The 144,179-nt window shown below is 39.6% G+C and overlaps 3 protein-coding genes and 2 long non-coding RNA genes across 7 annotated transcripts in view; 3 read left to right on the top strand and 2 right to left on the bottom strand.

Annotated features, from left to right (window-relative positions):
* LOC308189906 overlaps positions 1-12,523 on the top strand; it is a 14,726-nt gene extending 2,203 nt beyond the window's left edge. The window contains exons 2-6 of the long non-coding RNA XR_013946716.1: positions 1-3,014; positions 3,719-4,131; positions 4,488-7,557; positions 10,031-10,487; positions 11,071-12,523. The exon at positions 1-3,014 is cut by the window's left edge and continues 1,394 nt beyond it. This is a non-coding gene — a long non-coding RNA (uncharacterized lncRNA). The remainder of the gene's footprint in view (positions 3,015-3,718; positions 4,132-4,487; positions 7,558-10,030; positions 10,488-11,070) is intronic.
* Positions 12,524-22,944: 10,421 nt separating this feature from the next.
* On the top strand, positions 22,945-113,011 carry ROCK1 (Rho associated coiled-coil containing protein kinase 1). The gene is made up of 34 exons (XM_080581109.1): positions 22,945-23,101; positions 23,444-24,087; positions 53,535-53,616; positions 57,662-57,762; positions 58,550-58,687; positions 59,942-60,117; positions 62,815-62,899; positions 64,723-64,867; positions 65,162-65,300; positions 66,542-66,633; positions 66,863-67,022; positions 69,463-69,529; positions 73,587-73,675; positions 75,277-75,325; positions 75,922-76,057; positions 76,394-76,485; positions 76,620-76,866; positions 78,600-78,706; positions 79,802-79,952; positions 80,876-81,036; positions 81,891-82,075; positions 82,746-82,815; positions 84,269-84,363; positions 86,011-86,176; positions 86,969-87,062; positions 88,494-88,582; positions 89,189-89,377; positions 89,885-90,050; positions 98,676-98,746; positions 102,812-102,900; positions 104,350-104,428; positions 104,551-104,812; positions 105,587-105,794; positions 111,543-113,011. The coding sequence occupies exons 2-34, from the start codon at positions 23,995-23,997 to the stop codon at positions 111,544-111,546; spliced, it is 4,077 nt and encodes a 1,358-aa protein (XP_080437235.1). The 5' UTR covers positions 22,945-23,101; positions 23,444-23,994; the 3' UTR covers positions 111,547-113,011.
* Positions 112,618-118,978, bottom strand: LOC308190138. The gene is made up of 2 exons (XR_013946929.1): positions 117,487-118,978; positions 112,618-116,872 (listed from the first exon to the last, which is right to left on the bottom strand). It is a non-coding gene; the product is annotated as an uncharacterized lncRNA (long non-coding RNA).
* On the top strand, positions 118,979-137,957 carry USP14 (ubiquitin specific peptidase 14). Its single transcript, XM_080581116.1, has 16 exons — positions 118,979-119,204; positions 121,005-121,150; positions 121,763-121,795; positions 123,671-123,775; positions 124,920-125,023; positions 127,314-127,372; positions 128,924-129,054; positions 129,343-129,423; positions 130,187-130,266; positions 131,772-131,886; positions 133,268-133,333; positions 133,549-133,641; positions 134,599-134,727; positions 136,211-136,271; positions 137,001-137,108; positions 137,241-137,957. The coding sequence occupies exons 1-16, from the start codon at positions 118,994-118,996 to the stop codon at positions 137,390-137,392; spliced, it is 1,674 nt and encodes a 557-aa protein (XP_080437242.1). The 5' UTR covers positions 118,979-118,993; the 3' UTR covers positions 137,393-137,957.
* Positions 137,958-139,329: 1,372 nt separating this feature from the next.
* The window catches only part of THOC1 (THO complex subunit 1), a 22,695-nt gene continuing 17,845 nt past the window's right edge, over positions 139,330-144,179 (bottom strand). For 2 of the 3 annotated variants that reach the window (XM_080581110.1, XM_080581111.1), the window contains 4 exons: positions 143,631-143,714; positions 143,253-143,400; positions 141,779-141,857; positions 139,330-139,737 (listed from right to left, as the gene is read on the bottom strand). In XM_080581110.1, the coding sequence (XP_080437236.1) occupies positions 139,442-139,737; positions 141,779-141,857; positions 143,253-143,400; positions 143,631-143,714 (607 nt within the window). In that variant the 3' untranslated portion in view covers positions 139,330-139,441. The remainder of the gene's footprint in view (positions 139,738-141,778; positions 141,858-143,252; positions 143,401-143,630; positions 143,715-144,179) is intronic. The other variant, XM_080581112.1, reaches the window with a different exon arrangement.

Raw genomic sequence — 144,179 nt, 5'->3', positions numbered from 1 at the left:
ATTGTTCTTTAGAAGAGTTTATAAGCTGCAGACACTGTTCCTAAAGCCAAAGAACAGATTTTTTGCTCACAGGGTTCTGCACGATCAACTCATGAAAATCTCAGGAACAATGGACACGGCTTCCTTTGGTTTTGTCTATGTCAACACGAGGAGCTGCTTTAAGCTGTAGCTACAGCGTATTCACGGCACTCATGATGCTTCCAGACCACCAAAGCTTTTTTACTTCATTCCTTACATTTGTGTTTTTCCTAGAAACAATGCATGCCCATGGCTGTGTACATTGAAATACCGTTAAACATTTGTGTGATTTAGTAAGGCAATGCATTTTCTGACCACTAAGGAACCGGAGAAGTTTCAGAAAGCATTGCGGGACTCTTTGGATGGTCTGAGACTGAAGGTTTCCTAGTGCCTGGTCTATCCACTGAACTCATGCTGCTATTATACCACATAGAGGCTCATTCCTCAAGAAAGACTTTCCAACGTCACTGCAGTATATCCAAGTAATTTCTATTCCATAATCAATGAGACAAAAATGCTCTAGCTATAGAATATCTGCAGCATTTTGTAACATGTCGCCCAAATAGCAGATCTCTGACACGCCGAGTTGGCTCAGCTGGAAGACATTTATGCCTCAGGCCTTGGTCTCAGGTCGGCTGTTGATACTAACAGATACTTTGAAGGTAGGGAAAGGAGTGCCTCGTTGTTATAATTGCTGTCCTTTGGCTGAAATGCTCAAACGAACTGCATTTTCTTCTGCTGAGAGCTGTTTATCCCAATGTAAATGTAGATACAAACAAACAGAAGATGGCTGGTGTTTTCAAAGCCCAAGAGTCGGTCCCGGCTTCCCAGCATGGTTCTCAGGCTGCAGAGGCCAGGCTCTGCCAGCTCCAAGCTATCATTACTTCACCAACTTGGAAGCCACTTGGGATTTGTTTGTGTTTCTGTGCTATTCCCATACTCGAAAAGTTTTGAAAAAATTAATCTGCCCTATGACTTCATAGAATCACAGAATGCGTTGGGTTGGAAGAGAACATAAAGACCAGCCAGTTCCAACCCCCCTGACATGATCCACGTGATCAGGTTGCCCAAAGCCCCATCCAGCCTGGCCTTGAGCACCTCCAGGGATGGGGCATCCACAGCTTCTCTGGCAGCCTGTGGCAGAGCCTCACCGCCCTCACGGTGCAGAATTTCTTCCTAATGTCTAATATAATCTAACTTGCCAGGGGGTGGCCAATAACTTTTGGATAAATGGGAGCTGAGTCCCTACTGAAATCAGCAAACCTGAGCTGCAGCTGACATGTCAAGTGAGAGTAGTTTTACTCTGAGAGACTTTATCTGTGGGATGAGCGATGCCCAGAGGTGAGACTTCTGGCCAGGAGTCCATCCTTCAGCTAAACACGTTCCAGCGGCAAGGCTGTCCTGCCTACTTATGTCTGGATTTTTCAATGTTTTCGAGCTACTTGAAGTATGGGTATAAAGTGTATGAGGTAAAATCACCTAAAACACTAGCTCATAAAACATCTGTTAACTGTCTAACAAAACAAGCGTGAAACAACGATCCATTCTGTTCGAGCAAGGCATTCAAGGGTGTCGTGCTGCTGAAAGCTGACTTTTTTCCCTTTAAAACTGAAGAATTTCATCTTTATGTTTCTACGGGAAGGCTTCAAAGTCCTCACTGCTGATGGGAACGTCAGGACAAGCTCGCACACTGCGTGGCTCACAGCCTCCTGCTGCTGAAAGGCATGCGTGGCTCCTATCAGCCTCCTGTTGACACCAGCCACCCAGTGACATTTGTCACCTGGCAAAATCTGGTCCTGCGTTAACAATAGGTACTGTGCAAATACACAGCTGAACGCCTGACGGTGTTTCTCCTATGCCACTGAGACCACTACTGCTACGTTTTCTTTCATTTTGCTCTGTCTTTTAAGAAAAGGCTTACTTTAATAAATATTTTTATATTTATTTTATATTTATGTTTTATTTCACATTTGTATTTTAAATTTTAATTTATAAGCAGTCTCTTTTCAACAATAAAAACATGAAATGTTTTCCTGGGGAAGAACAAAGAGTTAATTTTTTACTGCTTGGCCCCAAGTGACCCCTTGTTCCCACTGCCTTTGAAATTACTGGAGTTTGCTTAGCCTGAAAAATTACAGCTATAGGAAAACTTACATTTCAGTGTTCTATTTTAAAAAGGAACAGCAGAATTTTAAAAATAGCATCACCATTTTTTTTTTCCTGACTGTGGTGTCTCCAGCCCAAGTATGTTGATGCAATTTCCAAAGCACTAAGAAATGTCTTAGGTCACATTTAAGTCAGGTCAGCCAAATCCAGGATCAGTGAAAAAATGAGTTGTTCATCTGTTCTGGAATGAGATCTTTCTTCCCATCATTCTTAGTTATAAAGATATCTTTTGTGTGGTTGAGGCTAAATTTAAGCCCAGGCTGAGTGTATTTGTGTACTATCTATGCGTGTTTTATGCATCAGCAGAGCACTCCATTACTGGTAGGCTGCACACACAATTAGGGCTTTATGATCTTTGAAGTCGGTTAATACAAAGATTTATGTATTTGCAGCAATAAAAAGCCTGTGAAGTCATGGGGATAGATGTTTTGTAGACCTACAGTCCGATTCTCCTTTGAGTGGTGTTGGTTTAGCTCCACTGTTTTCAGTGGCATCCATCCTCACACCATCTGAGCACCAGAAGAGCAGAAGAAGGAAACCCATCCCTCAGTGCATGCCCGGGGAGGTCCGCTCCTAGAGAGCTCGCTTTTATTTCAGACCACTGGGGAAAGCACCAAGAGGGAGAGCAGGCTCCACGGCAGAAATCAAACCTTGCAGCACGCTTCTTCCACCGAGCAGCTCACGGCAGCATCCTTGGGCTGGCACCGCGGAGGGGCCGCTTCACCGGGGGGCTCCTGCCCGCCCGCCTGCCCACGATGCTCCCCAGGGCACGCCAGGGCGCAGGAGGGCAAGGCAAATCCACAGCCACGTGGGTGAAAATGAAGGAAACGGTAAGGCGAAATACGCTCATTTAATACGTGCACTGCTATTTAGTAAAGAAAAAAAGGTTTTATAGGCGCTTTCTTTCCTTTCCAAAGCATTTAGCTACTGCAGGAGGCTTGAAAAGTAAAATGAGTTGAGCTTCAGCAGATCTATAGTAGCAGTTAACTAGCAAAGGAAAGTCCATGTGTAGCTGTTTCCTGGTGTTATAATGTTTTGATAACAATGGTACACAAAGACTTGTTTTGTTTAGCGTGCGCCATGTTGCTGCATTTCAGACAAAGTCTCGATTCACTGAGTTGAAGACAAAGTCTCGATTCTTTCAGTTTGAGGCAAAAACCCGGGATGAATGTTTGACAAAAGCATGGATCTGAAACATCCCAAACTGCAGGAGTAAGGAAGCAGATTAGTATCAAATTCTACTTCCAGCTATGAAGAAAACAAGGAATAGACAAACATGCAATTTTTAATTGGAAGGACAAATTTAGGAAAAAATGTTCCCCCTCAGCATTCCCTAGCTAAGCCTGAAATCCTGAAGTTGAAAATATTCTTCCTATGCCCTGCTCACCCTCCCTACCCCAGGCAGACCTGTCCTCTCTGGGCTGAGATTTGCTCTCACCCAGCAGCCAGTCTCCCTTCAAGAGCAGAGCAGTTTTGTTTACCACCCCCAGGTGCAAACCTCATTAACTGATGTTTACTTCTTTTGTGTTTTCAGCTTTCAGTAATGAGCCGGGTTAATGGATAGTGAAGATGGCGGTGGTAGGGAGAACGGTAAGGAAAGTTCAGGAGCTGGTTTTACACCTCTGAGCTTTACAGGCTCATAGGCATTATGGCTCTCAGCCATTTAGCTACAAAAAAAAAATTAAAAAAAAAAAAAGAGAAAAAAAATATGGTCCTTTTGCATAGGTTTTGGTTTATTGTGTTTTTTCATTATTATTATTATTATTATTATTCAGGATGGTGGGAAACAAAGCATAGCCAAGCCCCTGACATTTCACAAGTTATAAATACTGTACAAAATTCTACTTCTGGCACCGGAAAATGCTTTCTCCTGTTGTTCAAAGTGACTCCAGATGCTGATGTACTTAGTATACAGCGCAAGTAACCGGGCTGGAATGAAAAAGCACGGTAATTGAGTTTACATTCATCTGTCAATATTCCTAAGGGACAGACTGTTCCGTCTGCCAAGTCTGCTCTGCTTATGCGTGCATATCTTCAGCGGACTGGAGATTCCCACAGTGGAGTCTCCCCTGTGAGCAGGGGATCTCTGCTGCTGTTATCGGTGGAGGTGGTGAGCACTCCAGTTCTGGTCATCCCCCCGTCTCCCACAGTATGGGGAGGTGGGATGAAGTTTTTTTTCTGGAAATGAAAGAAAAGGTTGTGGTAGAAATGAGGATTTCAGTATCAGATCTTCCCCTGGCCCAGGTTCCATATTAGCTTCTCTTCTATGTATTTGACTAACCGCTGTCCCTCATTTGAGACAGTTCCATGAGAAGGGATGTCTGTGCGACTTGACCATACAAACAGCAGCAACCTCCGTCCCAAACACAAGAGCAAATCGATACCCATAACAAAACAGACATGAGAGAAGAAGCTACTATGACCGATGTCCCGTAAATCTTGGAAAAACATGGAAGAAAGAAGAGATGGGAGAATCTGTGAGACAAATCAGCAAGGGAATATTTGGTCCTAGGATCTGGGAAAATTTTTCAGAGGAAAACTGAAACAGGGAGCCTCTTCTGCTGATTTGGGGGTGACAGGAGCTGGTCAGCACAAGGAGAGGAATTGCCTCCTGCTGATAGCTTTCTTCAGCCTTCAAAGTGCATCTAACTCAGGGAAGAAGTGGATCCACCCCAAATTCCCCTTCTAGTAGAAGAAACCCTCAGCACGTTGGCTGCAATGCCATGCTGAGGCACAAGTCCATGGATAAAAGCATCTGGTTCCCAATTTGAAAAGCAAGCAGCTGCCAGTGCACAACAGGTCTGAGGCTAAATGGGTTGGATCCACGGTGCACGCACCATGAAGCTGCTATGGATGGCTGCAGCGAATCTTATCTGTCAGATATAAAACCGGGAGGACTCACAAACACACGCAAGGGGAGGTGGGACCCTTTGTGCCCGGCAGGTCAGACCCGCACGGGCCTTGCATAGCTGGGCTTCCCTCTCTGAGCTCTCCTGGTCTTAAAGTGTCTCGCTGAGGAATCTGGCCTGGCCAGTGGCAAGCTGCAGTTTCCCTCACAGACCACTGTGAGCATCTGGGGTTTTACCATGGGTGGTGGTGCCTGCGGTGAGTATGAAAGCTTGCAGTTAGGCAGGAACCAGACCTGATGAAACAGAGCCCAAGCATTTCACCCAGCTAAGCAGGAGCAGGCCCGCTCCTCCCGGCCTCCCCTGCAGAGGAGATGGGTGGGAAGGAAAGAGCCGGCCGTGCGGGCAGGCAGGAGGCGGCCAGGCACCTGGAGAAAGGGCAAGTCTGAATCCCAACAGCTGAGCCCCTGAGACCTTCTGAGCATGAGCAGCTACAGCTCTAGCTGCGGAGCTCGGATGCCTCTTCCTTTGCTTTCCCATGAGGGAAGGACGCTTGTGCTGGCACCAGCACAGGTAGGACCCGAAACCACAGTTAGAAACCTCACTCTGCAGGTACCCACAGGGGTCCTCTGCCCACACCTCAAAGCAATGACGTGCTGTTAGAAGGAGGGGGTCAACTCTGGCCATGCACAAACACATTGTGCTGTGGCACCTGAAGGTAGATGACCGTGTCCTAGTGAGGGTGGGATATGTATCTGAAGGTCAGGCCACGTGGTGGCATCTCCCACCGTGCAGGGGGCTTCTGAGGCAGGGGGCTTAGCAGTGCACCAAACTTTGGCGAGCCAAAGAGGAGCCATGCAGCAAGGAGAGCAGGTTCCCAAGGGTCCTGGCTGCGTGGTGGGTGCGCCATGGGGCTGGCGTGCCCTTCCCATCCCGACAGCCACAGCAGCTGCGGGGCCTGCCCGTGCTCCCACGCCTCAGGCAGCCATCGCTGCAGTGAGAGATGGGGAAATGGGAGAGGCGAGCTAGTGGGAAAGGGGTAAACAGCGTTTTGCTCAAAGTGGTGAATGTTCTTTGCTCAGCAGTTGTCCTCAACCACCCCAGCGTCCCAGGCTAAGCAACCTTCACAAAACTTGTCCGCGCAGAGGCTGATCCAAGCCAACACCTGTAAGGGAAAGCAAACAGGAGAGTGGACAAATTCACCTCTTTTAAGGCTGGAAGATTGCCACCCATTTGAAATATGTTCACAAACCCAGTTTTTCCTCCTTTGTGCCAGGCCTTTAGGACACCTCCTCCTTATGCTCCTACTCTATAAAGAAAGGGAAATAACTAGGAAGTTCAGTGCCTCATTCCTCCACTCACCTCTGCTCAAAATTTACTGCAGTACTACAGCTGTGGTCCTCAGCTCTGCCCATTCTCAGATTCCCTTGCTCATCCTCAGTTCAGCCTAAAGAAATAATCAGCAATGGCATTTTCCTCTCTTTGCACTGTGCAAGAGGGCCGCGTTTGGGTCTCAAGCCTTTGAGTACTCCTCTAGGCACGAGCGTATACTTTCGCAAAACAAGGACTCATCCTCCTGGGCAAAATGGTCCAGGTGGGAGTTAGAGAACCAAATATATTTATGTGAACTACATAACACTTTTTGATAATAGAAGAAATAGTAAGCTCTATTTCTATTTATGATAGGGTAAGTCACAAGGATAAAATACGAGCTATTTACGCCCACCACAGCCCTTCACCTCCCAGAGGCACAGACTCGGAGCTTGAAGGAGCCCTGCCGCGGGGCATGGCAGCGAGCGGCAGCCCCATGCCTTTGCCAGGAGGACGGGCTGCAAGCCTGGAAGCACGCGAGCAGCTTTTCCAGCTGCCATCAGGGGTTACCGTGCCCTGGCTCTCATCCCCAGCCCTGGGTGCTGCCACTGGTCGCCGTGCCCCGGTGTGCAGGGCGCTGTGTCCAGTTTCGGCTGCGTGTTGCTGGGCTCTGCTGCCGTGGTTGTTCCCTTCCCCCTCCACATCCATTGCTGCTGAGTGCTGAGGAAGGCAGCAGTGGGCAAAATAAAGGGCAGCAAGCAGCCTTGTGGCCTACCTGGTTTTTGTTATTTTTTTTTTTTTTTAACTCCCTCTCCAAGCCAGAAAGTTCCTCAGCACGAGCGAGCCAAAATGAACCTTGGCACCAGCACCATCTTTCTCCCTGCCTATTAGAAACAAAATGTTCCCCAGTGTCCACGGAGGTTTTTCCCTCAGCCGATGGCCTCCAGGCTGAGCTCCTGTTGCTCTGGCAGGAGATGCTGAGCAATGTGATCCGCTGGGATCTCCGGAGGGCACCCTCTGGAGATGCACCAAGACTCGAGGAGCGGTGCCCCCCTGTAGCAGCAGCAGCCGTGGAAGGGCCGTGACGTGGGTGCCATTGCTCACCGTCTGCGCAACGTCCAGAGCCTTGGAGCCCGCACTGTCTCTAGGCACCGGAGTGTATCCCTAGTGAAGGGTCAGCGTTGGAGCCGTACAGTCCAGTAATTCTTCTGTTTGGGTATCTTTATTTTTTATCAACAGTACTTATTATTATTTGATCTTACATTTATTTCCAAGAACGATGGCAAGGAATATCGTTAAAAAGATAACAAGATCTTCAGGAAGGAAAGAAATCCACACATCTCATCCTGGATTACTTTTTTTTCTGTGTAGTTTTATGCAGAGAGGAAACTGAAACAATCACAGGCTGTGGATGAACACCAGCTACCAAATTTTATTTCAGAAGAATATTGATAGGAAATTAAGATTATCACGGGAAAAGGACATAACTTTTATTGATGCCTATGGGAAATGCCGATCACCTACATGCTTCAGTAATCCAGCATATGTATGGTATTTGTTGGATAACTCCCCTCTGCACTCTAACCTTCTTCACCCAAAAGCAGAAGCTAAATTCATTCGTATCATTCCCACACTAACAATTACAACAAAGCAGATGTTTCAGCATATGCTTAGAAGGACTCTTCTCAGTCCAGTGGAAAGGAGAAGTATCAATGAGAAAGGAAGGGCGTACCTTTCACCACCTAGAAAACAATTATTTGGCTGCTGTGAGGCTCTTGCTCTCCTCAAAAAGCAGATGGGTGCAGAGAGCAATTAGTGTAGCCAGAGTTTTCTTAATATCTGGGATAAAATCCTAGTTATCAAAGTGAAATTTTTTTTTCTGTCCCATACAGAGGGATATTTTTTCTCATTATGTATGTATTCTGTCCAGTGCTGGGGTGATGAGCAGTAAGCTTCCTAGCAAACATCAGATTAGAAGAGTCTTCTGTATTTAGGAATATCTTACTCACCAGAAGTATATTTAGTGAACTGTTGATGGATGCCTTTGCTTCAGAAAACAGTAACAAATGTTGGTTCTTAACGTCTTGAGATTAGAGGTGATGAAGAGCATTTTGCAAAACTGGCAGTGTCCCTACTTTCTATCTTACCACCCTTTCCACTGTACCCTAAGACTGTTCCAAAAAAGTGGCAGGAGGAAGAACCAGTGATACTGCTTGTGATCATTTGTATGGGGAGATAATCAAACTGAATTTTGAGAGGTAACAGCCACATGCTACAGGTACTGTCATTATAACTGCAAGTACTGCAGGCTTCCCCAAATTCACCCATTTTCTAATTCCTCCACTGGGAATTGGATAGGTCTGTGGATGCACAAAGTGTCTTTTGCTGCTGTGGGTTCCAAAACAGAAACAAAAAATGCTCAACACTTATTGCTCATGCAAAGGCCATGCTTCAACTTATATACAATGATGGGAAAATACAGCTCTGTGTCCAGATGTGTTGATCTACACAAAATCAGCTTCGTTGTGCTGTGTGGGGCTGTCTCTATAATACAACCTGACATTTTCAAAAGTGGAAAGAGTTATACAAGATTACATGTTCCTCTAGAGACCGAGTTAATTTCAAGCCCCAAAGATAATCGTGGAACCTTGTGCTGGTTCCGCATATTGATGCTATGAAGCTAAACTTCCTATCCATGCAGCAACCTTACCAATCATAGCAAGCAGAGGGGATTTTCATCTGAAATCAGGATTTCTCTCAGTGCTACTCACTATTACACATTCAACTAAGACAAGCAATCTTTGCAACTGCCATGACTTTCATTCCACAACCAAACTGAGGAGATGTTTGTTAAATATCAAATTCCAGTCCTTCGGACAATTAACGTGTTGGCAAGAATCCTGCTGCGATATCTGTTGGCCAGTCATTAGTACATTGAATTATGCACACTTGCAATTTGATCTTGACCAATGCAATTTCCTTTCCTTCTTTAGGAATTCTTCCACTGCCTTTATGCCCAAGGGATAGATAGAGACGATAGCTGTATACAGAATGCTTCAGTTGTGAGGCTAATACTTAAAAGATGATTCTACTTCTGTTTATAGTGATGCTCTGCTCTACAAAGTCCATTGTAACAATCTGTGACATTTAGCATTAAAAAAAATAATAATAGGAAAATGTACTTGCATTTACCCAAAGGGGCTCTTTTTGTAATTTATTAAGCCCATGTCTTTGGTTTATGTGAGGGACTGTGGATTATCTATGACAGAGGGGCAGAATGACATGCAGAGAGTTGTCATTCAGTAGGATCTGCATCTTTCCACAACAGAAAAAAATATGAGTTTTCCTTTAAAGGTAAGTTAGCACTATCTAAGCATATAAGAAAGCAGATTTGAGTTAGCTGGCTGTGGAAATTACCTTAACTGTATGTGCCATGTCAAGTGGCAGGATAGTCCAGTGATAGGTTTGACTCTGACCCGAGTCACAGAGCACTTCAGAGCTCAGGTTGTGCAGGCCAGGGTGATCTTATCAAAAATGGAAACTTCTGAGGAGGCATTAGAGCTGTACCTGCAATAAAAACATTGTTTTAGATTGTGATTTATACTTGTATGATATCTGCAGATTTTTTTTTTTTTTGTACTTTAATAACTTCTGGTAAGTTTAACTTTTTTTTTTTTTCCTTTTTATAGGGCCTTTGGAAGTCAAAGTCATTCATCTCAGAGACAATTCTCTTTCCTGTGTTCTGTGAATTTCTCTGTGAGACTCCCTGAAACATCCACTGTCGGAAATGACCGCGGCTTTTCTCTTGTTGGTTTCTCCAGGAAAGGTCAAGGCAGGCAGCCAGTAGGATGACTGGACAACGTCACTGCTTTAAAGACCTGTGAGTTCTCACTGACACTGAAACAGTAACGGGCGACAGAGCATTAGGAGAAACTACACTGCAAAAGCAGGATGAAATTTCAAGAGCAGATTGAATAGGGAAAAGGGTTAGGAGGGTTTAGTAAGGCAGAGGGAACAAAACCTGATTTCTCCTAACCACTCTCCCAGCTCCGGGATCTGGACTACATGACTCCTACTTATGTCTGACATCATACCTCCACCCCAAAGCTGAAGGAATAAATGCCTGCAAACAGTTTGTGTTACTCAGTAAGTGGCAAGAATCTGGGTTTCTTTTATGTGTTGTAGGGTCCTGCCCCCCCGCCTCACTTTTTTCTCCTTAATAAACAATATAGCATGTCCAATTCCTTGTGCCCCAGTCCTTAAAACACTGCCATTTAAGCTACAGAGCCAGTTCCTGACATACTGGAAAAGAGCAGATTTAGGATTCTTGGTGTAATCTTTTTTGTCCCTCCCCACGCTCACGTGTTTTCTTACAAACTCTTCCATGACACAGTCATATTGCCGACTTTCCCACAGGATGCATGCCTCATGCTGTACAACACAGGATAATCACACCCAGTGGCAGAAATAAATTAGCATAGCAATCTTAATCTGGTATTTCCTAATTTTCCTAATTTCCTTATCCTTCAATGCTCAGCCGTGCTAATCTAAACAATATTCTTTAATGTAATTTTTGTATGTTATCATTTAAATATATGTATACGTGTTTGTCTACCTCTCCATCTATCTGTATCATCTCTTAATGTATTGGTAAACACAAAAGAAAAAGATAAAAGTTGTTTGTTTTCTATTCTTTAGGAACCGTTTGATCTCTCCTTGCTTGTTTTAGCAGCTGCCTGACTGTTTTTCCTCGTATGTAAACGTCAAAGTCAATCAGAGGTCAAAGCTCTGGACGAAGACAGACTAACGAAAACAACGGTGGCGAGCACATGCGATGTGAAGGAGCTGAGGATCTTGGTGTAGCACATCACCTCCTTCCAGATGAGGGGGGAAATTATCGACGTCTTGGACGCAACATTTCTTGATCCGGACATTTGATGTGGTTGTCAGGGCTTGAATACTCATTGGGAAATAGGTCTCGCAGAGAACTGAAGGGTACAGCCATGTGCTGCAGGACTTGACATTCTCTGGCTATTCTTGGTTCAAGTGATCTGGAAATAGCTTAATAGATTACCGTAAAAATGCTGGAGAAAAACAGCCTTTTTCTGGTTTCTGTCAGATGCAGAGGGCTTCAGGGGAGGGCATAGGTTTTGATTCCCAATGTGCTATTCTCTATTCTGTTAAAGGGGAAATCAAAGAGAAAGGAAGCCCTGGAGAGGCAGCTTCTGCAGCAGAGCAGCATGGAGCATGTTCCGTAGACATGTGCAGTGGTGGCACAGGATGTGTCTTGAGTTTGTGCTTTTTTTTTTTTCCCTTTGGGAGAACATCTGCCTTTTCCCTGTTCATCTGTCGGCGGGATCAGGCCCCTGCTTGTGCAGAAGCCGGAGGATGCTGGTGGCAAAACATCAGTTACAATATCATTTCAATTATTTCCCTCAAATATATTAGCGTGCATTTGTTGCTTCTTCCACACCCGCAGCGAATTAAAAATTGAAATCAAATAATGCCCAAGTTACGCTTAAGCTAAAAGCCAAACTGTGAGCACCAGGGCTGTGGGCTGTGCCCAGAGACCCTGCTCTACAAGGCATGAGAAAGACACGTTTCTTTTTCTCAGGGAAGCAGGGGAGTTTCCCACAGAAGCCGTGCCTGTGCTGCTCTGGGACTCGTGGAGGGGTAAATGACCGAGAGCAATGGGGGGAAATGTTACAGGCCCATCAGGCAGGTGCTGTGGGGAGAGAGCACCTTTTTCTAGCTATGGGCCTCCTGGCAAGAGCTAAGAAGAGTTTCAGTCTTAGGAAGTATTTGAAACTGTCCCTGATTCAAGGAATATGTGGCTTACTGTCCCTTGTTAATGTGGCCAGAAGCAATGTTGTTCTCTGTATCTTCTCATTCAACAACCTTTTTCTGCTCAGTTCCAGGCCATTTAGCATCATCCTTTCCAATAATGATCTTCACATCAGTTTTCATTTTAGCTGAAAGTATTAATTTTCAGACCAGTTTCAGTGATTTTTGCAAGAATTTTGCAAGAATTAAAATTTTAAATTAAAATTTTACTCACTTTTTCATGACTATTCATCACTAATACCGTTCTGTTTACCCCTAACTTCCATGTCCCTAAGCATTAATGCAAAACTGAAGAAAAAAAATACAGCAAGAAGTCAGTGAGAGAAAAGAAAGAAAAAGTGTGAAGTACCTCTGTGAAGAGCCGTGTGGGTTAGAGAAGCTAAAAGGATGCAGGGAGAGAAGCTGGGAAACAAAAGAGGAGGAGAGAAGCTGGCCGGGGGCTGCCCTGCTGGGAGGAAGGGGAAATGGGAGCAGAAATGGGAGCAGGGAGATTAGGTACGGTCTTCAGGCAGAGGATGGAGAGCTTGCAGGGATGGGGTAAGGGGCAGGAAGGAAGCAAATAAAGAGTGCAGGGGGATGAAGTTTGTGCAGTGAGAAAAAGAGATTGCCTTAGTAACAGCATTTCGCGTTGCGTGCTGGTGGACTGCATCGTGTGTAATCAGCTTGAAGTAGCCGTCGTGATTCTTCGGGAGACGACCTAGAGAAGAGTATTGTGGCTTTATTTGAATCCTTTCCTAACCCGGGGTCTCTCCACATAAAGGCTGAGCATTGTGCTGCACTGAGTGACAACTGGAGTGTGTTGCGTTTTGTGCATTGTCATTGATTCTATATGCCTTTTGTGCCGTGCCTGCTGAAAACAAAGGTCAAGTACCAGCAGATTCTGTTTTCTGTGAGATTTAATTAAAGCCTGAGGATAAAGGCAGAGTGCTAGAAACAGCTACTGAGTGTGAAAGATGTTTAAATTTGCCTTACTATATTTTTAATGTCAGTTTGTCCATAGCTGCTTTGTAATTATTTTTTATTTTCTTTTGATGAAATGACAGGAGAGTAAACATTTTAAAAAATCCAGATGAGTCTTATAAATGATATCTTCTGTAAGTAAAGCAATTGTTCAATACAGGCTTGGAAAGAGGTGCTAGGAAACAGAGTGAGGAAGCACACTACGTAGGATGCAACAATTTCTGTTCATAGTTTTGGTGCTAGTAATTTAGTGAGTGTAAATTGTAGGGCTCCAAATGGACTGGGTTGCATAAGGTTTTCATATCCCTTAGTGACAAAACAGCAAAGCTTATTGTATTAGTCTGCAGTGCTTTTGAAGCTTTTGATTTTGCCATACCTACAGGGTTTTTTTGTTTAAATAACAATAAATAAAATAAACCAAAACAAAATCTTAAGAAAAGCCGGGTTATTGAAACTGGATGCAGTTAATTTACTGGCAGATACCAAACATGAGATCCCACACAGCTACTCCACTTCAGCACGCACTGATCCTTCAGCTTAGCAGGTGATAAGGCAGGAATTCGTGCTCAGCTGGCGATAAGGCAGCGCGTAGCTGCCTCTGGAGCACACAGAAGCGTCATGCAAATCTGGCAGCGCTCGTGTATCAAGTCGGCAAGACAGACAGGATGAAGTCATACGTCTACGGGCGCAAGAAACCATCCAGTTTACCCACAGTTTTGAAATTATGTATGAGTAATGCAGCTACTTCTCCCGGTGTAGGATGTTGTGTACGGGACAAGTCTTGCACACTGTGAGTCTAAAACCAGCCAGCTCAGAATACGCCATAAACAAAGAAAGTCCGGGGACCTGGAGGTACAGGGCAGACCACGCTCCAGCACCACACATCCCTGGGGGGAATTACCCTCCAGAGCACAGACAGAAACTCTCTGCAGGTGCAAGTGGGGACGTATTTCACAGGGGCAGCCCCTGTGGTGCTGTGGGATCACCGTGAAACCATTAAATTTCACGTGGAAGCTGGCCAGCAGAGCCCCTAGCCCCTGGCTGCTCCACTGAGATGCTCTTTTTAGCGAGCAAGCTGCTGTGCGGTGCCGGGCGGCAGGCCCCCGGACTTCCTGCGCAGCTCCGCACCGCTGTGCAGACATCCATGCCTGCAGACATGAGTCATTTTGGGGAGTCTGCAGGGTTTTGCAACAGCCTGAGCAGGACATGACAAAGTCGGTAGCAGAGAGTGTGCTCGAAAGAGCCAGGCAGCCCCACCGTGCTCACACGGACGCTACAAAGATGACCCCGTAAAATGATCTGACAGCTGCTGGGGATGGGTGGGAGCGCAAAGCTCCACCTGGCCAAGAGCTGATCATCTCCCCCATGTGCACGAGGCTGGCATTTCTTCCCTCCTTTCCCTTTCCCTCCTGATGGCTTTCCCTCGCTGCTCTTCCAGTCTCAGCGATGCTGAACGAGACGCCGAACAAGGGGAGCACTCGCAGCGGACAAGACGCAGGACGCAGGCGCTTTTGGCAGAGGATGCTCTCGATGAGGGTTTGCAAAACTGATTTAGAGACAGTCGCAGTTACTGCTGGCCGAGTGATACGGCAGCAATGTTTCAGTGCCTTTCAGGAGTGACTCAAGAAGGAAATAGTAGCAGCTAACCAAAAATAATCATGTGGTCATCAAATAGGAAAAATATTGGCCACAAGACATTCTCGGCGTATTTCCCCACAGTGCAGATAACATCAGTGACCACTGACTGCTACAACTGCATGAATTTTTATAATTGGTTGGATTTACATTTCCAATTGCTATGTTCAAACTACTGAAAGTACAAGGAACCAGACTATTATGGAGCCAGGGGTTGGTTTAGTGAAAAAGTCTTGGGTTTAAGCAGTTCCTGGCACTCCTTTGCGGTGGCCATCGTTTTATCCTCATGTGAAGGTAGCGGCATTACCCTATCTGTGCCCTACACTGCCCGCAGTGGTCCAGACCACGCCGGCACCACCGGCAGATGCGGTTGTGCAATGCAGTGGCTGAAAAACAGCTGCACGAAGCTGCAGCAAGACGGGCTTCGAGGCCAGAACAAGTAAGGAGACGTTTCCTGGAGGCCAATTTCCCTGCTGTTGGTACCTCAGGTATCTAGCTCGAAGCTGGCCTGGGTAAGTCTGTGGGGGCAGAGCTGTAATTCCCTTTTCAGCACACGTATTTGCAGGTACAAGGACAAACTTCTAGTCTTGCCACATGGGACTAGCGGGCAGTTTGGGCTTGCGGTGGGAGAAGGCAACTGCTGCCACTCCAGCCAGCCGCGTTGCACCACCACGTCTGCTACGTGTGGTGTCGACGTGGTCTGAATTACTGCGGGCGTTTTACAGCACAGATAGCATAACGAGCATGAAGTCACGGCATGGTCACAGCAACGGAGTGCTGGGAACTACTTAAAATTAGATAAATGCAAGACATTTTCGCGAAAGCAAACCCAGACTCCATAATGGTTTGGGTACAGTACTTGTAGTTTTAGTAATTAGTCGAAAAGCACTTATTTTAGTTCTGAATTATTCTGTAGTTTCATAGAAATTGGTCATACAGAGAGGAATATGTGATTACGGAAGTGTAATAACGTAACTCTTCACAAACACTGCTTTTGCATATGCATTTTCACGGGTACGTGTTTGTTTCACAAGACTCCTGAAGGAAAGCTCTGCTTGCCACACAACCTTTTGTTTCTGTGGTAAAGGTGCCACAACTTTGTCTAGAAGCAACTTGGCAAGCATTTGTATGGCCACAGGCCATGAATGAGTCAATCACCTTGTACTTTTTTTAATCCACTGCTTTACAGGACAGCCTAATCTATTCTTATGTCAGACTGCGAAATCTTATTTTGTGTCATCAGACATCTGCTCTGAAGAAAAGGATGAACATGACTTTTCAGGAGATTGCAGCACAAGATTTGGACACAGGATTTTAAATGGGATTCTGCCCTTTAAAAAAATTTCTCTCCGACAGTCACTCCAGAAAGGAGACGAGATTCCAGACAAAACGTAGGGCACACAAAACCAAGCTCATACAAGTATTTTAGATTGTTTCTAAGCATTTTTTTTTTCTTTTTACTTGCTTCCTCCTGATTTCCAAGCTCAGAATAATGCCTGTTATCTGCACGCTCACCCACCCCACGTATTCGATGTGCAGGGAAATCCCACAGTTCGCCATCGGGCCAGGTAGCTTGCTGTGGATTCAGTGGGTACTGGCAGACCGTTCTGGGCTGGTGGGACCAACCTCCCTGCTGGGCTGAAATCCTGCTTCGTGCCCGAGGGAGAGGTGGCTGCACCACCAGCAGGGCTGGAAGTTCTCCTAACCTGCGCCAGGTGCCCCCGTGTGCTCAGGGACAGTTTAGGATGATTTTGGCATTCTCCGGGCCTGGTGGATGGGCTATCTTGGACCGTGTGGAAAAAGCAGGCTGACCTGGCTCTTTTTTCCCTCTGCCTGAGAAATCAGAGTCAAGGACGTATTACTTCGGGTCTACCCCACTTTTGAAATGGGTGTCAGGAAGAGGCCAGCTCCTAGCCCTCGGTTGTCACTTTGTCAGGCTGGTTTTGCTCTCATCAGATTAGCAATCTGTGAGCCCATTTCTTCCTTTTGAACCAGTTTAAGGCAGTACTGCCGACTTGAAGCAATCAGAGTAATAACGAGGTAAAGCTGATATTAAATTACCCCCTTCCAAGCAGTAAGAGATGAGTTACCCAACAGACATGCAGGGTGTTTTGCAACAAGAGGTAGGAAGTTTGGTGTCTTTTATCTCTGAGGAGGGAAGGGAGAGAAGAAAAAGCAAGATTAACCCTTTGGTTCCAGACCTGAGAAAGCTTGCCCATACTTTCAAACATGCAGTTTTCTGTGTGTGATCATACCTATAAAACTTCCATTTATACCTCTTGGGTTCTTATGGCCAAACGAAAATAGAATTGTAATAAAATTCAAATGAAACTCTTCTCTGTCCTTAAAGACTAGGCTCCCTTGAATCTCACAGATGTGCTCTAAGAGTATAGAGCTCCACAAACACAACTACAATGGTCATGCTGGTGTAAAATAACAATTAGTTGACTGTCTGTAGTGGCATGAGATTAACAGAAGAACTCAAAAACTTCCTGAGCATGAACAAAATCAGTAATTCGGCTGCTGTGATTTAACTATTAAAAGCCACCAGAAATTACTAAATTGACTCATTTATAATTCCTGCGGTTGAAATGAATTCAAACTATTTGTTGGCGACAAAACTTTAAAAAATTATCTTTTTTTAAGTATCTCATAGGTAGTCCTTTGAAACGTGGATTTTTAAAAACTGCACGTGGTGCCATTTGCATGCATGAAGTTTAAGGCTCAGAAGCAAGATAGAAGCTATATACAATCACATGAAGATTCATGATACTAAAAAGTTGTCTATAACTTGTCCTGCAAAACTTTCGATGGTGATGAGTGTCAAGAAATGCAACTTCCATCATTCTGTCTACAGAAGGGTCATATAAAGCCAGCACCTTTTATTCCAGCAAAGTTATAAAATGTGTAATTTAGAAGTTAATTATCTGCTGAAGCCTGAAACTGTTAAATATTTCCCAAGCCCAAGACAAAAACAAAGTTTTTTATGGATTTGACACAGTCTTCAGCAAAAGAGCAAAGCATTTACAGGCAGTGTAGATATTTAGGACAATATACATAAAACTAAAGCCAGGAGAATCAAAGCTAATTTACTTTTAAACTCAGCCTGGTTTACTTTTCAACTATTGCCTTCAGAAGAACAGTTTCAGTAAGGACTGCAGAACTAATCCAACCACAGGAAATGTGATATGTGTATGTGGGTGAAGTAGGAATAAGGTGGGGTGGGAGAAAATTGTTTTGGGAGAGAGCTTAGGAGTAAGAACTGAGGAAATAGGAAGAACAATTCTTAATCTTGTAGATGATTCATAGTTAACAAATTAATAGCAGAAAGTCAGACTCATGATAGCTTAATCTACAAAGAGGTCTATAATGACTGTAATCACTCTACTTATAATGGAAATAAAAAGATACAAATAATTCCCTGTTGTTTTAAACCCTGATAGATGATACCGTGAGGAGATTAATTTTTAGCTCCTGCTTTAATATAATCCTAATTTTCTGAAACCATTTTTTCAGGCTAAAGCTTTCCACGTGTGTTTTTTTGTTTGTTTGTTTGGGCTGAGAGTTGAGTTTGTTTGGGTTTTTGAAGATTTCAAGCACAAAGTACTTGGGCCATTTTTAAGCTCCAGGACAGTGAAAATAAAAAAGCTTTTTCCCAGGGCAGAAGAAGAATTTCTGGCATCTTAACGTTTTCTGTACCCACCAAGTGGCTTCAGTGGGAAAACAGTATTTGCCACGGAAATAGTCCTTATTGAGGTATGAAGCTTTCAGCATTCCAGTGGAATTTTGTTTTGATTTGATTTAAAATCGCTTGGTGAGCTTTTGCCATACATTGGTCACAGTCTTTTTCTGTGCTTTTAAAGCATAAAAGCACAGGGAGCCTACGCTGTATACGCATTCGCGGTTGATATTGGCCTGAGCCATCTGGTGACCAGATATTTACCCTGTGGATTGCTATCTCTCTCCGGGCTCACAGCTCCCCTCCTTTCCAGATGCAGCACAAGTTGCTTTGGGAGGGCCTACACGGAGCTGTTTATACAACCATGCCCTTGTCTGCTGGCAGCAGACGCATCTGTGTTTGCACTGGAGCAGACGATCCCATCCAGTTCACTTCCCAGCTTGCAACACTTTGTTTTCAGTGGCCCACACCAGGACACTGCAAAATTTCCAAAAGGTGATTTTTTTTTCTAGCTCGTTCAAGAGAAGCCAACAAAGATCCAGGTGCCCCATTTCTTATTCATCACTCACCATGCACAGGCTGCAGGAGCAGTTTTTCCCCAGGGTTCCTGTGCTAAGCGCAAAGCAGAAGTGCCACTGTGCGTGGAAGTGCATGGTGCTGGAAGAGGAAAGAGCATGAACCTTTGTCAAGGAGCTGGGACACATCAGAATATGCCAGGTCATGTGCCTGGAGCCCTCCGTCTTTATTAACGTTAATGACACATACTTATCTACATAGGTATATATTGCAAGTTTTCAGCATCTACAGAGGTTTGAAAGATAGTACTTTGGTTGAGTATATCCATGCCAAATTCTCTTTTGATTGATTATATCCAAATTTGTCTTCTCTTGCTAGCAATTTTTATTGTCCAGGCAATTTCTATTCTGTTCTATTTCCATTCTGTTCTACTTCTTGCATTTTTCCTCATCCTGGAAGAACCAAAATGCCTTTTCCTCCTGTACTAAGTGTTATGACTAATATCTGTCACTTCTCGGTTTTGTCACTCCCATCGGTACCACTTTTTAACGTGTTCACTACCTCAAGCATCTTGCACTTCTAACCTACAGCCTGTAATTCCTTCAGTTTTTCCAGCATGCAGCCCGTGAGGGAAGACATGCGGTCAACAGTGTGACTGGAGCTTTCGGTTAGCTACCAGCTACTATTGCTACCAGCATTCGCCACCTAGCGCAGCTTTTTTTTTCAGATCTTGCAAGTACACAGAGCTCAGTGTTGGTGTGACTTTATCAATACCTAAGGTCAGTTCAGATATGCCGACGTGCCACCAGTCCTTGATTGAAACACTGAGAGCGCCTGCGAAAGGCCTTTCTGGTGCACAGCTTTGTCAAAACGTTTTGCCTAAGGACTGTGTTTGTTGTCCACAGCCTTCAACTCAGCTTCAAGAGATATTGGCCCACACCATTAAGTGCCCTGAAGACTAGAGCTGAGGCAAACCTGAGTCAATATTGTATGGCAAACAAGGAAAAAGGGTGGTGGACCAAAGGCAGGCCTCACGTAGTGTGATTTAACTGCTGCAGGTTTCGTGCTGACTAAATAGGAAGTTGAATGTGAAGGTAGATCCCACGTTACCAACTTGGCCTAATATGGTGAACAGGATGTGGACTTGTTTCTGCCTTGTGTAACTCTTCTGAAGTCAGTACTTACATCAGAAGTTAGCGAATCCTTGCCTTCTCTCACTTTCTGTGAGTGTACTCTTTTTAAAGACGCACAGTCGGCGACCTAAGAAATCGAAATCGAGATGGCCTTTAACCTTACTACAGGGTCTCTCACTTAGTCGTCCCTAGCTTTTTCATGAGAGGGTGGGGGGTCACGGTGCCTGCTCAGAGAGGGCCCAGCTAATACTTGCCAAGTACTCCATTGCTGTTTTGTTCTTGCTTTTTGCTAACTTCCTGAAAGTGACCTTGAAACCTGCTATGATTTGAAGTCTTATTACTGTAATGTACAAGAATGTTACTTACGTGATAAATGCTATTACATGTACTTTTTACGGTATAATGTAGTAACTCTATTTTACTGACTTCTGTATTTAATAGGAAATTGTGATCTCTGTCAAGAAATCAGTTTTCAGTCAGTGTCAATTTGACATATTTGTCAATAGTTGTCATATTTGACATATTTGACATACTTTGTACGTATTTGTATCACACTAATAACAGAGGCATTCAAATATCTCATAAAATAGGCAGACAACGTATGCGAGGACTATGATTCCTGTTTTATTGAGGATATCAGTTTGTCTGCGTACAAAGCATGGACACGAGCCAACACAGAGACACCTTCCCGTATTAGAGGCTGCAGGCTTTTGAAGAGAGAAAAAAAGATCTTTCAGGCTTGCAAGCTTAATCAGCTCAGTGTTATCAGGTGAAACATGTGTCGAGTAATTGCCATTTCGCTCAACAAAAGCCAGCTAAATTCCAAAATATGGGGCGCAACAAACGCAGGAAGAAGAAATTATCCATTTTTAGTTTATTTGTTATCCGGAAGCAAAAACAAAGTAAGACATTGTGTTCAATGCATTATGACTGCTTATCTAGGATGGAACTTCATATGGTTCCTAAGTGTCCAGTGCTAGACACACGCAAGTTCCTTATCATAAAGATACAAACAGTCTGACTGCAGCTCATGAAAATATGTTTCAAGAGCAAACGTGAATGAGTGTTCACTGGATTAGAAACTATTACATTACACTCTTGAGTTACAACATGAGCATTTTATCTCACCAGACACTTTTAACCCCTAACTGTTTTTAAAATTAGAATTTATTTTCCCTTTTGCTCCCCTTGACATTTTCAAAGCAGTGCTCACAGTTTCCTAGACAGCTGGCTAAGGCACCTCCCACGCAAATTCTACTGCATTTTGAGGCAGACAGACAGACATTTTTACTTCACCATACTCGTGAGAAAAGCCCGATCTGACAGCCATGTTCAAAATACACTGTTTGCATGCAGCTGAGCACAAGCACAGCAGCTTCCCTCACCAGAATCGCTGGAGGAGGTGCTGGGCAGTGCTGTGCTTCTGTCCACCTGTTGTGTTGAAGCTGGGCCACTGTAATAAGGTAATGCAAGGTGCACTGGGCAAGTGAGAGTACGATCCATGTTGGTTTGCGGAAAGGAAGCCTGGAATGGATGGAAGAAGTGTTGTGTTTCCAAGACCACCTATATCTTTTCCCGTATTCATCCGATAAAACACATAAGTAGCATCCGGAGCATGACTCAGGGCTGTGAGCTGCAGATTCAGGCCTCCTCTTCCTTTCTCTATTACAGGCCTCATGAATTTTGCATTTGTTTCAGCTAGGGGCTTGGAATCACCCTGCTGAGGCCTGGCATCATACCTATGTATGTTTAATGGCTAAACCAGATGCCTAAAAGCAATGCAAATCAGGCTCTGCATCTCTAATAGTGATTTTTACCTTGTTTGATATCAGGTCTGTAAGGAGCATTTCCTTTGCATTTCAAGGACGACTCACTGCATGATGTATGGAGTGATCACAAGCCTAGATGCTGTAGCTGGCGGGGCGCACGAGATGTTCTCTGTGGACTGTGGTTGCTGAAATGGAACATCTCCACTTCCAAGAGCGACCAAACCCTCCCAATCAAAGGGCTGTGGTAATGGCCTGCACAAGATGAGGGAAATCAAACACGAGCATAACGCTGTTGTAGCATATATTTTTCCTTTAAGTGTACGTAATTCTTGTAAATATATATGTATTTGTATATGAGGAGACATTTCTTCTCAGAAAGAGCAGTCAGGCATTGGGACGGGTTGCCCAGGGAGGTGGTGGTGTTACCGTCCCTGGGGGTGTTCAAGGCAAGGTTGGACGTGGTGCTTGGGGACACGGTTTAGTGGGTGACATGGGTGGTAAGGGGATAGTTGGACCAGATGAACTTGGAGGTCTTTTCCAGCCATAATGATTCTGTGATTCTATGATATATGTATATATATATGCACATATATATGAAGGCAGTTGTGGACAAAAAAAGGCAAAATGTAGAATGCTGTTTCTTTTTCCTCTGAACGAAGCCAGATGGCAGGTAGTGAATACCCAAGGTGGAACAGCTCAAATACGCGAGCACTTGACTACAGATGGCTTTGTTTCGTGCCCATGGCTTTGAAAACCCAGCGTAGCGCTGGCGATACGGGCTTGCAGCCGCCAGCGATTAACGAGCTGCCGTCCCACATCGCTTTCAGCGATCTCGGTAGGAACGCGCTGGCCATTTCTGCAACGGCAGCGGGAACCGAAGCCCTGAAGCGGCACCTGAAGGAGCAGAGGAGGGGGCTCACGGCAGCGCCCTGTCAGAGCCTCCCCGCCCCTAACCGCCCTCAACCGCCCCCAACCAACCGCCCCTAACGGCCGCCGCGCGCGCGCCCCCTCCGACCGTTGAGCGGCGCCCCCGCCCGGCGCGCTCACGCCTCCCCTTCCCCTCCCGGGGCAGAGCCGCGCATGCGCGCCGCGCCGCGCCGCCGTCCCGGGCTGGCCGAGCCGCCCCCCCCCGTTCAAACAGGAAGGCGGACATGTTGGCGGCCGCCGCGCCGTGAGCCGCCTCCCCTCACACCCGGCACCGGGCGGCCCCGGGGCTGCTGTCCCGTACGTGAGGGCTGGGGGGGGGCTGAGCGAGGCGGGAGGGGGCAGGAGGAGGAGGCGGGAGGGGGCAGGAGGAGGAGGCGGGAGGGGGCAGGAGGAGGAGGCGGGAGGAAGACGACGAGGAGGAGGAGGAGGCGGGAGGCGGGAGGAAGACGACGAAGAGGAGGAGGAGGAGGAGGAGGAGGAGGTGGGAGGAAGATGCTGTTGCCGTCGCCCCGCCGTTGAAGCGGCTCGCCCCCTGCTCGCCGCGGTGCGAGGAGCACCCCCGGGTGCTGAGGCGCTGAGGGTTTCCTCCCGATTTATTTATTTATTTCCCCTTTTCCTCTCGCTCTTCCCTCCCTGCAGGCTCGTGGCTTTCTTCACCTTCCACCTCCCCTCTTGCTGCTGCTGCTGCTGCTGGTGGTGGTGCTCCGGAGAGAGAGCTGCCGCCCTCGGGAACCTGGCACCGACCCGCCGCCGGCTGCTGCTGCTGCTGCGGGGCGACGACGACGAGGAGGAGGAGGAGGAAGAACCGCTACGCTGGCTGCCAGGGCGCCTTCCCCGGCCGGGAGGATGCGGCTGCTGAGGCACCGGGGCCCGAGCAGAGGAGGGAGGGAGAGGAAACCTGCCGCTGCACAGCTCTGAGCCGCCCGGGGAAGTGCGTGCGTGCCCGGAGGAGCGGGGAGAAGCAGCCCCCCGGTTGCCTGCTCCCCCTCGGTTTGCCTCCCCCTTGTCGGTGCGGAGCGGGGGACTCGCCTCAGAGACTTCTGTGATTGAAGGGATTCCGCAGGAAGCGCTCCCCAGCCTGGCGTAGGCTGCGTGGGTTTTCTTTTGTGCGTGTTCCTGTTTTTTTTTTTTTAAAAAAAAAAAAACTTATTTTGCTCTGGAATAAGGGAAACTTTTTAATCCGTGGAAACATGTCGACGGGAGAGAGTTTTGAGGCTCGGTTCGAAAAAATCGATGTGACTTTAAAGGACCCCAAATCCGAAGTGAACGTGGACTGTTTGCTGGTAAGTAGGGAGCGCCGATGGGTCCCCAGAGCAGTCTCCCCAAATTTCTTACCCTGTGGGACTGAATCTCTCACTGCTGGCTGAGTCACTCTGCTCAACTCTGCACTGGTGTTTTGTTTACTCAGCGTTGAGCTACGGGTGCATGAATTTCTGTGTGTGAGGGAGAGTGGATTTCGTGCCAAGGAGGAGCTCGCCCAGTCCTGCCTCAGGCTTGTCATCCCTCTCGCTTCATGCACCTTTCTTTACTTCGCCGACGGTCACCAGTGGACGCTTTGTGCAGAGCTGTAATTCCTGAGTGTCAGTCCCCTGTGCGAGCAAACGACTGTAAATAGCTTTGTTACCAATTCCCTCTTTGAAAGTGTTTACTTTTTTTAAGAGTGAAGTCCTCCTATGTTGTGGTTAAGCACTGCAGCACTGACTTACTTCTTCCTTTTTAGCGTAGATGTTGGCAAGTACTAATGCCATGTAAAATACAGCTGTAAGATTAATGCGCCCTTGCAGGTGGCAAAATAGTCACGGCAGAGGGGTTAAATGCATATTAAAATAGTTGGTGTGCTGGGTGGACAGTTGTCTGCTAATTGTTTCCCTACTTGATCATACCTGATGGTTCAGTGGCTCTCTGCAATGCTGTCAGTGTTGTAATTGCATCATAAGGAAGCAAAACATAACACTTCCTGACATAAAACCAACACCATTTGACAGTTGCTTGCACAAAAGTGAGTGGTACTTCAGTTCTGATTATAAAAAGCACCTTGCCAAAGTGTGTGCCAAATCCAGTCAATTTATTTGGGATGTAGATGGGTGCCTTGATATGCCTAGAGATATCCTTAAGTAGAAAAGTGTAATTCTTACTTTTACGCCGAACTAGTGAATTTCTTTTCTTTGTAGGAAGTGATACAAGTTCGGAAGTGTGTAGGTGGGTCCCCATCTTCCCCGCCTGTTGCTGTCACAAAGAGAACAAGTAAACTGAATTTGTGCCTAGGATGAACTCTCCCATTAGGGGGGGAGCGAGGGGTGGAGATGCTTCCTAATAGTCATTCTTCATCTTCCCTGCATGGCTCTTACGAGATAGCTCATGTGAGCATAAAAGTACTGGAGAGGTGAAAAGAACCTCATGAAAGACCCTGCACGAGTGCATGACAGTGTGTACTCTGTTTAGCTTTTTACCGATTTGTGATGTTTGGAGGTGTTGACAGGTTAAAGCTCCCTCCCTGGATAAAAGCAGGGCCTCATGGATGTTGTTGCCACTAAGGAAAACGCGCTGCATCTTCCAGTTAACTTGCTGCTTTTGATCTAGCTTACATATCTTTCATCTTTGAGCCACAGCTAATGAGAACAGATCTGATGCTTAGGGTATAATTTGTCAGTTCTGATGACTTAGGACAGTACTGTCAAATTTTTTTATTACACCCTGCGTCTATAGACAGAAGTCAGGGGTATAGAATGAATTAAGAGGCCAGAGTTTTAACATTAACCATGACTCAGGTTGCTAGTATGTGTGTTGATGCTAGCAATACGTCGGGGGGGGCTTTCTACAGCAGTACTAATGAGCTTTCAGATATCAGGCATGCAGTTGATAGTATTTTTTTAACTGTACTCCTTGATCTTTTAATCAGTTTAAGGATTTGCCTCTTTATAGTTACCTTAGTAAGAACTGGGAGCTAGGCTGTAGTCAGTCTGGGAATGAACTTGTTGGGATGCTTCCTGTCATGCCTCTGTTAAGTTTTATAACATGTGTTTGCCTCTCAGATCTTAAGCGTGTCCTTTAAAGTGAAACTTCAGCAATTTTCTGGGATTTTTGGCATACCTTTGAGTATTCTTTTAAAGGCAGCTTCTTGTGTTACAGCCATCAGAATTATTTTTTTGTTAGCCATAGTTACAGGTAATGTTCTTTTAAACTTACAACAAAAAAAGTGTGTATTCTGAAGACATCAGCTATTAGGTTGCTTTTGTGTGTGTTTGGTCACTGTATCACTCTGCTGGCTGGACTTTTTCATCTCATCAGTTCTAGGGCTTTTTTCTGCAGAATTTAAGTATGCAACCCTTTCTAAAGAGTTTAAGTATTTTATACCACTTTGAGGTGAGATTCACACTACAGGTGTCATTCTTCGCTTAAGATATAATTATATATTATCATAATCTGTTTGGATATGTTTTAAAGAAATGCTTAGGTATAGATGTAATTGATCTGCACCTGAAGTATCTTTAAAGATGACCCCTCCTCCCCAGGCCAAGGAAACATTTCAGTCTCTTGGCCCAGTACAATTACAAAGGAAACAAAAGCAAGTTTATATCATCAGACTCAATATGAACATTTATCCAATTTTATAACATCTTTAAAATGTAAACACCCTTTTTCTTTTGAGTAAAGGCATGAATTGGTTTTACTTTTTCACTTCTCCTCAGCAATGATGTTAGGTAACTCTTCATCGGAGCTGTAATGTATGGATGATAGAAAGCATATATTGCACAGATGCTTTAAATTCAGCATCTGATATTCTATACGGATAGGCTTAAAATGCTGGAGTTTCTTTAGTTTCAAGAAACATGCTTTTGGCTGTGAGGAGAAGTTTTAGCAATGCACTTGTTTTTTCCTAAGATAGTTCAGCTTTTTACTTCTACTCTTTAGCTTTACTTTATCTCGTTTCCGTTCCTACTGTTACACCCCTCCATCCCTCATCAGCTAGTAGCCCCTGTAGGGTAGAAGGCAGGTATGGAATAAACTTCAAACCAGTTTTGTAACCTTGTAACCTTTTTTTTTTTTTTTGTGAATGTCATAAGCTAACTTCTGTGTGCGAGAAGCATCCTAAATTTATAAGTGAAGTAGTATGAGAACAATAAGGAAAGAAGACTGGGGGAAGGGCAGGTGGGGAGAAGGTCTGATACAGAGGAAGGTGCATTACAGATTCAGGAAGGTGTGGGAGAGGAGCTGTGACAACAGAGCAAACGGAAGAGACATAGTGAGGACTTCAATTCACATGGTGCAGGAAGGAAATTAATAAAGCTGAGGCACAGGAGGGAGAAGTGCATAAGAGAAAGGAAAAACAAACAGGGTTGTAATAAAAGCAAAGTAAGAAAGCTGACTATAAGTTGCAACTGTTTAAATTTGTTTGCATCTTTGTGGCTTCCGTGCACTTGATTTAGCACAAGGCTGGGAAATCATAGACAGGTCGTCTTTTCTGTGAGCCAGGAGGAGGCCAGAACCTGTGTTCTTGGTAAAGTATGTGCCACAGCATCGCCTAGTACTTTTCTCAGCATGCCACGTCCTAGCATTCTGCGTCTTGAAAAGACCTAATAAGGATTGTGAAGGCTGTGCTAGATGAGTTGTCACGCTGTAGGGTGTATGATGGTCAGGTCTGGTGCATACCATTGGTGTGCTAAATGCAGATAAGGGCAGTGTAATCATAGACTCATTAAGGTTGGAAAAGACCTTCAAGATCATCTGGTCCAACCATCCTCCTACTACTACTGTCACCCACTAAACCGTGTCCCTTTTATCTTCAGCTTAGTGTTCCAATAATGTTGTTAAGCAGGAGAAAGTAGTATTCACCGAGTATGCTTTTACGATTTTGGAATAAAAACACTTTTTTTTTTCCTTGGTGTTCCTTACTAAATTCTTGGAGTTCATAGGCTTCCAGGTTTTGGAGAGTGGGGAGGGAGGGATATCATCTGTGGATATACAGGGACACATCTTGACCTAAGGCTGCTTATGCTTGTGATTGATTGAAAAGTATCTAGCAAACTCTCATGAAAAAGCTTTTTGATGCTCTCTTTGCTCTGCCAACAACTCTGAAAGAGTCTTTCTACATTTTATGTGGACGCTTGAGTAACTTGGTTATTCAAATACTTTGTCAATTAATTGAGAAGTTGATTTTAAGACTTCAGATGGTCTCAGTCTTCAAAGATGTCATGTTTCACTTGCTCAGTAGTTTAGCTTCCAATCAGCTAATAACAGTGACTGCTGCTTATGACAAACTTGGTTTATCTAGTGTCAAGAGACTTTTATTTTTTGTTGTAACAAAAATACACAAGTGCCAATGTAGATTCTCTTGGTTTTCCTATGTCTAATTAATATTTGGCCAGATGAATTTATATTAATCTGTCTTGAATTGGAAAAGGTGAGAAGATCTCATGCGCTTTAGGATTTGGGGTTTAAATCTCTTTTGTCACTAGACCTCTTTTTATCTTCTCCACTTCAAACTTTTTAGAAAGCATTTTTGGAGACCTTGTGGTTAAATATTTGGTAAATAAATGGGGAGGGGAGTAAAGAAGGCAAGTCAAAGTACCTTTACTTCAGAAGCTCTTACCTGTAAAAATAACTGTTGAAAATCACCTTCTCTGAAAACATGCTAACTGTGCTCTGAGAATCTGAGTGATAAAATGCTGAAGAAACTAGGTATATGAGAAGCTTTCTCTTTTGGTAATAAAGTTAATGCATGGAAGATTGGCAAAGCTGAGCTCAAACATTTTCAAATCATGAACTACTCTGAACTACCTGCAGACTACTTAAAGCATCCTGAAGTTGACAATCTCTTTGGACACATCACCATGGCCGTTCAGATCTGGTGTTTTTTCTTCAGTTAGGTATAAAATAAGACTTCTGGCTGACTTGGAATTGTAATTCTGGGTCTTCAAGTTACCATATCCAAGCTTTGTGTATAAAAGTAGCTCTGACTGCGGGTTAATACTCTCTACTCATCACTGTGAATTATGAAATACGTTGATGTGAAGTTAATGATAAAAGGTAAAATGCAACTGTAAGGCAGCTTTGGAAACACAAAAACTGAATTTGCATTTTAGGTTGCACCTTCTAGGAGTCTTTTTAATATTATGCAAGCCCCCAGAGAGTAACAGTATAGATGGTGGGACTGTCATGTTAGCATTTGATTCACAGTGTACGGTAGATTTTATACAAGAATTGTTAACTTAGCTGATACCTCTGTTTGTAATACTAGAGGCTGTAGGCATGTAATTACTGTTTTTTCTGTAAAAAGTTTTAATCAAGAATAATAGGAATTTGATCTTAAGACATGTTTCAGCAAGACCAGTGGAGGAACAAAAAAAACACACACACAAAAAAAAAAAATGTAATAGTTTGCTTACAAACATTTTTACTTGGAAAGAGCATTTACAATGTCCTTTCCCTGGCAACTGTGGAATATTTTTGTTTTTTGGGGGTGGCAGGAAGGAAGAGGGAAACACCTGGAATTTGTTTGTTGGACAAATTGAAAATCAACCTGTGGGTATGTAGTTCTTTGATTTTATTTGATTTTTTTGGTAGATGATAGCTTTGGGAGCCACTTGTTGAAGAACTTAATAAATATTTAGAAGCTCTAGGACCGAGTGATATGGGTAGCCTCACAGTTGGTGTTAGCAGAATTCCCGAGGATGTAATTTAACACTACATGAAAATAAAATTTTTTTAGGTCTCTTACCAAGGAATACTGAGATGTTTATCTCAATACAGGATGTTTATCTTGAATTTGAGAGGTTCTGAAACATGTATTTAAAACCTTCTATGTCTTCTGACCTTTAGTTGATGCAATTTATCAAAACTCCTTTGTCATCAAGAAATTGCGGCTCTAAATGGAAATTCTGGAAAGTTGAACTTCCGTCTTTGAGAACACAGTTGGAGAATGTTTGAAAACTATTCTGCCTCTGCCTTAATTTGTTCAGTCATTCAAACAGCAATAAAGCCAGAAGGGTGATGAGACAATACTCATAAAACTGTAAACGCTATGCAGGCCAACACCCAGTTATAGCACTTTTAAAGCAAATGCAAATAGCACTGTCGCCTTCCTCAGAAGTCTGCTGAGATGCACGTTTGGATAAATAGCGCTTGAACAAGAGCTGAAACATGATCTTCAGGGAAATAAAAATGCTTTGGAGATCTTGGTGTTTTGCTATGTTGAGACTCTTGGCTGTCCTGTAGTGTAATCTTTAGTCAGGTTTCTTCTTGAGCTTTTCAGTATGGATGGATATCCAAACGGCACCAGCTGTGGTGCAGCACCATGTTGAGGTGCATCTTTAAGGTTTCGAGGTTGCAGAAGTCCAGAGGCGATCTAGACAAGCAGCAGTTGCTCCGACCATTTAGCTGCCTGTCCTGTTAAGGGAAAACCGTCACAGGACCAGCACCAGGTTCTCATTACAGCACAGGTCAAAGTCTATTCTGATACTCAAAATCTTGTAACACATGGGTTTTTGCTTGCTGAAAGATTGCCACTCCCTGTCAATATTTATACAATGCTATGTCATGGAGACAGTCCTTAAAATCTCTTTGTAGGCTCTAATTTAAATCCAACTTTTGGCTTCTATATTTCAGCTTTCCCTCTTCCATTTCTTCAGTGTGTTCATATTTCTTCAGCCTGTGTAAAAGAAACAGAAAAATGTGAATGTGTTCTTTTTTTTTTTTTTTAGTTGTGTGGTCCAAGGTAGTGCAAAGACACGATTCCTGGAAACCTCTGTAGAAAACACCAGACAAACTAAGGCTTTATTTTGGATTGTGGTTTGGAACTACCTAAATGCCTGTCTAGGTTGTGTATATCTGGTCTACAGAACTTTTAATTGATCTAGAAATACAAGTGGGACAGGTACTTGCTTTTCCTACAGATCTTCACAAATTGTAATATTCACTTCAGAAAAAAGTAATTAAGAAATTCTTGAATTCTCATACTTGGTCAAATATTGATGAGTAATCTTGTCCTCTTTTCCTCTTAAAAGCTGTGTAATATTCAGTTATTGCTGCGTAGTGTTCAAATGAGTTAAATGCCAAGGTATGAATATATTCAGAGGAAAACTGGTATTTCCCGATAAAGTCTAGTTATTTATCCACACTTAAATTGCATTAATAACAAATGGCTGTTTTCCCATGTAGTCACCAACTGCTACTGTTTCTCTATAAGTTGGGTTTCTTCTTTAGCAAATAATGGCAAAAGAAAGCCTTGACTACCCAAAACTAAGTCCCTCACGTCTGGTTTGCATTTTCTAAAGAAGGGAAGGTCAGAAGCTTTTCTTATCATTTTGACATTTAAGGTGGGAAATACTCACTGGTTTTAGTGTTAGGGGAATATATGTTTTTCAGAAGATGGCTAGTAGGATTTGCATAATAGCTGTGGTAGTTACTTCAGATAGGAAAGTATGACGGAAGAATGGATGGTCAGGGCCAGTTTTGTGTTGGTCACTGATGGATGATACTAAGTGCAAGTGTTCAAAGAAAATGGAGCTCTCAAGGTGAAAACTGATTTCTTTCATGTCTGCATTCTATTTAGGAACTTCAGAAGAAAAAAATTAACTAGCCTGTTTCCTTTTTTTCCAAATCGGTTAATTTGGAAAATGATTTTGAATTGACCCACAGTTTTCTAAGCAGTTTGGCCTTATTAATGTGGAGTGTAAGCCTCTTTGGAGCCTGCATTTTTTTCTTCTGAAAGGTATCTCCCAAAAAAGACTAGAAGAACCTTCCTGAATAGAGGCAGCTGTAGAACTGGAGACTTTGTGCATAAGGGTGATCACCTGAGGGGGAAGCTACTGTAAATTGGTAAGCTCATTAAATTTAATTTGTGACTGCAGTTGAAACAGCTCAGATGTAGTTTTTTTTCCTGTTGGAGAGAAAAAGGGTTAAAAAAAAAAAAGTTGCCATGCTCTGATGTCAGATTTATGCTCCAGAAGTGCCACCTCAGTTGTTCATGATTCTGACCTATTGCACTTTCTATATCTGAATGTATTCATCACGCAACTTCTGACAAGCAGTGAGGGAGGTTATGCTTTCCCCTTCTTGGTAGGGGAATGTGAAGGGCTTTGATACTAACGGGGCAACAACCCTCCGTCCCTGGGGGATAGGCAGAAGGGGAGGAGAGGCTGATGGTGGTAGAAGCTCAAGTGCCAGGTATCAGTGCAACAAGTGCCATCTTCCCGCAGTGTGGGAGACAGAGTCCAGCATGCTAATTTCACTCTTGATATCTGGAGCACATTTGACTACAAGTCTGGAGTGACACTGTTTTCAAAAGAACTTTTGGAGGGAGGAAATCTCTCCAACCAGGAGATGGTAGAGTAGAAGTGGATGTAGAAGATAACGCAGGGAGGAGAGAGCCTGTAGGTAGGAGAAAGCGTTCATGCTGGTTACAGTTGCTCCATGCCTTTTATCACACGTCAGGTTGCACAGAACAACACAAGCTAGAAAGTAAAGCCGTTGTTGAAAACAGAAGTAATACTGGTGCCTCGCAACTGTGACTTGGTTTCATATTCAACATCTTTGCTGAAAGGGACAGTGTTATTGAGTGCACCCTCAGCGAGTTTTCTGATGACACCAAGCTGAGCGGTGTGGTTGACACACTGGAGGGCAGGGATGCCATCCAGAGGGAGCTGGATGGACTTGAGAGGTGGGCCTGTGCAAAACTCATGAGGTTCAACGCAGCCAAGTGCAAGGTCCTGCACCTGGGCTGGGGCAATCCTGAGCACAAACACAGGCTGGGCAGAGAATGGATTGAGAGCAGCCCTGAGGAGAAGGACCTGGGGGTGGTGGTTGATGCACCTGGGCTTCAAGCAAAGTGCTGCGTGAGCAACTGTATCCTGGGCTGCATCAAAAGCAGCTTGGCCAGCAGGTCGAGGTGGGAGGTGTCCCTGCCCATGGCAGGGGAGGTGGAACTGGATGAGCTTTAAGGTCCCTTCCAATCCAAAGCATTCTGTGATACTAGGTACTGCTGTTGGCGTTAGAAGTACATGAAATTTCCTCATGAGCCCGTCTTTGTTATAAAATCTTACTATACCAATATGTTATTATACCAGTCTCTTCTTAAAAAGTTTGAATTGTAGGCACACAAGGGATCCTTTCAGTCTTAAGCTGAAATAACTTGTTCTCCCCTTGCAAAGAGAAAATGTTCTGCCATTTCTATCTACTTAGCAGTTATTTTATTTTGTTCTAATACATCTTTGGGCTGTTATCCTCCTTAAGCTCCAGTTCCTACCAATTCAGCTGCTAGCAAACCAGTGATATGGTTTGGTCTGGCCTTGGGGTTGTTCAAACAGTTCTGAATAACCTAGTGTAAAGGGTGTAACTTGCAACTGCATACTATCTATTCTCTTGTATGTATACAAGGCTGAAAATGGTGCCAGCCAAGTGATAGACTTGTTAGGGTTTGAAGGTTTTGCTTTGCTGGCAACAATTATCACAGCTTTTGGAACAGGAGCTGTTGTTGCTAAGGCTAGCAGAGCAAAGACAGCAAGAGAAGTGACAAAATGCCCATTAAGGGCTATGGAGTGAAAGTTGAACTGTTGATGCAAAGTGTCTCTGTGGTTTTGTTCTTTTTACTCCTCCCCATCAAAGTACACCGAATTTGGAGTTGGAGATGTCACTAAGAAGTGAGGCTTCCTCTGTAGAGCACAGACGAGCACACATCCTGGAAGAGCTTTCGTCTTTGACAAAAATGCTCTTGCCTGTTTTAAGCCTTGCTCAGGCCCAACAAACTTCATACAGTTTCTGGGTATAGCATGGCTCTAAAGTGTTTGGAGATGGTTTTGGCTTTTAAAATCCAAAGCAGCTGTTGGAAGAATCTTCAGGTCTGGTCACACCATGATTCCAGGAAAGCTGTGAAGAGTCTCACCATATTCAGGAGAATTTTGGGATATTTATCCAAAGAATAGAATTGTAATACACGGAAGCTCTTGTACAAAGAAACTTGCACGCTCAGAGGTCTTTGTTGGTTCCTCTTGATGCCTGGGTTTGGAATGTGGAAAGGACTGAAAGGCTGTTCTGCTCCTAATTCTTAATGAATGTAAGGTCACAGGAGTCTTTGCAGTTGTTCCTTGTTGTTTCTTTTCTGTCCTAAAATGTCTCCAGGCTCTCAAAACAAAGCTTTTATCTATCCTAATATGATTTATGCATGAGACTTTTTCATCAGTAGTTTGGACTTGGGATGTAATCAAAGATGCCGTTTAGAAGAAAAATGGGAGAGTGTTACTACATTACTGGAGCTGCACTGCTTCAGTTATGGGACTGCCACTGTAATGGACTTGTGTGTAAGCTTCTGCCTTCTGATACAGCGCAACTAAATTAGATTAGGGTCAGGGAAGACTCTGAATGGCAATGTTGTTCCTGACTTTACCTTTTGGTCGTGACAACCTCCTCTTTAAGTACATGGCAAAGTGGAGTTAGATCTGCTTACTTTTGTTTTTAATAGATCACAGTTCTTGGTAAGTTCACAGGAAAGAAGAGTCAGAGAAACATGAATTCCAGGGAAAAAAGGGTATTTTTTGATATACCCTTTTTCACTTCAGTTTGAACTCATACAAATGATCGGGAATAAATGAAAAGATTTAATTAAACTTTGTATTTGCAGGTCCCCAAGTTTTTTCCCAAAGTTTCCTATGCCATGGGAACAGAATTTTATTTTTTAAATTTAAAAATTGACCAGAATAGGCAGCTAAAGACTTGCCTTCAAATTGGGCTGTCTTGCGAGAGGTTGGTTAGTTGTATGAAACAGAAAATGTAAGACGTCATACCCTGGTGATGTTGAATCACTCAGCAAAACTTGCCTGCCAGTTGTGTTGCATTACTCACATTTTGTGGGAGAAAATAACAGTATCCAAGAGGAGTGTGTGTTTGAAGCAAACGGGTGGAATGGTAAGCTTTTGTCGGCATGAGGAGTTACCAGTGTTTATGTTTAATTTAAAAAAACATCTCATGAAGTGATGGGTTAGGAAAAGTGCGTGTGGGAGGGAATGAAATGTGACTAGCAGTTTTTGAGAATTACTTTCAGAAGTTCTGTCTTCACAGTAGATTTAACTGTTTTCTCTGGGGAGTTGCAATCAAATGTTTTCATAACCATGGAGAAGGACAACCTTTAAAAACAAACAAAAACCTTGCAACTTTGTCTAACCTTAGTTTTGAGCTTTAGCTCAGCCTTCTGTAGATGGATCTTGCTTTCCTTGGAATGCATCATGATAAACAAATGTTTTTCAGGTATAATGAAAAACAGCTTTTCCATCCTGGAGCTACAGAAATGAGCTATTTTATTAGTAAGCCTCGCTTCTTCCTCTAGAAGGGAGTGTAAGAAGTGTTAGCCAAAAGAGCTTCTGCTTAAGTTGGGCAAGACACCTTCACCTTCAGCTCTGCAAAATACTGCTTCTAGAATTCCAGGGCACTTTAATACTGGAGGAGGATGTCTGTTATCAAGATCTCATTCTTCATTGTTTGACTCAGTTAATTGCAGTTTCACTTCTACTGCAGAAGAAGCAATGTTCTGATAGGAAGAGGAGGGGAGAAGAGTTGGGTAGGTGACAAAGGAAGTCATTTTGTCAAGAATGCCAATCCTGTCTATCCTTAGGGTCTCAAGTTAACATAATTCTTAAACACTCGTGGTGGATTTGCCCACCATAAATTAATCACTCTTATTAATTTTGGAAAATAAATGCTTATTCATTTGACTTTGAGATTGTGTACAGTCCATCATTCCACTTAAATACTCTACTGAGTACCAATCGAATATCAAACCTGAAGTTGAAATGCAAGTTGGTGTGCAATATTTTTCTTCTTTCTCCTACTTAGTAAATGAAGTATCAACCAATGTTGTCGTCAGTCAGTGCAATATCAAACTCTGATACTGCCTTCGTGCTTTTGTTCTGTGTTCTGCACTTAGTTTTATTCGGATTTCACGAGCAGGGGTGGTGGTAGGGGATGAAAACAACAAAAAAAAGCCCTTTGTTAGAAGGAAGCCTTGTCTGTAAGATACAAATATGAATACAAGTTTTGAAAAACAGGAATTAGGAAGATTAAGATTAAAGATGACTTTGGGACTTGAGTCATTTGGTTGGCCTGTGGTGACTTAAGTTAGGGTTGCCCAGTTTCCTTAGTCTTTTTGTGAGACTGCATTTCGTTTCTCCATCCAGCTCCTAAAATAAGGAGGTACTGTTTTTTTCCCAGCAGTAGGTTTGATGGTGTGGAGGCAAGCTACTGGTTGTACTCTTTCAAGAGACCATGATACTACCAATGTCATTTCCCTGTATAGCTGAAAACAGACGTGAAGCTTCTAGTACCCATGTGGCAAATATTAAGGACAAAAAAAACCCTGAGGACTTTTTAACCAGATCGAAAGGAAGATGTGAAACCGTTTATAACATACCAACAAAGATGCAGTGTTAAACTGTACTATTTTTGTAGCAGAGTTTTAACTAACTCTAAGCCGTTGCTTCCAGATTCTTAAGTAGAGTTAGCATTGTATTTTCTTTAGTTATCAGTGATAAATAAGGGAAACAAACTTATTTGTACGTAGCTATGGCTTCCAGACACTGCTTTTAAGTAAACTAATTTCTTCTTGTATTAGTGTGTATTAGTACATGAGCCCAAAAACTGCTTTGCTTCAGTATAATAGAAGTAAATGTTTACAATGCCTTACGGTTTTAGAAGCATGCGAACTTTGATGTTCGTAATGTGGCTGAGAAGTCTTAAACTTTGAATAGATTATGCTAGGGGTTTATTGTATTGGGGGGGGGGGGTGAGAATTGGAGACAAATCTAGCAAGAGCTTCATGAAACTTGTTGCTTTTTATGGAGAAAGTTCAGTACCACTTGACTGAGCTGTCTGTTCTATGTGTATGTCAAGGTGTTAATATTAAGATGTATGCATCTTAAACTGCAATTAAACTTAAAAACCACAGCATCCAATGCTTAGGTGATAATGCTCGGTAGTATACTAGGAGGCTGTTCCTGTTTGCCATGGTTTCCAGTAGTGTAGTTACTGAAGGGTAGGGGGGAAGATCACTGAAATGTTTCATTGACCTAAATAGTTTTTGGGGGTTGCAATAAATACGGTTAATTAGTTCTCTAAAAAGCTACTTCTTAGCCTTATGTTTTGAGTATGTAGTGTTTTTCCTACCTTAACGAGGTCACATGTGCAATTATTGCTTGACTTTTGCTTTACTACTTAGTCTTTTTCACAGGTTTCAAGGAAAGCCTTTCTGTGGAAAGCTTCGTTTGAGATCTTTAAATAAATGCAAGTTGGCTAGAAATAAAAAGAATTGTTGGGAACATTCATAGTACTTTATATATTCGTGATTGAAAATAATAGTAAATTCTGACATAAAGGCTATGTGTTTTCCTTTAAATAAAAAAAAAAACCCTGCAAATTCAATTGAACGACTTTAACCTTCAGAATAATGCCTAAGAATTTTAGTTCTCAATGCTATGAAATTCCAGTTTCCTACTTTGGATTTTTTTAGGAGGAATTACATTGAGAATATTTCTATGTATTTTTGATATGATCTACCAAATAGCAAACGTGATGCAGATAATACCTTGTGCCAATATATATTTGAATTTGAGTTAATTGTGGTGAGCCATCAAATACATTATTTAAAGAATATCTCGAGCTTTAGTAAACATGCGTAGTGTTTCTCGTCTTGGTTTTCCATTTCTTTTTCTAGCTTTGGTTACAAAGCCTCAGTGAAGTTCTTGAATGTCAGTGCAACGGTCTCTTCGGCAGTGCAACTTAGCCTGTGTGGTTAGTGTGTGCATGTATGTATGAATCGTTGCCACGTTTTCCCAGGCAACATCATGCAGGATATGATATCCATGCTAACCAGCACAATGTTCGTATCATTTGTCTTGTCACATCAGGTCTGGTTGGGGGGGAAAAAAAAGTGAAGAAAGCCTTTAAATCTAATGGCATGAAGAGATGAAGGAAACTCAACCACAGGACGAATACATAACAATTCTAGTTTCTAAATGGACGAAAAAAAAAATTAACTGCTGCAACTGTTAGGATGAAAAATACTTAAAAATATTTATTAGCACCTGACTGGCAATTGCAGATTGCAGTTGTCTGAATTAATAAATAAAATGCAGTAGAAAGGTCCTGGACAGTTATCTTTTTTTTGATCACATTTAATACTTTTCAAGTGAAGATGAAGAGTGTATGGAAACAGGAATAAAATGTTCCTAAGATTTAAACCAGCAAGTTCAAATCTTCCATTTGGGTTGGGAAAAGTTCTCTACTAAGCTGTAGAAATTTCCAAAATGATCAGGAGCTAGTCTTAACACTTCTGTAGGTTTTGTGTAAGTTTTGACTCATTTTTGGCTTTCTTCCATCTGATAGATGACTGCAGGTGAGAAGTTGCTTAATTAGTATGTAACTCTCCAAATTAAGAATTGGCATAGAGCAAAGTTTTTAGTAAATAGGGTATAATCGTCTTTTCGTGAGTATGGTAGTAGTAATACAGATAATTAGGAACACAACTTCACGTACACATATCAATCTGCTTTCAGAAGATAATTGAAGTAGTTTTTTGAATCTGGTGTCTTTCTGATAGAGCCCTAAGAATTGGGGGGGGGGGGGGGGGGGGGGGGGGGAAGAGGGAGGAGGGGGAAGCCCAGACTCTAACTTCAAGTATAATTTTTCTCAGCAGATCTTTATGCAGTAATAAGCATTATAGGTACCAGAGAATCATTTTAGAATTTCATTTTTACAACTGAACAGGTGATATGGATCTATAGCTACAATCCCCAGGTAGGTACCCATCAAGAATGAGGCCAAGACTGTCTTGCTGCAACAACCTCTTGAGTCTCTTTTGTAAGTCATTGCCTAGTACAATGACTGCCCTTGTGCTACACGCGCTGGCTGTGGTATTTAGATACATGCTTTTTGAAGTTTACCTTCCTTTTGTATGTGTTTATTTTTCAGGGGGTAGTATCATGATTAGCAAAAGAAGATAATAGATAAAAATGAATCAAACTCATTGGGAAGAGCAATTCAAATTCCGGCTAGTGCTTTAGGTCTTGTCGCAGTCGCAGTTATGAAGGGTATTGCTGTTACGAAGGGTATTTCTCTTTTGAAGAAAGCAACTGTTCCTACGCTTCCTATGCCAGGTAGGCAGTTTCAAGCATGTTACTGTGGTGTGTGGCAGGGAATAGAGGCTAAATCAGGGTATCTTTTAGTCAGCCTTTTGCCATCAGCTTTGCCACTTGTATTTTGATGAGGTCAGACTACAGTGTGCTGGTAGTTGCTTCTTGACAGAACTGGAGATGTAAGCCCTGTTTATCTTTCAAGACGCTCACAGGCGTCTTAATTTCCCTTCCTATAGAAATAGGAATCTCATTTCCCTTCCTATAGAAATAATTTTTCCTATAGAAATTTATTCTGGAATTTATTCTGAGGGTGGTATAGGAAATGCAAGCTACAATATCTTCTAACTGGCTTTGCTGTTCTTGGTGTCTTTGGCATTTTGACAATTAAAATCATATTTTTGACATGCTCACAATATTGAATGGTGTCTGGAACCAGAGTTAGTCAGATTGTGGGATCTTCAGAAGATTGTTTTCAGCTGTTAACATTTATGGAGAAACAGCATGTGAGAATTGGAAACTATTCCACTCAGCTCTTTTTCTAAACTTTCTTCCTCTCGTCTTGTGACAGCCATGAACTTTTCTTTTGGTTGTCAGAAGAACGTACCTATTTGTGGATGGGTTTGGTTTGAATCTTGATGTTGATCTCCTGGTCTTCTCTTATTTCTGTACAGTAATATGTGCAAATGATGTATAGTCATTTTTTGGTGATAAAGTCGTCTTTTCAACCTGCATTCTCATTTAAGATTCACTTAAAAGCCAAATTTTATAGACTGAGAATGATCTTTTTGGGTGCAACTGGAGTAGGAGGTTTTTCAATGAGGTAAGATTAGCTTTATAAGAGTTTGGGTTTGTCCTGTCATAGTTTGATAGATAGAGAGAAAAATCATTTAAAAAGGATCAGTTCACATGCTTCTGTACGTTAAATCCAAATTGGAAGGAAGCTCCAGATGTTTGAATGCAATATGACCTTAAAAGATGATCCACACTGATTGAGAAAAGAGAAAATCTGTTGATTTTATTTGCTACAAGTCCTACAATGTGGTATCTTGATTCTTTTATATGGCATTATCAGATGAAATGTAGCAATGCTTGTCTCTTCTGTAAATTATTTTAAGCCTAGAGCTCTGCATCATGAACTACTTGCACTTTTTCAGCTGTGAAGGATTGTCTTATTCTCTCACTTCTGCAGTTTTAGGTCCTTCTTATTTCTCATGCTGAGCAAACAATTAAAAAAAAAGTGAATCAAAATGAAAGTGATAGGTCAGGGTTTTTTTGGTTGCTTTTAAGGGTTAGCTGTTTGGGATGTGTCTCTGCATTTATACAGAATGCATGCATGCACGTTTCCTGCTGTTAGGCTTCTCCTAAAGCTGAGTGGCTTTTTTGCTCTTCTAAACCAAACCGTGTACCTGTAATTCAGAATCTAGTGAACTTGAAATGGGGAAATTAATTTCCATGCCAGTACATTTTGTTTGAACACCACAAAAGATTTAACTGGTTTCTTAATTTCCTCTTAAGCCTATGGATTCTGAGACAAGGTCAACATGTTCAGTGATAAAATGGCTGTGGCTGGTAACAAGCATCTGTTTCCAAAATGACCGGCTGTGTACATGTATATATTCTTGTATAGTTCTTCAGAAATTGCCTTTGTGATCCAGCAGGGAGTTCTGGCAGGTGACATGCGGGAAGCTTGATGGAAAGTGTAATTCTGAGTTGTTGAGGTGATGCTACTCCTTGTTAACTGTGTTCTGGGATATCACTTGTTGATACTTTCTAGTGTTTAGAATTTGGGAACCTGCTTTGCCAGGTGTTTTACAAGAGTGCACAGAGTTTATATGGATTGGAAATGGCAGACATTACTGGACATGGCTTTTGAACCGTTTTTACACGGTAGTTACCTACAATGTGCCCTTTCACGTAGATTGCCAAGAAAATAGTATGCTTTTTGTTGTCTTTTCTGGATTGGGTGCTGGAAAAACGCTTTCATAAGACGCTTTCTTTTCTAGGAAAGTAATTATTTAGTAGTTTGACATGAGTCAAACGTAGCCTTTCATTAGCTTGTATTTTGTTTTTGCCTTCGTCACTTTTGCTCTGCACGTAATGAGAAAGTAAATGACAGCTACTCAAAGCAGTCTGGGATGGAGGAACAGAAAATGTAACAGAAATGTTCATGTGCTCTGATTTATTTCATGACAGGCTTATATGGTGCGACAGAAGTATTGCTTGCCCTCATCTCCTGTAGAGATTAACATAATCAGCCCAAGCTCAGCCATGCTCCCTTGTAAGGACAGGCAGGAGAGACTTTGACAGGATTCCATGGTAGTGGCAGTGCTCCAGGCAGCCCTGGCGCTCTTTCCGCTTGGGCTAAGATTTGTTTTCTACCCTTTTCTAAATCTAAAAGGAAATCATGCCTTTGGAGGATACGTATCAATCTACTGCATCGTCTTGGGGGGGAAAGTGTTTTTCCCAAGGTTTGAAGTGCTCTCTGTGGGGAGAACAGTACTGGGGAGGAGTTGATATACTCTACTCTTTAATATCAGTGCAGCTGGAGAAACATGTTGGAATAACTTTTTTCCATCTTTTTCTTAGCATTTTTGTCCCTACAACAGCAGTAGTTAAACTTGGGGTAAATACCCAGCATAGTACAACTTGGATACCACTGTTTTACAATGTTTTGCTGTCTGTCGCATGGTTGAGCAGCTCTGTTGGAAATGTCTTTCGTGCTTGAGTGACTGTACTGGAAATTTTGGGTCATGCCTTCTTGGTATATGATGCCATTGGCTTTAGCTTTCTTAAGCGTGAGTCCCAAGGCTTGAAAAAAATGTATAAAAACTTACTTGTGCAATAAGTACAAACAGCAAACTTGCAAGCCTAATATATCATCTCAGGGACTTAGTTTCTAATTTAGAGGAAAGTGTTGGGTACTACCAGTGAATTCTTAATAGTTCCTCTCTTCTGGTAGTCTTGAAAAACTGTACTTGAAAATCTCAAGTAAACTGACTTGTAATCTTGCTATGTTACATGTAATAAAACTCCTACTGATTATCATGTGGGGAAACTCAAAATTGCCAAAGCTTTGGTGGACAACTTTGGTTCTGTTCCGTAATTGCAGTACTTGAATACGGAACCATGTTTTCATGTAGCTTTTTAATTTTGGAGTTGCACTTCTTTCTTATTTGCAATCCATAGCACTCAGGATTTTAGTCATGATTGTGCTATGGTGTCAGACAGGGTAAAAAGTTTTTACAAGAAATTGGTCTTAAATACTGGTGAGGTCCTACTTAAAAAAAAATTGCTGGGATTTTGGAGTTTGCTAGTGAATGCAGAGAACTCTACACTTGAAAGCTGTTACTGTTAGTGACTTGAAAATACATTTAAACATCCAGTGCATTTCAAAGTTGTTACTAGAGACACCGTCTGTCCGTGATGCCACTTTTTTCTTCGTGTGGGTTTTAAAAAAGAAAGCCTTTGTCTTTGTTTTTAATTGCTTAATGGTAATGGGTAAGATGTATGTCCATTTTATAAATTTAATGTATTGGATTCTTGAATCAAGAAAAAATTTGTTATCAGAAGTGCTTTGTTCACTATTAGTGGTTCAAATCCCTGAAAAAATGTGAAAAACTTGCTGTTTTGCTGCTGTTAGTAACACAATCCTGTCGATTCTGAAGAATCTTAGTACTTGGCAGTAGAAGTAACTTGTTGCTATCTAAAATAATTCTCATGGAATTTTTATTACCTTTTTAAAAAAAATAAAATCATTCTTGTGGCTATATTCATCATGGAGAAATAGTGAATAGAGACCGTTGTTCTTCTGTACGCATAAATCTTTCATTTTCCTGAAACTGAAGTTTTTCTTTCAATTGATATGTGAAAAAGAAGCCTATGGGCTTTGCAAGTGTTTGCATTATAGAAGTGCATAATGATGCACGGATTCTCAAGTAGTGCTAAATTCTTGTTTAGTTGCATATTTCGAATATCTGTTTGACGTGTGATTGCTTGTGGTGGAATGTTTACTGCAGAAATGGAGCTAGAGCTCTGACGGGAGATTGCACAATTGGAGAAGCTTCTCCAAGTTGATATTCTTCTGGAGTTGTGTTCAGCTTTCCATGTGTGGTTTTTTTTTTTTTTTCCAGACTATGGGTTGCTTGTGACAACAAAGGAAGCTGTATAGTTTTACAAATTACTACTTCAGCTTCTGCAAAATGTTTTTAGTATAATTCTTTCACTACCTTAATTTTTGCAGTTCAGTCATGGCTACATTTCACCTCTAATTGAAAGAGTGTTTTGACTTACTCTGGAGTTTTAGGGAAGAATCTCCCTTTTGGTTGGAGGGTAATAGACGTTTTGTCTAGTGTTTTCAGATTTCTCAAAAAATTATATCTTTCTTGGTAAGTTATTTCTCTAATTGGTTGCCCTCTGCTTTAAAAAGAAAAGTACTCAGTGAACATTTTCTAGCCCCTATCTCTAGTGACTGTTCTTTTTTGTTAGATTATTGTGGTCTAGTATTTTTAGTAATAGAGATTTTTTTCTTAGATACAGTGTGTTACAGAGTATTTTCTAAAGCATACTTGTTGAACAAATTTAATCTCCAGAGATTGAGTTGTCAAGGCTAAAGATGGAACTTGCCTTTTTATCATTTTATACATCTTTTTAGTTGATACAGTTTTATTTGCAGCAAGTATAATCCTGGTCAGATGACAACATGGCTGGTGAGGGATTGTTGCGTTGTAGGAAAACTAGTTACCTTTTCATTGAGTTATCATACTGCAAACTTTACAAATAATGATTTCTTTTTAATAGCAGAAAGAACATTTTACAGCCAGGGGCATAACGGGGCAGCTAAAGGCAGCAATTTAAATTGTTGATGGGAGGACTTACTCTCCTTTTACCATAATGTGTTGAGATGAAATATCTGAAGGTGGTTTTGCATATTAAATACCTTTTACATTTGTTACATTTCTTCTTATGGACATGTTGATATTCTGACAGTCATCTGGACAACATGGTGGGAAAATACTAAGAATTCATCTAGCCTTCCAGGTAGTTATACAGCTGTTATTTTGTATGTGTAAGGTAACTTACTGATGGCAGAAGAGACAACACTTGGTGTAGAAGCTTTGTAGCTCACAAAAGAGCACATTGAAGCATATTGCAGAGCACATCAACCCATGCAAGTGAACCTTTTTTTTAATAAGGAAAATAAACTACAAATGTCAAGAGATGTCTCATTGCAAAATGAAATAACGTTAACTTGACTTAATAGCAATCAGATTTTACTTCTGTTGCTCCTTTCCCTGGACTGCTTCCAAACATCTATTGTACCTATTTCTACATAAATTTTGCTGAAATTTATTGATGATTTTTGGCGTATATATTCATTTTCACTAAAGATGTTGCTTTCTCATCTTAGAGCTGTTCTTAAGGATGTAATGTTAAGTGGAATTAAATATAATGCTCAATTCAAATTGTAAAATACCAATGTACTAAATTTAAGCTTGGTTTTAAAGACTATTAACCACAGTAGAGTTTCCTAGTGCAGTGAAATGAGTGTTGTAATAGCGTTACAGGTTTTAGCTGGAGGGGGCAATGTCCTTATGTCTGAAGTGTATCTCGAGATTAATATGAATGTTCCATAATTATAGGCATCAAATAGTGGTCAGAATTGGTGTGACTGAGAACAGAACTACAGATCCAAGATCTGCGTCTAGTCAGTGGACGAGGGGCTCTGACTGGAGAAACTGCCACTTGTTTTCAGTTAAAACAGCTAGACCCTTAAATGCTAAGTGCCTTTGAAAGAGCATTACAGCTATGCTGACCTCTCTGTAGACTTGTACCTATGGTTTTCTTCAGTAATAATAAGGGTGTTAACGAGACTGAGATGTCTATGGGCTCTGATGTTAGCAAGTGTGTATTTTAATATATTATTTATATTGTATAATATAATATTCTCTATATATCTACATGTACATAATATATAATTATATGTATTCTATGCTACATTCTATATTATATTTACCTAATATATTTTTCATACATTTCTGGGTGTACAGATTCATGTAGTAAGTATATACCATGGAAACTTGTCAGCAAAAATATTGGAATAGGTGACGTTTGAGCAGAATGTAAGTACATGGACTCGTATATAACTACACAGAGTTGTGATATGGGTGAAGCTTGCAACTGCATGTGGAAAAACTTTAAAAGGCTGAAATGAAAATAACCCTTACTGCTTTCAATGCCTTTGACTTGAGGTTTCAAGATCGTATTACTGAGATTAAGTCTTTACTGAGATTTTAAGTCTTAGCTCTTCACTGAGTTTAATATTTTTTCATGTGTAGGCTGTCTTTAACTTGAGTTTGTGAAAGCTCTCTGTGAGTATTGCAAGACATGAAGAAGTAACGAGCTCTGCGGTATTGTAGCTGGCAGCAGCAGAGTGCGATGTATCAAGTGCCTTGTACTCAGGCTCCTGTCAGTTTGTATACTTTGCCTACTCTAACAATGTAATGAAAATTCTTCAGTGAAGTGTTTTAATTCTGTGTACATTCACTTGTCTGCTTTTAAGATGAAGCACTATATTACAGTTTTGTGTTCTCTGGGCAGCAAAATAAATGAACGTGGTTAACTTACAACTATACAGTCTTTTGCGTACTTGACTAGGGATAGAGAAATGTAGTCCTGCTGGCCTGAAAGTTGGTTCAAACTGTTCTTGCCTGGAATTAGTGGGTTGTATGGCTGTATTCAGAACTTGTTCTCAGGTAGAGGTTTACTTGCTCACTTAAAAAAAAAAAAAAAAAGTGTGAGTGGGAGAGGGAATAATGCTGGACATGAGAAGGAAGTGGTGTGTTTTTTCTTATCAGTGAAGTAGGGTGTTTCCCAAAACAGTATCAAATAGAGCCCAAAGGTTTTCTGATGAGAGCTGAAGAAACATCAAGCAAGATGAGCTAAGCTTTGTAATGAGGTCTGCCTAATTATCACTTGTGTTAGTGGTAGGGAGTTAAGGGTGTTTTTAAGATGATTTATTCCAGAAACTACCTTCATGCAAACCAAAAGCATAGCTGTAGCCTTGAGAAAGAAGGAAGAAAATTTTGATGTTGGAGAAATGGAATCATTAGGTTGGAAGGGACCTCTTGATCGTATCATGGACATACTAGAATGAGTCTAGAGGAGGGCCACCAGAACGATCAGAGGGATGGAGCACCTCTCCTATGAAGAAAGGATGAGAGAGCTGGGGATGTTCAGCCTGAAGAAGAGAGCTCCAGGGAGGCCTTATAGCAGCCTTCCAGTACCTAAAGGGGACCTACAGGAAAGCTGGGGAGGGACTCTGTCAGGGAGTGGAGTGATAGGACATGGAGTAATGGCTTAACACTAAAAGAGGGCATATTAGATTGGTCATTAGGAAGAAATTCTTTACTCAGAGGGTGGTGAGGCACTGGCACAGGCTGCCCAGAGAAGCTGTGGTTGCCCTATCTTTGGAGGTGTTCAAGGCCAGGCTGGATGGGGCTTTGGGCAGCCTGGTCTGGTGGGAGGTGTCCCTGCCCATGGCAGGGGGCTGGAATTATATGATTTATGGTCCCTTCCAACCCGAACCATTTAACGATCACCTAGTTCAATGCCTCTTCTCAAGCAGGTTCAGCTAGAGCAGACTGCCCAGGATCATGTTCAGATAGACTGGGAATATTTCTGTGGAGGGGAGAGACTACATCCTCTATGAGCATTCTGTTCCAGCATTTGACCACTCACATCTTTTTATTTTTAGAGATTTATTGTATTCAGAGGGAATCTTGTTTTTTAATTTGTGTCTGTTGCCTCTTGACCTGTTGGTAGAAAACACTGAGAAGAGTATGCCCTCTTCTTCATTCCCTCCTGTTTCACACGTGTGGACAAGATCTGTGAGCCTTCTCTTCTCAGGCTCCCTCAGCCTCTCGTAGCAGTCCCTTAATCATTTTTATGGCCTTTTGCTGGATTTACTCTCTTATACCAGTATCCCAGTGCTGGGCCCAGCACTCCAGGTGTGGCCTCACCAGTTTGAGCAGAGGAGAAGGATCACCTCTCTTGTCTTGCTGGCATTGCCCTGCGTAATGCAGCCCAGGGTGCTGCTGGCTGCCTTTGCTGTGAGGGCACATTGCTGGCTCGTGACCACTTTGTCCCCTGTCCCCTGAGGTCCTTGTTGGCAGACCTGCTTTGCAGCTGGTCAGCACCCAGCGTGTGCTGGTGCCAGGGGTTCTTCCTCCCCAGCTGCAGGACTTGCCATTTACATTTGTTGAAGTCCACGAGGTTCTTCTTTGCCGATTTTTCCAGCCTTTCCAGGTCCCTCAGACAATTCAAAGATCTGATCATTCAATTCAAAGAAACTTCCAATTTTTTTTTTTGATGCAGTTGAGGTACTAATTCTCATGCGAGTTGGAAAGTAGGATATAAAGACTTCTTATACTACTAAAATAAGCTATTTCTGTTGATAATTTACCACAGAGATTATGCATGTATGATGGGGCATTGCGACGAGTTGTGATGAACGCTTGAAAATTAAGTTCAGTCAGGTTTGTTGATTTAAAGTAGGGGAGGAAGCTTTAGTACTATAGAAATAAACAGGAAAATAGTCACAATACAGGGAACTAAACCAGGGATGGTTAGAGTTGTAGCTCTTAAGACTTACTGTGCTCTCGCCAAAAAAGGAAAAGTAGCAAAGACTTGAAGCTTGGAAAACTGCCAGGCAGTCCAAGGAATGCAACTTTTGTGTGCTGATAACACCCATTGAGTGTTTCTTGGTTCTTTGAATGATAGATAAATAGTAAAATAAACAGTTGTCTCCCTAGCAGAGTTTCAGATGGATTTAGTACATTTTTCTTTATCATATGCTTCCACTAGATGATGATATGTCACAATGAAATGTGTATTAAGTAAGGAAAAAAAACAACAAAGTAGAGCCTGTAACTGTATCCTGATAATGTAGGTCATATATGTTTGACTTTATATCACTTACAGATTGAGATAATAAATTTTGCCACATTGGAGTTGCTTGATAGAGTATAATTTGAAACATCCTAACACTACATTTCACTATAAAATTGCATTAATGTTAATTTCTTACATCTGAATAAGACTGGTATTACATATATTGTAATGAGTTTTGCGATTAGGAATGTACTTACAGAGTGAGGCGGTCCAATGCAGTCATGGTAGGACTGACAACTTGATGCATTAAAACTCTGGGGATAGGTGCAGACGAAAATGTGGGAAAAATGCCAATTGACGTGGAACTGCTTAAGTAATTGAAGAAAACCCACAAATTTTAAAGGAATCTCATGAAAAGAGGTTAGCATAACAGTCTGTGGAATTTATTGCTAATAAATCGTGTAATTATGTTACTGATAACTTCCATGTTATTGCATTCTGTATGTATAGAAAAACAGTAGGGAAAACTAAGGAAAAGGCTACAGCAGAAATCTTTCTGCTCATCTCTTCATGAAGAAGCTTACAGGAGCTCCCACAGTGGAGTCCTTCCTTACATTGCTCTAGAAAAGGGTTTTATACAAATTCTTACAAAATAGTAAGATTGTTGAGACTGGTTGATATTTATCCATCTTTTTTTTACCTGATGGTGTCTCATTAAGGCATGTGGTGTGTTTGTGTGTGTATAACCTTACTGTTTATCTATGTTACTGCTTAAAACTGTTCTTACAACACTAGGATAGTTGGTAAATGTATAGCATTATTTTGTTCTTTCCCTGAAGAAAAAAAAATAATGGGAGAACGCTGGAGCCCCCAGCCCAGTAGCAGAACAAGCGAGCCCACGTGTGCTATGATGAGCACGATCTAACTCATAGTGTGGAAAGAAGTCATGCTTTGCAAACCTAGTATAGTTCATGGAAGTAATTGCTGAGTATGAGGAAAACAAAGCTTTTGTCAAGGCTCTTCATTTGAGCTTTTTTATCAAAACGCAGTTGCGTTGAGCTAGGGCTGTTTTGTGGGTTGATGGGTGAAGTAAGAGTTGGTGCTCAGTTTACTCAAATCAGCGATCAGTAATGGAGTCTAATAGGCCTGTGCTGCTGCTCAGAAATAAGTGACCTAAAGTGGTGAATGTCGAGATGAGAAAATCAGTGATCAAAGAAAAAATTAATATTTGTCGGTGCCTGGGTGATTAATAGTAGTAGATGATACTCAGTATGGGAGAGAAACCAATATTTGTGTGGATGTGTTGTTGAGTGTTGAACTAGCTCTGATTTATAGTACCTAGTTTTGTGAAAGAGTCAATTTAGTGTACAGGGATCGTCAAAATTACCCAAATAGTTCAGATAATAACTTATAACTTAATGAAGAACGGGACAGGAAACGCTGTGCTGCAGTATATGCTTATGGTGTGATCACAGCTGAAATACTATTTGCAGTTTTCCCCTAGTTCAAAAAGTATAAAGTAGAAATTAAAGATAAAGTATGGCATTGGGCAAAGGTGAGAATTGTAATGTCTCTTACACAAGCATAATTAGAAAAGAGAAGGCCCAGGGGAAAATGATGGAAGTGTGTAAAAAAAAATGGTGTCATGAAGCATCTAGACAAAGTTATTACTTTCGTGACTTAGGCATGGCAAGCTCAGACTGAGGTATGCTTTCACATAACCTGTTGATACATAGTTATGTAAATGCAAGACACTTAAGCAGGTACAGAAAGTGATTAGAAAAAATGGCTGAAAAAAATTCTCGTGGGAGCTGATAAGTACAGCACTGCAATTTCGTATTCACAAATACATCAGAAGTATTGCCATATGCGGGACTTTTTCATATACTTTTTCCTAGACATACTAATCCTTATCTTTGGAGACAGTATACAAGTCCATGCTGACCTTTGATTTCACTCGGCGTGTCTGTTCTTTTGAAACTTGTAAGTGTGGGGTAGTGATGAACAAAACCAATGAGGGTATGTGGAAATGTTGGTTTGGTATGGAAGATCTCTCTGCACATTGTATTGGCTTTCTAGTATGCTTTTTTTTTTATATCAGGATAAATGAGGTATTTTAAATTATGAAGCTATTGATAGTTTCCTTAAACAAATGTGATGTAGAAAAGCTTGTATATTAGGCCATGAAACTGAGCAAAGGATGTTAGGAAGGAAGCTTTTTCCACTTTTTTAATCACCTCTGAAATACTATTACCAGAGAGGATGGAAGTGGAGATCATGTGTTTGCTTTTTTAAGCTAATGTATTCTAGTCTAACTATTAACATAAAAAGAAAACGTCCGTCTGTAAACCTCAAAGCTAAACAGGAAAATTGCTCTGTAATGACTGAATAAAGTAGGGCTTAGAGTAAGCTGAAAATACCTCTAAGCTACAATACGTGTCTCTAAGAAATGCTGGATGTTCCGTATTTCAAGAAGATACATATTAAAACCAGATTTTTCCCATTTGCATGTTTTCATTGTCATAAAAGTATTTAATTATTTAAATAAAGCATGTTAAATTATTGGATGTATGGCTACCAATTATGATGTCTTACTATACTGTCCTGTAAGCTCTTTTTTTCTTTAAGAGGGAGGAGGATATGGCTACTGTAGGTCTTGAAGGAAAGCTAGACCTTCCTGTCTGTATCAGGAAAGAAGTCAGATGGTATGCTGAAAGACCGAACGAGATGGAAACAAGAAAGATGAAAGATGGGTTCTCTTTGGAGCCATCAACAGTAATGGTTGTGCCTCCTATCATGCAGTCTTTATTTTTTTTCTCCTAGCTGTTATCGCTAAAACTCTGCGGAGTCTTCTGATCTGTGACCTGTACCACTTCCAGTGAGCATTGCCATGGCACTGTGCTCCTCCCTGTTCATTCACAAGTGATACCACTTAAAAATAGCTGTGCTTCTGCATTTCCCTTTGTACTGGGACAGCTTGTCAAGTTCACAAGCTCTTCTCCTTTAGCTAAAGCAAGTGAAACAGACTACTTCATGTCTCGTTATACTAGGTATCCTAAATACATGATTTCTGTTACTCATAAGGACTTACTATTTTCTACTTAGATTAAAGAAAATATCCCAACTCTTTAAATTCCCTTAAGCTTAGTATTTTATTTGCAGTCCACCATTAGAATAATACCATTCTATTTTTTTCTTCAGAAAGCAGATGAATTCCTTCAGTTCAAGTTTGGGAGTGAAGTTTGAGAGTTACGGATTTCCAAGTCTAAATATTGTAGATCTCCCTCCACCTCCACCCCCTTTATTTTTTAAGAAAGATTTGAACCAGGACAGTTTCTTCTCTGGATATTGTAGCAAAGGGGAGCTTGCTGTTGAAGAGACTGTTTTGAGTAAGAAATTCCTGGCCTGCAGCTTCCTGAGGTGGTGTTTGTGTGATTTTTGAAGTGTGATTTGAAATGCATGTGAGATCATTAAACAGGTGGAATTTGTATTTCAAAGTTTAAGTGTTTTACTTGAAAAAGTTCACATCTAAGATCCAAAGGGGAATATTTTCATGGTTAAATCTAAATTAAACAGTACTGAAAAGTTGCTTTTGCCTGTTACAAGTGAATTTGCATACATATTTATTGTAGAGCTTTTTTAAAAGACACACCAACAGTGACAAGCCTGACAATGAAACTGTGACACTGTCTGCACTTACTGATTTTTTTTTTCTGGGTAGACTTAACGTTTAAAAAAGTTACAATAAAAATTAATATTGATATTAAAAATGTGTAAATATTCCCATTAGCCTTAGCTTGTTGCATTCAGTTCTTAAAATATTCCCTTTCCCAAAGGAGAAAAAAAAAAATTAGACGTTGGCTTTTGGAACAAAAGTTTTGTCATCTGTGGCCCCCAGGCAGATGGATCGAGGCCCCAGATCTGAAGGCTTACAGGCAAAATGGCCCCCGACTTGGGCAGTGCATCCCCATCACTTGTTTGTGCTTCAAAATGGCAGGAGGTGACCCAGCGGCCTTGCGGATGTCCCGTGCCCCTCACAGCGTGGGGCTCAGTGCAGAGCTACCGGCGGCCTTTGTCCTGCTGCCGTGGTTCCTCCGTTGAAGTTACCAAAGAAGGGAGATTTTTTAGTGGATTTTCTGGATGTTTACTGTGTATCTTTGGAAAAGGCATCTTTTAGTAGGTTAAAAGTATTTCTTGCCAAGTTGCGTTTACCCGGCATAGCTTTATTTCCACATCTGTCTTGAGTCCAAGTTGTTGTTGGCCTCTTACTCATGTTTATATTACGGACGCATTAAGTAGTTAGTCCGTTATGTTTTTTCCGTTGTCGTTTACTTTCCTTTTTTGTCATCGGTGTAAGTTCAAAATGATGATCCTTTAATACGCTCAGGATGCAGAAGCGGACTTGAAGTGCTGTGAAAATATTGTGATACTTTCCTTTATCATTTTCCTTGTAACGTTTCTAAGAGTTCAAGCTAAGCCACTGTATGGAGACCTGACTTAACAGAGCAATGTTTTAATGAAATTAACAAATAGAATAACATCCAGCCGTTAAAGCAGTTCTGATTGTCGTTGTACTCTTAATTGCTTACCCTTGGTTTTGAATTCTAGCATGATTTTACTTCAGGCATAGTCTCTCGAAGGAAGTAGTGGTTAGGACTGATGGATCAGTTTTCAATCCCATATTACATGGTTTTATAAAACAGTCAAACCTAGATCTACTCAGATCTGACCTGATCAGATCGAAGATATCTGGTCTAATACCTCACTCCCAACGGGTCAGTAATAGATAGCATGGACACGTAGGTGGCAGTGGGACAAGTAAATAGTGGTGCTTCCCTGGCGTACTTTGTTAGCATCCAGTAGTTTGTGTTTCGTGACCTTCCCCTCTGTTTTTGCTGTTGTGACTTACACACCACCTCGTTGACAAAGAAAATTCCCTAATGCTATTTATATGGTTCCTCATGATGTAACTTTCTTGAATACTTGATCGTTTCTCATTAGATACTGTACCTGTGGTTTTCAACCAACACTTCATCTAGTTCTTCTCTGAGAAGATAAAATCCGCTGAAGAGTCATGTATGCCTGTTGTAAAATTAATATCATAAATTTTAAGTCAGGAAATTTATGGCACTTAACAAGACCTTTTGTTTTTTGGTCATAGGGATGTATTCAGTGAAAGATCAGTGAATTTGCGTGTGTATTTAGCACTAAGTTTTTGGTTTATAACTCTGTTATCTTAATAGCTATTATTAAACAGGAGGGAGGGAGTTGACTCTTGGAATTAGCATCATCGTCCTTTTTTGCCAGTGGCCTCCTAATGTTCAAGTGCCTCTTGTGTGATACGTTGAGACTTCTTAACACTGAACTTCATTAGAACTGCTATCTGTAGTTTTCGTATTTGGAAAAAATACTACTTTACATGTAAATGTGGGGCTTATAAGGTTAATTTTAATTCACAGAAGTATATTTGTTTTGAGAGGGATGAAGATTAAGTTTTGAAGAGCTCAGTGGAAGAGGAGTGACAGCTGTTTCATCTGTCCTTTAGAGATATGTAACTCCTAATTGAATCTTTAAATATGAATAATTTCATTTGTTTGGAAAATTGATGGGGACAACCATTTTTATCTTCTCATTGACTGGCAGAAACTTATTTTCTTTCTAATTATTTTTAATTATTAATCGTTTTTCCAAACACTTAACTTTGCCTTCTTCCTCCCCTCCTCCAGGATGGATTAGATGCTTTGGTATATGACTTGGATTTTCCTGCCTTAAGAAAAAACAAGAACATTGATAACTTCTTAAACAGGTGTAAGTATTCAATGTTTTGGTTACTAACTAACAGACTATAAATACCAACTACAATAAAAGAGGTTCTAGCTTTTTGAAAGGCTGTTAGAGAATTTGGGTGCATTAAGTTTTTGGATGTAAATTGTTTTAGGAGTCATATTTATTTCCCAGTCAGTACTCACACAGTTACTTACAGAAATCTGCTCCCCAGCAACTGAGTGTCCAAGTTAATATAAATGGTGTTGCTTTCAGTGGCACAGAACCTTTGAAGAAAAAGGCTTCTATCTTTGTTCTTGGCAACCTCCTGGGTTCCCATAACTTGCTTTGTAATTGCATGTACTAATATATTATAATTAGATAACAGTAAAATGCTGTAACATATCTGCAGTGTCAAGAAGTCATTTTGAAATGTTCACTGACAGACTAGAACGTGTGTTTTGTGGGCATTTTTAGTATAAAAGGTCTGTTTTCATTATCGCATGAGAATACTGCGTAGCTGCTATATTTACTGGTGCATGCCACTGATGTGTCTGTAGAATTATTCTTTTTTTCCCCTTTTTAAACATACATAAAATTATGTTAAGTCACCATGGTATTTTTCATGATCTTAAAAAAAAAAAAAAAATCAACAGGTGCAAAACCATCTTTTGAGTTTTATTGTGTAGACAGCAAAAAGAATACTTAAAAAGTGGTAAACCGTAGTGTCAGCAGTTCTTCTGTTATCTGATTTTTGCAACTGGAAGATAACCACTGTCCTATTTCACTTTCTTGTTAGTTCTGATTCCTGTTTTTTTGTGAAAGAATTTCAAAAATCACATACTGTTTATTCTACTCTTCAGACATAACTAATTTTAAAATTAGGAAGGAAATCGCTTTATATTTATCATTTTACTCTGTATTTTTCCACTACAAGTTTTCCTGCAGATTCTCGCCTGTAAGAATACTTGTAATGAATAAAGTTGATTCTTTTAATAGAAGCCATATTTCTATAGTTTTCATATTTAAAAAACAAAGATGAAGCAAAGAAAAACACTTAAGAGTTTTTTTTACAGACTACTGTCAAATTCTGGAAATAATGGCAGATATGTTTGCTGGTTCCAGACTTGCTGCTGCCTGTGGATTGAATGGCAAGCCTTGAAATTAAATTAACTTTTATTAGATTTTTACAAGCTTAAACATTGTAATTAAATGTAATAAATGTGGCAAATATGAAGTAATTTTATTAAAATAATCTAATTTTTGTCTTTGCTTCACTGAAATTTTTGTTCCTCTTTCCAAGGCATTTTTACATAGTTTACTCTGTCCATGTGTAAGCCACGATAGTGAATTTGTGGATTTTATTTTACTTTATTCCCTATTTCTAGTAATTTACGAGTCCAGTAGATCTGGTTTATGGCTTGCTTGCATGTAAGCTGGTTGCTGGAATACCTAAGGTCAAATGTTTAACTTTTCACAGCTCAGGCTATGTTTGAAATTGTACACATTGTTACACGCACATTTTGTATACTTAGTTATTTGCAGAGAAGGTGTGGTGAAACTGGAGAAAGGAGAAGTTGGATTAGGCAAAGGAAATACTTATTTCAGCAGATATTTTGAATACAGTTCTTATGTATAGTGAAGTCATCAGTTTCAGAAGCTCTTCACTTTTGCATTTGGGGATGAGTGAAGGAAAGGGAAACTTTTATTTACAGTCTGATAATGAGTATATTGTAGGTGTAAATTATACCCTGTGTAAAGTGTAACCTGAAGCAATGTGAAGGTGGAGAACAGACCTAATTATTTCACTTCAGACTGCTTTTAGAACTGTAATCTTGCTGTCTTTACTGGAATATAAAAACAAGTTGTGGGTATAAGTAGTGACCTTAGAGGGAACTGCGAAATCTAGTTTGTCTCAAACTGCTGATTTAAATAACAATAAAAAAGGCTTTATGTACGTACTCTAAGATGTATAGGAACATTTTCATGTTAACTTCAGTTTCAATAGAAAATCATTTAAAAATCTTTTTGCAGTATTAGCTGTCCAAACAGTTTGCACCGTTATTCTAGAACTTAAAATGAATTTTTACATTGCAAATCAGAATTTGCTTACTTTATTTTATGGACTGATGATTGCCCTATGAGCCTGTCCTTATCCCCTCCTATATTTATCTGGGTTTATGTTGTATGTTTGTGGAGATTCTGTCTTCAAAATCTGCCTCTGTTGCCTAAGGTTGTGAGGGTTATTTGCACAGACATGGAACCTCATTAATTTTCTACCATATATGATTTAAAGAATAAAGAGATCAACTATTCAAGATGCTAGGGACTTGGTTTATTTCTGGACAACGTGTAAACTTTATCATCAAATGTCAGGCCAAGTTGGAGTTGCTGGTTTTTGCCATGGGAGCCACCCGACCTGCTCATAAAGTGTAAGCTGGTTGTGTCCTCCCCTGTTAGCAGGACATTTGGAGCTGCCTATTCAAATATGTTGCAGTCTGATAAACCTTGTTTGACTGATCTTTGAATATTAAGATAAAATTTCCAACGCTGTTGTTAATGTAACGTGTTGTCTGAAGATCCTGGGCATTAGTATGTCTCTCAAGCAGTAAATTGCAATTTTGCAACTGCTCACAAGCCTGGTTTACGTTACTTAAAAATATTTAGCTTAAATTGCTCTTATTTTCCTTTATTCTGTTTTGGCCATAGTTGAGGTTTCTAATTGAAAACACTAATGCATTTATATTGTGCCTAGTTTGTCTTTGCAAGAATGTAAAGATTTTTCATTCAGAATTGGTAGATTTGCTGGTAGGAGATTATTAGGCAGTAAGTTAACAATAATTGGAAAGCTGTCATGAGAATTGCTGCATGTCAGTTCTGTGCAGTCCTACCCATCCTCTGCTATAGGTCAGCTTTCACCTTGCAATGGGCAAATAGGGCAAGGCATTATTTTTTTCAAATTACTGAATATTTTGATCCTTATGTGAAATAATTTGTCAGAATTTACAGATTTAACATCATTTATTGAAATTAGCTTTTGGCATGCTGCATTGTAAAGGGATGGCTTCACATTAGTAATTCAAGAGATTATTTATTCAAACAAAACTATTTGTTTCTTTAACATTATAAAATCATAACGGATCTTAATTGTATGTGTGTTGCTTTTGTTTTAGATAATGACCTCTGCATATTGAAATCTAAGGGTAGTCTTCTGTTGTCTGCTAAATCTGTTTTTAAAACATGAACTCCAAAAATGACATTTTTCCTTCTTTTTCTTCCCGTCTGTACTTTTTTCTGAAGTTTGCTTTTAGGCCTAGCATATTATTTTTGAAAATAAAATACTGTTGTATAATGTATTTTATTAGGAGTGTGTCTGTTTTAGTAGCTGCTCCTTCTTTTTAGAAATACTGAAATGTGAAGCTTTTCCATGTAATCTCATGCCAGCGTTGACCCACATGGATTAAAATAGACTGTTTTAATCTTTGACCAAATTTGGAATTAGAGTATCTGCCCACTGGGAGTTTGTAAATTATTGTAGTTTATAGAATGACAGGTTTATATAAATAATTACAGTGATTCCCACTGCATGTTTTAAATTAAAATCTACTTTTTTGAGCAATAGGAATAATAAAATTGCAGAATACGGAAAGCTTATTTAAAAAAATAGTTTCTTCAAGCATCTCTCATGTATACTTTATGATGTTTTCTCAGATGTATTACACAGTTATCCAGAAATAATCTTTTTAAACAGATTTGCTTGCAAGCAAGATTATGCTGGATATGAAGTATGAAGTTTTTGCTTAGCTCTTTTTTTTCCAGGTAACTCTTTTAGAAAAAATTACCAAATTAACATCTCCGGTAACTTGATTGTACAGTAGTTACTGCATTATTTTTATATCAAGTTTTGATTACTGCGGTAATGAGAATGAGGTCATGCAGTCTGCAGCGTGGTTTCCAGTAGGGAGGTAGGTTAAAAATGAAGTCCCCTTTAAAGAGGAATATATCTTGCAATAATGATGAGAAATAAAAATGAGACGAATGGGTTTAATTAAATTGATTATATACGAAATATGTTTTTTCTTTCATACAGATAAAGACACAGTAAATAAAATGAGAGATCTGCGCATGAAAGCTGAAGATTATGAAGTGGTGAAGGTGATTGGTAGAGGGGCATTTGGGGAGGTTCAGTTGGTAAGTTGTGTTTCTGTACATTTGGACGTATGCCTGTCGTATTTGTTTGTGTCTGTTTCTGAATACAATGTTCAGAAGATGAAGTCTTAGGGTTTTATAGCCTTAAGCTCAATGAAATTTTATTTCTTTTTATCCCATGGAAATGTTTCTGAGAATCTTGCACTTCAGTACTGTCAATCCGCACTTATTTTGCTTTGTAAGATATGCTTCTCCTGGTAAAGTGGAATATATATCAACTATAGTCAACAAAATTAGCCTTTGCCAGTGTGTATGGACACTTGAAAAATTCTTCAAGACTAGAAGAATTTCTGCTGGTTCAAGGAATACAGCAGTCTTGTAGATGTCTTTCACAAGATGAGAGGAGATGCGTATGATGTTTGCGATAGATTAATGGACTTGTTCATGCTGCTTTATTAAACTGAGAATTGGTGGGAGAAACTAGAAATAGGCAGCAAGTATTTGTGTATGCTAATGATCTCTGGAAAATGCTTATGTATTTAATAGGTGCCATTATTTGTGCTTTTAGAGATATGCACCTACAAGTCATGAAGTGACTTATGGTTATGGACTCTGGATAGTTCTAGCAAATATTTTAAGAATAATGCATATATTGTCAGAAAATGCAATATAATTATTTTGTAGACCCACAATATGTAATTCTTTATAAATGTGAAGAGTCTTATGAAACCCATTAAATAGTGAAGCAGGAAAAAGACGTTTCATGATGTTCTTCATGTATTAAGGTGGGAAACTAACGTGTTGTTTTATGTCATGCTTGTCTTCATAGGTGAGGCATAAGTCGTCAAGAAGAGTGTATGCTATGAAACTTCTAAGCAAATTTGAGATGATAAAAAGATCAGATTCTGCTTTCTTCTGGGAAGAAAGGGATATTATGGCTTTTGCTAATAGTCCCTGGGTTGTTCAGGTATAGTGAGATTACTTTTAAAAATGTTGTTATGGTAGAATAGTTCCATTTCAATACTGCATCACTTATATTTATGTGTCTTAGTTTTTCTAACTCCCATTTTGGTTACATTGATCTGGATCTGTCAGGGCAACGCATTACTAACAGTAACTAACAGTTGCTGTTTGCAACAAATAACTGATACTGTGCTTCCTTCAAAACTGTGTTGTGTCTTAAATACAGGATAAGCTATTCTGTGTGTTATTAAAACTATTTGCCAGGTATAAGTTAAAACTGGTGAGTCTGCTTTATAGTACTTTTGGAAGTAGCCAACATATCAGAAATCGGTGCTTAAGATGTAGCTTCTGTATATTCCAATTTGTGTGTATATGTGACTGCAAATTATGCCTGCTCTGGTTACGTTTTCCTCACTTCAGTTTTATCACTGACAATTTTTTGGGAGGCATCGCTGCCTTTGAAGTTTATATGGATAATGCCTGAAGCTGTCATCATACATTTGTGTGCACATGTTAACTTGTTCATTTAAACTGTTCTTACCCTTAAGCATGTAAATACTTTTGTTAAGTTAGAATTAAAGTCATTCAAGAGTTACCTAAAAATCATTCAAGACTTACCTAAATCAAATATGCAACTACATTACTATCTGTCTGGGAGTGATTGTGCAAAATTGTTTTATGATTTTCAGAAACATTTAAGTTACCATGCTTAAACCTACTTGCACAAGTTGTGTTGAACAGAGCTTTTACTGCTGTAAGGGAAATATTTTTCTCAATTGTTTAAAATATAGGTTTACTTTCTAAACAATGAATACATTGACCGTAGAATAATAAATATTTTGTGATAACACAAATAGAATCAGGCAGATGTTTGAAATACAATAGTTCCGTGTTTACATATTTGTCAATTGGTGTCCCAGGGAGTAAGGAAGCATCTTGGCCTCTTATGCAATGAGCTTTCTTTGAAATGATTACAATTTGGTGCAATAAATACCAAAATCTGTAACCAGAGCTCTACTGCTTCTGTAGTAACATAAAGGGATGATCTGGCATAAAGGGAAGATCTGGCAGAAACTGACTTGAGATTAATTCCTTTTTAGGAGGTCTACTGGATGATGCAAAGCTGCTGCAGTAGTTGTAGCAACTCTTTTACTTCGTAAATGAATTTGCACTGAAATTCTGTGAACTTTCAACAAGCGAAAGATTAGACAGCTGGAGCACTCAGTGACTTGTTCTTTTGTTTATGTTCTTTTTACAGTTATTTTATGCATTCCAAGATGATCGTTACCTTTACATGGTCATGGAATACATGCCTGGTGGGGACCTTGTGAATTTAATGAGCAACTACGACGTTCCTGAGAAATGGGCAAGATTTTATACTGCTGAAGTTGTTCTTGCATTAGATGCAATTCACTCAATGGGTTTTATACACAGGTGAAAAAGAAAAAAGTACTGTTAGTGTTGTTTTAATCCCAGTGCTGTCAGAGTGACTTTAAGGCCATTTTAAAATTGCTGATATGACTTCATTATTATTTCACAATTATTCCATCTTACAACTTCAAAACTTCTTGTCATCAGGAGGTACAAAGATGAGGTGACACAGTCAAAGTAAAGGTTTTCAGCAGGATGATCTTCCTCAGTTTAGGGAGTAATAAAACTGTACCAATTTACCAAAAGATATAGAACTGAAGTGGCATGAACAAGTTGGCCCCCAAAATTAATCATTTTTCTTGACTAGAAAAAACTGTTTTGAGAATTTGATAGCAGTAGCATACACTATTAGTAATTATTAACTCTCAGTTCTGCATTTAAAGCCTCAGCTGGCATCAGTGGCCTGTTAAGAAACTGAGCAGGGTGAGGAAAATCTCCCAGCCACCTGTTTTCTGATAAGGGGCAAGATGGAAAATAGAGTGAAGGGACTTAGGTTAGTTTCATATTAACGTACTTGCCCTCAAGTGAATTGTAGTCTCTTGTCAGATAGATTGAGTGTTCTCTTTTGTTGATATTTGAACTTCTGTCTGTTTAGCTTTTAACCATATTTACTAGAAGCAGGAGAATAAATTTTTAAACTAAAAATACACAAACAGCTTGAGAAAGACTTAGTGTATATACTCTCAATTTGTAGTTTGGCCAGAAGATCACTGTTAACACTTAAGTTTTTTCAAAAAACAAAAGCAAAGCAAAAAGAAAAACTATGAATCCATTGCTTGAGTAGAATCTATAGAATCACAAATGCTAAAAAAAAAAAGCTACTATGCCACATTTAAGGAATAAATTGGCTGAACCATTTGTACAGGTGTATTGGCAAACTTTAGAAAACAGAGATTTGAAGTTGCCAAAAGCACTGTCAATCTTTTCCTCAAACTCTGGATTACTTTGACAGCAGATGTTTTGGAATTTGTTTTTAAGTAGTTTACTCAAATTTGAGGACTGAACAGAAGCTGATGAAAATACAGGCTCATGACAGAGGACATGGAAAGGTCTGAGTCTGCTGCTTTTGCCTCATCCTCCCTTTATAAGTTCTGCTTTCAGGTTGGAGGGTAGAGCATTCATTACTTCGGCAGAGGAAGGTCAAACTGAGTCCCCTGTATGCAAACGGGGCATATGTGAGTCCAAGGCTGGTGGGATACACAGAGTTGTGAGGAAGGTAGCCAATACCGGGAGATACTGCTCTCTATGACCAGTGAAAGGCTGCAGCAATCAGGAGGTTTCTGTTGACTGGAAGGAAAGAAATGGCCCTCCCATCTTGCCCTGAGAGGGCAAGGGGGGGAGGATCAGGGGACTGCAGGCTGATTATGGAGTAAATTCTAAGGAAACTGTTTCCAAGCACATGGACAGGAAGGTGATTGGGAACAGCCTGCATGGATTTACTCAAGGGTAAATGTGCCTGCTTAACCTGATTGACTTCTGTGATGAGGGGAAAGCAGTGTGTGTTGTTTGCCTTGACTTTAGCAAGGTTTCCAACGTAGCTGGAATGGAAAGATGGTTGCAGTGAAAGGATGAGAGGCAGCGGATGACACAAGTTGCAGCAATGGTTAACTGAGCACTGGCACAGGCTACCCAGAAAGATTGTGGGGTCACCCTCCTTGTAAATCTTCAAAAGCTGCCTGGACAACCTGCTCTAGGTATCCCTGCTTAAGCAGGAGGGTTGGAGCAGATGACCAGCAGATGTTTGTTCAGTGAATATCCAGTTATTGTTAGGAAAAGTTTTCACTGTGAGGGTGGTCAAACAATGGAAGAGTTGTAGAGAGGTTATGAAATCCCCATCCTTGGAAAAAATTCAAAACTTGACTGAATTTGACCCTGAGGAACCCGAATGCAACTTTGAAGTTTGAACTGATTTCCTTAGCTGTACTTTGATCAGGCAGTTGGACTAAGAGTATTTCAAAAAAATAAATAAAAGATTCCCAATCAAAATTATTCTGTGTGTACACTGATACGTTTCTGCTGCACACCCTGAGGTGAGGTAATGCTAGGACTTCGTTTCATTGTAGTGGCCAGAGTTTTCCATTTGAGGTCCCAGAAATATACTTTCACCTGAAACCATTATATTTTTTGATAATTGTTTTTTTATTGTGGTTCTGCTATAGTATACTTAGTACCATTAGCATTGCTGAACTTTACAGTTACTTCATGAAAACTTTCTATAAGAGAATCTCTGTGTGGAAAAGGCCGCACAGCAACACTCCTTTTGGGCCACAGAAAATTATTTATTCCACAAATATACTTTGTAAAACAGCATGCATTTATCTCCTGAAAATAGAAGTGATACAAAAAAAGAGGTTATATTTTCAAGGCTGGTTTGAGGTGGTTATCTCACAACCAGAATGGATTTCTTTTGTGTAGCTATATCCTAGTAGAGAGGGACTTCAGCAAGTTAGTGGTTTTTATGAAAACTTGACGTTTGAGGTTTGGTGACTTTAGACTGTTCCCACATCCATTATCACTTTTTTTAATGCTTCAGTTCCACAGTCTGTATGTGGGACATGATACTAAGGAAAAAATTGAGGAAATATTTGTGTTTTCATGTTGTATTTTCCTTGTCATGTTACATCTGAAAAATAGTTGTCTTTTGTTTTCCTAAGTTAAATTGACTGGTTAACTCTTACACAAATGTTTTTCTCTTTTCAGAGATGTGAAACCTGATAATATGCTGCTAGATAAAGCTGGTCACTTAAAACTAGCAGATTTTGGTACTTGTATGAAGATGAACAAGGTAGACAATTTTTAATTTTTTTCCCCTTTGTGAAAGAAAGACATGTAAAAGTGAAAATAAAATACACTGAAAAAAATAGCTAGATGAAAAATGTCCAAGATTCCACTCTATTGCCATTACTATTATTTATGCATCCTATTAAATGACAATGTAGAATGCAAAAATGGCTCTTGAAGTAGGGATTGCATCAACTCTATACTGTTTATTAGGAAGGCTTCCTGAAGTCAAGCCATTGATTATCTTATAGATTCCTCTGGATTATTTCTTTAAGTCTTTGACTGTCAAAGCTGATGGAAAAAAAGTGAGATATCTAGTTAAGTTCAGTGATGGAAAACATGTCCGAATTGCTGATTTCTGATTATACGTACTAGCATAAGCTGACCTATATAAAAGCCAAATCTGAAGGAAACGGGTTAAAAGAGTGTCACAGAATTTAATTTTTTTTAAATATATCTTGAGGTCATTAAAAAAAAAAAAATGTATTTTAAGTACTGTGAAGCATTGTTGTTCCCTACACAAAATTCTGATTGGTTTGTGCTAGCCTCCACCTACATATCAGGAAAGCAACCTTAAATGTGTGATACTTTAACAGAGTCTGGATAATATATACATCATGTTCCAGGAGCTTTGAATAAATTGTTTTTGGAATAAATCAGCTGCCTTGCCATAAATAAAAGGCACCAGTGAAAACCAAGTGCAAGTTACGTGTACAAATTCAAATAGTTTCCTTAAGTCACAACCAGTCCACTTCCAGTCCACAGTGGAATAGCTGACACGTAATTTGGCTTAATACAGACTCATCTTTGATTTTGCTCTTAAAAAATAGGACTTCTGAAATATAGAAAAATATCCTTGTGCTTAAGCTGTAAGGGCCAAAAAGCAAGTAAAATATTATGAAACTTTGCTGTGTATTAGTGTCACAGAAGTAACTCATGTCAACAACACCTTACATTTTGTGCTGTACTAAATAAACGAGCTGTGTACTGAAGAGCCTAGTCTTGGGTTCCTCTAGCCTCTTGAAAGAGGAAAGTGGCTCTGTGGGAAAGAAACTGCTCAGCATAGATAGAAGTTTAGGTGCATTCTGGATTTGCTGCACGTGCAACACTAGATTTTTTCATTAGCTATATTTGTTGCTTAGTTATATATTGTACAAGTTTTCTACTAATCCATTTCTAGGATTGTTCCAGAAGTGCCTGAACACTGGAAAGGATCAGGTGATTGCCACTTTGGCATTCTAGATGCCATCTCCAATGTGATTGATCTCTTCTGCTAGTTCTTTCTTAGGGGTGTGAGGAACATGAAACGTTCTTCTCATCTGTCACACATTTTGAAGTCTATCTGCTTCAAGTTTCAGGGTCTTATCTGCATTGCAGTCTTCCTGGCATTAAGTATATTGTGTTGGAGGAGAAGAACTTAGTTTAGCTGATCCTGTCAGCAGAATCCTTGATTTGCTGGCCTATTTTGAGAGGAGCTTTCCTTGTTTACTCTATACCCTGGCAGTATATAAGACATTTATATTGGCATGAGCAGGAGAAGCTGTGCTGTGTTTACAAGGCTGAGATGCAATTCTGGTTACTTCTTGGATATTAACAAAGGTTTTTAAAGTAACTTCCACTGTGTTAACTTTGACAGGTCCTGCGCTTTGCTTTGGCTTTAGTAGTTTAGTAATTAAAAATGTTTAATTACCCATTCAAAAAAAAACCACCCATTTGTTCATGAAAGTTATCGATTTGCTGCTGTTACTTAGGCTTCATAAACTCTTGAAAATAGCTTGCAATTTTGGTTCTTATATTTGGGCCTGGCTGTTTTCCTTCTCTTTGTAGGAAGGTATGGTACGATGTGATACAGCTGTAGGAACACCAGACTACATCTCTCCCGAAGTATTGAAGTCCCAGGGTGGTGATGGTTACTATGGAAGAGAGTGTGACTGGTGGTCAGTTGGAGTCTTCCTATATGAGATGCTTGTAGGTGAGTCATAGGCTAATCAAAATTGACTGCAGTACTTAACTGCACTCTATAATAAAATATCGGTGCTGCTTGTAACTGTTCCATTTATTACTTTCTTGACATAACTTTTGGTTTACTCACTGTGGTGTTTGCAAAATGTCTTAAAAATAATCTAGTACAGTTCTCAAACATTTGTCCTTACCTCTTGTTCAATTAGTTGCTTACATTTTGTTGCATGCATAATTCAGATGTTATAAACCAAATCTACAGTACTTCTGATCTACTTTTTAATTTTTTGCATTGCTGCTTTTTCAGGTGATACACCTTTTTATGCGGATTCTTTGGTTGGAACATACAGCAAGATTATGAACCATAAGAACTCCCTTACCTTCCCTGATGACAATGATATCTCTAAAGAGGCGAAAAACCTTATTTGTGCCTTTTTAACTGATAGGTGAGATTTAAACCTTATTCAAAATGAAAGTGAATCTTCATTAAGAAAACTTCTCGTGTTGAAAGAACATGTCTGTGTGTGTGTGTACATGTGTATATATATTTTGTGGGGGTTTCTAAACTGCTGAACAGAAGTGGGACTTTGATAGTATTGGCATGAATGCAGCATAACTCTGTTCCTGTTTAGGTGCTACTGTAGATAAGTGTACGCGCTCTGAATGCACTTCCGTTAGTTGAATGTTCTCCTTTATAGGAGTTGGGTTTTATTTGTCTATCAGCTACAAAAATGTGAGAAAGTGTTAGCCTCTTGCTTAAAGTACGGCAAGGCTGTCTTAAATTTAGTCAATAACTCTTTAGAACTTTGGTTGCTTAGGGTTTTAAGTCACATTGTCTACTCTGAATCAGTTTTGTTTAACCTGAAGCAGTAGATACTGCAGACTGGACAGGTGGTATTGTCAGATTAGTATTGTCCAGTCCCAGAACTTGGGAGAGGAGTCTTGTGTTTGCTGCTGTTCTCTGTGGTAGTATGATGTATATTGGGGGAAGGGAAATGGTGCTAGGATGAGTGCTTATAAATTTAGTTTGAATGTGAAGTGTTACTCCTAAGTATCAGCTATTGTTACATTGGTTTATGGTGCAGAGTGTGAGGGGCATGGATTCCTTTGGGACAAAACTAAAGCGAATGGTGCATTTCAGGAGTGCCCCTAATGCAATCCCAGCTCCTAGTGGGCGTTCAGCCCACACAGTCAGGGTAGAGACAACCCAGAGAAAGGCTGTGTGAAATGTGGGTGTTAGGTTTGTTCCCCTTTGTGGGTGCACTCTAGTTGCACCCACACTGCTTACTAATATAACCTTTGCAACCTTTGCTTGAGACCTGGGGCTGCAAAGGTGGAGGGGGGCTGTTGCGTTTGCTGAGCTTCATGGGATTCAAGCAACAGCATAAACTCCTAGTAAGAGTGGAATCTAGCTTCTGCTTGACAGCTGCCTAGCCAGTCCATGACGGTGGAAAGAGTAGCAGCAGGAGTTCTTATAGGCAAGTCTTAAAAACAGATTGTGTTCTGAAATATACATGCTGTGCTGCTGTAGTTGTCGTCATCTGAGAGTTTTGAGGTATATTCATGCCTTCATTTGAGAGTTTGTTTTTTTCCCTTTTGTTGTTAGATGCGCCTTATGATTTGTCTTTCCTTTGGAATGATTTATGTAATCTTACATACTATACTGAAACCAAAAAACTCTTTACAGGGAAGTGAGATTAGGACGCAATGGAGTAGAAGAAATTAAACGGCACCTTTTCTTCAAAAATGATCAATGGGCTTGGGAAACTCTCAGAGACAGTAAGTATAATGCCTTTCTCAGAGACAGTGATTTGCCTTACTTTACGTATCATGTTAGTGAAAGAACTGCTATATTTCTTTTTAATGAAATTTAAAATCTTAGTTACACTACAGAATGGAATGATATTTCTTAAGACACCAAAGAAAAATACCCAAAAAACTCTTGGTTGTGTCACTTGAGTTATAAAATGATAACTAGCATATAATTATTCTCCCTTTTTTTTTCTAGCTGTAGCACCAGTTGTGCCTGACTTAAGTAGTGACATAGACACTAGTAATTTCGATGATCTGGAAGAAGACAAAGGAGAAGAAGAAACATTTCCCATACCAAAAGCATTTGTGGGCAACCAGCTTCCATTTGTAGGATTTACTTATTACAGCAACCGTCGGTATGTACAGACAAAGCAAACTGATGGTATATTCTCTTGTCAAGACTCCTGTCTGACTCTTATGTAAATATAAGTCTTTACAGATTCTTACTTATGAGTCAGAATCCTAATAAATTACACTTTCTTGACACTTTGATAGCCAGTACTACTAGTCATCAGTACCTTAAAATATTGCACTGATTTTGTGAATGTTTTGTTCTGTATTAAGCATGTTACACCATGGTGTGGCAGAAACTGAGTAAGAAAAATTTGCTGTTGTGGTTTCTAGGCAGAGCTGCCTACAGAGCAATGAAGTATCCATGTAGTCGTGAACTGGGGATGTGAATGTCACTTTATTTCATTGCAAATCACAGTTTGGGAATTTTATACAAGGATTCCACACTTCACATCACTGTAGGCATGTGATAAATTAAACCTTGTCTTAGTTTCTCTCTGGCTTACTAGAAATACTCTATTTTCTACTTGGCCGTCACCTGTGATAAATTCTTCTTTTTTCAAAGTACTCATCAGCTGCAGTGAGATTGTGATGCTTTACTGTTTTCACTGTTGCTTAGGAAACTTTAAATGAAATCAGTTGAAATTGCATTGATTCACACTTTAACAGTTTTTATTAATGTAGGCACTGTCGATAGCTCTATCTACATTAAAAAATCTTTAACTTTTTCTTTGAGAGATACTTTTAATTGTTGTGTATGTCAGTCATGCTGAAAATGATCTAAGTCTTCTAGTAGACCATGTCAGATAGAGACCCGTAGATGTTTGTTTTAATAGTATTTCAGGATAGGAAAGCCTTAAAGGAAATAAATCTGCTATCCATTATTGGATAGAAGAGGAACCACTTTTCCAAGCCTGTGGTGAAATTATTTCCATCTCTGCAAAGAGCTGGATTTGTTATTGCTTTCTGCATAGTAAGGAATAGAGGGACTTGCAAGCTTTGCAGACAGTTTGTGTGAGTTCAGCAGTCCAAGAATTTTACTTATTGTTCTGATTTTAGTCTATAATAAAAAGTCTTAATTTTTGCCTTTCAGGTAAACTTTGGAATGTGTTATCAAGAAGGTGAAGGAGCATACTGAAGCTTGTTAATAACAGAAATTCTTCTCTCCCCTTTTAATTCTTGGGGTGGGGATAGTACCAGGAATTCAGAGAACATAGACTTTATTTAGCTGTTGTGGAAGAAGTCTACTAAATACTATAATTACTTTGTACACTTACTGGGACGAAAATGCTGTTCGAGAACTGATTTTGATCCCATAATACTCTGGTGCAACGGTCTTGAAAAGTCTGAAATGGCCATTTGCACTTGCTAAATCTTTAGTCCTAATTTTGATTCCCTTTTTATGCTGCAATATATTCAATTGAGTATTTAGGAAAAAATTCAAATGTCTTCCATCTCCTTTGATGTTTGTCATGCTTCAAGTATGCTGTAGAGTTTAAAGCAGTGGGGATGTAGGAACATGATGTGACTTCTGTCACTAAAGGAAGTCTTACAGTCTTTTAGGATAGGGTATCTTCAACAGCTGTGATCTCACTGATTGCAAACTAGAAAATATTGTGCTTTATTATTGTACTTGAGACCAACTCCTTTCTCTATAGGGAACTGTAATGTTTTTCTTTGTCACCTGATTGTCTGTAAGCTGTTTAGATTTTTAATTTGACCTGGGTTTTGCAGGGTGCCTTCAGCTTTTATTTTGGAGGTTTTTGTTCATGTGAAAGAAAAGATGGGATGCATCCGTCTTCCTTAGCTCACGTGTTGGAGATTTCTTCCTAACATAATCCGATGGGTTAGGAACCCTTCATGTCTCTCTAGATCAGTTATCAGGCCAAGAATATCACACCAAATACTGAAGGAATTCTCAGGCAGTCACTTTTATTTATTTACATGACTTTTAGAGTCATGACAAATAGAAATTTGTGGTATTTTTAGAGAACAGTTATGTAAAATAACTCTCACTTCAGGACAAACTGTGTGTGGAACTCCTGGTAACTTTGGAAGCTACATACACACACACAATCTCTGCAGAGTTTGCTTCATTTCTACTTGTTTCATAAGTGCCTGAATAAATATTTATGGGATGCAAGCCAATGAGAGTGTTGTAACCATGGAAAGCAAAGATTTTTAATGGTTATTTAAAAAAAAAAAAAAAAGAAAAGTGGTTGTGTTAATACTTGGCAGAAATCCTTTTTTCAAGAGGTCGTCTTCTGCAACTTACCACCTTACGCTTGAAGACAATTTTTACAATTAATTGTGTTTATTTCAAGTAAATGTGCTCAAATATTGAAATGTAATATGTACAGAAGTGAAAAATCTGATTGTTACTATTTGGTTATCCACACTTCGGAGCAAAAATCTGAGGGTTTTATTTTTATCATGATTATATTCTGTTTTTTTCATAACCGTGCTTTTAAACAACTCTTAAAATAACTTTTAATGTTGTTACAGGTATTTATCTGTCTCTGCAGAAAATTCCAATGACAACAGAACAGGCTCCAATGTGGATAAAAGTGTGGTATGTCTCACTGGTTTTCAGTTTTATTGTATCCTTGAAAAGAATCTGTTGCATATATGAGTATAAATTCTTTGAATTTTAGATGTCTCAAACTGCTTTAGTGTTTGAAATATGGGAGATCAGTAAATAAAATTAAAGTATTTAGTATGTCTTGCCTACCAAAGTTGTTGAAAAGACCGAATTTCAGTTCTTCCTAAAACATAAGTTTTCACAAATTGGAATAAAGTAGCTGACACTGCGTACTCCTCTTGTGAAACAGGATTCTCAGTTTTTATCTTTATAAATATCTAAGAGTTTGTGCAATGTTTTCAGAGTGCCATATCTATCCCAGGTGTACACTGGCTTTGTGGTGATCATCAAATCTAGCCATGAGTGTAATAGGAAGGAAGCCTGGGCTTTCCAGCAGCCCATTGTTTCATTAGTGGAGCTGGAGCTAAGGTTTCTGAGTTCCCTGTGAGCCAAGTGGGAGGTGGCAGACAATATGGCAGTGTGGGAATTCTTTTTTTTAATTTTATTTTTTCCAAATAAAATATCCAAGCTTAGGTGTTCTGCTCCTTCCCAAGGGTGCCCCACAATCTTTTGGGATTCAGGGCACTGAGAAGCTGCATTTGTATAGCAGTTCACCTAACAAGCTCGCAGGAAAGTTCAGAAGCTCTTTCAGTTAATGCTTCCTAAGCATCTTGGCAATCAGGTTACCAGGAAGATAAGCTGATACGTTAGAAATAAGGTGTGCTTGGATTCTGTGTAAGTTCAGGTGTAAATTAAGATAATTTCCTTAGACTGCTTTAATATTTTTCAAATTGGCTTTCTTTCCAGTAGAAAACACAGTCAAAAACAATAATGAACTCTAAAAGATGTCTTTTTAGCTTTGATTGATTTACTTTGTTGGTATCTTGTTCTATTATGTTTTCCATTTAGAGTCAAAGAGAAGCAGATGTTGATGCATGTTCCTTTTTCTCTTAAACTCATAATATAAATGTTTTAGTGGTGTATGGTATTACCCAAGGAAAACTTGTAAAGGGCAGGGGAACTACTTACGTATTTTATTGGGCTAACTGAATTTATTAAGCACTGAATTGTTTTGATTTATTTATGTAAGTTGATGTCTTCCATAAATTTTGTTTTCTTCATCAGTACATGGCTGTTGGTATGGCAAAATTAAAAACAGAGCTAGGCTTGGAAATATTTGCAAATATTTAAAGCTATGTGCTGGCGTTTGGTTGACTTTGAAGGTAGCTATTAAGTGGACTTGTCAGAACTAGTGGGTTACCTGGCATGGCACCTGCACGTGCTTAAAGAACCCTCCAGCCCTGTCAGTATTGCTAGGGGTATTTGAATGTCCTCTGATTTTTAACAGTTTGGGGAGGGGAAGCTGTGGAAGGATATGGGTAATAGGTTTAAATGAATGTTAAGTCTTTATTACAGAGTATTTTTATCTCCCAGTTTTTCTCAGCTGTTTTTCCTTTCATTACATGCTGCAATGAAAACGGTAATGTTGACACATGGTTAGCAAATTAATTAGTTCTGGAAATATAACACAATGTTATCTACTCTGTATTTTGGCTTGTTACTGAGGTTCTTTTGGGAGGGACTGAGTGCCAGAAATTTCCAAGAAATTCATTGGGTTTTGCAAGAGTGTAAAACTTCACAGAACTAGACCTTGAAGTTGGAGAAAAATGGAATTCAGTGTCCTTTAACTGAATATCAGGCCTCTTTGAAGATCTGGTTATTTTCTTTTAGTGCTACCCTAAACTCCTCTGAGCAGTTCAGATATTAAGGAGGAGATCAACAGATTCTTCTGAACTGGGTCTTCAGGTTTTCTCGTTGTTCAGGGTGCAGAACCAGATGCAAAATGGTGTGGTTTAACAACAACAACAACAAAGTATGGCAGCTTCAGAAGGATTTTGCTTGGCTTCTACACTGTAGTCAGACCAAAACATGCAGGAATGCTTTTATTCTGTGTTAACTGTGACTCAGGATTTTCATAAGGTATTGTTTAGGTTATTGATACCCAATTGTGCAAAACTTCTCTGGAAGCCTGTTGTCTTGCATCAATGTCATTTGACTGCTCAGCAAGCTTAGGTAGGCCCCTTGGGGTACAGCACTATAAAAGTATTGAGAGAGAGAAAGAAGCAAGAGGAAGCAATGGAGGGTCCGAACCAGTAGGATCCAGTACAGGAACACTTCAGTTGCCAGATGTCTTCTCAGACCTGTTCCTCGTCCATCCCATTTAATTCCTTTATGCGGTCTGTCTGGAAGGGGCTGTAAAATGAGTAACCAGGAAAGGGAAGAGCAATTATGTTGAAACTTCTTGATCCTTTATTTCTGTGCATTACATGTGATCCCTTTTTACTAAAGTGAGAGCGAGCCTTTAAATAGTTGTGCTTCATTTCTCAGTGGTTTGTACCAATGGGATAAATGTGTTGTGTACTCGCTGTCCTTCCTTTTTGCTCAGTGTTTGCTTTAGTAGCAGTCTCTGTGGTTTTTGACTACAACTGTTGTCTCTTCCAAATGGTGTTATGTTGTATGTTACACCAGTAATTAATGCAAGTGCTGAGAAGTCTTTGCAGTATTTCCTTGTTCTTCCAAGGCTTTCTGGTAGGTAGTGTTAAATACATAGAGTAAGGAATAGTAAACATATAAAATTTGTGGTTAGTCCCCAGTTGCTATGTCCGTGTTCTTCCTCTGCAAACTTGAGAGCAGCTTAAGAGTATGGAAGAAAGGAAAAGGAAGAAGTGAGAAAGGATCTCCGGTTCTTGGGAGCACCATGATGCTCCTTCCTTGGAACTGGAAGGAGTAGAGATTGAAAGTGGGGATTAAGGGCAGTGCCAACCTGGAAGCAGGCAAAACCAATCTCAGCTATAGGTTTTCCATTTAATATGGATAAAGCATGCTATAACGTGTCTCCAGACTGAAATTCTAGTTTAAGACTGAACACAGGATAGTCCTTTTTGAGACCACTTACTGTTGCTATCAAGAAAGAATGAAGACGAGCATAATTTCTCCTCTTCATGATCACTTTTAGTTCTTGTAAATGTACTTTATGGGGGAAAAAGAGGAAGAGGTGGACATAGGAGGAACTGTTTTGTTGCTCCTTTTCCTGGGATGATTGTGCAAAGTGAGTCAGGCAATTGTCAGAGTTTTTGAAGTTAGAACAAGGAACAAGACAACAAAGTGTCAGAACCACTTGCATATATTGCTTTGAAGAGAATCTAGGTTAGGACTGTAATTCTCCTCTACACTCTTCTAAGGATGCTGAGGGAAATGTGGGAAAGCTAAATAAGGCTGCAGTCCTTACCAGATAAGTGGGGAAGTTTTAGAAGAGTGAATCAGCACAGGCTTGACTTAATGAGCTTCCTCAAAGTCGATACTATCTTGTTGTTTACTGAGGATTTTGCTGTTGTTGGAGTGAAATTACTGTGCACAGACATCCAGTAGAAGGTGGATATTTTGAGACTGCATGGAAAGAATGAACTTGTGAATTTATCTTGCTGGCAAACAGTAAATGCCACATAGTACCATTCTGTATTAACATCTGGAGCCTGTTACTCCTTTCAAACCTTAGTACAATGCTAGCTGTAAAAGTTCTCCCTGACTAAATGGAGGTTAAGAGCATTTTCCCCCATTGCTAATAATTGACACGCCTGATTCTGCTTCCTGAACTGAGAACTTGAAGATGCTTTGTAAAATATATTCGATAGCTCATGCTAGAAAAAGAGCACTTTCAATGCTAATAAAATGCTTCTTTATAATTTGCAGTAATACGTCTTGTCTAATTCTGAAAATACTTAAAAACCTAGCCTAGCCCCATGAATTTTGACGGAACTATGCACAACCTTAACGTTTTATCTGTGCAAATGATATAACTGTGTAATAATAAGTTCTTTCTTGTAACTAACTCCCTTAGATTTTTAGGGGAGGGGAATCAGCTAAAAATATAGTGCTTAGATAGAAGTAGGCTGTGATACAACATAAGTAGCACTGAATATTCTGGAATACTATTTTGAAGTTCATCAATTTAATGCATGTTCTTTCATGTACAAATATATATTTAAAGCTGGAAAATATGCAGAAAATGATCTACGAGTTGGAAGAACAACTACATAATGAAATGCAGTTGAAAGATGAAATGGAGCAAAAGTGCAGGTGAGACTTTGAACTTTAATTGTTTATATATTTTAAATACGTCTAGCACTTGAGTTCTGTATTACTGCTTTAGGGATTACCAGAATAACATTAAGAATTGTGCTATAGTTCTCCAAAGAAGCTCCAGGCAGAGGTTTAAATCATTCAAATATTGTTTTAAAGTGGTTTTCTTGAATATAGCATTAAGGAAATCCTTTGTTTTCAGTACCATCCATGTAATGCTTTTTCTGAACACTTGCATATTTAAGTTTGCCTGATATCTCTGAATTTAGGTTTATTTTTTTTAATGGGCTAAGGTATGCATTGGTAAGGCTGATCTTTGAGAGATGTAAAATACTATATATACTGCATATATTGGACTATTAAAGTTGACTCTCTGGTTTCTAAATATATGGTAATTGGAGTAATTACAGAACCCCATTTATTTTCCTTCCTGTGGCCGATAGATAAAACCAACGATTTTTTCTAAAGGCTTGTTTCTGCAATGTTAAAGTAGCTATGTGGGAATTTGCCCATTTCTTGCAGCTACAGTTATGAACAAATAGTAGAAACATTTTTTTCTGATGATCAAAAATTTTTACTCAGATTCATGCCAACTAAATTCTTTCAGTTAGCTTCTCCTTTTGAAGTCTTTTTCTGATGGCCTGAAAACAAAACAAACAAACAAAAAGAGGCAACACTTAGGTATAGGACACGGGAAGAGCTAAGGCTAGAATTAGGACCCTAGTGTGTAATTGTATGAGCTGTTTGGGTAGGAACTGGTAGCCAAGATGATCCAGTGGGAATTTAGACCGAGACCCTGTCCCTTACTTATGCCACAACTTCACCATTCACATGCTTTGATTGCTTTCTGTATGTAGGACATATGTTTCTTGAAATACATTCAGTAACCACAGTACTTCCTGCAGCACTACTGAAGATGTCAGAGCACAACGCTGTCCTCTGATACATCGTGCTGTTTACTGTAGTTAGGTAGGATATATTGCTATAACTGCGTATTGTACCTGCCAGGTAATGTTGTCTATGTCCCCTGTTACCTCTCTGAAGAGAGATAAGTAGCTGCAAAAACAATCATTGTATTAATGTGTTTTGCTGGTTAACTGGAGGTTTTACTATGCACTTAACTTTCCTCTGCCTATACTACTGTGTTCTAATACATTGTTTCAACAGAACCTTTTGAATAATACTATTTAAATGTTTTTATACATAGTAGTGAGCTGTATACTATTGTATTAACCATTTTAGCTATTTGGGAAGCTCAAAAGTAGAGGACGTTTTTAGCAGTTCATCAGGATATTCTAATTTTAATGATAGCCTGTTGTGTACATGCACTGTTTTTGCATTTCAGATTTAGGGACAAAATGTGGTACCTAAAGTTTTGCATATATAATCTGCAACAAAGTTTATAAATACTTACTGTATTTTACAAACTATTTCCAATGAAATTAGAATGTTTTCTTTGATTTTTAAATGCTTACTACAAAAGAGAATTAGTTAAAATGTAGCCCTTTGGTAATGGGCGCAAATTATTTAACTAGAAAAACACTTGTCATGTATAACTATATCCTCGTTTTACTTAAATGGTTTTCTTTTCTTTTTAGATCTTCAAACATAAAGCTAGACATAATAATGAAAGAACTGGATGAAGAGGTAACTGTTTTTCCTCATTGAAGCCTTCTTAGTTGGGTAAAGAATATCGATAGTACTATCACAATTTAAGATATTTCTTCCATGCTAAAAAAAAACAAACACAAATTGTTCTCACTACAAATTTGAGACCAAATGATCACATTTCAATACATAGCATTGGAAGATGCACCTTTTTATTCGCACACATTTTTCAAATCTTTTTGCTTCTGCATGTTGCACAGATTTAAATTGTTTCCTCTGCTAAACATTATACTTAATCTTGTTCATTGCAGTTTTTCTGGAGTTTATCAAAATGAGTTTTTCTAAAATCTAATGTACAGGTGATTTTCTATTGAGTCCTTATGTCATCTCTTAATACTATTTAATGGTTACTTAAATACCATGTTAACAAAAACTACTTCAGTAATTTGGTATATTTGTAATGTAGAAGTTTAAAGAAAAAAGTCATCTTTTCTGAAAGTTTTTTAAAGGGAGACACAGAAACTCATTCACTGGAAATCATGCATCAGTGCCCTTAGCTAATTAGTTGCAGAGATACTGGTTTAGGGATCATTCATTAAAATGTAAATAGAAAATGCCAATGCTTTTAATTTTAGGGAAATCAAAGAAAGAACTTAGAAACAACAGTGTCTCAAATTGAGAAGGAAAAGATGGTACTGCAGCATAAGATAAATGACTACCAAAGAAAAATTGAACAAGAGAATGAGAGGAGGCGGAATGTGGAAAATGAAGGTATGCCATGTTGTCACATTGAAACTGATGAGGTATATGGTTTGTTTTTTTGGGAATACTATGTTAGCATCTTAAGTGTTACAGAACTTTAAAAGGGATCTCCTCAAATAATGAGCACAAATTTGAGTTTATTTTTATTTGAGTTTTAACAAGAACATGTCTTTGTCTTATTCTGTCTTCTCTACAGTGTGTTATTCAGCAGGCACAGAATTTGATCTAAAAACGTACATAAGAAAAAAGTCAACAAAGGACTTATATGCCAAGACTTTGAATATATTTATATAAAAACTAAAGATTTTTTTAATCTGTTGTGTTAATGATATAATTTCTTTTCAGTGTCCACACTAAAAGATCAAATGGAAGACTTGAAAAAAATCAACCAGCATTCACAAATTACAAATGAGAAGATAACACAATTACAAAAACAGGTACGTTCTTTCCATTCATTGCTTTCATTATTTCTTATGTCTCAGAAGCAGTATTGTGCATTCAGATATAATAAAACTGGTTCTAATAAATCATTTTTATATTTGAGAATCTTTTTTTTTTTTTTCCCCAACAGCTAGAAGAAGCCAATGACTTGCTAAGGACAGAATCTGATACAGCAGCGAGACTGAGAAAGGGTAACACAGAAATGAGCAAGTCATTAAGTCAGGTAGAATCACTGAATAGAGAACTGCAGGAAAGGTGCAGAGTCCTAGAAGGTGCAAAACTGCAGGTGGAGAAGGATTACTACCAACTGCAAGCAGCATTGGAATCAGAACGACGGGACAAAAGTCATGGATCTGAAATGATTGGAGAGCTACAGGGTAAATTTTCTCTTTTTCTACTTTGCTATAAAAAGAAAATTAACAAGTAAGCGTGTTTATAAAAGACATGAAGAGAGGAAAAGCCAATCTGCAAAATGAATGTGACTTAGTAAAATAATTCCTGAGGATGTGGTTGTGTCTGAGGGGCTCTTGGGAGAGGGGGTGTCAGAATCAAAGAGTTTGCTGTAGGAAGCTGCTGAAGTCTATAGGGCTGCCCTATCTAAAATTCTGAGACCTGTGGCACAAAATATGAAAAGCTGGTAGTGCTAGAGAAGACACAACACTGTGTTATACCACCGTGGTGCAGCAGCCAAGTTGACGTAACCCAGTTCTGTCTCCTCTTGTGTTTTTGGAAAATGCTACTTTGTTCTTAAATTGCATTTGTTTTCTTTCTGTGATGCTTCTATGTGATTTTGTAATTAAGATGAAAAACACAGTAAGGGATATGGATCTGGGTACTTGGAACACTTTACCATTTATACTTATGATTCTTAGTACTAGAAACTATTCAGATATGTTAGTTCATGACTATTATGACTATGCTAATGGATACTGCACCTTAACTTGCTGTTCTAAATCATCTGTCAGCAGTACAGAGAATCATTGCCCATGAGGCACTATCTTTTGCTTATTGGTATAGACTGGAGAGAGGTGTTGAGGGCTTTTGGGTGTGTTTGTTTTTTAAGGTCAACTTTACATTGTTTGGCACAAGGTAAGAACTATCAAGAATCAAGTTGCCTGTTTACTATGCATCAAGTATAGTAAATTAATTTCAGTTTAGTCAGTGTATAGTTCCTCTGACATGGAGTGTAGTTTGGTCCAGCCTGTCGTTAAATGTAAGCCGGAGGTACAAAATGGCATGGGAAGACTTCTGTGCACTTTGAAATGTGTTTTTTTGACCACATTCAACTCAACAGTCTGCCCAAAAGAGAGGTTCTTCCGAATAGCATTATGTATTTCAAACACTCATACAGCTGACTTTAAAAGCATATCTCGAATGCAGAAAGACTAAGATTCAGGAGGACTTTTTCGTCTTCCTTCTCCTGCGGTTTCTTTTGTATTGCCAGAAGTGAAGCATTCTGCAATATAGACAGACATAAATGAATTGATAACTATATTTTTGTACTCTAGTTACTGTGTCTACGGTATTAAGTGTAATATAGAGTAATCAAAATATTTTTGCAAGTCTTTCTTTATTTTAAAGGAATTAGTACAAACTTTTCAGTCTAGAAATATATACTATTACTTAATATTTAATATAAGCATCTGATACCTGACAGGGTTTCTTGGTAGACACTGGATAATTAATTTGTTCATCTATTCAGGGAAGAATGCTCAAGTCAGTTAGGTGAATATATATTTCATTAGCACCCGTATATCCATTTGAGATTGCCTCTGTGTGATGCATTTTATTTTACACATTAGTGGAGTTAACATTAGAAAAGATGTTTGTTCCATAGCACAGCAGAATTTGCATTAATGGAAAGAAGTTTTCATACTAGATATTGGGAGTGATGGAAGGCAGGTACCAGGTTTTGCATGTGATTTGTTTTCTGTGAACCATTTCTAATGGTGTAGCTAAAAAGATCAGTTTGCTTTACAACGTATAGCATTTGCGTATATGAAAATTGAGTGTGAGAATATTTTACAGTCCCAGAATCAATAAAGGCTGTGATAAGATTATTGATTTAAGTCTAGTAATAAATACTGAATGATATTTCATTTTTTGACAGTTCGGATTACAACTTTACAAGAAGAAGTAAAAAACCTTAAAAATAATCTTGAAAGAGTGGAAGCAGAAAGAAAACAAGCACAGGATATGCTTAATCATTCAGAAAAGGTATGGTAAGGTGATGTTGAGGCTAATGTTTGTTGACATCTTTGACTGTATTTTCAAATAGCAGTAATAGACGTTGCTAGGTTTATGTCTTGGGTCCAAATCAGTTCTGTGTTAAAATGATGAACTATATAGTGCTGATTCATGATCTCATCAGGATGGTAAGGTCTTGTAGGTCCTCAGATAGTTCTTGTAGCTTTGGGAGTAAAATTCATGTTTGTCATTCACTATACAATCCAGGATCCAGACCTTTGCAAATAGCAAGTAATTTTTGTTCTGCCTGCCTGACCACTGCTGCGGAGACTTGCCTCCTAAAAACCTATGAGTTGAAATGAAAAAAAATATATATCTCACTGGTTCTTACTTGATTTTTATTTGGCTGGATCAGTGCGAGACCTTTTTAATCAACTGTGGAGCTGAGCCATTTCAATTTTTACCTTCCTAAAGAATGGCAGCAGCATGTTCCCCTAACATCTCTGGTCCCTGCTCCAAGATAGAGATTCAAATGAAAAAGAATAGAAGGAAATCCTGTGTTCTGTGTTTTGAGGTCAGGTAAAGATTTGCAGTGTTGTGTATCCTATCCAACTAAACCAGAGAGAGACGATCACCTCTGGAAGGTTAGGGAAGGTGCAAGAAGTTATCTTTCTCATTTGGAAATACATGAAGTGGTGATCCAAAGGCAAGTCCTGTCTCTCAGTGCTCATCTGTTGTGCTAGTTTTGTGAGTTACTGTTAATGGCCAGGGCTAACAGCAGTGAAATAACATAATTGCATCCAGGTGACAGTAATAAAAAAAACCTTTGTGCTCTAGTGTTGTCAGTGGCATAGTTATATTTCCAATTTAGGTGACTACTAATTACACAAATTGAGAAGTTTTCATTATCTTCTGAATTTATAGAATAGAAATAAAAACTAGTGGAGTTTTCTCCAGAGCACTGAATACAGATTTTGTCTCTTAGCCTTCCTTATAAAAGTGGAAAATAACATTGAGAATTTCTTCATAACAGGAAGTTAACACTAAAAAAGGGAAGGGGGGAAATATTCCTTCAGGCATTACAGAATTATTATAGAAACCTGGTAACATTTTTCTTATCTTTAGGAAAAGAATAATTTAGAGATAGATTTGAACTACAAACTCAAGTCATTACAAGACCGGTTAGAACAGGAAGTAAATGAACACAAAGTGACTAAAGCTCGGTTAACTGACAAACATCAGTCAATAGAAGAGGCAAAATCAGTTGCAATGTGTGGTAAGTATTTTCTTGCAAATTTTGGATAAATACATAATAAACAGTATTTTAATTATGATACCTTAAACCACACGATCTAATAATGTGATACTCTTATGCAAGTGTTTAATTCCTAATATAAAGAAAATGCGTATCAAAATTATGAAACATAGTGAAAACTACAATTTTAAATGATTTTCTCTCACACGATACCTCTACAATACAATTTCTTAATGTTTTGAATTGCTTACTGCTTTTGCAATTCAGAACCTTCATAGGCTTCTAAAATATTATTGAATCCTATAATTCTGGCTAATGTTAAATGGAATTGAAAGAATGTATTATCAAGACAGAGATGTCTTGGGGCATTCATAACTATGTAACCGCATTAAAAATACTGATTTTCTACAAGGGTTGTCTGAAATGGTGAAGTTTCTTTTATAGGTAAACATCCATGAATCAAAGAGGTGTCCTGATAACTCAGTTGAATATATAAGGTTTTATTTGTGAAGGTCATTGGTATCTGCATGTGGATTTCATAACTTTTCAGAAAGCTAAGATAACATTTCTTTTCTTTCCCTCTACTATCCATTCATGGAAATGAAACTTTGTCTGTAACATTTCTTAGTGATTACTTCAAGAAACTGAATTTTGGATTTTTTTCACTGTTTATTTTTCAGTTGTCATGATAATATTCCAATGCTTTGATTGCAAATTGGAATTAATACTTCTTTTAAAATGTTTCTTGCTACAATGCCAGGAAGCTTTTATTCTGTAGTCAGTTCATCTAACAGCTGAAGAACTTAAATAGCTGAACAAGAAGGTCAGAAAAATGTTAGGGTGTAAGACTGTTTATAAATATAAATGTAAGACTGTTTAAAAAGAGATTCTTGCAGATGCTACATATTCATTTTCATTGTTTTTCTTCCCTTAATCCCGTTTAGAAATGGAAAAAAAAGTAAAGGAAGAAAGGGCAGCAAGAGAAAAGGCAGAGAATCGAATAGTTCAGGCTGAAAAACAGTGTTCCATGCTAGACTTTGACCTGAAGCAATCTCAGCAGAAACTGGAACACCTTCTTGAGCAAAAGGAAAGACTAGAAGATGAAGTAAGTAGAATTTTTGCTATGAATTTTCTGTATAAATAAGAAATAATAGTTGCATTAAGAAATAGAAAATAAATTCACTTACACTGAGCTCTTTTCTAATGCGTGTCTTGGTAGAACTGAAGACTGTAGTTGGGTGGTAGGTAATTTCTGCTCTTGGGTGCTGTACGTGTTTGAGTCCTTAATATAATGCAATTTTTTGTTTGCTTTTGATTTTTGACTATGTAGTTTGTCTGGCTTGGATGGTTTGCAGTTCTGGGTTTGCATTCCCAAGAAAAGTATTTGTTCAGGGAAGGGCAATTAGACCACCAAATGTGAAAACTAGGTAATATTAGTAAGAGTTTGATCCCTAATTTTTCTTTACAGACCACTGGGAAGGGTTGTGGTAACACCTTTCTTTGTGACTCATGTAAATGAGTTTTCATATAGCTACTTGGTTAGGCTATATAGCTATATATTTCATATAGCCACTTGGTTAGGCTGCGGTGTTTTCTAGGGTGAGAAATTTTTAAGATCTGAAGTCCACAGGGTGGTTTGCAGGACCTTTCAGCAGACAACTTGGGTTTCTTCCATTGTTGCTTTTAAGATAAGATCAATAAAATACATTTGGGCCTTTGAAATAAACGAAGTATAGGCAAAGTATAGACGGTGTTGTACCATTATGTTCTGCAAGGGCAGAAGCTTTCTGTAAGATTGTTGTACTGAAATGTTTGGAGATTTAAGAATATTTTCATACATTGTACAATATGTAGCATCTAGGCAATAGTGTTTAACAAGTAATCCATAAATGAAACTTTCAACTCCATGCAATTAGCTATTCAGCAAGCGCTCCTAAACTGAAATAACTTCTCATTTAGGTAAAGAATCTGACATTTCAGCTAGAGCAAGAGACGAATAAGAGAGTAATGGCACAGAATGAATTAAAGGCACAAGCTTTTGAAGCAGATAACTTGAAGGGTTCTGAGAAGCAACTGAAACAGGAAATCAATACGTTATTGGAAGCAAAGAGATTACTGGAAGTTGAGTTGGCTCAACTTGCGAAGTAAGTAAAAATCTGAAGTAAAATGCAAAAAGTTGCTTAGTTATACGTACATTGTTTTGCTTGTTTTTATTCATGAAAATAGTTGTCTGGTGCATAGGCATTTCTTCTTAAACTAAAAATATTTTTAGCTGTACATTATAATTTCTATATGTAGCCTTCAGTGTTGGAGTAGTCTTGTTTTGAGCTATGCTTTGGAACAGTCCTTGGCTCATTGTTCACATCACAGCATAGATGCCATTTTGTTTGAAATTTGACTTCTTTGTGGATTGAATGTGATGCTACTTACTGATACCACCTGGGACTTGTGGTTTTACTGCATGGGAGTCAACATCCTTATCCTCTTTAACTACCTGATTCTTTTTCTTAATTTGACTGACAACATTTTTTATTAATCATGCTTCTATCATAGCTTCCTTCAGCTGAAAATATAGCCCAGCATTTCTCTGTTTAGAGTACTTCTTTTCTTCTAAATTACATAACTAAAACAATCATCAGGGTAGAATGAAGAATGTAATTAAGTCAGAATTTTAGGATAAAGCAAACTGTAGGTCTTGGAAATAATGTGTGTATAAATATAAAATCATTGTGGGATGCTGTTTTTGTTAGAAACAGCTTTTGTCATTTGTTGTAGCTGACTTTTTACACTGTTTCCTTTTTTATTCTTTCAAAGACAGTACAGAGGAAATGAAGGTCAAATGCGTGAGCTTCAGGATCAGCTTGAAGCTGAGCAGTATTTTTCGGTAAGGATCACTAAGAATCTTGAATGTTACATTTTGACATGGAATCATTGAACAGTTGAATAGTTTTACGTATTTACATTTTTAAATGGAAATCAGAATAATGTGGCGTAAGACATCAATTCACAAAATTGTGCTTGAAACAAAAAATGAACAATAAATTAGAGAACATAAGTATAATGTTACAGACGGTCTGTTTGATCTGCTGCCTTTTAGTTGTTTGATTGTCAAATTCAATATGTTAAGATGAATAGCTCAATCATCTGAACTATTTATTGGAGTAGTTGATATCTTAACCTTGGAAAAGAGGTCTTTTTCTGACATAAGTGCAAACTTTGTAGAGAGTTCAAAATCTCCATATGTACTGTAATATATTCCACGTGATTGATCTACCTATTTAAGAACCATGGATCCAGTACCATTCTGCACTTACTCCTCATCCTTCTAAAAAGATTCTCTGCACCCAAGTCCCTGAAGAGTACAGAAGAGCCTTATTCTGTACCCCATGTAGCCAAGATGTGTATTTTATGGATTTAGTGTGATGTGTTCTATTTCTGTGAATAGAGAAGTAGCATGACATCCTCTATAAGGCCTGAACTTTAAATACATTTGTGAATACACGCAGATACATTGCACTTTGGGAAATACTCTTTAAATTCAGTTCTTCCTTGGAGGTAAAGAGAGAGGGGAAAAAAAAAAAAAGCATTTACTATAGTACATGTCATTATAATTTTATTATATGTTAAAGGTTTTTGTGCATTTCTCCATAAGTCTCCCAACAAGGAGATTCAGTGTGTCGTGTGTCATTTTCAGTTTTCTTTTTTCACAAGCATGTAGTCTGCACAAGAGACATTCATAATCCAGTCTGAAAACTTAGAAGAAGTACTTTATTGTAGAAGATAAAATTTGAATGTACAGAATTAGTGGTGGTGTTAATACAGTGATTAGGAACATAAGTTATTCGTATTGATAAGACTTCTGTTGAATCAGTTATTAATACAAAGTCAGTCTGTACACAAGAAATTCTTCCAGTCTAAGAGAAAAGATGCATAGATACAAAAACAATACAACAGATGGAAGCATAGAACAGTACTAAGCTTTAGTTTGACTTAGATTTTGAGACGGATGCTAAAAGGTGATGCAGTTTGATCCTGTTGTTCCCAAGAGACCCGCCCAGTTGTTCCCCGGTGCCTTCCTTCCCTTTTGTGGGTGGCTGTGTTTGTATAATTGTGTAGAAAACCAGACTAGAAAACTGAAAACTAACCTGGTCAGATCATGTCCCAGCAGAAAGGCTACTGGTAAAGAGTGTATTGGGCAGGCAAGGAGGAGGAAATTCCATTAAAGACAGTACTGGCATACATTGGTTTGACAGATTAAAACCAACCAAGCACCAAACCCATAAATTTTAGTATGGAACTTGAATAATGATTCTCTCTTTTTCTGCTTTCTTTTGCAGACACTTTACAAAACTCAGGTTAAGGAACTGAAAGAGGAAATTGATGAAAAGAATAAAGAAACTCAAAGAAAAATGCAGGAATTGCAAAACGAAAAGTATGCCCATTGTGTTTTTTAAATAGACTTAAGTTTTCCGTAGAGTGGTCATGCTCATGAAGATTTTGAATCAGATGTAAAATGTTAAATTCTTTCAACCCCAAACAGGCTTCAGGGCTGTTCTGTAACACCTTGCAATATGGCAAATACACAGGATGTTGCCTGTGCTGACAGAGACAGATACGGCTATTTGTATTTGCTTGAACTTGATTCATATGTAGAAGTTGTAAAATTTTGAAAAAGTATTCCAGTCTGTTGTAGTTGTCCTTTTGCTTGTAAAAAAAACCATCTTTTTTGATTTGATTGTACCATCCTGGTAAATATTTTGTATATTTCTAGAGCCAATACAATAATTTGAGAAAAAGATAATGAAAATCCTTTGAATTCTAAGTTTAATATACTGTAGTTGCTTACAACCAAACTAGTTATGTAAATCCAATATTTTGTTAATAGTGGTGTACTGATTTTTAAGTTAGGAAATAAGGAAATAATTCTTCTGAGTTTGTTTTTCCGATTCATTAATTTATACTTGTTCTGAAGAAGGAGATTTAGCCTTACTCACAAGTCAGAATTTCTTGAAAATACAGGTCTCCTGTTGCACTTGAGCATCAGCACTGCAAAACAATCTAAAGGGAGAAGTTTGTTAGTGTTTGGTGTATTTTGGTCAGCAGAGAAAGGGAGAAAGTAATGATGTGGTAATAAATATGATAGGAGAATACCTATCTACACAAAGTTGTCAAGAACAGTATCCAAGTTAAAAAGCAAACAAAACAGGGAAAGGAAGAAGACTTCCTACTATTCTCTGGTTTGTTTGCTTTTCTTTTCTTATTATCAGTTATTTTTATAGATACCTTCTATTTGATTCCGTCACTGTTCACCATAATCTTGTTTTCATTACAAATGTTTTTCACTTGTATAAATTTGTGGGAATTGTGACAAAATTCAAGTATACTTCAACAGTTAACTTTTACAGTAGAGGCCTGTATCTGCTACAGATGTATCAAATCAGTGAGTTCCATGGCAATATGTACTTCATGGCATAAAGCACATTTTATTTTGCTGTGCAAGAAGGACTTAAGAGCCCATACTGCAGTAGTGTGTTGCCACCTCTATTTCCTTCCCCATGCTGTGAGCCATGTCGCATGTTGCTGGGTACATTTGACTCACAGGTGCTAGACTGGCTACTGTGCTTTACGTGGACTTCTTTGCAAGCAAATAAAAGAGCTTACTCCAAGCAAGAGCAAGAAAGTTTGGCTTGTATGCTGAACTGCCTCTCAAGCTGTAGATAAAATTTGCAACTCTTTCTGCAAAGACTTGCATAGACATAGAACCACTATATATGTTCAGAAACTTTACCCAGTTTTACTTTTTTATTCCTTAAAGGCAGGAGAACTTGACACTTGGTTTCTGAAGGGTTGGTGTTTCATGGATGATTGAAATTTGAATTGAATTATAGTAAGCTTACTGTTGTAGCTTGTGTGGTCCATCACAATATAACAAGTATACAGTGTGTGGTCTTAATCTTGTTTTTCTTAGGAAACTAAGATAATGACAGCTAACTGGATGATATAATCTGGGTTTGTTCACTTTTTCCTGAAAATATGGAATATTTTGCATAGGAAAAGCAAAATCTCATTCTTTTTACAGAGAAACACTCACTACACAGCTGGATTTAGCTGAAACCAAAGCTGAGTCAGAACAGTTGGCACGAGCTCTCCTTGAAGAACAGTATTTTGAACTGAGTCAGGAAAGCAAAAAAGCAGCATCAAGACATAGGCAAGAAATGACTGATAAGGACAGCATCATAAGAAGGGTAAATTATTCTGCTAATTGATATCTCTACATATCCTCCAGCTGGAAAGGGAAATTTATCTTTTAATTTGTAAGGTCTTGTGGGCATAACTGATGATTATTTCAGTATCTTAGGTTTGAACTCAGTTGGGATTTAACTGTTTTAAGTGTCCACCATCTGAACTCTCAAACAAATGTAGACTCAGATGAAAATCTGAGGTGAAGCTAGACTGAAAATCAAGCCAATGTCTGTAATTAGTTATTAAGCCTTTTCCAGTCATTTCTTGTAATTGCCCAATATATTTTTAAAGTCTTGTAAATTTGTGTAGTGTGTTACAGAATCTTATTGCAAAATTATTTAGTCCTTAAAAAACAAATGAAAAAAAACAACCAGTACTTGGAAGTCTTGAGGTTTTTCCTGTTAATGAACTATTTCCTTAAAAGAACCCCTGGTACTATTTTTTTCCAAAGTCCCACAAAATCTTGAACTGTCACATTCAATAACTGCAATCTATCTAACTTTGCTTGGATTTATGATTATACACTACAGTGTTGTCAGTTCTGCAAAGATCATTTTAAAAATGTTTTCTGGGACAGTGATATTTTTATCCTTCTGGTAAATCAAGACAGATTAGAAGTTTTTTTTTTTAAATTCAGTTTTGAACGATAAGCAGATTTTTTGGATGTACTCAGAGGAAGACATTCCAAGTAGAAGACTGTTACAGATTAAGTGTATTTAAAATAATAGCATTATAAATATTTTTATTATTTATTGAAAGTTCTTTATTTTAAAATTTGCTTGTTTTTCATCTAGCTCGAAGAAACTAATAACACATTAACCAAGGACGTTGATTTAATAACAAAAGAAAATTCAGAGATCAGTGAAAAAATTAGGAAGCAGGAGGAAGGTATGTCATCTTTGGAGTTTTAAAACACTTGTTATGAAGCACAAATGAACTGGAAGCATGTGGCAAGATGAAAACGGGAAATTTGAAAGGACAGTCCTGTATGTCTTTCATAATGGTGAAATAGCTTGATGGAAAAATAAGTCACTGCTTTCATCTTGAAATTCCATGTAAATTGCCACTATTTTTACATTCTATTCCCATGTACTACCTTTACTGTTGGCAAACGATTAAAATCACAGCTTTGGTGGGCAGGAAAAAGTGATGTTCAAGGCTTGCTTCCCTCAGTTTTTAAAGCAAGTTAGCACAGAAGTTCCTGCAGGCATTGGAGGAATGCCTGTTCAGTACAGCTCTTCCACATACTGTCTGTCTACCCCTTTCTGCCAGCCATGCACTTGAGTGCGTGAAAGTTGTTAAGGACTCATTTCATATTGCATAAAATGTACTTAATGAAGCGTTTGTTTCCATCTCCAGTATGTACTGTAAGGCAGCATCGATATTTCAGCTCCCTTAAGATGTCGCTTGAATTCAGAATTAAGATCTTGTTCGTATCAGTGGATTTGCATTTTAATTTTGTGCATTCGGTCTATATAAGAATATATAGAATATATAATCAGACTGCATATTTTAATATATGTTGACTATGAGAGCAAAGGCCTTATCAGTTGTGCTGCCAGTGTTTTTGCAAATCTATGTAGGAAGAAAGGCATACACGAATGTTTTCCCTTTGTTCTGTGTTTTGGTAATAGCAGGGATTTGTTAGGGAGAGGGCGAGAAAGCAGTTTTCAGTTGCTTGGTGTTTTTTAGTTTATGAAGTTTGTTACTTTATAAGTATTTGAAAATTATTCTTTAACTGCTTGTAGTTTTTGTGGAGAAATCCTTATCAGTGAAATGCATACTTACAGAAATTTTGGAAACAAATCAGGAGATTGGAGGTGTGATACAAAGACTGATACAATTGAGTAACTGGTGTGGGTGGATGGGTTGGAAAGGTAACGTAACAAAGTCATTCTTGGCTTAAAAAAAGTCTTTTCTTCCATACTTTCATTATGCCTCACTTCAGAATCTGTGCTGAATGTGGGTCCAGATATCAGTCCTATTCCGTGTGGCTATTCGCTTAATGTTTTTGGTATGGCAGAAACATTTTTGGTAGAGCAAATACCAAGGGAGTGGAGCAACAAACTTAACAGGAAACAAGCACATGCATGTTGTTTGTAGTAGTTCATCTTGGTGCCTTTCTAAGATATTCTTCAGGTAATTTTCTGTTACTACAGTAGCAGTAAGGCAGTAATATCTGTCACTGCAAACTGTATTTTGCACTTTAGATAACGTAATAGGAATATGGAGAAATAGAATGGTACTATTATAGAATTGATTAAGTTTAGAATTTCTTACCTTGTCCTAAAATCTCAAAGTTGAATATTACTTTAACAGAATACAAAATAAAAAAGGAGGAAGAAATCAATAATATTAGAATGCATTATGAGAAGAGTATCAACACTGAGAGAACTCTGAAGACACAGGTAAAACTTTCTATATAGTTGAATAAATTAATAAGACATTGCATATCAGATATATTCTCATTCATTTTTTGTGCCACTAACTCTTAGAGCTTGAGATTAAATTTATATTAATCATGATGTATAATATGTGTTGGTATTTACAGCTGAAAGAAAGTTGATGCTGAGTACTTTTCAGTATTACTTCTAACATGAATAAGGACCATTTATGTTGGTGATGTATTTTGTGGGGGCAACAGAAAAGTTCTGCTTCACTGTACTGACTGTTTCTATAATTTTGGGAAACCTTTTTAAAGACAGATGGAGATGACTGGAGAAGTTGGATTGGAGGAGGAGGGTTTTTTCAGCTCTTGTTTGTGTTTTTGCTATTTGAAACGGGCATCAGTTTGATAAATTCAGTAACTGAGTTACACATTTTAGTGTATCCATGAGGACACATTTTTGGTTTTCGAATTGATCGTAATGATTTATTGAAGTATACCTCCACTATTCTTAGCAAAAATATGCAAGTCTTTGATCTAAACCTTTAACAAGATGAACTTGGAAGATTTGTATGAAACTTCCTTGCATGTGTAATTTTTCTTACTGATCTTCTGTTTTTCTTTACAGGCTGTCAATAAACTGGCTGAGATAATGAATCGGAAAGATTTTAAAATAGACAGAAAGAAAGCAAGCATGCAAGATTTGAGGAAGAAAGATAAGGAAAACCGAAAGCTACAATTAGAGCTTAATCAAGAAAAAGAGAAATTCAATCAGATGGTAGTGAAATACCAAAGGGAGGTCAATGAAATGCAAGCGGTAAAATAATCTTAATTTTGGTCACATTATGAAGTTTTCTGCACAGGAAAAATGTTAAGCTCCTAGTCCACTTGAGAAAAGCATTTAGTTTTTCCAGATGTACTAGTCTACAGAATATTAGTGAGGTGGAGAACTTGGAAAGTGTGTAGCTGTCCTTGTTCTCATTCATTTCCCCTTTGTAAATTCTTAACCATGGAAGCTGCTGGTACATCATGAAAACTGAATATTGTGTAGTATACGATTTATACATAGTTTTTCTCTGGTAGGCAGTGGTCTTCTCTAACAAATATTCTACTAAAATTTCTATTCAAATTTTCTACTTCATCTATATCTTTGATATTTAACATTTTTCCTAGACTTCAGGAACATTTCTATTACAATAACTTATGTTAATTCTATCAAAAGTGTTTACTACATTTTTTCAAAGTCTAATGAGTTTTGTTTTTAAAATACTTTGCTACCGTATTTTTGGTATCAAGGTAACTGTGTATGTGTATATAAATACAGCAACTAGCAGAAGAATCTACATACAGGAATGAGCTACAGATGCAGCTGGATAGTAAAGAGAGTGATATAGAACAACTACGAAGGAAAATCTTGGACCTCCAGCAAGGAATGGATTCCACCAGCGTTGCTAGTCTCCAGACAGATGAAACGGATGGAAATCTTTCAGGTAAGAGAAGAGCATATTTAAGTACTTGATTTTGCTCATGCGTGTAGTTTAGGAAGGTATTGTCCATTTTCATTTATTTATCAATTTCACGGCTAAGGTGCTCATACTTAATTCTTAACTTCTCACATCATTCCTACTACTTTATGGCATAGTATTACCATAATTTTTATCCACTTTTGTGGAAAGAATATCTTTACAGCTGTCATTATTACTGTTTTACTATAGTGACTGCAGTGTGCAATGTACAGTGAATACAATAAAGGGCCAGCATTTACATAACATCTTGATTGTATCTTATATCTTGAACCCAAAATTGCCTTAATCTTGTCTGTTGGTCATAGTAATGTAACACCTTTATGAAAAGTGGTAATAACTGCCTATGTGGAAAAATTACAGTTGAAATTTCCATAATACATAGCAGAGTATAGTACTCTGATTCAACAGAATAAAAGAACAAATAGTTCAGGACAAATCATAGCTAACCATTTCCATATAGTTTCAGTTACAGGTACTGTATTTTGAGACCCACTGTTAACACTGGTTAGTGATTTTCCACCCTCCAATATTTGAAAAGTATAATTAGTTAGCATATTTACATTCCCGTATTTGTAGATATGGGAGAAAACTTTTAGCAATAATCAGGGCTTTACAGTTTCCATATATTGGAGTGAGGCTTATTTTCTGTGTGCAGTTATATAATTTTTATTTTTTTTTGAAATTCTTTATCAATGCTAGTCTTACAAATTTACATTCTGATTTAATTGTAGAAAAACAGATTCAAATAAAATACTATTTTAGGTGTTTTAAGACCTTAGTGGGTAAGTAATTGGATAAAAGGAGATAGAAATATTTTAGGTGTCTCTTTTCCTGTTAATGCACCTCATGCTGCACAGATTGCCACATTCTAGAACTTTTCCAAGGGTCTTAAAATGATTGAAATTTCAGGTAGGTTATGGAACTTACAGTATATTTTTATGTAGTTATTCTTTTCTGTGTCTATTTTTGTGTCCTGTCTTCCCCTAGTATGTTTTCAGATGTTCATTTGAAATCAGTTCTGTTTTAGAATGCATTTCTATTCATATAATCATATGGTCTGTTCTTTGCAATTTCCACTCTTTCCAAGAAGCCTTTTGCATTCTGACAATTCCATCGTAAAAAACCTCAGGATATTGCCATATTGTAATGTAAATATATTTTTTTGTTTCAGAAATGTCTTCTGTAGCCAAACTTCCACTAAAACTCAATATTGGGGATTCTTAGAGCTATTAGATTGATGAAGTAATTTTCTTAGCTGTCTGTCACCTGCTAGGAACTCCCTTTCATACCCCCTTAGGTATTCCTGAACTTCCGGTACTTCTCAGGAGCTTTTCTGTTAGATACTAATTCTGGGTGGTTTCTGTTTAATTAGGGTCAAAAAGGAATGAGAGGTTTTTACTTTTAACTTTTGTTGAAATGTTTTTTTCCACCTCAAATTACTATTTGGAAATGTCTCTTATGTTTGATAGCATTTCCTAAATGAAGAAGTCTGTAGTTCCTATTTTTTTTTACTGAGAATTTCTGAATTCCTGTAAATAGAAAGCTTACATTTCTCTGCAAGAAAATGGACTAGATTTATTTAACATGAAAGGGTAGTATTAAACTTGCTTACTTTGCTTTTCAGACATTTTCAGCAAAATGGCTGTTGTGTATTGTACTGAAAAAAACACCACTTGTCTCCATCTGGTAGCACCTTCCTTATTTTCTTCTTAAGAGTAATAGTATGTCGATATGATGCTGTTGTCTCTTAGATCGTGGAAAGTCTGTAGGAGTATGCTGTTTCTTTGTCTGATTCATAAGGTATGTTATTTCCAGTTTTCCCTTTGGAGACGTGCATAGGCTTCATAGAATCACAGAATGGCTTGGATTGGAATGGACCTGAAAGATTAGCTAGTTCAACCCCCCTGCCATGGGCAGGGATGACACCCACTAGATCAGGTTTCCCAGGGCCTTGTCCGGCCTGGCCTTGAACACCTCCAGGGCTGGGGTATCCACAGCTTCTCCGGGCGGCCTGTGCCAGTGCCTCACCACCCTGTGAATGAAGAATTTCCTCCTAACATCTAATCTAAACCTCCCCTCTTTTAGTTTAAAACAATTCTTCCTTGTCCTGTCATTATCTGCCCAAGTAAAAAGTTGATATCTGTTTATAGGCCCCTTTTAAGGGCTGCAATGAGGTCTCCCCGGAGCCTTCTCTTGTACGGGCTGGAAATCCCCAGCTCTCTCAGCCTTTCTCTTTCTAGTGACACCCACTAGATCAGAGGCGCTTCAGCCTTCTGATCATTTTCGTGGCCCTTCTGTGGACCATGCGACAGGCTTCTGTCTGTCTGACCCTCCACTTTGATTTTTGAGGCAGAAATTACTGTATGTGCCAAGTGTTTACAAGTCAGCAGCTTTTTCATTGTTAATTAGAATATCATAATTACCAGAAACTCTTATGGTCTCTCCCTTTGTCTTCTATACTCATTACCCTTCTATTTCTGTTTTACCACCCTGTCACCCCTCTCCCTCATTTTTTGTGCTTTTTTCTTTCACATCTGTTTTTTACTGCAGTTGTGTTGCTGATGTTAGTGTCATAAATGTAGGAGCTCTAATACATATTATGGCCTCTGATGTATATTACTTAATAATAAATTTAGATTATGTCCCTATATGCTGTGGGTTTTTTGAGCAAGATTGAATTAACCAGAATCTGAATAAGAAGCAATTTAGGTAATTTAGAGAAATAGTGACATTAATATAGTCATGTTCAACACGTTGTTAGTTGAGAGCACAGGAGTGCACTAGCATTATAAGCAGGAAAAGAAAGCTAGTCTTCAAGGTCTAAGTATCCCATGCCATGGAAAAAGGCTATTGACAGAATCATTCAATGGTTGGAAGGAGCCTCTGGAGGTCATATGGTCCAAACCAACTTCTCAAGCAGGTTGCTCAGGACCACCTCCGGGTGACTTTTGAAGATCTCCAAGGACAGGAGGACTCCCCCATCTCTCTGGGCATCCTATTCAAGTGCTCTATCACCTTCATAGTAAAGAATTGTTTCCTGATGCTCGGAGGGAGCCTCCTGTGTTCCAGTTTGTGCCCATTGCCTCTTGTCCTGGCACTGGGCACCACTGAAAAGAGCCTGGCTCTGACCTCTTTGCTCCTTCCCTTCAGCTATTAATACACACTGATAAGATCTCCCTGAGCCTCATCTTCCCCAGGCTGAACAGTCCCAGCTTTCTCAGCCTCTCCTCAGAGGAGAGATGCGCCAGTACCTTGATCATCTTGGTAGCCCTCCATTGGACACTCTCAGTACGTCCATGTCTCTTGTACTGGGGGGCCCAGAACTGGACCCAGCACTCCAGGGATGGCCTCACCAGTGCTGGGTAAAGCAGAAAGATCACCTCTCTTGACCTACCGGTGATACTTTGCCTAATGCAGCCCAGAATACCATTAGCCTTATTAGCGGCAAGGGCACACTGCTGGTACACGTTAAACTTGGTGTCTACCAGGATTGTCAGGTCCTTCTTTGCAAAGCTGCTTTCCAGCTGGATGTCCCAGTGTGTCCTGGTGCCTTGGGCTGTTCCTCCATAGGTGCAGGACTTTGTACTTCTCATAGTTTAACAAAGAAATTTTTGTCAGCCTACTTCCTCAGCCTTTCAAGGTTGATGATTTTGTTCTCCTTCATGTGCCTGAAAATGGTTTCCATCACCTTTCCACGGATTGAGGTGAGGCTGACCAGCTTGTAGTTCCCTGGTTCCTCCTTCTTGACCTTCCTGAAGATAGGAGTGACATGTGCTTTCCTTCAGTTTTAGGGCACTCCTCCAGTTGCCATGGTCAAGCCAAGATTATTAAGAGTGGCCTCATAATCACATCTGCCAGCAATTGTGGGTGCATTGCTTCAGGGCCCATGGAACTATGCATGTCCAGTTTGGTCTTCCACCAAAGAAGAGGTGGATACATCTTTGCTTCGGCCTTTCAGGCTGGTCTCTGGGACCTGGGATTTCTGAAGGCCAGTCTTGCTGGAAAGACTGAGGCAAAGAAGGCACTCACTTCCTCAGACTTATCACAGTTCTAAGTAGTCGAGTCTCCTGTTTCCTTCAGGGCCTGCATTTTCCCTAGTCTTCCTTTGGTCACTGAGGAACCTGTAGAAGCCCTTCTTGTTGTCCTTGATGACTTTGGCCAGATTCAATTCTATCTGTAGTTTAGCTTTCCTGACTTGATACCTGGCAGTTTGGACAATGTCTCTATTCCTTCCAGGTTACCTCTCCTTCCATCCAAATTATCTAGCACGTAGTTATTTTTCTGCAAACCAAATAATTATTCTTCAAAACAGAAGGTGGCATACCACAGCAGTTCGTTTGTTACAGTTTAGTAGTATGAACATGTTTGTCTTCATCTGTGTGCTAGTTTCCCATCACTTCTGTAGCATTTCCATTCTTGTTCTCAGACGTTTTCTGAAGTATTTGGTCAGTGTTTTTGGTGAGGAACTCGTACACAGACATTTCTTCAGAGCACAAATAGCTTCTTGCTTAAGACGTGGATCTGATGGGTAGTCAACAAGATTCTCTAGCTGATGAATCTGCTTTTAAGGGAAAGACATTCCTTAGAATATTTAATGCAAACAGTAGAATTACTAAATAAATAATTATGGTACGATTTATTCGGTTTCCTGTTTTCTTAGTAAAAAAAATGTCACCAGGGAAAAAATGAAAACAAAATAATGTAAGCATAGAATGACTCCATAGTTTCAATTCTGATGATGGGCAGTCTCTGGTTTAATTGAGGGGGGGAAAAAAAAGCTTGGTATGAAATGGTGCAATAGTAATGTTGGCAGCATTCCAAAGAGACCCCTGATTCTTAGGCATTTTCCACTATCTTGCATGCCAGAGGTGGAGGGATCAGGCTATTGGACAGTCTCTTTTCTATTCAGGGAATTTAGGATACTAGTCACCAGAGAGGCTACAAGAGGAGAATTCATAATTTACAGGAAGAGCATCTTGTAAAATTTTGGGGTCAGAAGACCTTGGATAAGCTCTTAGAATAAGTTCAAGGTAATTCTAAAATGTATTCTTTACAGCTACATCTCACCTGGAGGTGGTCTGTGTGTCATTGAACTAAATACCCCTCCCCTCAAGTTATGGTACCTCCAGGACAATTTACACTGATCCCAAGATTAGGATTGGGTTATTCAGGTGATCCAGGCTGGTCTCAGGCTTTTTCTTCTGATGGGAAGGATAGAGGATAGTCTTCCTTGTATTCACTTCTAAGCAGTTCCCATAATTCTCACTTTTGATAATCGATTCAGACACTAGCTCATGTCTCAGCTGATGTCTCACTTTAGAGTCCTTGCTGAAACAGCTGAAATATGTGCTTTTTCATGATGCCTTTAGAAGAAGGCCTCTTCCTCCTGGCTAGATTTTACAATCATGCAAGTATTAAGACTTGCTAGCGGAATTGTTCTTTGTGAAGACAAAACTTAATCCTGAGCTTCAAGGGTTTTTTTTTTCTGATCCTTAGACAGCACGTAACCTGTTGTGAATTAGTTCTTTTAATCTGATTTGCAAGGTAATTTAAATAATTGAGTTGTCCTGCAGTTTTAACTGGAAGACAGAATAGTTTACAGTGTATGTTATTAAGTAATGCCTTACATGGACAGGATAGAATAACGAATGTGGACCATCTAGGTGAACAGTTCTTTGGAATATGGACTGGAAGAAGTTAGTGAGGTAGTAATCTCCATTTTTTTCTGTTGTTATGGGAGGAGTCTGAGGAGTAGGAATTCCTGAAAATGGAAAAGATACTATATTGATTATAAGGGCACCTCAGCACTAAAACAACAAGTAGTCTCGTAAATCAATACAGTAATGGTTGTATTTTGTAATCTTATTGAAGACCTACCATTAGAACTCCTGTTTAATGCACTGAATTATAATTATGGCAATATGAATAATAGACATGAAGATATTTAGAATGCAAATCCGTGTTCTAATATATTCTGGCAGATAATTATAACTGTACCTTTCACAGATATTTTTTTCTTCATATACTGTTAGAATCCAGCTAGCCATCAGATATTTTTGAGGCCTATCTTTTTTTTTTTTTTTGGATTGGGAATACTATGTATCGGTTCTGGGATTCTTTCCAAAATACAGGGAAGTTGTCAGGCAATAGGTTTCAGCCTACTTTTAGAGACAAAGCTGGAAGATTCTTTTTTTATAGTCTAGATAGCCCATATTTTCTTAACTACTTAATCGGAACTCTCATAAATATTATTCTTCTGGATCGGATATTTGTGAAACATCCAGATGAGCATTTGCAGTTGTGTTTGCTAACTCTGTCAAGGGAAATAAAAATGCACTGTAAATAGTACTCAAGACAAACCTTTGTGGCATGGCTGGAACGAAAGGGCTCATCTGCCCTTTCAAGAGTACATTTAGTTCCAGACAAATGTTGGCTTTGCTGAAAAGGAGTACATTCAGAAAATATTTTCAACTGCAAGACATTATTCACAGCTCAGAAATTATTCCTCATTCAAATAGTATTTGATCACTAAAATAGACTTGTAGTGAACAGAAAAGAATGTCAACCAGTTCACTTTTAACAGATCGTCCACCTTCCACTTCCTTTAAAATTTCTTTCAAAACATACTGAAATAAAGTGAACTTAGAAAAATAATCCTCCTCATGCTGTCTGTATAAGCATTATAGTACCTGATGCATCTTAAAAATGTGTCATTATTCGATCCCTCTTCAAATTTTCATTTGCCTCTCTTTTCCCAGATGTGTAGCGTTCCTTTTGAATCACAGGAGTTTGTAGTATATTCTTTAGTAGTGGGTAATCACTTTGTTTTGCAACAGAGGACTAGAGCTTTGGAATATTTCTAAAATGTCTAAAAATGAAAGAATCTTCTCTTGATGTAAAATTAATCATTAAGGAACAAATATTCAAAATAAGGTAAGAATTAGCTGCGATGCCTGCAAACATATGAAGGAAATAGATTTCCTTTTCCAGAGCCCCTGAATATCAAGAGCTGGGAGGAGGAGAGGCAGCCTCCCAGCACCCTGCAATTCTTACACAGATTTGAGAGGTGGGGAAGTATATTTCTCTTTTTTTCCAGGCAGGTTTCATGTTGGAAAGAGTTGTGTTAACATGCTGTTCTCCCAATTGGAATTTTGATAGTTCAGTGCCCCCCACCCCACCCCACCCCCCCGGTATTTTGAGGATTTTCTGTATGTGGAGATATTTTTTAATTTTTAAAAAATTTTTTTAAAAGTATATTCCACTTTTAAATGTTGTATGCTGTATGGCTACTGTTGTAAAGTTGTATTTTTTTCCAAGCCTAATTTTAATACCTTGTAAAAGGTTGGGCTGTCATTCTTCTTGTAATTTTACAAAACGAAGTGTATGGACAATATCTTTTGCATATTTGGGTGTATTTTTCAGAGCTTACTGGGATGAACCGTACGGAATTATCACGGAATTATAAAGGGAACCGGTAGCTCCTTTTTACACAAATATTTGTGGAGAATGTTTCAGCAAATTTTAACCTGATGTTTTTAAGCTTTTAGTGCTGCTCTTCAAGTTAACTAATGTATGCATTCTTTATAATTATCAGCTGTGTTTCTGTCCTGATGCTTTATTTTACAGAATCACACTTTTATAATCATTAGAATATTTTAAGTTTTTTTTTTTAAAGTGAGGCTAATTTATAATTCTGGAGTGAAATTTTCATTACTTCATTCTTTCATTTACAAAACTCTGAGACTTCTATGTCAGTTTAGATTAGTGGAATCAAGATAGTCAAGATATCTTCTCAGTTCTATTACCTGGCTACATATTTTTTAAAATACCTATCAAAAAGTAAAAATAAACTTACAATATCAGCTGGAGGAAGTTTTAAGACCATGATTCACATTAGGCAGACTTATTTTTCTTGCGACTTTTCTTTGTATAATTGTTAAATGAGTAGTTTTGTGATAGCAAAACAAGTTATTACATGAATCTTTGGAAAACTGTCCACTGAAAATTTGAATAAAATGCTTGTCTCTTATTCTTTATATCTAGTTGATTCTTCCTGCATTCCTTATTTATTTATCTCCTATGCTTATCTTCTGTGAGTAATGGAACACCTATGTAGCTTTGCTTGCTCTTGTGCGCTCTTCTTTTTTGTTTCCCTTGGAAAACGTGGTTCTGGTTTATTTGCTGCATCCTCCTGCTGAATATTTTCATGTAGCCCCTATGAGTGTAAATGATATTTATATTGAAAATCTCTTAATTGTCCTCTATTTAAGCTGTAACACATTTTCAAAGCAAAGTCTTCCTGTGCCTGACCCTTTGCAAACTATTTATGTTCAGATGTTGGCATTAAGGAAAACAGTTTTCACTTTATTCTGCAGTAACTATATAATAGTGTTAGCTTGTGATGGAGCATGAAATAAATGCTTGTGTCTTCACTTTATTCAGCAGTGCTTTTTATTCTGCTTTGCTAAATAGGTAATGGCCTATTGCCGCATGTAGTACATTTTCCTTTCGAGTAGTAGTTTGCTTTGTGTTGTTTCTATTTATTATCATTAAATATATAATTTTATTTATTTTTTTCTTTTGAACTAGAATCAAGACTTGAAGGTTGGCTTTCAATACCAAACAAAGGAAATATAAAGCGGCATGGCTGGAAGAAACAGGTACAAATGGATTTTTTCTTGCCTAACTCCTTTGAAAAGCTTTTTAGGCATACAGTAATGATGGAATTTGCTTTACAACTCATCTTTCTTAAACAAAATTATTGAAGTAGTTTAGTGCCTAGACATTATTAAGAAAAAAAATCAAGAAAATTCAAGTTCAGCGTGATAATGTACAAATTTGTAACAGGAGGTTGAGGAAATGCTTTACGATGAGCATCTTAGAATCATGAATCCTGTTTGGATTCTACTTTACCTTGGTCTTCATTCTCATTATAAATTGTCATGGATAATTTTCAATGACATTTCCTTCTCCCTTTTTTTAAAGTGGTTAGTCTCTTGAAAAGACTGGTTTATTCTCAGACCTCTGTGATGGAATTCCCACTCTAAAGAAAGTAGTATTGCTTTTCCTCCGTAGAAGGTGGTGTGTCTGTCAGACAATCATGACAATATCAATGATATTTTGTGGAGAGTGAGTGTTAAACTCTACATTATTTCAACTAACAACCGCTTAGAGTATTCCCCCCAGACCCTTAGATGAGAGTCAGTGCAATCAAGTACCATATTGAAACTGCTTGATTACTGCAGTTTGGAACCTTAGGTTTGTTACGTACACTTTAAGCGCTTTTCAGTTGGTTTCTAGCTGCTTTGTCCTTCACTGTCTCTGTATTAGCAGAACTGGATGAAATTTACAGGGCAAGTTCTAGGATGTTCTGGGTGCTGTATTTGAGTCAAATGACAATAGTATTTGAATGTTCTTCAGGTGCCTCAAGAAATACACCTGTTTGCAAATTTATTCCAGGACTGAAGTAATGGATGTGCAACATGTATCAAAAATTGTTTGATAGCTAAGGCTGTTTGACTTCTGTTGTTTCAGAATTGATTTATCCAGCTTGCTGTCAGACTTTTGGCAGTGCCTTTGCCACAAATCATGTAGCTTTATTCTGCTCTGGATTATCTAAAATACTGCATCCTTTTTCTGTCAGAATACATCTGGCAGCTTACCTACTTGTCTTCTAGAAATGGAGAATATTCATTCACCCTGTGATGATTAACTTAGTAAACTTCTGATAAATGCAGCTTCTCCACTAAAAGGCTATCTGAGCTTCTTCAGGCATGCTTAGATCCTTCAAGATACTGCAGGCAGTTACTCCATTCATACTCATTCATACTTTGCTATTTTAAATAATAATCCCTGCAATTTGAAGGAATTTGAGCTACAAATAGATGCCTCTGTCATAAAATGAATCATGCTGACAAGATCCTTAAGCTAGCTGAGATTCAAACCACTGAGACCCAGTAGTGAGGGACCATGTTAACTTGGGTGTGTGTTCTGTTGGCTGAACTATGCTGCGTCTGAAACAAGTTGGCTTGTACTTAACCTCTTCGTGTGCTCCTGCTCTAATTAGCTTTCAGTTTTGGGGTTAGTGGGAGGCATGGAACCTCAAATATAGCCATGTCCAGGTTAATTTAACGAGAAAGCCGTAACTGTATTAGCAGAAGCTGTAACTGCTAACTGTATTAGCAGAATGATTGGATTGATGTCTGAGTTGTTATAAATTGAATTGCCACATTTCTAGCTCAGATGTCAGTGGCTCTGATTTTTGTCCCATGCCCTCAGTCATTTAGCTTAAGTTAGAAAGTTTTGAGTGTGGAAAAGATTCATTTGAGAAGAAAGACTTGAGTTTAGAGGTCAAGCTATCATTAAAATGGGTTAGCCATATTTTTTATTTGGAACTTCATCCCAAGTTGAGATGATAAAAATATTTTTTGCATGGTCATAACAGGATGTTGAAGCTGTTGCATGCCTTATAGTTAACTTTTCTTTTGTGAGGTTGAGTTGTTCTTTCACCAACACTTGTATGCAGAGTGATAACTGAGTTCAATTGCAGTCAGAATTTGCATTTGTTAGTAGTAGTCATTTTAAGGCCTTACTCTTATCTGTGAAAGGTAGAGGTGTGTACTTCAAAGGTAAAGAAGGTATTAGCTCTCTGTTGAAAGAGATCAAAGGAACACAAGCACAGACTCTTTCTTCAGTGGAGAAAATCAGACTCACACCACTACTACTTGGTACTTATTCAAGTTGATCGGACTTTGTATTAAAGAATCGTGACTAAGGAGGTGAAAGCCCTTTTTGTCAGGGGGGACAAAAAAACAAAACACAACAGCTTTTGTGGGTTTAGATGCATTTCAGTAGTTTATGTGTACAGCTGTAGCATGCAGCTTGAGCAACACGTTTTAAAAGCACTTTTCTGTAAACTTGTTAAGGTAACTTGCATATTCGGATTGTGAGGTCAGACTTAGTCCTCTGTAATGAGGAGGCTCAACCTGCTCTTGTAGGAGGAGTAAACGCCATTTACTAAATAGTCAGAAACCCATTCGCATACCTTCCAGTAACTGGAATTCAAGATGAGCTGTTCTTGTGTTCTCTTTTCTTTCCTTTCCCGTGCATGTGTGTCATGTTATACCTGAACATGGAGCCGAACTTAGAACAGTCTTTTTAATTCTCTTTTAAACGTCATACATTTAAAACCTTGTTTCTAAAACATTTGAAACTGCAGGGAGGGAACTGCCACAGCTGTCAATGAGCTTATGCTTATGGACAGTTGTAGCAAAGGCATTGGACTGGTAGGTCCTACTGAAGAGCAACAAGCAGCAAATGCTAAAGGTCTGAATTCACTGGGAAGTGCTTAGGTTAAAGATGTTTAATCTTAACTTGCTTGTGGGTTATAAAGCTCTTATTCTGTCTGAACAGCTTGCTTTGTTTTTCACATCATATGAACATGTTTTTCCTTCTAGTACCTAAAGGGGGCCAACAGAAAGCTGGAGAGGGGACACACTGTCAGGGGGTGTAGTGATAGCACAACGAGTAATGGCTTAAAGTTAAAAGAGGGGAGATTTTGATTAGGCATTAGGAGGAAATTCTTCACTCTGAGGGTGGTGAGGCACTGGCACAGGCTGCCCAGAGAAGCTGTGGATGCCCCATCCCTGGAGGTGCTCAAGGCCAGGCTGGATGGGGCTTTGGGCAGCCTGGTCTGGTGGGAGGTGTCCCTGCTCATGGCAGCAGGGTTTGGACTAGGTGGTCTTCAAGATCCCTTCCAACCCAAAGCATTCTGTGAAACATTTATAATTGTGTGATTATGAGCGGCACTGGAAAGGTGTCTGCATGCTTTAGGTTGAGGACTATATCTTTGCGCTTTTGGGGACAGGAAGGCAGATGCTGCAGGCATACTCAACATTTGGGTATTTTCTCGGAATTGGAGCCTAAAGCCCACCCCTGCTCTAAAACTCTCAGTGCCTTCCCAATAGCTCTTCCATATTCCTCAGAATCCTATGCATTCTCAAGTACTCCATTTTTTCAGTAGCATGGGATAGTTTTATTAATATGTAGGTTCTTAACAAGAGCTTTAAAATACTAAGGAAAAAAATAAACTAATCAGCACATTACTTAATATTTCTGTTTCTTAGCATCTTTACAATTCTGGAAAGTACTTTGTGGTTTGACCTTTAAAGTGGCATGCAGCAAAAGAATGTCCATTTCTTTTTTCTTCGTCTGCAAACGTTCACTTTGCTGTCTCAGTTTATTCCTGCATCTGAAATATATACCAGAGTGTGACTTGTTTGCTCTTACTGCTGGTTTGCTTTTGCTCTTTATTATATTGGTTCATTAAAGAGAAACTGTAGGTAAGGCCACCCCTTGTTTGGTGCAAAGTACCAGTGAGTGGGAGGTGTTTACAGCTTATCAGTAAGTGATAGACTCTGTACTCCAAGAGCTGATCAGGGATGGAGTAACTTTCATAGCAACATCCCAGTAGCAACTGAAGTTTGAGTTTTGTGTATACATAGACTTACAGAGTTGTCGTGAGCGTTTCAGAGTTCTCCAGTGACAGTATGCAATCACTGTGGCTGTAGCATTGCATAGCTGTCAGTAGTATAGCTGTCTGGATGATGATTTAAGTATTTGCTGATATTAGTTTAAAAACCTTACTTTACTCAGGCTTTTATGTGCTTTTAAATGTTGTTTTTTAAAATGTAGTTTGAACTTGTTTTTATTCTTTCTTTCCCCAGTATGTCGTGGTGAGCAGTAAAAAGATACTGTTCTATAACGATGAAAAGGACAAGGACCAGTCTAATCCATCCATGGTACTAGACATAGAGTAAGTAAAGTTATCGTTGACTTTGCATAAAGATAGGCAAAAGAGCAGCGTCTGAGATCACTGATAACAAACCTAGGCACTTGGAATCAACATTCCATAAACAACTTCGGATTTTCCGTACTAGTTGGACAATGTATTTCACAGTGCTGTTACCTTCTGTGGAAGATCCTATGTTTTCTTTGTATTACTAAGTCTAAAAGGTAGAGAGAAAATGAATTGCAGTATAGCATGTCTCTGTAGTCACCGCTTTGCTTTTATAGAAGAGATGAGCCTTATTATGAGGAGGGTCAGAAACAGAGGAACCTATGTATTACATCTCCTTCTGATTCAGTGTTACCTTTTATCTGTGCTGGCTAAGTTATACAGCTGGGTGGGAAGAAGTGGATCAGTCTCCCTGACACTGTAATACCTAGTTTGTCCAGTTGCTTCAACTGTTGCTTTCTAAAGCAGGTCATGATAGCTGTGGGGCACACAAAAATAAGGTATAGACTCTGTTTTTAGATCTCATCCCTTTGCCTCACACCTTTTTCTTGCAATCTGAGGAGGGCTCAGTATTAAGTGAGTCCAAAGCATTTTTAAATTTTCCAGATGGTTTCTATTTATTTTAAGTGAAGAAAGTAAATAAGTTGTGTTCCCTCTGCATTGGTAATACATAAGGAAAAATGTGTCAAATATCACTGAAGCCCATTGCTGTTACATGATTGTGATGTTTGAACAGCTGACCAACATTATGGGACGTTATAGAGTAGTAAGTGGAAAAAGGCTTTAAAATTTATGAATAGGTCTGCCAGTGACTAACATAACAAATGTAGTGGTCTGGAAGTAATCACAAACTCAGGAAGCACTTAAGCTGCCAATTGGTTATAAATAGGAAAAGCATTATTTTCTCTTTGAGCTTTTTCTTATTCTCTTTTCATAAACATCTGTTATGGCTACTGTTGAAAAGAGAGCCTTGGGCTGGATGGATTTACGGCCTTTAACCAGTGTAGGATGGTGTTTGTTCCAATTTTAACAACATTTTCAACACCTAGTGCCCCAAATTGCCTTTTGTGATCTTCTTACATTGATTGATTCTCGGTTAATCACATGATTTAGTGAAAAAAAGGAAGTATTGCTGTGCTTGATACGGTTACTTCCATCTAGGGCTATAAATATGCTTTTCTAGCAATAATCGTTTAGACTTCCCACTGTTCTAAGGAAGAATTTGAAAGCCTCTTTCACAGGTAAATTTTCCAAGGTGGATCTTTAACACATTTTAAGATCATCCTCTTTACAAGCTTTTGGTCTTACCTGGATAGACAAGATCTATATGATTTTAGTGAATTCCTGAAACCATACTACAGCCTCGAAGTATATAATTTTGCTTGCATAAACAGGATTTATAAGAACTTCAAAGCAATTTGGTTGTAACCTTTTAACCTTTTCTGATTCATGTTTCTTTTAATCTAGTAAGCTGTTCCATGTCCGACCTGTAACTCAAGGAGATGTATATAGAGCAGAAACTGAAGAAATTCCTAAAATATTCCAGGTAAAAAAGACGTGAATTATCTCTGTTCTAACTCCCTTCAAAAAGTTCAGTGTTGTCTTTGGAAAAACATACAAAAATATGTGATGCTTCAACAGTAACATGCTAGTATTCCTTTTTTTTAGATTCTGTATGCTAATGAGGGGGAATGCAGGAAGGATTTGGAGGTAGAACCAGTACAGCCGGCAGAGAAGACGAATTTTTTAAATCACAAAGGCCATGAATTTATTCCAACGATATACCACTTCCCAGCCAACTGTGAGGCCTGTGCCAAACCCCTTTGGCACGTCTTCAAACCCCCTGCTGCTCTGGAATGTCGAAGATGCCATGTGAAGTGCCATAGGGACCACTTGGATAGAAAAGAGGAATTAATTGCACCATGCAAAGGTACACTCATGTTTTTTGTAGCATTCCATATTCTCTGCATTTTTAGCCAGACCTCCTAACCTAAGGGATGAAAATAAAAGCACTTTAGATTAAGTGTTGTACTCTTTAGTGTTATGTTTCAGATATGAAAGGTACTGTTACAGTAATGCTGTTAATACTGGTTATGAACAGGCAGCTGTGTAAAGCCTGTGTAAGGAGGCCTTTTGTGGTGTAACTGATGTTGCTCTGCCGAGGACCTGGAGAGCATAAGGGTCCCTAGGGGTTTTTGCCCAGGTACTGGTCAGCTGCTTGGTTCCCAGACCATCCTTTCTGTCCTTGTGCATAGCCCACGTTAGGGGCAATACAGTAGCCACGTCACCAGTCCATGCTGAGACCTTTGAAGAGTGGTTCTTCTGCCACTTCATGGATTGGAGTGAAGGTTTCTTCTCTGTGCTCCTGTGAAATGGAGCATTTGGAGTATGTACTCTGGAAGTCAGTCATAAAGTACCCGTGCAGCTTTCCAGCATAAGACTGAAATGAGTGTAAATTGTCTCATTTCTTGAGTATGAATGTTAGAATCAAGAATCTTAATGAAGAGAGAGAACTATTGAAAGAAACAGTATTTATAATTTCTCCCGCTGTTTATTGTCTTCTAAAACTACATAAAACGTTCAGCTACAAGCACGTATATAGATGCTGTTCTTCTTTCCAGTGGTGCAACTGGTATGTCATAATTTGTTGTTCTGATAACAAATCCTAATTTTCACTGAATCATCTTCTGCCTTTTATGTACAGTGAGTTACGATGTAACTTCAGCAAGAGACATGTTGTTACTGGCATCCTGTCAAGATGAACAGAAGAAGTGGGTGACTCATTTAGTAAAGAAGATCCCTAAGAACCCACCATCTACTTTCGTTCGAGCGTCTCCTAGAACTATGTCTACAAGATCCTCAGCAAATCAGTCATTCCGAAAAGTTGTTAAAAATACTTCTGGAAAAACTAGGTGAGAAATAAACTACAAAAGCCATGGATCTCTTTAACAACAACAACAACAAAAAAAACAGCAAAAAACTCTTTATAAGTCTTAATTAACTTGAAATTGTGGAATAACACCATCGTTAAGACTACTGAACTGATGGTCTAAATCTCTTCTCAAATCCTGAAAGGAGGAATAGACAAAACTCTCCTGCTATTCTTACATTTACCAGTTCAGATTTTGAAAAGTACAGTAGAGATGGCAATGCCAGGCTTGCCAATGCATGTGGGGGAGCTGTTTGCATTTTTTCCTGTTTAAAAGCAAGGCTCAGTAAATATATCAGCAATGGCATATAAATGCAAGAATGATGATGATCCACATTCATGGACTGACTCAAAGCTTGTGGAAGCTAGAGTCTGTCTGCAGATGGGGATGATATGAGAAATTTACTCAGTGATTCATAAAATCACAGAATAGTTTGGGTTGGAAAGGACCTTAAAGGTCACCTTGTTCCAGCCCCCTGCCAACACCTCCCACCAGACCAGGCTGCCCAAAGCCCCATCCAGCCTGGCCTTGAACACCTCCAGGGATGGGGCATCCACAGCTTCTCTGGGCAACCTGTTGAAGTGTCTCACTTCCCTCCGAGTAAAGAATTTCTTCCTAATGTCTAATCTAAATCTCCCCTCTTTTAGTTTAAAGCCATTCCCCCCTGTCCTATCACCATGCTCCCTGACAAAGAGTCCCTCCCCATCTTTCCTGGAGGCCCCCTTTTTAGGTACTGGAAGGCCGCTGTAAGAGCCTTCCCAGAAGGCCTCCCCAGAGCTGTCTCGTCTCCAGGCTTAACAACCCCAGCTCTTTCAGCCTGTCCTCATAGGAGAGGTGCTCCAGCCCTCTGATCATCCTGGTGGCCCTCCTCTGGGCTCACTCCAACTGGTCCATGTCTTTATGCTGGGGGCCCCAAAGCTGAACGCAGTGCTCCAGGTGGGGTCTCCTGAGAGCAGAGCAGAGAGGGAGAATCACCTCCCTCGACCTGCTGGCCACGCTGCTTTTGATGCAGCCTGGGATATGGTTGGCTTTCAGGGCTGCAGATGGACGTTGCTGACTCATGTTGAGCTTCTCATCAACCAGGGATTCATGGGTTTGTGTCAGAAGCCACCAAGAAACTTCTGGATTCTCAGACTGTTTATGCTATTTCTGTTAGTGTCAGGCAGGTTAAATGATGATTCCATTCCTTGTCCTTGCTCACTCATTCCCTGTCTTCCCCTGTCTCATCAGTTGTTTGGTAGAGCTATTTGTGACCCTATGCATTAACCAGGGCCAGATTTAAAATATACTTCTTTTTTAATGCTAGGACATTGTACTGATTTTTAACTTGCTTTCTGATAGTATGCATGTTCCTTTCCCCCAAAATAACTGAATAGGTGGACAGTTAGATGTGAAATCTTGTTAAATTGTCTTGTCTACAGAATGTCCACTTCTCCCGACTTCCATAAGCTTTATAATGCTTCAGTGTTTCCAAACTTAGTTTTCCTTCAGTCCTCAACTTTCTGGGATTTATTAAAAAATGTTATCCTTCTCCCCACCAAGATTAGACATATCTTTTACAAATTTTGGATCTAAGTTGTATCTGCTGATTTAAAATATGCATCATTAATAGTTATTTAACATCTTTATTTACAATAGAACTGTTGAAATACTCTTGTTCTGTGACTGGGAAAAATACCAAGTGATTTTTATATATCATATGATACATAAATAATCAGAGGATTCTAGAAACTAGTTACTGAAAGCAGACCTTATAAGGTCTGCCTTTAAAAACAGGCAGATAAAAGTTTAAAAGTTTAAAAACAGGCAGCTTAAAAACAGGCAGATAAAGGCAATAGAAATGTTTAGAACTGGCTAAAGAATGCTGTTACTGATTAGTAAGATTTTTCAGTGAGTCTTGGACTACCTAAGACCAAAAGAAAAAGCATATTGTGTTTGCTACTTAAAAGAAATAAGTGGAATGATTTTGATACTGACTGACCATTCCAATATCAATTCTGGGGGAAAAAAAATGTTAATATAAAATTCATTAATATAGTTTCAAGAGTTTTTAAAATATGATGGTGAAATGATATTAGGCAGCATCACTTACTGAAAATGGCAATTGAACACAGTATCTTTTGAGACAGTATTCTTGGTCTGAAAAAAAGAATACATAGTATTTATATTTTAGGACAATATGGAGTTATTACGAAGAAATTAGAATGATACAAACCCAACACAGCATATGTTTCATAGTTTAAATTGATAGTTACCCAAGTGTAAAGGTCAGAGGGTCACCATCACCATCTACCAGCAGCTAACGTGATGCTGCAAGACTGGGATTCTTGTCACTTTTCTCACCTGCCCTATTACTGAACTACAGTCATACAGAGAGTTGATAAGTAAGGAACAGCAAAACTAGTGATTGATTTCTTAAAATCAGTTCATTAATTCATTTTCATTGTCTTAATAGAGATGCTGTTCATGGTGGTCTTCAGCAAGACCGAATTTACAGCTAATTCCTTATAGGGTGAACAATTGTGTATATGAAACTTTACAGTAGCTCTTAAAAGAACGGGTCTGTTTGGGGAGATCAGTTACACAATTTCTTTAATTAATCCTGTGGGCCCTTGTCTTGTTAGAATGGTACAGAATCATAGAAACGTGGAAGTAGTGAACAGGAACTTTTTTTAAATGAGAAAATATTATTTTTAAAGATGCTCAGGCACAAGAGATACAATGATCCTAATAGCTCACCGGCACTAAAAGGAGGAGAGCTGCAGACTCGTGCTTTTCTATCTTCTGTGAGCTTCACAGACTACCTCAGTAAATGTATGTATTTCCAGCAGAGAATTAATCCAGGAATGTTTTCAATCGAGTAAAACCCTCAGAAGGAAGCACAACAAGAAAGAAACCCTTACATCCCTTCTCACCCTCCCATCTCTGTGTCCCCCAAATAGTGGCTTTCTGTTGGGTTAAGAAGTTACTGTGGTTCATGGAAGAGTCCAGAGCTCCAGATCTGTCTCAGGAATGAGCGGAAGGACAAAGGTTTTCTACTTGTGTAGCTGTTCACAATACTGCAGTCTTGCATTTTCTCCATCTGCCCAAGCGTACAGCTTCTGTTCAGAACTTTCTTCATCACCAACTGTGAACTTCTGGGTTCTTGGGAAGAAATAAAGCTCCTAAGTTTTCTGGCAATTCAGAATCATAGAATATCCCGAGTTGGAAGGGACTTAGATGGATCATTGAGTCCAGCTCCTGGCACCACACAGGTCTACCCCAAAATTCAGACCATATGACTGAGAGCACAGTCCAAACTCCGACAGGCTTGGTGCCGTGACTACGTCCCTCGGGAGCCTGTTCCAGTGTGCAACAACCCTTGGTGAAGAACCTTTTCTTGATATCCAGCCTGAACCTCCCCTGTCGCAGTTTGACTATCTTCCCTCAGGTCCTATCGCTGGTCACCGGAGAGAACAGATCGGCACCTGCCCTTCCCTCCCCCTTGTGAGAGAGCTGCAGGCCACCATGAGGCCTCCCCTCAGCCTCCTCTTTTCCAGGCTGAATAAACCAAGGGACCTCAGCTGCTCCTCATACGTCTTCCCCTCTAGACCCTTCACCATCTTTGTAGCCCTAGAAGTTAATATTCGCATGGTATCCTTCATCTTTTTATCTTCTTGGATTTTGCTAGCACAGGCAGTGATGTGAATCAAACAGTTAACATTTACTATGACTCTTCGTAGGGTTAGCCTGTATCCATTAGTGAACTTGGTGACACAATTGGTATTTGACCTTAGAAATCTTTAATGATGTTTAATATTGACATAGAACACGTAATTAATTTAAAGCAAACTGTTTTACTGCTGCATATTGTAGGCACCGAGTGTGGAGGAAGAAGCATGTTGAGCATAAACAATTTAGAGAGGCACAGCTCTTGACCAGCGAGAGCGCTAGGTATGTGCGTGCTGCCAGCCTGTTGTGCTGCATGCCGGAGGCAGGTGGGGAGCCCACACACGTCACTGACGCTTGAGGAGCTGCTTGGGCGGCTTTGTGCACGCTTTGTGCACGCTCCGTCCCCACTGTGTAGAGGGGAGACAGCTGACGCTGGGCTAACTGCAACGTAATGGGGCTTGCGTGGCACTTGCAGGCAATGCGAGCGAATGATGGAAGGATTCGGAGTTACACCAAGCATAAAAGTACCAGAGAAAAGATTAGATAGGAACTTCTTTCAAGCTGTTCTTCTGTGGATGGTTTTCTGACTCTAAGACAGACTTGATGTTAGTCGTGGCTATGAACTAGACAACGGCCGCTGCGATGTAGCGTGGCCAGCCTGTGCCCAGGTACCAGTACGCATTCTGTTCTGTATGTCCAGGAAGGGGCAGTGGACTTTCAGTAGGAGAATTCACTTCTAATGTACCAGATGTTTAGATTATTAAATAAACTTATAGCAAATCTTTTATACTGAGCACTTAACTGGTGATTGGACAGTAGCTGAGCTAATCTGACAGTTGGTTTCCACTGTAAGGGGAGGATTCTTGTTTTGTCTTCCTTCCCTGCTCTTCTGTCGCTTGCTCCTGGGTAGGTACTTGAAATGAGCATTTGCTCCCTTTCTGAAAGGTCCACAGTTCAGTTTCCTGACTGTCAAAAAGAACTGTAGACTTATTTGGTCAGTGGAATCAGCCCACTGAGAAGTGGGGTGACTGCCAAAGCTGAGGAAAGGTAGGTAGGAGGGTGCTCCTCCGGGGCTGGGAAGAAAAGTGGAGGAACCCTTTTCATTTCAGGTGTCAGTGCGTTGTTAGATTGTCTTCCCTGAACTCAAGTCGCTGCACCCCCAAGTTCTCATCCTGACCTCTGCGCTTAGGGAGTAAGAGAAGCAGTGACAATTTTTATGGGATACACTTTTATCTTAGCTTTTACCAAGTATCTGAAAATTGTTCCTTGTCAGACAGGATAGCACAGTTCAATCTCATTAAGTCCTACCTTGTGAGCAGGCATTTTATATTTTATTGAATGGATACAGACTTTAACATGCTTTAAGACATTTTAGTACATTTAATTTAGATCTGATCTGGCTTTCTTTGCAGTTGATAGGCAGTGCTCTATTGACATTATGGGGAGGTGTATCAGACCCATTAAAATGAACCTCAAATATAAGTTCATTTTAAGTCTTACTCCTCATTTTAATATCTTACCACTAATAAATATGAATTAGACATTCATAATGAACTTGCTAGCAATTGCAGTACTGCTTCTAGGTCTGAAACTACGCTTCCTAGTTTATAGTATGCTAATTTATGCTCATTGTATCAGCACAGTTGAGGTGCTTTGTTTTAATATATTTGGACTTGGGCACCTGATCAGGTTAATGCATGTTTAAAACAAAACTCCCGTGCATTAGATGAGCTCTGGCAACTGCATGTGTGTGCTCTTAGCCCTACAAAAGCCTTTTCTTGTCCTGCAAGTGAAAGAGGGTCACCTTACATTTGCCATAAATACACTCATGATTGTTTACTCTTACTGCAGCTTTCCTGGTAAATGATTAACATTATCGTCTGCCTGATCTCTGTGTAAATTTAATGTTGTCAGAAATTAAGAACACTTTGTGGAAGATGTTTTTAGTGTTGTACATGTCAACTGAAAAATAATTTAACTGAGGTATTTTCTACAGTGAAGCTCTTAACATAATGCCCAAATATTATGAAACTAATTTTTGCATTTATTATTAATTGTCTGTTTTCTTCTTTGTTCCAGCTAACCACGTGTACAGTGCTTAATGGAATCTCATGGGATGCGGTCTGAAAAACAGGGCTTTTTTAACCACACAGAGCAGTGCAGACAGGCTGTTGTTCCTTTCAACATAACTATCACAGGCTTCAGGGTTAAGATTGCTATTACTGTCTCCTCCTTGCTTTGGCACAAAAGCACGCTGAGGGTGTTTAATTGCGGGTTTGCCTAAAGGTAGATTAGATTAATTATTACTATGTAATGCAAGTTAAAGCAAATAAAGCTTAGCTAGGTGTATAAAAAAAAAAAGGTGCTGCCTTTTTGGATAAAAAAAGCAAGCCTGTCAATCATGATGAAATACAGCCAACTTTCTTCGTATCAGTGAAAGAAGAAGACTGTTTACCCTGTGAGGGGGATATTTATGTCAAGATGAGCATATGAAACGGAGTAGAGGAGGAAGGTTTCTCAATGAGAAGGACTGCAATTGCTTTCAAGACTCAAAGTTGTGCTCTTGAAGACTGCAGAACTAGCTTAAAAATGAAGCCTTATCACTTGAACTTCAGTGCCTTCACTGCAGAGTTCTTAACAGCCTTAATGCTAATCACCCACTATGGAATGGATCGAAGTGTTAAATATTTTGCATTATGCTTTACAAAATACCGATTCAGCAGGTTTGTAAAGGGGGCGGGGGGGGAAACAAGTAATTGCCTTTAATCTATGCATTTTTTGCCAAGCCATACTGAATTATTTTACTATTAGAGGCATTAGAAACTAACAGTAAGGAGAACCAAGTTTGGAAGCATATTTTGGGGTACATCATTTCTATAACTGTGTAATGTATTGCCTTACAATTTTAAGTGATAACATACATTAAGTTAACATATATGCACTGTTTGAAATGTAAATTATTCTTAGAACACTTTTACTGAGTTTTACGTTGTCCTTTTAGTGCCTTAATTTGAGATAATTGTATTATTGCCATGTCAGTAAATGTAGAAATGTAAAAGTAAACAAAGGAAACCTCAAAAAAGGAAAAAAAAAAGGCAAAACTATTGTATATCAGTGGCTTTTACTGAACTTTAATTGGGTTAAGTACTGTAGATGCTAGATGAATTTTCTAAATTAAATACAGTCTTTGAATGAGAATTCCTCTTACAAAGGGACTGGTTCTGGTTTGTAAGGCAAGAAATGTGTAGGCAATGCAAAAAGAAAAAAAAGCATGTAACACAAGCTCCAGGTAATTCAGGAATTTCAGTAAATGCTGTCAGACTCTTTCTTGCTTTGTAGCAGGAATACATTCATGGTATGGGCAGTATGGTTTTATTTTATTTTATTTCTTAACCAAATACCTCCTCAGTAATTTATAATGGCTTTGCAGTTGTGTATTAAATAAGAAGCACTGGAAAACTGATTCGTCCTTAGGACGATATGCATGTTTCAAGTGGTATTGAAAGCCGCACTGATGGATATGTAATAATAAACATATCTGTTATTAATATGGTTATGACTCTGTGCTCATTTAATGAGAAATAAAGTAATTTATGGAAGGACCCGTTTGAAAATGACTGGCATGGTGTTTTCTCCTGACTGCATTTTACATGTCTTTCTAACCATTCAGACATTACAACAGGTTCTAGCAGAAGGTGCATTTGCATCAGGGGACTGAAAGTTTTTTTTTTTTCCTATTCTACATGAAATAGTAAACACCATATTAAATTTTTCATTCCCGTATTCTCCTGGCCTGCTGTAGTAGCATAATTATATTTATTATTCAGCCACCTGACCGAGCTTGTCTTGTGATTGCGAAGGTTCTGGTGTAAAGATGCTTCATCCTTCATGATGCAGAAATCCTGCTCATCTGAGGGGAGGGAACCCAGAAAAAGGAACCCTTTTCCAAAGAGGAAAAACAGCCTGTGCATGCCATGAAGCTGTCTGTGAGCCGCCCTGGGTAATCCACCACGGTCTTCAGAAGATTGGACCAGTAGGGACAAGTTGCATGCAAACAATTGTGACTTTGGAGGTCACGGTGATAGGACATGTAGATAAGTAGAAGTAGGTGACGTGGTAATTTCAAAAGGTTCCTCTGTGTCGAGCTTGCTGTATCAGAAACGTCAGCAATTTTCAAAGCTGTGGATGAAGCGCATGCTAAAGACTACCTACCTGACCTGCTCTAACCTCCCCTCATGGACCTAGAGGGAAAATAATATAATAGGGTGATTAAATATATTATGGGAAACCTAGAGCAATAGAGGAGGTCAATGGCCAGGTCATGCACCAAGCCAGATGAATTTTTGCGTTGCTTTTCCACTTTCCTTTTTGTAACTGGCTTATCTCTACAGGATCAAAGCCTCCTGCTTGAATAATTAATCTTTCTCAAAAAAAAATAATAAAAATGTATCTTGTAATTCTGTGTTTTATGAATTGGAAAAAAAAAAAGGCATAAAACCTGGTATGAATATACAATGACTAGTGGGAAGAGGGAAAAATGGATTTGCTCTACAGATTGCTAAAAAAGTTCTGGAAGTGACAGTACATGCCAGTGCTGAAATTCTGCAATTCTTTTTAAATGCTGATTTTCCTTGGGAAAAAAAGCAGCAGACATAATGAAGTGTGATATTATGTTGACCTGTATGTCTAGGATAGGTTGCAACTGAAATACTGTAATAATAAAGTCTAGACATGCAAATTACAGTTTGTGTGTGCTGGTATACTGATGTTGGCACTTGTTTTCTCTAAGCCAGGTGCCTATCTACACGAATTGCTACACTTTAAATAACAAATTCAGCCAAAGGTTTCTAGTGTAATACCTATAATCTCAACTGTGCAAGCAAAAGTTTTTGGGGAAAATGCTATTAAATCAATTTTTTAAAAGTTACTAAACATCGGTTTTGCAATCTAGGAGGAAGAAAAAAAGCAGTTCCCTGCTATGTTCACTACAGCTCCACTTTTTCTGTCTTGCCTTCTTTTGTTTAGCTTTTGCCACTGTTGTTAATGATTCCTCTCTTACAGGAGTGCTTTGCTCATTTAACACAGTGGCAGAGTCATCAAGAGAATGCAGAAGCTGTGAAGAGCTGGCATAAATCATCGTGGCTTCATTCATGCAGGGGAAGCCCTAGGTTTATACACCATTTGGGGAAATCAGATGTCTAGATTATTCTGTGATTTTTATTTGCTCCTGTATTTCCATTTTTTATTATTGTACTAGGTTGAAAGCTCATTAATGGTGGTAGAATGCCCAAATCTACTCTTCTTCATTTCCTCTTCAAGTATTTCTCCTGAAGGAAACAGGAAAATAAAAATTATAAAAGAGTAGCCAACTGTGGCAAAAAAAAAAGCCTGAAAAATAAGAAAAGGGTATTGCCTGTCCCACAAGTGGGTTTTCGCAGCAGCCAGGGAGGCTATAGCCAGAAGCAAGTCAATGATTGCGTAGTTCCTGTGAGAAAACACAAGCGGCAGGTGCTGAGCTTCCCTCCATGAGCTGGTGAACTGTAGCGGTAATTTTTAATGTACTTGGTACAAACATGAAAAATGCAAAAAGGGAAGAGGTTGTTTGTTTTTTTTAATACAAAATAGAAATTAGACTTATTGCAAATTTGTGTATGCATTGATCATAAAAACCCTGCATCTATTTTCCATCTCTTGACACTGCTTTTTTATGCTTATTTTCAATTTCCTTTAACCTTCATGGTTGCCCTATTATCACTAGGGCATCAGTAGGAAACTAGCATTTCTGATGTGGTACAGCCGTAAAACAAAAAGAATGAGAGCAGAACAATGCCAGTCTAAGAGAATTAAAATCCTCTTCTGTGGTCTCTGCTGCTTCCCCTGTGTTATGCCTTGGCATCTGTGGAAGGAGCATGCACCTGAAGACAGATGCAAAAGGTAATGCCAGACTGGGGATGCATCAGCAAAGGCATTTGCAGATCACATATTATTTGGCCTGAAACATTTTGGTGTTACTAGGGGAAAAAAAAATATAGAAAAAAAGTTTAAGATTTCATACATCTTTAATTTTCTGCTTTTCAATTACTTTTTCCTAGTTTTCCATAATTGCGATATGTTAGCCAAGAATCTAGACCTATATACCGTATTATTTTTGTTACTCATCACTGAACAAGATCCCTGTGACAATTTGGTGCCACAATCCCTACTTAGATAATCATAGAATGGTTTGGGTTAAAGACCATCTAGTTCCACCCTGGCCTTGAACACCTCCAGGGATGGGGCATCCACAGCTTCTCTGGGCAGCCTGTGCCAGTGCCTCACTACCCTCACAGTGAAGACTTTCCTCCTACCTTCTAATCTAAATCTCCCCTCTTTCAGTTCAACACTATAATCCCTATTTACCCTTTACTTGATAACCAGTTATCCCAAATATTTAAAGGGAGGAAAAAAAAAAAAAAGGATAAAAAGTATTTCACAGATTAGGTTCCTTCCCAAGAAGCTATTTGTTCATGTTATGCAGAAGAGTATCAGCATCTATGTAGAATAAATACACATAGGAATGGTTATACTGTGTTCTTGAAACATTTAGTTTTGTTCTCTTTTTCCATCCCACAGACATGTCCTCCTGGAGAGCCACAATGCAAAAAGTTTGAAAACCATGAAAGGCAACTGATAACGCTGAAACGGGAGATAATATGAATGCTACTTTAAGCATCTCCCAGACTGCTACATTTTTTGCCTGCCATTACATTTTCTGTACCGGGCCGGTAGAAGTCACAGCTTCTTAACACTGCATTTTTCAGCTTGTTGTCACTGTCATGTGGGGACCAGATGTAAGGGTGGATTTCAGGATGGGGGTGCCCAGGCTGCCCCAGGCCCCCCCCCCCCCGGCAGCTTTAGGAGCTGCTACTGCACAGGGCAGCCAGGGCGATCCCCTTCTGGGCCTTGCTCAGCCCCGTGCGGTGCTGGAAACGTTGTGCACACTGTACTGTTTTTTGTTGGTGGGTTTTTTTGTTTGTTTGTTTTTTTCCAGGTATCTTGTTTCTGTTGCTTGTTTTCTGGGCCCTCATCGGGAGACATTCAAGGCTGTGCAGTAAAGTGGAATGCTGACCTTTACTATACGTGAAAAGCTTTTTCTTTAAATGTGTAGAGCACTACAAAACACCAGGACACTGTAAAATCACACCTAAGGCACTTTAAGATTCTTTTGAGCTTAATATGCGTGGCGGTTATCTGTAAGACAGGATTGCACGTGATTGGATCCTACCTGGGCTGTGAGTACACCTTCATCAAAGCTTCTAAAGCCTGACGATACACAGAAGGATTCCCAAGAACATAATGTTCCTCACTGAAAAAATGTACAGTTAGACGTGCACGTGTCAATGTACTGGATGAGGATACCACATCTTCCCCTGTAAAGAAACAAGAAAAGTAAACGCAGTATTTTAACTCCTGAGACTAATTATCTGAAATGAAGAATATCATTTTTATTCTACCACAGACATCCAAAAGCACCTAAAATGAGCCTTGCAAAGGGTTTGTCTTGCTTCCCCACCCCTTTTGCTGTACCGTAGCACCTGCTTGTACCGTCTGAGGGTGCACTCACTGCCTGTGCTCTTCAGAACCGAGCTAATTTCATAGAGCAAAAGACTCGTAAACGGATCCGGACTCGCTCTCACCAATCGTCCAGTATTAATAAATCCTGCTAGGGCTATTGGCCTGCATGCAGCATTGTGCTAACAGCACGATGCAGCCTGGCTTTGGATGGCCGCTGGCTTGCATCTGGCCGGCTCAGAATGCAAAGTCGCAGTGCTCAGGCTGCTTCGCAAAAGGCACGGGCACGCGGTCAGGGCAGGCAGCTCCTCTGCACACCCAGACCACTCTTCACTTCTTAGTCTTCACCAAAGAGAAAGATGCATTTAATAATGTTCAACTGGTCTTTTACAATTTCAATGTAGTAAAGGTACTCTGCACGTCCATTCATATTTATACGTAACGTTGCACTCCTTGTATCTATACTCCTTACGTCAGTTTGTGGAAGATTCAAAGAAGCCGGCATCTGTCTGGTGATCCTCTCCTTAAGGAAACAGGCAAGAAGCGGTTATGGGAGGGAAAAGGCCTAAAAGATCATGGAGGAAAGAAAAGGGAAAGCGGGAGGTAGTGCTTCTTCGTCGTGGGGAGGCTGGGAAGTGTTTTCCTGCAGGTACAAAGCCAGTTTCTTCTCTTTCAGCACAGCACCCTCTAGTGCCTTTCCACGTTCTGGAAACGAGTGATCTGTTTGTGCCTGAGGTGAGACCTGATCCTCTAAAGGTCACACCACAGGGGGAGAACGTGTTCTGTTCAGCTTCAATTTTTGTTTAGGAGCCAGGAATAAACGATCTCTATATAGGTGGCTGTCAGTATTAAGAACAAATGGCTAGACAGGAAATACCCTGCATTTACACTCATGAACAGGCAGCTGTGATCTGTTCTGACTTTAATACATGGTTTGCAGGACCTCACACGTGCTGGACTAAAGCTTTTCTAGAAAGCTAGCTTGTCTCCTTTAAGCAACCCAAACTCGTAAATGATTCATCACGCTTGCTGATAGCCTTTTACAATGCTTAAGTTTGCCTCAGTAATCGGAAACCCCGTCATAACTCAAGATAGAGCCTCTCTGCAAAACAATCCTTGTTCCCCAGAGCCTCTCCTTTATACGTCTAGGAGCCTACAGTGAACAACAGAACCCACTTTACTTCCTTTCAGTGACAGACCTCAAAGACTGAAATTTCTAAGCCTTCTGTGTTAAAGCTGATTTGCGAGGCCTGGATTATTGTTATGGCTGTTCTGTAAAACTTTCAACTGTTCGGAACTGAAACCATGTTCTGGGAGCACTGTTTATGAAGAAAATATATTTCTTGGTGGAATAGTGTTGGGATGTCGGGAGGTGGTAGCTAGGAGGGGTCTGAGGAAACCAAGAGGAGAGATTCAAGAAGTTTCATTCTGACATTCACTTCATTTTTGTATGTTTAAGCACTATTTTGGTTTCTTTAATCGGCCAAACACCAAGAGCTTTTGTAGAAGCAGGTGAGGCTCATGGGCCCATGTCCCTAAACTTACTGATTGTAGTATCTTCATGATTTTTATTTTTTTAACTGTTTGGAGGATTCTTATCTACAACTATTGCACCAGTCTTCCGACATTCCTCAGCAGCCACCTTTCACTGAAAATTAAATCTGCAATTGCTGGTACGTTCATCCCCCCCTCTCAACACTTGGCTCGGTACGCTTCGGGGAACCAACCCTTCCCAGACGCATTTCGCGGTGGCTCCGCGCTCAGTTTGCTCGAAATCACTATTTTTTTTTCCCAATTTTATTAACGAATTAGATCCGTCACCCGTGCGCCCGCCCGTTTTGAGCCGGCGGGCAGCGAGCTGGCTCCCCCCCCACGCCGAGGCAGAAGCGCTCCCCCTCACGCCCACCCTCGCGGGGTGCCGGGGCGGCTTCCCCACACGGGCGGGCGGCCGTCACGGCCCTGAGGGCGGCTGCTCCGCCATGACGGCGCCGCCCTTCCGCTGGTGCGCACGCAGCCCGCCGCCTTTCCGCAGCGTCATCCCGGGGGCGGCGTGGCTCACGGCCCGGCGGGGCGCCGCCGCCGAACGGACCCGGTCACACACCCGGACCCGGCCGCCATCACCCGCCCGCCCGCCCTCACGCCCCCCGTGCCCCGCGGGCCGCCGCGCCGCCGCCATGCCGCTCTTCTCAGGTGAGCCGGCCCCGGGGGGGGGGGGGGGGGGGGGAGCGGCCCGGCCGCCGAGAGGCAGCGCCCGGCCGGGCCGTGCCCACGGGTATCGCCGGCCTGCCGCGTGTGGGAGCCGCGGCTGAGCCCCCCGGGCTTCTCCGGGTTAAAAGCGGGAGGTAAAGGGTCGGTGAACTGGGTCGCGTCCCTCCCTTCCGCAGGGAAAGTTTGTAGGGGAGGCTGCGGGATGAGAGCCTCCGTTGGGCTGTGCTCTCAGTCGCGTGGCCTGAGTTCTGGTTTCTGGGTACACCCGTGTGCAGCCAGGAGTTGGACGCGATGAACCTTGTGGGTCCCTTCCAGCTCTGCATATTCGGGGATTCTGGGCGCTCGGGGGTGGGCGCATGGCTGTTCAAAACCGCAGGACCTCAAAGCCCATGTCAGGCTGGCCTGTGCAGCGACTGGGTTCTCTTCCCAGGAAATGGGAAGAGTCTTGTGTTTGGTAAATCTTACGTATACAAAATAATAGGTATTATTTATATTTAAAAAAAACACAAACCAGCAGGCTGTGAGAATGAGATGGTGCTTTCTGCTAGGGATACCTAAAAGTCTGTCGTTGAGATGCTGCGTAGGCTAATAACTTATGGCAGGTCTTGTTTATTCTTCCTTATTACCCATCACAAGCACCGTGTATATCTGAAATCTACACCATTTTCAAAGTTTTTTTTTTAAAATCGCAACCCAAAGAGTTTGATGATGAAAGAAATGTGGAGTTGCGATAGTAGGTTTACTTAAAAGGGATGCACAGGTAGGCAGAAGGATAGGAGTCTCTCAAAACATGGTATTTTGGCTGATTGCCATGCACATAGGATATTATCGTGTGCTGTATTTTGCAGACTTTCAGCAAAACCACAGCATGCTAAGGTAGATTTCCGTACATGTTGAGAGTGATGGATTAGGAGTGATCAAAGAAGCACAACTGTTCTCTAAAACACCCAATCTATTCCAGGCGTTTCTGTCACACATTGGCAGTGCTAGCCTTACCAAAGCAAAATTACTGTGCCTTTGTGTCGCTGCCCCTAATGCTTCTGCCAGCAATCCCGTTTCCAGCATTGCGAGCTCCACTTGTGTGACCCAACATCACACCAATTCTTAATTCCAGCCCTATACCCATACTGGGGCCGGGGCTTTGGGAGCTGCAGCCTGTGTGAGGCTACTGCCCGTGTTTGGTGCGGGTATGTTGTTTGTGCGTGCTGCCCAAGCTGAGGGAGGCAATAGCAGTGGCTGCCTTGGCAGTGGCGCTGCCAGGTTAACGTCGCGTTAAGGGGCAGCAGGAGGCGTGCCGCGGTGCGGGGCTTGGCTCAGCGCGTGCTTACCACCTCGTGTCACGGTACAAGACCAACACTCGTAGCCGAAGCTGTGGCTCTCCAAGCTTGGCTTTTAAAGAGCGCGACGTGTTTGCCGCCGAAGGAGGATGGGAAGCTTAACCGAAAGCACATCTGAGCTTCTAGAGAAATTTGTTTGCGATGGACAGTGCCATGAGATTGGAAGGGTGAACTTTGTAACTGCACGGTGGAGGCTTGCCTGAAGTATTTCCCATTCTCTCATACATGTTTGCTAAGGCTCTCAGTATACATGTCGCTTATAGTTGCTTTGTAGGGATGCCTTTACTAAAAGAGGCCCCTAGATTGGTTATCGACAGATTTTAGAGTTGAAAACTAACGTTTTGAGAGGGTGTAAAGTCCAAAATTGGAAACAGTGGCTCAATCTTGGTAGTTACGTTCTTTTATATTAAGAAATAATCTAGTTTCAAAATACTTCTGTTTGCAGTTAACGTGAAATGGGGAAAAGAGAAATTCGATGGTGTGGAGCTGAACACTGACGAACCTCCAATGGTCTTCAAAGCCCAGTTATTCGCACTGACTGGAGTTCAGCCAGCTAGACAGAAGGTGATGGTTAAAGGAGGAACTCTGAAGGTAGAAATCTTTTTTTCTGTATGATTTCTTTATTGCGCTGTTAACATAATTAACAATATTTTCGAGTGTTTCCGTAGAAGATCTGTCTTTGTATACTGAGTATACTTTTCGGAAATACTCTGCGATTCATTGCCTCCTACTAGAAAATATTAGCAAAAGTTTCTTGCTAAATGACTGGGAGGTACTGCTGTTTTAAAACACTTTTTGTCTCGTTTGCCCCAAAATCTGCTCGGCTTGGTGGGGAGGTTTTTTTGTTCCTTTTTAATGTTCGGAATCTAAATGCAACTTCTCGCTTTTTGGTTTGTTTAAGAAATGCTTCTCTGGTACTTATGTGCTGGAGACTTGCCTCAGTGCAATGCAATATAGACAGCTTTCTTAGAAAATACGTTTACAGCTAAACAGCATTGAAGAGTAGATGAAGAGCTGTATTTAAAAGATGGTTTGGTTGCTTTGTATTTTAGTCAGACAAGACTTGATGTGTAAATCGTTTATATTTTGGAATTTTGGATGAAGCGTAGTTGTATGTTTAGAAATACGTGATTAATATTACTGAAAATGCTTGTCTTTTGGTGGAAAATGATTAACTTCTCTTTTATTTCATTTCAAATACAGGATGATGACTGGGGAAACTTAAAAATAAAAAATGTAAGTTCTAAGGAATAACTGAATTCTTTAAATGCCAAAATAAAACTCAAACTAGTATAATGTAAAATTCTCGTTTCTGTATGAATTCTGTCTTGGCGGGTATTCTTTCTTAAAAATCAGGCCTTGATGAAAAGTGATTAGAGAGTTGCCACAGCTAAGCGTTCTTACTAAGTCCTTACTGTTGATTTGTAAAAAATAAAAAAAAAATAAAAAAAAATTAGCATCAGCAGAGAAATGACACCATCTTTGTGAATTACTTGGAGTATCTTTCCTTCTTCCAAGAAACGTGCTGGGTCAGATGAGTGGGCCTTCTGTGTAGTCTGTCTGTGACCATGATAATAAGCGATGTTATTTAAGAGAATTTGTGGACCTGGCTGCGGTCCACTGTGCTTGTACGTCCCCAGCATGGAGAATCCTTGCGTTAGGAATGCTGAAGCTACTGCTCTGCCTATTTCCTTTTTTAACAACCCACAGAAATTCATCTCTTACACTAGACAGTTGTTCTTGAAAAAGAAAGCCACCAACGATGCTTATTCCCACCTTTGAATTCGTTTAAAACGAGAACAAAAAGTGACCATTCTTGTGTTTCTTACCTATATAATATTGTAACAGGGAACCACAAAGATTTTTCTATGTTTTTGATCATTTTCATTTCTGTAGGTATGTTGTAACGTCTGTTTGGTACAGGTTTTACTCCAGTTCTTTATTGAGCAGATTGAGTAAGTTAGCGTGACTCTTACCCTCATTATTAGTTCCTGAGCAGCTCTTAGCAGCCTGTAGCAATAAGTTGCAGCTAGTGTAGCAGTCATTAAGCAAAAACTCCAGTACGTAATATTCTCGTCCTTTTCTGCATACTGTTACGCTTATAGCTGCCTTATTTATTTTAACAGTGTTTTATATAACTTCTAGGGATTTATTTACACTGTGAAAGCAGTTTCTGTCCTTTCTGTTGCCCATCCTTCTCTTTAGCACCTTATTTTGCAGGGCCTGCAGATAGCCCTTTTCTCTCCCTTTGATGTATAGCTGTATCCCTGTTGAATGCTGACAGACTCCTTTTCCTTCTAATAGTCCAGCAGACATGGTAACAAGATTTTTTTCCCCCTGAATGTTATGTTGTCCTCATGCCTAAACTGACTGATCAGTTTAACATCCTCAGAATGTGCCAGACCAAAGGATGTCTTTTCCACTTGTTTTCCAGGTGAAAAAAAAAAATCCGAATTAGTATTGTCAGAATACTAATTTTCACCAACGTACATCTGAAATGTTTCCCCAGACTCTTGGATAAGATGAGGAAATCTTTTATTGTTCAGAGAATTCGGAATTTGAGATCTTTAGACATATTTGACTGAGAATCTCAAAGATTCTTTTCAGTTCTTTTAAATTGGAAGTCAGCTGCTCAGTTGTCCTTCCCTTGTGAAGGGAAAGGAGAATAATTGCACTGAAGTCTTCAAGATGCTTGATCTCCAGTGGTCCATCAGAAAGGGAGCTTTTTGAACGCTTAACTTTCTGGTTACTCCGCGATTGTTTAATTCCGTCCTGATTGGAATCTGGAGTTGTCAGCTGCTGGCAAGCTTGCCAGACTCAGTGGAAATGTCTAAAAAAGATAGTGCTATGGAATTGTTCTCATTAACTGCTTTTCAGATAATTAGAAAACTACAGCCGTTTTTGAGAGAGATTGAGAGACTGGGTTGTTTTTTTTCTTTATTTTCTAGGGTTATATACCCATAAGAAACAGTGCCATGTCAGCTCTGTAAACTAAGAGAAAGATCTAGTTTGTCTTTGGGGAAGTACATGAAATATGTTAAGACCTTAATGATTTTTTTAACAGAAATAACTGAGCTTAAATATTTATTACTGTTTTTACTGTCTTTCAAGGGGATGACCTTACTAATGATGGGTTCTGCAGATGCACTCCCAGAGGAGCCCATTGCTCGACCTGTCTTTGTAGAAGACATGACAGAGGAGCAGTTGGCTTCAGCTGTAAGCATGTTCTCAGCTTCAGTTTCTTGTAAACCTCTGAAAAACTACTAGTTTTTAAGAACTTGTAGTTGCTTAAAAGTACATTTTAAAATGGTAATTCTTTTGTTGAGTATTTATAGCTTCTTAAAGACAAAATTTACATTGATGACCCAGTGATGGAAGTCTGGAACATATTTTAAAAGTCAAATAACTAAGGCTATTTTTTCTTCAGAAAATTTACTAAACTGCACACTTAAAAATAGCATCACTGATGCTTTTGAAGACAAATTTTCTATTACCCTTGCTGTACTGGTATCCAGAACTCTACCTGAATAAGAGCTGTTAGATGTGCAAATTGTTTCCTGCCTTCTTTGTATCTGTGAAGGGAAAACACGGTTGGTTTGTGGTTTTGTTTGTTCTTGCTAGTAGTATTATATTAGGTAAACTTTTCTTTCCAAAATGAAGATAGTTTTGACGTTGGATTAGAAGATACGTTTTCCGTTCTGGGAATAGAACCATTAAACTGCTTTTCCCTGACAACTGCTCAAATATGCAGGATTTTTACAAAACAAAGAAACAAAAAAGTGCTATTATGTTGTGATCTATGGTTGTTTCTGAAACTGGTTAGTTTAATTATTAGTTGGCCTTCACATTTGTCAGAACTTTAGAAATTCCCAAGTTGTGTAAAAAGATCAAATCTGTTGCCGACTTCTGGAGAAGGATTCAAATAATGCTTTTGTTTCTAGCTATGAACTTTATCCCGTTCAGGGTTCTACTGAAAACTGATTTTAATTAAAACATCAGTGTGGCTCACAAAAGTATTTGTGGAAATTTGATGGAAGTAGAATTCTAAGGACAGAATTTGAATTAGATCATAAATGAACTTTCTAAATGACTTCCATACTTGAAGAATATTCTCGTTAAAATAAACATGCACAGAAAAAAACCACAGTGTTCCTGGTTGTCCGGTTGTCCTCTAAAAGCAACAAATTGTGAAATAGATTAATATAATAAGAAAATGGCTCAGGAAAACTCCAGCATTCCAGGTGTTGTGCTTCTCTGATCATTCATTTTCTTGCAAGTTGATGTCAATTTATAGCATTTGTGAAAAAATGGTTACACATCTCTCTCAGACCTTTAAGCACCCTTGTAAATTTTTTGGTAGATGGAATTACCATGTGGATTGACAAACCTTGGCAACACTTGCTACATGAATGCTACAGTTCAGTGTATCCGCTCTGTGCCAGAAGTGAAAGAGGCCCTTAAAAGGTAGGATTCGGTGTAAAAATACCATGACTAGAATGTTTTCTTTAGCTTAGGAAATAGTGCTAAGAAGACTTCCACAAAATGCCTGCTTTGGATTATCATAACAATAAGTTTTTCTTAAAATCTATTAAGGATTAACCTAATGATTAATTAAAGTTTATCCTATGGCTTTGCTAGGCTATGCTCTTAAAAAAAAAGACTTAGGACTGTGTGTTTTTTTGGAACTGGCTTTTAATGGAGAGAATGAGGTTTGCCTAGCTAAAAAATAACTCTTGCAAAGACTTGTTTAAAACGCTTAAACAAGCCTGCTGAACTCTGAACCCTCTCTTCTGTGTTTGTTCGTATGGCCTTGTTTTGTATGAGAGGATTGTGTGGGAGTCCTGTTCCTTTGAAGAACACATCATATATATTTTAATGGCTTTGTTGAATAATGTGTTTTCAGTTTTATAATATAAAATTCCAACACTGTTGACCTTTTGGTACTTGGAGATGAAACAGGAAGCTTTGTGATGGATCTGTGGGTATTACTGTGGCAGCAAACTGGAAGAAGCTGGAGTTTGTGTGATGTAGATGTGTAGGGAACAGAAGCCATGTCTATAAGAATCTATTATCTTAGTTTTGACTGTAAAGTAACTTTTCTGACTTATTTTTGTGTGATTCTGAACTAAAGTGTGTAAATGATTTTATTTTTTGGTGAGGAATCTACAAGAAACTCTTGGGAGAATTATAAAGATCAGATTAAGAAAGAATATTTGGCAGTATCAGCCTGGATTTGTCCTCCAGATGAATTATAATTAAAGAACCATCAGTATTTAAAGATTGTGAGGATTAGGTAGAACTTTGCTGTCTTGGTTAAATTAATTTCTTTAAAATGCAATGCTTTCTTGGTACTTTGGTATTTAACTGGATGTTCTATAATAATCAGAATAAACACTAATTATTCAAGTACTTAAATTTGCTCTATTAGCAAGGGAACCTCGACTATTTAGCACTGGGAACTATTTGTGAAGTAGGGGAACTTTGTTTTAAACGTTTTTCTTGCTTTTTGGTGTTGTTGTTTTAGAAAAGTCTGTTTATTTCTGTGTGATACTACACTGAATCAGAGTGTTTGACAAATGTAACGTACCAAATGCCATAGTGTACCCTATAAAGCTGGCAGATTGCAGTACAGGATGTGGCCTTTTTGTCTGTGGGAAGTCAGGGTCTGTAGATTCCTGCTCTGTTTGCCACCAGAGAGTTGGCCTTTATTTGGCCTCCTCTGCTCAATAACGGTATGGAAGGGTATATGGCAGTGGGAGAGAGGTGAATGGTCTTAAACGAGAAAACTTATTAGTATGGCTTCATTTTTCATCGTCCGCTCAGTTGATCTCTGCAAGGGTATTCCCATTTTTGTAGCATGACAGGAGGCAAGCTTCCTGCTCATCATCTGGCGATGAGGAGAATTTTTAAAGTTCAGTCTGAGATTGCACCAGAACGCACCCTCCTTCTGCTTGAAGGCCCCTTGACATTTTCAGAAGAAACAATACGTTCTCCTGTAAGGGAATAGAATCATGAAACTGCATGCTTTTCCCTGACAACTACTCAAATATGCAGGATTTTTACAAAAAAGTGCTGTTATGTTGTGATTTAATGTCGTTTCTGAAACGGGCTAGTCTAGTTATTAGTTGGCCTTCACATTTGTCAAAACTTCAGAAATTCTTTGAGGATCTGGAGATCCTTTGAGAAAGCCATCTGTTCCTCATGCAGGTGGTAAATTAAGGAATCATTTAAAGAGGAGTAGTAGGTTCTGGTAGTGTGGGAAGACTCGCATGGTTTTCCAGTGCGGAAAATGTGTCACCTCTCGCTGTTCTACCTTCTGCTGTGCAAGGAGGAAGACTGCTCTCCATCTCTGTGCGTTTTATCTGCCATCTATCCTTGAAGTTTTTTTTTTTTTTTTTTCCGTGCATCTAAAGCAGCTGTGGCAAATGTTTCAGAAATCAGGTAGCTTCTATTCAGGCTTTTTCTCAGTTTCTTTAAAAATAGATTGCCTCTTTGAGGCAAATGGATCGGGGAAGTAGCATTTACGTATTCTCAACGATGCTAATTTTCCGTGTGCCAGCGCTTCCGTGCATTGCTTGCAGAGTAACCGAGACTTTGGTTTGAGTAAGTCTTTTCTTCCATTACTTCCATTTTACTGATTGAGTTATTTTGATAGATTTGTATAAATCTGGCTGCCACCTGCTTTGATTTAAAAACTTGAATGCTCTTTGTGATTGAGTGTGACTACGTACAAATTGTTTTTCTGCTCTTTTAGGTATGGTGGTGCCTTAAGAGCTTCAGGAGAAATGGCCTCTGCTCAGTACATTACTGCAGGTTGGTGTTTAGAGAAAAACATAGGCTGTTAGGCTAGTGTGTGATTTCCTGCTAACTAGAGGTGAAAATCGCAGTTAGAGCTCTGTGTATGGTTCTTTTGTGCATATGCCTTAGGAATTTCAGATCTAGCACTCGAGAGCTCGTTTTCCTCTTTACTCAGTATCTTTAAAGGTTAGAGAGACCGTGGCTGCAAAACTAACAACGCTGCATGTTATGTAGTTGCACACTAGGAGAAATATATTCAAACATTAGCTAGGCTTAGATATAAAGCGTTCATATCTATTACTGTTTTGCATGTAGGCATAAGGTTATTGGAAATTTCCAAAGCAGACTGTGTCCATCTGCTGATTTGATCGTTTCGTGTAGAGATATTTCAGTGAGCAGCTGTAGGCTAACAAGGCACCCCTAGCATGTATATCCCACTGATATTTTTTAATGTTTTATTGGCTGAGCATTACTGTTAGGTGGTAGCTGATGCTTTATCAGTAGTCTTAGCCTTTACCCGGCTGATCCAGATTTCATAACTGAAACAAAGTAGTATCTGCAAAAGGAAAGTTACTCTTTACTGTGTCAATCTGGGTGCTCACACTGTGGGAACTCACCATGGCCCCTTACCTCCATGTTCTAACTAGAATTCTAGTTAGACCCCTTACACTTGAACAAGGGTACTATTTGTCCACTTTTTCTTTTTTCACTCTATTTCATTGCCCCACTAAGATGCTGGGCCAGGACACTGGGATTTCTACCAGTCCATTTAAGGAAAAACAAAACAATATAAGGAAGGAAAGGTCCAGTTTGTGGGTATGCCTGCTGATCGAATTTTGGGGTGGTAAGTTCAATGGTTACTCTATACAACCACGCCTGCCCCTCCCTTTCCACTGCCTTTACTTTGTCCCTTATTTTCTTTTTAAGATGACAACTGTGCTTTTGTAGGAGTCGTAGTAGTTTAAGATCTGAGTAAATCTTAGGCAACTCTGGTGCTGGGAGCCAAAAAGAAAGCCCTGTGTATTGTCATGCAACTGGTATCATTTGTGGAACTACATGTAGTTAGGAACTATCTGCACATATGCACACGCATACTTGTTTTCCTGGGTGTTAAATAAAGCACGAGTGCTTTCTAGATATTTTAGTTGGGGAAAATGTATTTTGGTTTTGAGTAGTTGGTGAAACTTGAGCTGCTCTAGAGTATAGATTGTGAACGCCTTCTGGTTTCTCCAGGTATTGTCCTACTGTGAAAATGTTGTTCCTCAGTTGAGTTTCAGGTGAAATCTGAACTGTTCAAAAATGTTTTTCTTTTAGCAGCCAGGAAAGACAAGGCGCTATGTGCCAAACTCAGAATTGTCATCTTTACACTTGCAAAGTCATGTTCATAAATGAGATCTTAGATGCACCTGTTATTCCACCTGGAAAATTTCACCCTGTTTTGGAAAGATCAAATTGGACACTGTTAAATGATCGATCTTTAAATATTGCTGTCATAATACTGTTATTTTTAGACCTGACATGTTTTAATTGTTTTTCCACTTCTCACAATATTCACTTTTTTTCAAGCTCTTAGAGACTTGTTTGATTCCATGGATAAAACTTCCTCCAGTATCCCGCCTATCATTCTTCTGCAGTTTTTACATATGGCCTTCCCACAGTTTGCAGAGAAAGGGGATCAAGGACAGTACCTTCAACAGGTAAAGAGCGATTATTAGATTGTTTGAAAATTCTGTATTATGTTGGAAGTCAAGAGCACAGATGCGTTAACATTTTCCTGCTGTTAAAATAATTTATCCCACTGTGCTTTTGTACTCTCTAGAAAAGTTGAATGTAATCCAGCTCTGAAAACGTATGCTGGAATAGGGATAAATTCTTAGTTAAGGAATCTTTACGTTTTGTTTTACAGTGCGTAGATGGATGGTTTTAATACTATTTATTCAATCATTCTGCCGCTAGTCACGTGTAACGTTGTGTTGCTGTCCTAGGATGCCAATGAGTGCTGGGTGCAGATGATGAGGGTACTACAGCAGAAGCTGGAAGGCATAGAAGGTGATGCAGTGATGGAGGTAATTGTAGTCTTACTCTACTGGAGTTAGGATTTATAATATTTTACCTGCACTTCACGTCCGTTTTTGTTAAGAGTCATCTCTTCTCTGAGTTCTTTAACATGTGTCTATAGTCCAGGAAGTGAAATTACTTTCTGGTATGTCTGATCAGCATATTGCTATCTGTATTATGTCAGCTCTGCTGTGGAAGAATACTTCAGGAATACTTTCCATTTGGACCTGCTAGGGCGTGTTTTGGACGAGGGTGGTAGTGAGTCTGACTATGCAGCGACTGGCCTTGGTAACCCGTGAATGTCGCGTATAGGAGCAGTTTTTGTCTGAAGAAACATCTTTGTGCTACAGCATTCTTAGCTACAAGAATGCTGTTCTACACTGCAAAGTAACTTAATGAACCTGCTCAGAAATTACTTAGTTTTTCCCAAGGCTTTATCAGACTGACTCTCTTTTCTCTGCAAACTGTTTCTGAACAGTCTTGGCAGTAGCATAAATCTGATAGACTGCTCTGAAATTTAAGACAGATTTAACCTAGTGGGTGGCCCTTCTTGATTGAAGTCTTGTTGATAGGCTTTAACAGCAGAGCTATAAATGCGTTTGTCTTACAACTTTTACGCTGCATGAGGAGATCGACTAGGAGAAAATGCACCTGTTGAAAGGTGAAGGAAAAGGCTTCAAAGACTTTAAATAAATGGGGTTATTTTGTCTGTGAAGACAACTGGCTTTACCTGCTATTTAAAGTTGCATCATAAGAGAATTTGTTTTACAGACAGATTCTGGAGCTGCAGCAACAACTTCTAAAAAGAAGAGCTTAATTGATCAGTTCTTCAGCATTGAATTTGAAACAGCGTATCCTAAACACTAAGGCAAGGCATAAAGAATGGCAACAATTTTGTGCTTCAGTAATTGCGTGCAGGGAGGATGAAAAACATCATCCAGAACAGCGCAGAAAATAAAGATGCTTGTTGGGTAAAAGAGGGAATGATGTGTTGCAGGAGTACACAGCAGTTAAAATTAAGTTTCCATATACTTTGAGAGAGGAGGAAGAAAAGTAATGGAAATTTACAGGAAAAAAACCACTGAGTTTAAATACCATACTTCCTCCCCAGGAAATATTTCCAGTTACCTGCTTCAGGGGTGCTGAGATGCTTCGTCCAAATAAAAGTAATTACCTGCCTAAATAGCATTTTTTTGGCTTGTAAGCGAGTGTTGCTGATCATTTTGGCATACTAAGCATAGACAAATGATGACTTGATATGAGATTGGTTTCATAAGACATAAATTAGATACATAATTATTAAAAATTAAAAATTAAGACGTTAATTCAGCTCACAACTTCCTAGTTGCTTTTTTTACAGCGAGAACAAAAAGCAGAAGGCCACTTGGAGCATGTGTGTCATGTCAAGCAATTACTCTTCTTCCTCCCAAAATCCTGTCCCTTATTAAACTCACCGTCACTTTTCAGAAAGATTTATACTGTGAACTTTGCTCTTTTGAAATAAGGAAGCGTCCCCTAAGATGAGGTACTGTATCTCATAGGCTGGTAGCAATGAAGAGTGAAGTCCTTCTTTTTTTTTTTTAAGGTGCGTCATGCATCTCTCTCTCTCCCTGTCCCATACTGTTTGTTATCCCTGAAGTAGCTGGGAGGAGCAGAGTGAGTAGCTCAGAGGAATGGCGGGAGAAAAGGACTTGGTAGAAAAGCTGTGTTATAAGCCTTAAAAGTGTTATTAAGGCAGCAACATTTGTAGAATAGGTGCATTCAGAGCAGTCAGAAAAATATCTCAGTAAAAGGGAGTGGATGAAAGAAAACAGTTGAAAGTATGAATAAAGGTTGGATGGAATGGTTAGAAGAACATGTAGAAAATAAGGAAGAAATGGGCTTCATTTCAGTGAAGAGGACACATACGAGGCAGAGAAAGGAGGTTGTGCAGAGTTAAAGAAATGGGAAGTCAGGCCAGCAGCAGGAGTAGAAGTTGTTTATAATTAATAATATTACAGAAGGGCTTCAGGACTTGATACTGGCAGCTAGCTAGTGTATGATCTGTGACCTGCGGGGGGACGGGGAAAAAAAAGAAAAAAGCAGTCCTTGGAAGCTTAGGTAGCGATTGAGAACTTACTTTGATTGAGAACTTTGATATGTTGCCTGCCTCTGCTGTCGCTTGTCGTTAGGCACGAAGGAACAGACTGGTCAGAAGGAATGTCTGTTTCAAACTTTCGTTTTTATACTGGTAGAAGTAAAAGTGCTGCGATGCACAAGCACAGGATTGTCTTATTTAAACTACTGTGCCATTCAGCATGTTGTTTGCACTAGAGCAGTAGTTCAGCTCTTGGTGGTTTTCCTTAATTTTGGGAAGCATGAAATGTACGGAAGCTGAAGAAGAGGAAGTAACTAAAGGAAAGGAGAATCAGCTTCAGCTTAGCTGCTTTATCAATCAAGAAGTGAAATATCTGTTTACGGGACTAAAATTGGTAAGTCATTACAGCTTTCTATTTAACTGAAATTCTAAATGGCCTGTTTTTTGCAGCGATGTTTTTTTTTCTTTTTTCATTTATGCCTGACTTGGAATTCACATTTGCTGTCTAGGCTTTACTGAGTTCCAAGATTTTTTGGGGTTGTTGTGTGGATGGAAGTGAACATGAATTACACGTTAATATAAAGCAGACCTCAGAGACTTTTTTTTTTGGATCCTGATCTGGTCTCCCTCATGCAGGTATCCAAACGCAAGCCAATTTATTCCTTGTAAGCCAGATGAACAATTGTTTTTTACACTTCACACAAATTAGACTTTAGAGTGAGCAGTATCACGAATTAAGCATGCTGTAAATGGTTCTCCAAAAGTCAGTTTTAAGACAGGGGAGTATTTTGATTGCTGTGTTTGAAGAGGGAAAGACAACAAACAAAACAGGTAATGGAACAACTAAACTTGATTTCAGTTTTGCAGACTGGGGAGTTGGGGTAATTTTCCATTAAACAACATCATCTGTAAGCTCTTTATTTAAATAGGACTTCTTAAGGTAGTCTGCGTGTGCATTTGTATATACTTGTAAGCTTTTTTATTTTTTTTGGAGAATTTGAAGGAGCAAGGAGACGATCTACTACAAAACTTTGTAGTAACTGCTCCTACAGAGTGTTTGTGTAAGAGTAAGGCTGGAAGCAGTGATTTGGTTTGCACAGGGTTGGACCAAGTTGCATGGTTCTCAGATAATCTTTGTACCTGCTTTTCATTTTTTTTTTGGACAGAATTTAGAAGGAAAACTAAAATAATCTGTAAGCATTAACTATCTATAAAGATTATGAAAAAAGAAACCTCACTTTCAGGCCAAAAACATCTTGTAGAATTCTTATGCTAGATTACCTGTAGCCACAAAGAGTCCCACCACTGACAACCAGGTCAGTCTTTCCCAGATTTTGGAAAAGGCCCTGGAAGCAGAGTATCACCACCTATCTCCTTAAATATACAGCTCTGTCTACTTTAGACCGACAGTTAAAAACTGTGCAAATATTCATGCTATAGGAAACTTCACAATTCTCTTTCGTTGTGTTCCAGGCATGGCAGGACACGTTCATAACCAAATCCAGATTCTTAAGCTGCAAGAGAACCACATTTTGCAAAATACAGTTTTCTGCAGAGAGAAGCGTAGTGGTGTTAGGTCTCATGAATGATGGACGTGGAGCTGAACAAATGAATGGCCGTGGCCATCGTGTCAAGGAATTTCAAAATTCCTAATGATATAGTGGCTGATAGCAACAGAATAGATGGGCAGAATAAGATTTAGTTAGTTTGTTTATCTATGTCATGCTTTAAGCTACGTGTTTTATGATAAGTGTGTCTGTTATTTTTTTGAACAGCGTCTTCAAGAGGAAATCACTAAACTCTCTCCGACTTTGCAGAGAAATGCACTCTATATCAAATCCGTGAGTGGTTCTTCTGTTGCTCTCTCTATGATACAGCACATGATGGTAGAGTACATACACTGCTATATAGAGCTATGAGTTGGGAGGGCTTGTTTAATTCCTTGATGTGCAAGTATGTTCCTACAATACCTTATAATTTAGGATGAGCAGTGTATAAGGTATAAATGATCTGTGAATATCTGAAGTAACAGTGTCTTCTAAACTTTTTTTTTTAGTCTAAAATTAGTCGTTTGCCTGCGTACCTGACTATTCAGATGGTTAGATTTTTTTACAAAGAGAAAGAATCTGTGAATGCCAAAGTTCTTAAGGTAAGTTTTCTGTGTAGTAAAGTTTAATTCTTTATGCTTTTCATCATAGGTAGATGATTTATACTGGCAAATTACCTACTGAATTGCTTGAAGATTATTTTTTAATTACTTAAAATATTACCAGGGTAACTGCATTGTTTGAGACAAAGCAGCTTTGTTCCCAGTTGTGATGGTATGTGGCGAACTGTGCTACCAAAACAGACCGGGGGAAGGGGGAAGTAAGGGACAGAAATGAATTTGCTCCAGTGCCATTAGGATTTTTTACCTCTCTCACCAGTGTTTCAGAGGAGAACATTTAATTAAGGAGAGGGCCGTGCTTTCAGTCATTGAATAGTGATCTAAATTTGATGAGAAAATGCTTTTGCTAACAAACTCTTCCTGTCTTAGTTGTCTGGGTTTTCTGATTGCGAAGTGCAAGAACCAGTTGCAGGCAGCTGAATGTTCCCGTTGTGCTTCCTGTTGGCCTTGGCTGTTAGACTCCCAGGCTTCCCAGGGAGCAGCGGGGTAGATGATGCCCGCTCTTCCCATGACGAGCAAGGCAATGGGGATTGAAGGCACGTGGTAGCCAGTATAGAAGGTTGTTCAGATAACACGTAGACATTTTCTGCAAATGTACAATCTACACACGTTTCTTTCCTTAGACCTGCATAGGATTTCCCTAGTGCAAAAGTATGGCAGCTATCCAAAAAGAATCTAAATATTTATGTATGTGTAGATGTGGATGTCTGTAGCAATTTAGGGTTTGTTTATACCAAATGAGACATGCTGCTGTGGAAAGTACTGTAGTCCTTTATGTGAGTACTATCCGCAAAAGTTATTCTACACACTAAAGTAGATCAAGCTGTCATAAATATGAGTTGCAGTTAATGGGACTTGGTGACTTGGTATCCTGTGGGAGAACACTACAATGTGGAATACTAAATTATGCTAATAATATTTGTGCTTTTCACTTCCTAGGATGTTAAGTTTCCTCTTATGTTGGATGTGTATGAGCTGTGTACGCCAGATCTTCAGGAAAAAATGGTTTCTTACCGATCAAAATTCAAAGATCTAGAGGACAAAAAAGTAAATCAGCAGCCAAAGAATGTAAGTCTTGTGGCATTTTCATGGACAGTTTGTTCAGACATGCCATAAATCTGCAGTGCTTTTAAACAAATCTGAGTATTGATACTGTGGGCCAAAGCGTTACATGTTTTTTGTAGCTTCTCTTAATCTAATCAGATTGTTTGATCATGTTCACTGCAAGATCTTTATCTGAGCCTTTTATGTTCTTTCTAATCGGAGTTATATAGTGATGAAATGAATCATGTTACTGATGGAGTAAAAAGGTTTTAGTTCCATGTTACACTTGAGCATGGCACCTTGACGCTACTTTGTTTATACACACTAGGGCTAACCAACTAATCAGTTGATTGCTATCAGTGTTCAAAGTGTTCTGCTTGAAACAAGTGAGTTTGACTGTTTCCCTTTAAAATGCTTTTTTCTGAAGATCAGGGAAACTCTGACTCTGGAGTCCGTAGGAGCAGGGTACAGAACCACGCAACTACTTGCAGGATTGTGTACTTCATAGTCATGTTACTGCCAAAACCGGTGCTGAGCATTACTGCATATAGAACATGGAGGGCCTGTTTGGGTAGCCAAAAATCTGGGAAAATCCTCCCCTTGTGGAAAAACTCCCTCTGAAGGAAATGAGGGTTCTGGAGCTTTTCAGACATGAGAATTCAAATGTTCCTGGGAAAGAACATGTACAGTTTGGTTTTGTACATCAGAATTGTATGTATGTGTAGATATCGAATACATACAATTATTGCATTTTTTATGTTTCAAAATGCATTAATGTAGCGTTTCTGCCTACCGTTGTTACACAGAAATGTTTTCTGTGAGCTGCACAAAGTGATTCTCTCACTGCTTGCTGGTGGGTCACTTCAGTGCAGTTACAGATAGTTCTTCCCTCCCTGCTCAGCAGCTGTACAAGAAAAGGCTGTGCAAGTACTTGTCTGACTAATGGGCTAAAAGACTGCTCTCTAAAATTTTGGTAGATGGCTTCATTTCCTACCCTGTCTTACATATTCTAAAACTGACTTTTTATTATTATATTTGCTAGCGTTTTCCTGGCCTCGTTCTTGGCAGTTTTAAATACCTGAACAAGGCTTGCATCTCTTTTTACATGGTTAGGAGCAAGAAGAGAGAGCTATTTTAAAACAGAATGTATCGGTACTTTGTCTGGTATTGTCTTGTTGCTGCTTCTGCTGCTAGCAAGTCCCTAACAAGGAATAAAATCGTGAAATTGCAGAATTGCTTTGGTGCTCCAAAACTGTAAATCTTGTGGGTGAACCATCAGGGCAGTATGCACTAAAATGGTCGCATATTTGCTTTTATAGGTTAGTTTTTTGGATGTCCAGCTAGAATTACTGTAGTAGAATCTGTTTCAATAGAATCTGGTCTGTTGAATAAAGATTTTTAGGTTTAGAAACATTTTTAAATAAATGTAGAGATTGTATTTAGGATTGTGCTAAAGGTTTTTTTTCCAAAGCATTTCCATTTTAATGCAGTATATTCTGTTTTCTAGTCTAGTAAAAGTGATGGTGCACAGAAAGAAGTTAAATACGAACCATTCTCTTTTCCTGACGGTGAGTATAGGGGAAGGTGTAGCTGTTTTAAAGTAACTTCCCACAAACGCATGCTTAAGTCAACCCGATAGTAGGAGTACTTGAGAACCCTGTTTATTTTGTTTTTTCTAGTGCCTTTGAATATTAATCTTCAGAAAGTGACAGAAATGTAAGAACCTGAAAGATTAGGCAAGTTAAAATGCCACTCAGTTGACGAGATTGCCATCCATCTGACAAGTTGATGTATAGAAAACATGCACCTAAGAGACATTAGCATGTAACGTGCAGATGTTTGGTGAGCTTCCTTGTCAGTGGGGGGTGGGAAGCTGAAAGGGAAGCAAACGCTTGAAGAGGACTTGTAAAGCTTGTCCTGAACGCAGGCAGCAGCTGATCCCTAAAGGAAGTAGTGGCTGAGCCCGCCCAGAAGTATCACGTTTACTGACCATACATCATCTGTTCAATGCTTTGGGCTTACTGCATTTGCAGTGCATCCAGGATACAGATTTATGTCATGAAAATGCCCACCATTCCCCGTTCCTTCAGGGAACAGCCTGTCTCAAAGCTGCTGCTTTTAGTTCACAGGGATTTAGAACCATGCTGTAAGTGGGGTTTTACACAGCTACAATGCTGTAGCTGTGTAAATGTGGCTGTTAGGCATTGTGGCTAACATGTTGTAGGTCTGCATGCTGTTAAAAATGCAAACGTTCTTCCATGTAAGACTTACGCAGTTTTTTTTCCCTTCTCCTTCAGATATTGGTTCTAATAATTGTGGCTACTATGACCTGCAAGCAGTGCTAACACATCAAGGCAGATCAAGTTCCTCGGGGCATTACGTGTCTTGGGTTAAAAGGAAACAAGGTAAAAATAAAAACAAAGTAAAATAAAATAGCAGTTTAAAAGAGGAAGCTGCGAAGGGTGGCCAACGGGCTGTTGAGCAGCCCTAAATTTTATGTGCCTAAATTACGAATAATGCCCTTGTTTTTCTTGCAGATGAGTGGATTAAATTTGATGATGACAAAGTCAGCATCGTTACACCTGAAGACATTTTGAGGTTATCTGGGGGTGGAGACTGGCATATAGCTTACGTTCTACTCTACGGGCCTCGCAGAATTGAAGTAATTGAAGATGAAGCTGAACAGTAGTCTTCAGTTCTAGTCATTCTGCCTAGGTGTGAAATAAATGTTGATTACTGATCACTTCTTTAACCCCAGAGCTTTAGCAAGTGGATACATAAATTTGTTCAAACCTTTTCACATGAAGAGGGATATTGGTTAAAAACTGATCCATGTACCAATTAGTCACTGCTGGACTGGGCTGCCCCCTGTGGTGGTGACAAAACTTAAAATAGCTTTAACGTCTTGCAGAAAATAATTTTTTTTAATGAGTCCCCCCCCTTCCCTCCTCTCTAATGTCATCAAGTATTTATTACACACCTACTCTCACATTTGTTACTCTTGCATGGTTCGTACAGTTCATCAGCTGTCCATCCTTTGCCTTTCCCGGCAGCCGTGTCGGGAGGGTGGAAGAAAAACTGTTGCCTCGTTGCGTAACTCAGTGCTGCTGCCCATAGCCACCAACCATGGCTACAATCAAGTATTTGTCCAGCCTGACCTGCTGATTCAGTCTGTTCTGTTGCTGGCATTTCATGACTTCGAAATAAATTGTGATCAACAATGTGTCTCCATTAAAAACAAGTTCATGTCTGGATAGCGTAGTTAGTACGTGTTTGTTTTCACTTCTTGGGCCATCGCTGATGAATGTCTTAAAGCAGGCAGATAGCAAAGCCACTCTTTTTTTAAGCTCTAGCGTGGGGCATGAACCAAGGAGAGGGATCCCCACCCACAGTCACTAGCTTTTCCCCAAAGGGTCTCCTGTCAATCCTGCTGGTGGGTCAGACCCCTGCAGGCTGCATTTTTTTTCTGAGCTGTGTGTGTCAGGCACAGAGGAAATCTGCTCTGCTCTGTGCACGAAAATGACACGAGGCTGTTCTGCTGCCACGTTAGGGAAAGGGAACAAACCTGAACTGGGGACACCTCAGTGCCAAAGTCTCTGGCCTGAGAGCTTATGGTTCCTACCTTAAGACTCTATAACAAATCACTAGACATAGCTACCTTAACTCACATTTTTCCCATGTCACGGGAGCCACATTATTTTACTTCAGCAATGGAACAGGAGCCTGCATTTCCAAGAGCGGAAATGCTGCCTTGGCCCGTAAGAGGTGGTTGTTAGGCATGCCAACGCACCTCAATTACTAGTCTAGCACCTTTAAGCAAAACTGAGGATTTTGTACCTTGCTACCTTTTACTTACAGAGGGAGGCAGCTGAGACAGGTGGAAACCATACAGCCTAGCTCTGTCAGCCTGTGCAGACTTGGCCTGAAGCACCCGCAATCAGATTCCTAATACAGTTAAATCTAAAAAGGGGCTGCAGCCCCACAGAGTTCTCGTCAGTGGCTCTGCAGCCAGGAACTTGCCTCTGAGGTGGTAGGTAACCACCATGGAAAGTCCACAGGTACGCTTTAATAACTGAAATAGAATACGCTGCGGAGAAAAGGTTTGTGATACACAGTTTTCCAAACAGTAATTAGAGATTTCACTGAATGATAGACATTCTACACGAAATAGCCACGAACCAAGTTGTAAGCCAGCTACAACTAAATATCACAAAAATCTTGATTTTTTTTTTTTTGCAAGAACTAATACAACTACCTGGAACAGCTTGTACCCCTCCAAAACCCACAGCCTTACAGCAAAACAACACATCCCTTCACAAATAAGGTATTTGTCTGTCCCGGTTCAGTATCGTGCCAGAGGCATTACTGCATGGGGAGACCCAGTCCTCTGGCACGAGCACCCCTCTGCCTCTGCAGGTTCTTCGCTGCAGTGACCATGGCACCCTCGGAAACACTTGCCCCAGGTACGTTTTCATGGTCTGCACCTGGTGGTGTAGGAGCCGCTCACACTGCTCCCTGCTCTGAGAAACCCCACAAAGACACAGCCTCCCTTTTGTGTTTCCCCCCTCCGAGCTAAAGCTCGCTGACTAACCCTCTTCTCAGAAAACCTGGACAATGAACAACAACATAAAAAGGTTTTTATTGTTTATCGAACACCAGACACCTATCAAAGGGCTACTACCTAGCAACAATTGTTACAATTACCTCAACACGGACCCCAGTTAGCACCTGGAGGGTGTCAGCTGCTGCCTTCAGTGTCGTTGGTCAGGCTCTCTGCGAGGTCAGCGAGCCCGGCTTTGCTCAGGGCAGAGATCAGGTTCTCGGGGGTCGCGTGCGCGCCCTCCTGATCCTGCCAGGCAACCAGCAGCTGCTTGGCCCTCATCCTCACGTCTTCGCTGTCCAACTCGATCTGCCGGATATCAGAATCCTTCATTTCCAGGTAGGGGGCCAGGACCCTCCAGTGCTCCCCCAGCCTGCTGGCAAATAGCTCCATTTGTTCGCCCGTCATGGCTTTGTCCCGTTGCACCTCTGGACCTGGAGGAAAAAAAAAAAACAAACAAAAAAACAATAAAAATCGCAGCAAGACTCAGGGAGTGTCTTGAGTCGATACTGCAAATGATTCCTCCCTGTCCTGCCCCATTTCGAACCTCTTACTCACTACCAGACTGACATAACCCTGCCATTTAGCCTTTAACCTACTCAAAAGCTCTGGCTTCTTACAGATGTAGTGGGTTTCAAGAAGAACATCCCTTCCCTGTCTTCTTAAAACTTCCTTTCAATTTTAACTTTGCTTGACTGAGAACTGCTAAAGCCTCAAGTGCAGCACAAGTGCCGCCTCCAAGTGAAAACAGTATTTGCAGGTAGCCTGCAATTGTCAATACACGAGTCAGCTGTAGTACTAAAATACAGCGTGAGCTTTAACATTAGTCTTCTAGAATTATTTTAGCCATTTTATGGAATTTACCCAGGTAAACTTGCATAAATTTGTTCAATAACAAAAAAAAAGCTTGCTTCCCTTTTACTGAGTTACTAAAGGATGAAACAGTTAACAAGCCTCATGTTCCTGTTAGCAGCAGTGTGAATAGGGTATCAGCTTTAATATGGGGTCAGTACTTTAAGGACTTTTCTGTCATTCTGGCATCAAGATAAAAACACTAAATTCTGTGCTCTGCTGAGAAGTCAAGGGATCACACAAGTGGGTTTACAAATCCGTAACTTAACACGGACTATAAACATAGGCGGTAAACCATAGCTTATTTCACACACTTTAAAAGGAAAAACAAAGCAAAAACACCTTAAAGATTGAGTTATTTACACAAAGTCATCATATTCCTGATTTTTAGTAAATAGCTCACCCTCACCCCACCTGAAGAGTTAGTTGGCACAGATGGAGCTTCAGCTCCTTCAAGTGCTTTCAGTCACAGTCATTTATTTGAACTAAAACCATTACATCAAGGGAAAGGACTAGAGAGCATGAACAACAAAAAGAACAAAAAGCACTCAGATCACTTCCGCTGTTTCTAAGCAAAATGTGCAGACCACAGCTACCCCCTCTTTGCTTTAAGACGGTATTTAAAGAAGGACGTAAATTCAACACAGTGAAACTAGGAACGCTGTTTCAGGCAGCGCTAGGCTGAGGAGGAGAGAACTCCACCATCAACAACGAGACTGGAAAAGAAGAGGTCAGATGCTGGATGGAAGCGGGCAGCAGACGAGGTATTGACACAGGCCCACAGGCGGCTTTCCAGTAACAGAAAATCCCCCGAGCTCAGGAAGCACGCGGGCCACCAGCAGCAGCCGGCGCGCGAGTTCCACACCCCGCCTATCCCCCTGCCCACACTGGATCCAAGAGCTAGCGTACAGAGCTACACCACACCAGGGAGAAGGTACTGCGAGATGGGGCCGTGAATGAGGATGGAGGAAGGCAGACTGACACACACACGGGACAGGGAAGGACACCTGAGAGCATGACACACCAAAATTGCTGGCAAGAGACAAACACGAAGGGGCTGGTTCATGGAGAGGAACAAGAGATGATATTTGTCGGGAAGGCTTCTGTCTTCTCTGTCAGAGAAGCTTTTGCCTTTAAGCCAGGCAAATGCTGATGAAGTAATGATACCAGAAGTGGAACACATCCATTTCTCAAGGTCCCGTAGCTACCTACTCCAGCAGGGGCAGAGGGAGGCACTCACCCGTGGCCTCTAAAGGGCAGAAAGAGGGAAGAGGGGCTGAGAAAAACCTGGGGAGGTTTCTACAAAGCACTGTGGATCTTTGGGCTACAAACATCTAGTAACACTAAGCACACACCACAGAGCAAAAATGGAAGAGACTCCTAGTGGAAATGCTTATCCAACCTCAGCAAGCTGGGACACTTCCGGCACTGCAGACAGTGAGACAGAGAGGTCGCTACAGGCGTGACCTGAAAAGCTGCACTTCTCAGTACGAACGTGGGTACAAGTCGGAAGTACCAGGGCAACCAGGACTGGTGACCCTCTGCAGAAACTACAGTTAAACACAGCTCCTACTATATGCATCAAGAGAAACTGCGAAAAGACTAAGAACATGCAAATCTTACTTTCATTGTTTTCCTTTAATAAAGCATCATTATCTTCCTCATCTTCATCTTCGCCTGTTTTTATTTCTTCAGAAGGAGGCTATAATGAGAGAACTAAATATCATTGGATGAATTTTGTATTTAAAGAGAAACTTTACAGCTCTATGATGGTCCCTGGCATGTGTGTTAGAATGGGAAATCTGACATGATCCCATATGAGAATTAAAAGTCTCCCCCAGTCTTCTGCATCCAGAACACCAGTAACAATAAAACAGTGTTTTTTTTTCTAAATTAACAACAAAAAAACTAATCAAGCTATCAAATGACTTTACAGGATTCTCTCCAGTTCTTTCCAAACTAACTACAAATATTGCATAACATACATAGCTTTATTACTTTCTTAAAAAAAATAAAAATCTTCACTCATTTTATTCCTCACTCAGGAATTCAAGTTTTCTGTACTTTCGGACCTTTTTGTAGACTAGCTACAGGTGGCAAACAAGTAAGCAAACAGCAGACTCTTCACTTCTTGATTTAGCTACTGATCAGACAAGATGAACAAAAGGCTCCTTTTTCTACATCTCAGTTGCAGGCCTTATCCATGCATCTGTTTCCTGCCGTAATATGTGGTACAGGACATCATCAGAAATACTGCATCAAGTTGTCTATTAAACCGCTCTCCCCTCCCAGTATTTTTTCTAAAATGGCTTTTAGCATCTAGTTAATTCTGATGGCTAGACAATAAAAATGTTACATATTACAATCCAGTTTTTACATCACAGACAAGAAAGGTCTCAAATCTGGAACCAAGGGTCCGTATCTGTACGAAATACCTGGGTTGTATGCTAACTCAAAGGCTTAGAAAACGTTCCCCTCCCCAACCACTCATCTCTCTTACCACTGTGTATAAAGTGACCTGAAAGACCCCTAGGGCCCTTGCCTCAGATTTGCATTGTTGAACATACAAAGCAATAATGGATTAGATTTACAGCTCCGCAAGGTCTACTTTTCTTTACGTATTTTGAAAACCAGGGGGCTGACCAAAGAGCCCTGGAAATCTTGCTGCAACACCACAGTATCCTCAGCTACACACGCTGCCCCTTTCCTAACCACAGCTACTGCTACCATGAGCCATACCACCAGCTTACACCTGCCGTGGAAGCGGTCTGCACTACAACGCAGAACCCAAGTAGCTTGGCAGAAACATATTCCTGTCCACCAACTTTGCAAGGGGTGCAGAAAAACTTGGACAGCCACAGCTGTTCGTTCACAGAACACAAGGAAAAGTTCGGCAGTTAATGTCAGTCAATGTTATCTGAAACTCGGTGTTACTGGGACTTTCACAGATTAAAGCAATTTTACTTGCAATATTTCCTTTAGTGTACAAACTTTTTCTTGTGTTTTTTTTTCCCCGTGTACCAAATGGACTGCAGAAAGAGACAGGCAGGAAGTCAAATGAATTCATTTATTATTATTATAGGATAATACCACTTACAGGCAGCTCCTTGGCTAATTTGATTACCATGTTTTCTAGATATTCTGGTAAACTCTTGAATTGTTGGTTTGTTGGCTGGAAGAAGTGGGGACTTCTGCGTGCTAGTAGTCTTAATGCTCTCCACCCATAGTTAGAATTGTTCACAGCCCTACAAAAAAAAAATACAAGTTTGCTTGGTAACAGTCTGTCATCTATAAAAGTACACAAAAAGATCTGAGTCATTTCCTAATTAATATAACTCTGTCCAAATCTATATTTTTTGTGCATTACTGGAGTCCAGCACAGATGCACAGTTACTACAGAGAACAGTCGGTTTTCTTTAACAATACAAACATGCAAGAGATCATAAAGTGAAACGAAACAAAAATATCTACATACTTGTACTTATTTTCAACCATATTTTCAGGATCTGCTTGTTCAATAGCTTCTTCAAAAAACTCCTCCAATGTTGGCATATATTCCCTAAAAAATAAAGTAAGGGTCTTAATTCTATTCACATTCTACCCTAAAATAGCTGTTTTTCAGTTACTTCTTTAATTAAGTTTGAGATGTTTATGAAGCAAAAAAAACCAAAACCAACTCACATTTAACAACCTCACATAAATGAAGAATCCATTAGATACATGGTACTATGAGATTATTTACTGCATAATCATTGAAATCTGTCAGGAATCACTAGCACTACCTACTATATGTACTTAACCTTTCTGCCATACTGAAATGTGACACTAACACCTGTAAACAATGTTTGGTGACAAAGGAATATGGGAGGCAAGACAAGACTTCTGGAAATCAAGCAATGAGACTTTTATGAAAGTATCTGCGACAACTGACTGGCAGCATGAGAAACATACTCCCACATGCAGAGCTCACAAACACATGGGAATCTAAAACGGCTGTTTGTTCCGTGCAATTCGATAGGATGGG

This window comes from Anser brachyrhynchus, assembly GCF_964034855.1.
Source record: "Anser brachyrhynchus genome assembly, chromosome: 2".
Lineage (NCBI taxonomy): Eukaryota > Metazoa > Chordata > Aves > Anseriformes > Anatidae > Anser > Anser brachyrhynchus.
The sequence above is the reverse complement of the archived record's forward strand: the minus strand, read 5'-3'. Positions and strand labels throughout refer to the sequence as shown.

Coding starts and splice junctions, on each gene's coding strand:
- USP14 (XM_080581116.1), top strand. CDS start 118,994: ATGACGGCGCCGCCCTTCCGCTGGTGCGCACGCAGCCCGCCGCCTTTC. Junction 123,776..124,919: donor AGGAGCAGTTGGCTTCAGCT/GTAAGCATGTTC, acceptor ATTTTTTGGTAG/ATGGAATTACCATGTGGATT. Junction 136,272..137,000: donor ACCATTCTCTTTTCCTGACG/GTGAGTATAGGG, acceptor CTTCTCCTTCAG/ATATTGGTTCTAATAATTGT.
- ROCK1 (XM_080581109.1), top strand. CDS start 23,995: ATGTCGACGGGAGAGAGTTTTGAGGCTCGGTTCGAAAAAATCGATGTG. Junction 64,868..65,161: donor CCTATATGAGATGCTTGTAG/GTGAGTCATAGG, acceptor CTGCTTTTTCAG/GTGATACACCTTTTTATGCG. Junction 76,486..76,619: donor TAACACAATTACAAAAACAG/GTACGTTCTTTC, acceptor TTTCCCCAACAG/CTAGAAGAAGCCAATGACTT.